This window comes from Pempheris klunzingeri, chromosome 3, assembly GCF_042242105.1.
Source record: "Pempheris klunzingeri isolate RE-2024b chromosome 3, fPemKlu1.hap1, whole genome shotgun sequence".
Taxonomy (NCBI): Eukaryota; Metazoa; Chordata; class Actinopteri; order Acropomatiformes; family Pempheridae; genus Pempheris; species Pempheris klunzingeri.
In genome coordinates, this window is record NC_092014.1 from 22,506,692 (window position 1) to 22,650,870 (window position 144,179).

Sequence of the window (144,179 nt, forward strand, 5' to 3'; positions counted from 1 at the left end):
AACTTTATTTCAATCTTATAAAAGGCTCCAAATATGACAAAGAGGTGAAAACACAGCTGCTCTCTAATTTCGGAGAGAATCGCTAAATAAATGGGTTTTCATCCACTGAATTTGCGAACCGTGAACATCTCCAGCTCTGTGGCTGCTGATGGGGGCACACTATTTTCACCCCACACTGAATTACAACAAATAGCCTAAAAATAAACATGAATCAGATCAGATGATGTTGCAGCCCGATGTGTATGAGATCAGATAACTCAAAGCTATAAACCAATTACATGATGCCTGAATTGCATAAGCAGCCATGTTGGGGACAATGTTGGAGAAAATTAAATAGGGCGCAGTTATATTAAGAAGCAATATTTAGTGTTTTTTCTTTTTTCTCACTTTGTCAGAACACACACAAGCTGTCAGTTGCCCCCTCCTCAAAAAAAAACAAAACAACCCCAGTGATACAGGTGAACAAAGCTCTCAGTGTTCTGGTTACAGTTCAACTGTGAGTGAGCGGATGACAAAGTGTGCGTTCAGATCAGTTTGCAGACTGAAGGAACGGCGTGTACAGAACCGATCGCATTAGTAACGTTCCAAACTGGAAACAGCCACACTTGTTAAGTTTCATTTGACTGATCAGAAGAAGAACGTGTGACGCTGAGCGAGCAACACATTATACGACATGTTTAACTCTACTTTAGTTCAGCTCTCTGTTATGATGCGCAGTAAAGGAGGGGCCGTACAAGCCAGCGGAAAAATGATGAGCTCTTTCCTGGCCATGTTTAATCTGCAACAACTAACAAGATCCGTGTGTGCTTCAAAGCCAACATTAGCTGCTTTTCTTTTTTGATGTTGATGAGGAATGTAAAGCCCTGATGCAGAGACGGGATTGATTTTCTGCATGTAAAACCCACCTTTATGACCTGTGTCGTGCATGAAAGCTGTCTTTTTGATCTAACTTTTTGATCTCTTTTTTTTTTTTATATAATCTTGCAAGAGGAAATTAAAAGAATAAAAAATGAATAAATAAAAGCACATTTGTTGGTTATCAGCAATTCAAGAAAACATTGATTTATCTGCAACAGCATCATTTAATCATTTTGTTTATTTATTCAACTAAAAAGCAGGTGTGCTTTACCTCCACTCTGCATGTTTGGTTTGGTCATCAATGCATACCAGTAGAAATGTTGTATCATACTCTGAAAATTAGTACATAGCGTTATGAACCTAAAATGTGAAAGGAATAAATATTTGTGTAACACATTATTCATGCTTTGCCAAATATAGCATGTAAAATTTGGATCCGCACGGAAACTCTCACCCTTCTCCCACTGTCTCACCTCCTCACCTCTCTACGGAGGAGTTCAAAACAAACATATGCAAAGTATAACTGTAGCAAAGATTCGACAGAAAGGAGCTATTCGATAGTGGTTTCATGTACGTCACATTTGGGACCAGAGAGGAGAAAAAAAAGATATCTGACTGAAACTAACAAGTAAGGTGAAATGAACGGTGTGAAAAGAGAGGTGGTGAGAGAGTTGTTAAGTGTGAGTTCTTCAGCTTGCTGTCATGCAGGATGTCTTGACGATAGGGTTGTGATACGCTGAATTGAACAAGAATTAAAGAGAGCGATAGAAATTGAAGCGGGACAAGGATGTGAACAAGAGTGAACAAAGAAATGGAGAGGCAGGCAGGAACAGTGAGGGAGTGAAGGCCGTATCGCCAGTAGGCATCGGCATTTAAGATTCATTATGGGCAACTGCGCTTGTTTCAACAGGAAAAAACACAGCCGTCACCCTGATATATGATAGCACTGTTTCCCCTAAATTCCGACGGCCCACGGTAATTTGGTATTTAGTAAGTGATGTTTATCCGCCCTCCTCCTCTCTCTCCCTCCCACTCTCTGTAATAGCTGCACGCTGACATTTTGTTTGGCTTTAAGGAGCTACTGTAAATAAGCAAGATAAAGACTCTGTGGATGTATTTTTATGTGAGAGACAGCGCTGGCTACAGCCTCACTGTTATATGATGTGAAGTGACATCAGGTCCCACCGGCAGCTGCGTTAGACGCCGGTTTCCAGGGATTCAAGAGAACATCTACGACAGACCGGACAATCGTTCTGCTGGTCTCGCTGCTTGTTCGGACAGGTGGCATGATTTGAGCAATCTGTGGAGCTAAAGCTATTCCCGTGTGGAGACGTGTCTGAGTCATCCCCCCCCCACCCCCAACCTCACCTCCCTCAAGTGTAAGCTGGTTTAATTCACGCTGAAACACCTCAACAACTATTGGATGGAGAGTTCGTATGTGCATTTACGGTCCCCAGAGGATGAATCACACTGATTTTCACGATTCCCTGATTTTTCATTTGCACCACCCCAGCACAGACAGTTTTGGATTTAGAGAAATGCCTCAACTATTGGATGGAAATTTTTAAAATATTCATGATCCCAGGAAGATGCATTGAAATAACTTTGATTCCTTGACTTTTCAAATAATTCATCCAACAAAATGTAGTTTTATGACCAAAAACTAATGACATTCGCATCCGCAGCAGCAGCCGTTTAGTGCTAATTAGGAAATGGTAGCATGTCAACACACTAATAACTAGTAAACTAATAGACTTTTAGGGAACCCAAGAGCGAGATAAGTTTAATCTTTTCTTGACTTTTGGGATATTTGCTTGATGAGAATCACCTATTTTTCTTTTCCTCTCTGCCAAAAGATAAGATGCAATATATCTTATATTTGGCTTGTTGTTGTTTTATAGTCTGAATAAGCGCTAATCTGAATCTTGATAGCCTGCCAGTGTGAGAGCACTTGTATATATGTGTGTGTGTGGGTGTGTGTGTGTGTCCCTTGCAATGGCTCTACATCTCCCAGGATGGGAATGCTTTGGTAACCTGACATCATCACTGGATTGGCTTTATACTGTAGAATAAATGCTGTTTACAATGTAAAGATGAAAAGAAATGTGGAGCATTTCACGGCCATTTTTATCACAATACAAAGATTACACTGAGTATGATTTTTTTTTTCTGTCAGGCTTCCTGACAATCATGCATCTTGAGGTATCCACCTTTGTAACCTTTTCTCATAATCTGAATGCCTGCCATGCTCGCAGGGGCATTTTTGTAGCCAAGCTGGCGCACCACAACCTGTGCTTGGCATGCCAGTGTTTGTTTTGTGATAATGTGAGCATGAATAAATGTTACACTTGCGCACATGAGCATGTGTGGCTGTGCAGTTGAGGTTTAAATGCAAACATTCACTTGGCATGCATGGGCGTAACACAGAGAGTCTCTGCTTGTGTCTGCAAAGTCATATCAGCTAGTTCAGCCGTGTTCCATGAGCATACATCAGATTCATCCAGCGCTGTCCACTAGAGGCTTTTCCCCCAAAAGATCTTTATACCAGTGGAGCAAAAAGGCCTCAAATCAGACCAGCTGCATCCTTTGCTTTGGGCTATGTGGCATAGATATGAAGGCAACTCCAGTCATCATCCATGCAGGCTGTTCTCATTCACCCCCGAGCAGAGCTGCGTACAGCCCAGCATGGCAAATATCTGCTGGTTGCCTCGCATTTTCTCATCATCATTCTTCACCTGGGGAGCTGGATTCAGCCGTGGATGCATATGTGACGAGAGAGAGGGAGGACGAGAGCGAAAGAGAGAGGAAGAGGGAGATGAAACTTTCATGAGGCGCGGGGTTGGTGTGGGCAACCACAATGAAAATGCAAAGATTGAACTTTTCTCTAGGACTGAGGGTGGGGTGACGAGAGCAAAGACAGCCTGGAGACAGCGTGGGTGAGGGGATGGGGTAGTCGAGGAGTGTAGCTCGCCCCTGGATGTGAGGAGAGTAGAAGAAGAAAGGCTTTATCACTGGGATTCTAATCCCACTGTTCCTCTCCTTTTCCCACCCTTTTGCCTTGTTTACACACTTTAATCTCCTCCTGTCTTTATTCCCCATCGGCTTCATTTTTCATTTGATTCTTCCGCTATCTCATTTGAACCTCCCACTCTATTATTTTCCATCTCCACCAGTGTTGCACCATTCCCCCGGATGTGGTGGTTGTGGGAACGAGAGCTCTGACCACAAGCTGGAGGACGCGGCAGGAGACAGGGCTGGGAGGTGGCAGATGTCTGGGTGGTACCTCGGAGGATGTCTCAAAGTCCCCAGAACGTCTTCCAGCCCTGTTGTATCTGAACAAACACACACACACACACACACACACACACACACACACTGACACACAGTGCACTGGCTCCACCGTTCTCCTTCTCTCCGCATCATCTTGTCTCCCTCTTCCAGGAAATGTGCGGTGCCGTGTTATGATCGATGGGTTGCGTTCAGAGACGGAGCAGCCCCCACTGTTTGTTTGTCTCTGTTACGCATGGCTGCAGAATGACAGCTGGGACCAGTGCATGGTTTTGAGTCTGTCTGGCACGAAAAAGTTGGGCTCCTTTGGTTTAACTCGTCTTTTGTTCCAGAGCAGGAAAGAAAAGAGTTTCAGAGTGTCACATGGCTCAGATATGAATACCCTTTGGTAAACCATATTTATTCTGGGCACTTGAGGAATTTTGAATATTACATGCTGCCGCTAGAATTTATGTCGTCCAAGCTTGATTATGCAGCAGAGGAAATCAGAGCAATGTTAGCTTTGCAAGTGTGTGTGTTTAGGATGTTTGCCATCAGATGGAGCATGTTTGAGGAAGAAAAGAAGGGCAGGAGATGTGTGTTTAGAGTCTGTGTTAGGATATGAATGCTTGAAATTATTGCTCATCTCTGTGTGTTCTATCACCTCCTGTGTATACATACAGTACATGCTAATCCATGCCGTGTGTGTGTGTGTGTGTGCGTGCACACACGCTGCCAAAGCATAAAAAGTCAGTAATCAGCAAAACACACAAACACATACGGAGATGTGTTTTCGATCTGGAAGTCCAACTCAGGAAATGAAAGGGGTCTTATCTGAGTTCATCTGATAATAAATCCCACTTTTATGGCCCAAAAATTAAATTCAGGCATTTCCTGATCATGACTGATGATGATTCACTGATTCACTAATTACCATTATCCTGGCATTGGGTATTGGAAATGAACCAGAACTACTGCACTGCAAACACTCTACTACAACTAATCTTATAGCATCATTTCCTGTGTAACACCGTTCCAGCGGCAGTTTTGTTTGCACAATCTGCGAGGCAGAATGATCAACAAAGGCTTTTATACCTGCCTCACTAGTGACAAAAGTTTATCTTGATAGTTATCGACATTTTGTTGTCAATGCTGACAAAGAAGTGGAGGATAGTGAAGGAATGATAAGCTTTAGATTTTCAAGTTGGTGTTCTGCTTAAAGCATGGTTTGTTTTTTCTGTCTAAACACTGCAACATCCTTTGAAAATTGTGACACCAATTATATCAATTTTCATCACAGGTTTTGTTTTAATCTTTTACTTTTAGCAATTTTTTTTGAGATTTTCACACTAAAACTCAGTTTTAGTTGATGAAAGGAGCTAAAGTGAGCTACTGCAAACTATCTTAAAGCTGCACTAAATGATTTTGCCCACTAGGGGACCAGAAGAACTTCAAAACACACCGGCACAACTGCCCCAATATATTATATTCCTCCATAAGATTTTAATGGCTACTGTAGGCTGCACATACACACATCGTGCATACTGTGCTAGCTAGATAACACAGCTACAGCTATTGTATATATGGTTTGAACACTCACTTTAAACAAACTCACTTTAATCGTATTTATTTTTTTCACCATTTTAAACAACCAACATACTATAGTACACCCACACCAGTGTCTGTATTTGTGTCATCATGAGGCCATAAACTGTTCTGGCTTTATGGGCATCATCATCTTGGTTTCATGGCCATAAACATCTTGGGTTTTTTGGAATAGGTAGTGAAGTTCATTCCACAAAGACCACCTCTGATTGGTTAGTCACAAGGAAGCAGTCTATTGCCGACTATTTTCCTCTAAATGGGAAAAATAAATCGAGTGACATGTAAGGTCATTTCTCATAGACTTCCATACAGTCGGAAGTCTTTTTTGCAACCAGCAGAGTTGCTGGACATTAGAAAGAATGTAAGCTTATGGCACTTCCATGCTGGCTCCACTTCTCAGACCCAGAGGCTAAGATAAGATAAGATAAGATAAGATAAGATATTCCTTTATTTATCCCACAATGGGGAAATTTCAAGTCAGCAGCAGTTCTGATTCACACATACAAGATACAGTTCACACATACAAAGAAAGGGAATAAAAAATAAAAAATATATATATGTTTACATGTACAGTATATACAAAAAATAATGTATGGTGAAAGAATGAAAGAATGAGGTGAGATAGAAAGGCTATTGCACATGGGGAAAATATAAAATATATAAATATATATGAAATATTGCACTTGTTCCTTTTTCTTGGTCTACGTCCACTGCTTTTGTCTGAGACTTCTTTGCACGAGGGCAAACAGTAGGCACAACATCACCCACTATCACTTGCATTCAACATACCTCGAATAAAGAACGTAACACTCTACATACCTCGGGTCTCAAGAATACCGTTTTTGTTCATTTTTGATATTGTGACACTCTAATTGTTTGACTCATCTGACTTTAAGTTTTGATAATGTTTCAACTGGAGCAAATTTGGAAGCTCACATTTGTTTGAGGGTCTGGAGAAAAACAAAAGACAGCACTGAAGGAAGTCAGGCAAACATACACAGGCACAGTCTATATGAACAGTTGGTGTGTACACATTGCTAGCTAGCTAACAGCTACACCCTAATGTGAATATGGGTCATTAACTGGCTGTTTGTGGCAAATGCAGACTGCTGAAACACTTCGCCAAGGTTGCACAAATACAGCTTTGTTTTAAATCTCAGTTCACCCTCGGCTTTGTGATTTTATGTCAACTCATCTCAAAAGCAGTCAGAGTCTGAGCCAGTATGAAATGTATAATTGGATAATATGAATACCTTTTTTACCCTCTGTGCTTGCTAGTTTAACCTGCAACCGGGACCTTATTTAATGCTTTGAAGCTACTGTAGGATTATCCTGATGCACCACATCAGTCACAAAACTTGTCTTTATTGAATTATTTACCGGATTTTGCAGAAAGTATTCCCCCCTGAAATTATTTTTTTTTTTAAAAATGCAACAGTCAAACGCAGAACCAGTAAACATACAGCCGCCTCATGTCCGCTAACCACCACCCGTACCCGAGGAGGCATCAAAGGACTTCTCATCACAGTGGGGAAAGTTTCAAAGCTGGTTAGAATTATACGGCTGAACCCAGTTGTTGTATCATCATATCATCATCCTCATGAAACATACACAAACGCTGGCTGACAAGCAGGCTACACACTGCTTAGATACCCTACATATTAAACATTCTCATAATGAAGGGTTCACAGCTGTATACTTCTGCTTGTTGTACATCTGCATGACAGATACGGCTGTGACACGATATATAAACATTATGCAGATAAAGTACACGTGCATTTACATATTCACCTTATTAGATACAGTATACATAAAACATGAGACACCAGATTGTATTTGTGTTTGAATTCAAACATCATATTTACTATTGTGTGAATATAGATGAACACCAATGCACAATTATAGTAGGCTAATTAAAATATACTGTACAAAAGTAACTGTAAATGTAACTATACAGAGGTACATATGTGCTGTTAGTCATCTATACTTGGTGCTCTTGCAGCAAGCTTGATGATGAACAACAATATGTTCGCATTCATTTAACATTCCAGCACACTACTATGAACGCAAGCATACTGTAAAATGATGCCAACAAAACAGACACGCATGAGCGCCAGGATGCACACGTATGAACATACAGTATATGTACAGGCATTAATGCAAATATTCACACTCACAGTGGAAATAGAAATAAGGGCCTTTTTCTCTGACGCACACACCTGTGTATGCAAATAAAGCCCTCCTCCCCTGAGACTCTCAGACATAAATACTTACTCAGGTAGCGGAGTTGCCTGGGGTTTTCTGTGGACCTTTCGTCTTAACCTTGATGTTCTCTCCAATTCCCACACATCTGCTTAACACGTGTAGCCCTGAGCATTCACTTCCGCCAGACTAGAGAAAAAGGAGAGATGAGACGAGAGGGAGAGAAGGATTGGGGGATCAGGTGTCTCCTGAGACTCTGATTGGCATTCAGAAGCACAGCTTCCAGTCCTCGTGCCCGGCGTCCCACTGAGACCCACCAGGCCTTCGGAGGGCGTCGAGAAACGGACAAGAAGTCCTTCGATGCTCCTCATAGATATGCGTTTCCTCTCTGACAGGAGCTGAATGGTTGTTCACTGAGTAGCTTTGTGGATTTCTTTCTTCTTTTTTGTGATTGTTGAGTTCAGTTTAGTTGCAGATTGAGGATTAAAAAGTTAACTTGTATAGCTCTTAATCCATTCAGTCACTTACTCATTAAGATATCACTGGCTTATGATGCTCAATGAAAAATACATAGTTAGCTTTAATTAATTTTGTATGAAAATATCAAATATTGGAAAGAAACAATGATTATGATTCCAATGTAACTTATAACTGAGTTATAAAAGCTCTAATTTTGGTGCATGTTGTACAAATTGAGGAGGTCATTGTCGGCCACTATCTTTATCTGAATAAGGGAAAATATGATGATTCATTTCTTTATCCAGAAGGTTAGAGGAGTGTTGGATTCCATAAATACAGTAAAAACAACACGAGTAAGTTTTTGTTAAATGACCCTCTAAGTTTTTCAAAAAATGCTGGGTATTTTCTGGCTAATCGGATGCTTAGCTCTGTGATAGATGATCAGCTTTGAGTCCAGTGTGTGTGTGTGTGTGCCACGTACTAAAACCCGTGTCTTGAATAGTAGCTGTTAAATGGTGCTTAGAGAGATATTTATTTCATCCCTGGAAGACATCACAGACCTTAAGAAGCAAACAAGAAGGGCAAAGTCTTTCATTTTTTCTGGTCACAGACAGAGAGGAGAAGAAGTAGAAGAAAATATCTTTGGTTACAGGAAGAACAAAGGCTGAGTATTTCACTGCCACTGTGTGTGTGTGTGTGTGTGTGTGTGTGTGTGTGTGTGTGGGGGGGGGGGTGTTATTGCTGAGGGCAGAAAATCAAAGGGAAGAGAAAACAATACAGGCTATTCTCTCCATTCCCTCCCTTGGTGGTTCTCATAGACCAGCTTCTCTGTAGAGATGCGCCACCCTCTCTTAAGATTTTCTCCCTCATTTGTTTTTTTCCCCAGCTCTCTCTATATTTTCTTCTGATTTTCCCCGCGTTGTAGCATGTCTCCACAGTTTTCTCCTCTCTCACCATCTCTGTATCCTGCTTCCTTTGAGTCCCTCTGGAGAAACCGACTGAAACTGTCTCCGCTTACTCTGGGGTTTGAGGCACGTAAGGGAAGGCCTTGTGCCTGTAACTTAAAACGGTGCCTAAAGTGAAAGAAATTAATAGTGACATGTCCCCAACACACACACACACACACACACACACACACACTTTCTACAACTCATTTAGAGCATCCACATTCAAGTCATGCCCCCCTTGTAACAACACATCCTGGGATAGATGTTCCAACTCTCAAACCACTTCACCCCCACTCCCAGCCGGATAAACAGTGCTTGTCATCTTGTAAAATATCCTCAATTCCTCTCTGTTTCCTGTCTGACTTTGACTGAGTCCTCACTCCATCATTCTCCCACTCCATCAGCGTGATGTGACTTTTAAAAGAAATAGGAGGAGGAGAGGAGGGGGCTTCCTTACGGACAGACTGCTTCCTGTCCAACCATTTGTGGCTTCCATTAGCCTGGCCCATGCAGCCTCACTGGTTTCACACTACATTTCCCTTCATTCACTTTAACACTCCATTGGGTCTCAAAAAGAAAGGGGTGGGGTGTAATTGCATTTTGAGTGATGTTTGTGTCATTACCTCGCTTCAAAGTCAGCGACAACAACAACAATTTAGCGACTCGCGCTCAGTCTGCCTTAAAAGTCGCAGCTGGCAATTTGGGTCGGAGATGGTCTCAACCGCAAAATAAAGACTATGGGTTTCAGGAGTGACTTTCAACAGCTCCTAATTCTGATCACGCATCCTCTCCAGTGAAATAAAGTTGATTTGGATAAATATATAAGCTGTAATGATGCTGAGCAGATAATTCCATCTTTTAGGCCCATTAAACCATTTTTGGACATATTTGTGGGAGATCCAGACCTCTGGGTGGGTGCAGCGTTTGGGTGACATTTAAGAGCCAGTGCTGCTAGAAAACGTGGTGTCGCCTTTCGTGGTGCGCTTACAAACTTTGATAACTTTTTTCATGGTTTTCCATCAAGCCCACATAGCATTGATTATTTATCATTAGCGATTTAAGATACCTGCTCCTTTACAGTGTTGAATATTTAGGATGATCCACTATGTTATTGTTCCACTTAGCTGACGAGTTTCTACTTCCACTAGTGGTAGCTTAGCTTGCTAACATTGCACTCCTGGCAAGCGGACCCACAGACTGTATTTAAGAAGTGGATATAGCCACCATGATATCACCTATTTGCCATTTTGTCAATTGTGGCACCATCTTGGTTTCATGGCCGTTGCAATGAAAGTGATGTTCATTCCAAGCAGCCCGCGTCTGATTGGTTCATCAGAATGTAGTCTTGTACTGAAGCATATCCTGCTTTATCATATATTTTCCTCTAAATGGGTCCGAAATTTACTAAATGAACAGCATGCTGTGCTGAAGAAGACTTTAAAATAACAATTGAGAACATAAACTCATTGGGAAAATGTTTACTGATATAATAAATCAAGTGAGAAAGAGCTGATTTTCTCATTGACTACAAAATTTGGGACCTTTTTTTGAGGCAGAGCCGCCCCCTGCTGGCCATTAGAATAATGCAGGTTTAAGGCACTTCTGCGTCGGCTTTTTAGACCCGGAAGCTTTATACAATATAATTTCCTGTGAGACTGTTGGAGCTGTTGAAGTGGTTTTAGTTCTCGCCCTTTCAGATATATTGCATTAATCAGATCATATTAGTAACCAAAATGAATTCCCCTCAACAACACCAGTGTAGACGGTGCTTTCGCTGCAAAACGATTAATAAAATCGAAACTTCCTCTTCTCGGTAATGACCGTTTCAACCATAAGTAGGCCAAGGATTCATGTACTGATTTCTTAGTAAAACTACATTTTAATTTCAGTTCACTTTAAAGTGCTGACAAAGTTTACATAACAATGTAGTGGGTGTTTCCCAGTAAATGAGAAAAGATTAAATATGAACTCAGGGCTTATTTGCACAGAACCCACAGACATTTTCACAGTGTGAAGATGGCGTGGCAGCTGTCTAGTCAGCAATGTTTGAAATTGATTTTTCTGGATTTGTGATCTTGATTAGTCTGCGGCGCATGATGTTGAGGGATGCAAATTGCATTAAGACTCTTCTGAAAAGCATTGTTGCAGTTGTTTTTATATGCTACGTGATGTTCATTGCACTTGACTATTGCATTTGACAGCAGAATGCTTTTAATCTATTCTACTTGAATGCTGCAGTTGTTCTGTCTAGTGTAATTTGGCTTGCTGTTACAATGATGATCTGAACTTAGTATACAACAGCCTATTATAGGGCCGGCTGTGGCTCAGAGGGTCGTCCCTCAATCGGAAGGTCGGTGGTTCGAGTCAGCATGTCGAAGTGGGCCTTGGGCACTGGACCTCAGCTTGCTCCTGAAGCAGCTTCAGTGTGTGAAAGAGCAGTCTCCTCAAACTTAGATTCCTCCTGTATGAATGATGAGTGAATGGGTGAATGAGGATGTAATGTAAAAGTGTTTTGAGTAGTTGAAATGACTAGAAAGGCGCTATACAAATACAGACCATTTACCATTTACCATCTATTATAGATGCCCCTGATGTTAAAATGTGATTTTCCTTTTGGCAGGATGTGATGCACACCATTTTAATGGCTGTGTAGGAGCTAGACTTCATTTCTAAGCCAAGCAGACTCCAACAGTTGCACAAACACAGCTGTTGTTTGTTTATGATTAGAACGGCTTGCAAGTGCAAAATTGTTCCACAGTTTCAGATTCAAAAGATAATAAAATTATGTGCTCAATTTCTACTCCAGAAAGCTGCGGAGCGCTGACCAGAAATAGACTGCTGTCTGTTGCATTAATGAGGGAGTCATTTGCCAAGGTGAGAGATGCTCAGCTGGACTGACTCATCAAATAACCATATTCCAACCCAAAACACAGTTTTGGTTCAACCTGTCAAGAAGTCAAGAATCATCTTAGTTGCAGGGACGGACATCCTGCAGAGCCACGGCGACCTGGCACTCGTCCTCGTCGCAGCCAGTGTCAGTGTGCTCATACTGGGGTGGGGTGCGAGCGCGTCAGCCTGCAGCCTGCACATGCGAGCATGTTTGTATGCTTTTACTGTTTGAGCATGGTTTTGCTGTGCTGTGCTGTGCAGTGCTACGCTAATCTGCTCAGACAACAGGACCAGCCGTGTCCAGAGGCTATGGGCTAAGGACAGAAGGACCTTGACAGCGCTGAATCTGTGAGAGTGTAAAGATGCCTCCACCCACACTGAACTGGTCGGCCTCTCTCACCGCGTGACTGTCAAGACAATTACGACTGCGCCTGCAGCGTAGAATTAGATAAAGAAGGCTTGGGGGAGACAGCTGCCTGAAATGTAGACAACCATCTAATGTGCAGGCTCAGACACAAGTCAGGCATTTTAGCAGCGACAGGAGGTGAGTCAAATTTTTTTTTTTTTACATTAAAATAAAAAGACTGAGGTAAAATGAAAGACAGGGAAGCTGAATTGAGTGACAGGACGGAGAAGAAGATAGCAGCACGGCGGTGGCACAGAGATAGTAGAGGGAGAGATAAAAAGGAGAGAGAGAGAGAGAGAGAAAGATGGGCGGACAGCCAGTGGTGCCTCTGGAGGGAGGCTGCGATTGCTGGCAGTTGAGCAGCACGTCAAGCAGCTGGTCAGTCCGCGCCATTTGCTATATTGGCCTTAAAGCACTGCTGAGATGAAAGCCTCTCACAACCCCAACCCTTGTTCACACGCACACACGCACACACATAAACGACTCCATATGCCAACCTCTGAGCACATGCACCTGCACTCCTGTGGCTAAAAGGCAACTACAATTATCACATAATAGATCTTTGCCCCGTTGCTGGAGCCGAGCCACCTGACAATAAGATGAGCTGAACTCCTTCTTCTTCTTCAGGTGTGTGCAACCAAGAGAAGGAAGAGAGCGAGCGAGCGAGGGACAAACGGCTGGGAAGACATATGTTTATAGGGTCAGTCCAGTATTAGCAGTCCACATGGAGCAGAAATCACATGCATGAGCTCTAATAGCTCTCATTCATCAACATGCTCTCCGAGGAAGACCAACCTTATGCATACAGCGCTCCCTGCCAAAGACTTATTGCTCATTGTCAGTGTGAGGGGCACTTCATAGATTAGATTCATCACTGACCTCATCAAGTGCACAAAGAAAACAAATTGGCTGAAAATGTACAATGTTTGTCATTAGCTGACATGTGGCCCATTTTCCAGCCCCTCTTGTCACTCTCTAATTTGAGGCATCGACGCCCCAGGCCGCCACACAGTGCAAAGAAATGTAATGGTGCTGCTCCGCTGAGAGTGCGCGCTGACTTGTATCTAGACAAACAAATCGATAAGCAGTCCCCTCTGCTCCATTATTGGGCGGAAAAGTTAACCACCAGCACCAACAATGGGAGCACAGCGGCAGCGGAGCCAGGAGCGGGAGGAGGAGGAACAAAACAATATGAAATCCAAATTTATTTGTGAGGAAACACTTAGGCTGGCATCTTATTGATTGAGGACATGTTGGGTGGAAACTATTAGTGTTTTAAAGCTGAAGTCAGCTGGGCTTTGTCTGCAGTGCCACCACTACACCTGCCAAAAATATCAGACATGGCATTAAAGTTTGACCTTCGTTCCATCTGAAGTTCGCCCCAAACTTCGGACGAAACTTTGAAAATTGATGTGATATTTCTCTCTCGGCGTTCAAAAGTATGTCGTCTCCAAGGTTGTACTTACTGTAAATATCAAGAGGCAAGACTTGTCTTTCAAGCCATCTGCGTCTTTTATTTTTTGTGTTTGATTTCATGTAATCACCCATAAATGCAACGTTTATCCTGGAGCAACATAACAGATTTTGATACATGGTTTGCCTGCAGAAAGGTACGAGAAGTAACATAAAGAAAAAACCTGCCTACAACAGAAAATGTCAGAATTTGAATAAAGTGGCATGCTATGATCTAAGTAAGGCAAAGGCTACAATTTGCGATGTCGCAGACTCCGTTGCAGAGGTCATTGCTAATCAGCCAAACCAGCAGGGGGGTATAATCTCTCTCACCTACGCAGCTGAAAGTTGGGCTGCTCTGAGGGCTTCTGTAGCTGGCACGTATATTTCCCAGGCTCTCTCTCCCTTATTAGTAGCCTCCTTTCCCTCTCTCTCTCTCTCCTGTCTCTTTTATAAACACAGTCTCTCGCTTCTCTCAAATCATCGCCGGTGTTACTATTTTTACCAATCTAACAAGGTTGCTTGGTCACAGAGGACTGTGGGGAGCGGCGAAGGAAAGAAATGTTCACTAAGATCGAAGATGCAGACATGCTACTTCTGTTACGCCTGCCCTCGGAGCACAGGGCCCTGGGGCTGAAAGCGGAGCCCCCCCGAGATGGAGAGAGATAAGACAGAGCGGGTGCAATAGGCTGCTGCTGCTGCTGCAGTCCAGGCGATGGTTAGACAAACTCTTAACCTTGAAGACAGATGAAAAGAATCAGCCTGGAGCTGAGTGAATATGAAGAAAATCAGGGTTTAAATCAGGGCTATGTAGCGTCGGTCGGGGAAGGAAAGTTGAACGTTGAAAAGTCGAAATGGAAAAAAAGACTTTGATGTACTGAATAAGTGGAATTACTGAGTAGCTTGTTTGAACTAGTTGCACCCACTCGCCATGTTAACTTTAACTGGAAGCATCAGTTGATCTAATGATTGTTTTGGATTTGTTTCATCCTTCCATGAATTTCTGCTACCGTTTGCCTTCGAGCAGAGCCAGGCTAGCTGTTTGCCCCTTTTCCAGTCTTTATGCTAAGCTAACTGGCTTCTGGCTCCAGCTTCATATTCAACGGACAGATACGCGAGTGGCATCAATCTTCTCACCTTACTCTTGGCCAGAAAGTAAATATGTGTATTTCCTTTTGTTGAGACTGTGTCAGACATGGCTGATAGCGGATGGCTACAAGTTACTTTGGGCCCCCCACTGACCCCCCAGTATGCATGCACCAGTGAAATAAAACATAAAATAACGGACTCCTATTGAACTTTACTTGACTATGTAGAAGAAGAGCAACTACCGAACAAGAATAAATGTGAGCTCACGTAAGCCCTCTTCATTGCGGCAGAGCTACTGCCTGCCTCACCGTATGTCTTTTCAGTGCGGCTTTATGTCAGATCCTAACACTAAATAAGTGATAGACATACGTGAAATACATTATCTATTATATGGAAAGTGAGGACATGTAATAAAAATGTCTACAATGTATAAAAACATTTTAATAAAGCATTACATTGATAGCATACACTGAGTAAGCAAAAGGCACACGCTCAACCCAGTTTGCAACGGATTGCGCAATCTGACGTGAGGCACAGCTCGGTGCTGCCTCACCTCGCTGCCTACACTGTAATTGAACGGGAAATACGCAATATACAGCGATTTTGATTATAAAAATGATTGAAATTATTTGAATCATACAGAAATTGCATTTATAGCACAGATCAGTGGACAAATATTTATTTTATCATTAGTATACATCTCATGAGGGCAGGTGAGGATGATGACAGGTGAGGCACTGCCTCCCCTGACCACACGTCCCTGGCATGCACTCAATCCATATTCCCTCTAAATCCAGTATACCTGCAAAACTATGCTGGAACCATCAGGGTGTGGTAATTTGATTAAACACAACTTTAGTTAGGAATACGCACCATCTACCACAGAATGTAAACTGAAATAAAGAAGCTGTAAAAGCTGCTTTTGAAACACAGGCCCACGACATGATATGGCCACAAAATTAGCAAAGAAAGCAGAGTGCTGAATTCCCTGATCGGTGATTAATTAAATATCACGACATTACCATAACCACAACCATATATCTGGTTTGATCCATACATGTGCATGAACATGTAAAGCCATACATGTGTGAAAGTGTTAAAATGAGATGTTATGTGATTTTATGGAAGTCAGGTGTCGGACTATTTCTTTGGACGGGCGCACTAATTTTTGGTTGCCTCCACTGGTGGCCTTGCAGTCTCACAGGGATGGAAGTACTCCACAATGTCAAACTATTCCTTTTAATCAGTTTTTTTAATAGTATAATAATGTTTATTTATGTGCTACTTTGAGGCACTGGCGATATACTATTAAGTATATACCTTGGTGATAAATTATCTGGTACAGGATGACTTTCACTGGCTGGAAACAGTGATAGAAAAATAACAAAACTTTTCTTGAGTTCAAAGTATCCACATTGTGAGAGGTGATGATTTCCTTCTTTTAGAAATATGGCGCACAGCTGGGCTCTGTTCGGGGCCCAGGTCATATGAAATACAATATCCTCCTATTTACATAGAGGTCACACACAGTCCATTTGATATAATCCATTGGCTTCCATGTCATATGAATAACTCATGCTCAGGAGAGAGGAGCAAACGTCAATGCAGAAAAAGTCATTTTCTGTCTGTCAAACATGGAGACCCATTCAAACCTATTTAACTGTGCTTTATATTATATGTCTAGTCAGCAAAAAAACAGGAGGGGCTGGATGTGGGAAGGATAAATTATTCAGTGCTTTAATGAAGGTGCACGAGGGTAAATTTGCTCTGTAAAATGGTGTGTCCCTGGGAGAGGAAGTTCACTGAGTGACTCGGGACAAACAGAATAGCTGTAAGGTCATAGAATATCAATATTAATAGATGTAAAGCTACAGAGAGCTGTACTATTCCCCAAAGGTTAATGCTACTGACAGGTTACATGACAAGACATCCATACAGTCTGGCTGGCAGAGGGGAAAGTTGGATTTAAAGGTGCCCTCTTTCTATGGTGTTATTCCATCATGGTGACAAGCGGGGACCACGGCCAATTATATCTCAAATAGACGACATGAGTGCTGGCAGACAAAAGCTGTTGGATGTTAAATGCCATTCGCATCACATACCATGCATCCCAGATTTCCGCTGGTTTTTCCACAACATTTTCTCGAATCGAATTGCATCGCACCAAATCGAATCGCATCATTCTGTATAACACGATACTGTTCCTTAAATTGCATCATAACCCTTGTATCTAAATCATCATCAGAATCTCAATATTTCAAAATATGGTAATAACCACGATTTCAATAGATATTTCCATTTAAAATCAAAAGGTTCTAAATGAGGGCATCAGTCTAGATCATTCTAATCTCCAATTATGTATTCAATTTTAATGCCTTATACCTTCAATCACACAATTACAGTAACAGCATAATCTCTCTTATTCATCTTCTATATTCTCGTGTGATGTGTCGCAACCCGTGAGCTGCTAATCAGCTGTCTGCACTCTATTAACTGTTCAGAGTTAAGGTAGAAAAGGTATAAAATAGTTTGGAGAAAATGAATAAAAACCACAAAACACTTAACATTAAATCCTACACATACATTCGTATCAGTGGAGTCAGGCAAATGTCTTAATCTTCAACATGTTTTGACATTTGTAATTTGAAAACAACCACTTGTAAATGGCAAGCAAATACTGCTGCCAAACCACAAAATAACACATCTACGAAGCATGATGGCACATTAATAGAAAGCAAACATTACTGGCAAAATAAAGGAAAAACACAGTTGTGAGTCGGCTGGTCTTCATTAGTTTTGCTGGTTGATGTTGTGCCTTTTATAATCAAAACGGAAGTTTGATATTGAATGGAGATTGCAGGTAAACACGCAGGTGTGCACACATATGAAATAACACATTTAGGTAAGTGAACAAGTACGCATAAATATCCAATGTGCCACACAGGCATTTATCTCACACCACCACCAAGCACAACCTCACAGAGAAGCTAGCGCGACCGAAGACTCTTAGCCTTGTTTTCTCCTCGTCTCCCCCACACAGGCCAGTACGACAGCAGTAAAACATAAACTGGTGTTTGATGGTCGGCACGCTGGGAGACCATCACTTGATTTCTGTAAAACTGTGTGGTCCAAGTTGGCGCTGTGAACACCAAAAAACACCTTGAGCTGCTTTGTTACGTGCTTGCTGCTCGCAACAAAGGCAGGAATAAAAAGTATGTTACGGACAAAAGCTGCTCACATCAAGGAGAGAGAACAAATCAATTATCAGAACAAAAGACATTGCTTCAATCATTCGGAAAATCATATTTATAATCATCACAGCCGGTAATCCAGGTCTGGTCAGATCGTTAAGTTTTGTTCCACATGTGAGATATGCGCTATTTGAAAGAATGTCACTCTATAAAACTGCTGGTATCAGGAACAAACCTAAGCTTTTAATTCACCAGCATTTTTTTACCATCCATACTGTATAATGGGTATAGATACTCTGTTGTACAATTAAACTATTTATTTCTCATGGAGTGGGCATTTCCATGAGATAATACAAGTGTCATTTTTCTTCCTTCCTATCACCCTTAACCGGAGACAAAACTAAACCCACTGATGTATTTGTAGTCAAGCCTCATTAAATTTCTTGAAATGAGCACAGATTACACATGATTATGTTCGTCAACCGCAAAATAAATGATGTGAATGGGACACAAAGTAGAGACGCCCTTTTCTCTGGAAGGCCATTGTCCTAATTCTTCCTTATTTTCCTCTCTGAGAAGCTGCTGCTGTACGTTCTACTATCTAAAACAACGCATGCAGCACTTAACTGTTTAAGTGGGAATCATTTCAGAATTAGCTTCTTTCTGGAGGGACTGTATTTGGTACGTTTTTTGTTTTGTATATTTGTGCTCTCGCTGTGCATGAAGTTTTGTTTTGCCTCTTCGCTGCCACTGGAAGCTCTCTACCAGCGTGAAATAAAGTCAAAGGGTGAAACGATGAAAATACACAAACCCGCAACCTCACAGGTGGACAGAAACGTAAACAATGGAAATAGAAATAGAGTGTGCACGCTGTCTTCTCTGTTCCCAATGTGTATTATTTCTTCACAGGGCAATGTGTAATTATGCTTTAAAATCACCTTCAGAAACATTCCAGAAATACTATTACCCTGAAAGGGAAAACAAGCCTCAAACACAAATGAGTTTTTATTTTTACTGGTGGATGTTTTTTTTTTTTTTTAGCTTTTGAGTATTTTAGCTTCTGTTGGATTGACAGCGACAATAGGACGATACTCAAATTAGACTGCGCTGTTCTTCCAGTTACAAATCTTGTTATCCAAGTAAGTCTACAACAAAAATGTCACTCTGTTTTACAAAGAAAAAGTGTCTCCATGTTCACTAGCATGCACAACATCTGCTGCTTAGCAACAACAACATATGTGACAATGATGTGCTGAACTTCTATGAGAAGCTGCCAAAACTGAATACTATGGTACATTTACACATACATACAGTACATACTGGTACTAAGCACTTGCACATGCATAAATACTCCCATGCATATACATACATATACATTCGCATTTCAAATTAAAGATTACATTTCTGAATAAAAGTCAAGAATAGAAAACTTTTTGGTTGTGCACCTTTACCCTAACAGCAAGCGCAAAATTGTCCAGGCACGAAGATTAGGCGCCTTGCAGAGCAACTTTTGGTTTAAGTTTTCGGATACATACATGCTCACCCACACACATACACTCTTATGCACACATACATATACATATAGATACTCAAGCACAGATGCAATTATATTCTGACACACACATACATTCTCACACTCATATGCATAGATTCTGAAATACATAGATACTGCACATAGTACTCCCTCACACTCACATACTCTCATCCTCTCACACACACATTCTCACATTATGTAGATGTCTGTAATTTGCTCGCTTGCTTTGGAGACAAAGTGGTGATTTTAAGTTGTGATTTTTCCAAATATGTATGCATGTATGTATGTATATGCATAAGAGGATTAATGTATTTGCAAATGCTTATTGCTGATGTATATAGTGGAGTATTCAGTTTTGACCAAGGCAGCCTCTCATAACCCACTACTAACTTTGAAGAGGACACTGAGACCCAGAATGGTTGCCATGGTATTTAGATTACTTCTGGAAAGGACTGCAAAACTCCTTAATACAACAAATATGGAAATCAGCCCCATTCCAAACAACACATCAAATCACTACTCTGATGTGCAAATATGTCTCTCCATCTCTTGATGGTCTTCCACTTCACAAATCAAATGGGAGGCTGAATTCATTTTTCCTTATCCATTTGCCCTTTTGAAGTTGTGGCTTCATGTTGTACTGGATGGTCTGTTTTCCCTGGTGGTGATTTCAGCTTTGTACCTGATAAGAGGTGCCGTGTTCCTCCAGGATAAGCTGTCTGATGTGAGAAAAGCTTAGTATCCTGGAATACATCCATTTCCTCAAGAAGCACGCTCACATTCATGCACATGTGCACACAGTGCACCAGTGGAAACTGACATGCAGCCTCTTGCCATATGAGATAAGGTAACTTCACATCACCAGGCTCAGCTGCCAAATGAGCCAATTGCAACAGCAAGCTGTCACCAGCGTGCTAATGGCACTGTCACACACTGGGGGAATAATCAGATTCAACACCCTGACCCTGCAGTGACCTTTGTGACCCCTGACTGTGGAGACACGACAAGTACTAATCTTAGTTTTACCTGGTGTCGGCCAGTCCTCTACCCAGACGTTTGCTAAAACCCCACACCCTTAGGTACGTTGCTACTGTTTGTCATCACCAGTCTTTTTTAAAACAGTGGGTTTGAATTCACAGAGAGGTGAATGTATCCAGATGATTCATTCTAAAACAAGAAACCCTTAAAGAACTCTCAAATATGCTCATAAAAGCTACATATTGTACAGGATATAATACGAGACAACAAAGCTACACGTCCCAGGCCAAAGGTCACCTCCTCAGCTGCTGATGATCCAGAAGAAAAAGCAGCACTGCATTCAGTATTCTTTGTGTATTGCAGGGTAAAGCTAGTTATTGGGAAGTTTAAACTTTCACCAACCAACAACAAACTGGACAGAGTCACTAACATTAGTCTAACCTCTATGTGGGCATCTCCAGTATGATGCATTTTACAGTTCTGAACAGGTATTTTAAAAATAAAAACAGGTATAATAAAGATAATGCTGTGATTCCATGTAGTGAGCTAGTGGGCCCAGAAATCTAACATTTCCAGGTAGGTATTTGCAGGTTGTAGGTAAAAGCGTCATTAAACTTTTGCTCTTGTGCTTTTGGTTTGGAAAGACTAAAATAAAGGACTGCACCGTCCAAAATCTCAAGATACCAAGCATCGCTCTTATTAGCGCCGCTCACAAACAGTTTGAGTGCTGCCTGCTGTGCCTAGTAGCATCGCCATGATTGAACAACTGTTGTTCGGGGAAGAGGTTTAGCAAAATTTCAGTTACAACAGCTTCATACCAAAACCAGCAGGTCCTCAACTCTTCAGTGCTGCAACATTTTCAGCCTTACCTACAATTAGTTGTACCCTGGGCCCTCTTAGAATACTTAACTTAAGCATTGCATTAACTTTCTAGCAACTCTTTGCAGTTATGTAAAAAAAGTCAAGAACTCTTTCTCCCTTCCTGTGTGTACAGCAGCATCAGCCATGTACGAACCACGGCTGCTGCTTTCGTCTCTTGTCGTATCACAGTGGGAGAAAAAAGGTTCCCTGTGGCCCCCTGGGGCATCGCTGTCAAGGACACCTGTCTGCTGCTGTGTTTCTCTGTGTTCTACTGCACTCCAGTCAGCACGCTGCCTGATTACATAAAATACTGAATGCATGAGAGTGTCCTACAGCAGGACGCCTAAGGCTTCAGCAGTCATGTTGTGCAGCGCCCACCCGACTTCCTCTCCCTCCTGTCCCAGACTCACTCCACCAGCTGGCTGCTCATCTGTCTCTCCCCTCTCTCTCTCTCTCTCTCTCTCTGCCTCTCTGGTGTTTGTACCTCAGAGGACTCGGGCAGAGTGTCTGTGAGGACGGGTTGCATGCTTCCTTGAATCTCTCAGTGACTTACTCTGGTCAGTTTATGTGTGTGTGTGTGTCTGTCTCACTGAGTGACAAAGAAGTCGGCTCTAATTAAAATCAGCATTTGTTGCCGCAGGGAATGGTAACCATTGTCGTGGCGACAGTCGGCCCACTCGGTCCCCTAAGCAACAGAGCAGCAGCTAATGAGAGGGGAAGACATGGCTCTGCTGCCAGGGAGCATGAGCTTCCTTCTCTCTGTCTGCAATGTCTCTACATTGAGCTCATACATGCTTCTGCTTTCCTTCCCCTGCCTTTACCTTCATCTATCTCTCTTTTGCTAGTCTAGTCAACTTATAGGTGTACTTAACGCGCCTTGATTATGTTTTCTATTCTCTCCCCGATCTCTGATTTCACCCCTACTTTCCAATTACATCAAGTTTAGTCTTTTTGCCGTTCTTCATCTCGCTCTTCTTTTATTTTGCTCTCATTAACGGAAGCGCGTGCATCTCCTCCCCCATTCCTCCCTCCCTCCCTCTCTCTCAACGCTGTCGTAATTATCAACTTTACATTTCTTTCCTTTAGAGGCTCTCTCTCTCTCTCTCTCTCTCTGTCTCTTTCGCTCTTCCTGTCCCTCACGCTCCTTGATGAAGCGAGAATTTACATTTATAGGAAGCTCAAATGTCTTTGGAGTGTCTGTGAGCATATAAAGACATTTTGAAATTCAGCGCAACATTTATCTGTTTTGGTCTGCAGCCTTATCTCTGTAGCGTTGGCTCTGCTTGCCTGCAGAAATGCCACCAAGTTAATAATTTTGTGCTGCAATTCAAATGCTAAAATACGGCACGGCAAGAACATAGATTAAACGCTTGAACATGGATGACAGGAGATTTCGGCAGCTGGAAACTTTGTGACAAGTGCTGCAGTCCAACAGCATTATAATCCTCCCTACAGAACGGTCTGCATAATGGGCGACATGAACAAATTGCATCCCCCTCTTTTTGCTGAAGTTGACTTGATTGCTTGATTGCTTCTTGTTCCAACTCTTTGACGGGGGGAGACGTGTGCAGGGATAAGCTCAACAAACACTTAAAAAATGAAGATTGTAGAAAGCCAAGATGTAATTTTGCAAATGGCAGCGGTGTCTAATTGCCATGTCGACTGAAGAGCCACAAGGTCAGCGGCTCGCACTCTGAGAGAAATATCCGCCTTCGTCGCCCACAGAGCTGTTGTTTTGGGCTCTGCGTTATATGCTTTGTCTGCATGTCAGTTGAGGCATTCCTGAAGATAAAAACCACAATGTGGTGCTCAAAATGCTAACTTCTTTATCTGTGTTTCAGCAGCCGCAGCAGTATATGATTCACTTCCAAATTCCAGGCTTGATATATGTAAAACTTTGTCTGGTGTCAAAATTCGCATCCAGCAATTTTCTCGTTTTTACTCTCCCAATTATCTTATTTTGGCCGCCATTCAACATATAACCGACTATCAATGTGTCAGAAAGCTATATCTACTGTCTCAATCTTATTAGTAGTATTATCAAACAACTTATAAATTATTAACAAATTATTAAACAACGAAAAAACAGACCAAAATGGCTTTGACCATGAATAGCTTTCCACAGAGTGTGTCACTGGGTTTCTTCAGCATTATTAAATGGCGTGTTGAGTGTTCTCTCTTTGTTGTACTGTATTCTTCGTCCCTAAGCTTTCTGAGCCTTGGTTTGCAATTAGAATGGAGATGAGTTAACCAAGGTCTACCTTTTAAACATGAAGCAAAAAAACAAATGCAACAGAGAGTGCATAAATTCAAAGTTTTTCTCCTGCAGTCAATTTCAAACCTCTTTTAAAAATGTGTCTTTTTTGTTGGCTAATAGTCATTTATCCCATCTGCAGACTTTAGTAGCCTAAAGCTCAACTGCTTATAAAACACCACAGAGTAAACATGATAAACGCTGAGAGTAGGCAGTCTCTTCTTTCATTTACCAATAGTCTGATGTAACTATCCCATGTGTGTCAGATCTTAGTAAATGAAAAACACTCACAGTGCAGCAGCTCTCATTAAAAGCTTCACTTCTTATTTGAATATAATCCAGAAGAAACTATAACCCCAACATCAGACATGTTACATATGTTGCTAATATCAAATGAAGCAGCATTTAGCAGCTGGAGTAATGTCAAATATAGCCTCTTCCAACTAAATAATGGAGGGAGTATATTACATAGTTACAGCTATCATCGCTAAATGCTGCAAATTAATAGTCAATCATTTTTTTTAAAGCTTTATGCAAACTTTAAGAGATAACTATGGAATATCAGAATGGGCCTTTAGTGTGTGAGACAATGGACAGGGAAATTGAAAATGACATAAGAAGTGCACTTGGATGAACAGTGGAGGAACTGTGGAGGATTCTCACACTCTGAGCTCCCACTGTCCTGAAAGTGTAACGACAGTAACCCAATCTAGAGAGCTGCTTGTGTTCTGAGTCACACCAGCAGTGCTGTCGTCAGTGAGGCTGGTGTGCACTGCACGTATACAGTCACCCAAAGTGGAATTATTTTCTTTAAAATTACATCATTTTAATCTTATTGAAATGATAACATAATTAAATGCCATGCGTAACATGTCCAAGTGTTAAGTCTCAGCATATATGTTATTTAAGATTCAAGTTATTTAAGAAGGCACAAAATGTATCCTAACCCAGTTTGGAGCCTCTCACAGACTTTCCACTGTAAAACATGTATGATGAGAGGAGGCTGATAAAAAATTAGATGGTCTGTCCATCACTCAGCCATACTTGGTGGTGTGGAGCTCTTCAGTGCGTCTTTATCAGAATCAGAATTACTTTAATAATCTGCAGGGGGAAATTGCTTTTTGTTACACACAGCTCCAAAAGAATAAGAATAAGAATAAGAATAAACTTCAAACACAAAGTAACATATAAATATATAAAAGTATGAATAAAAAACCATGACCAGCATGACCAGGCAAGGCAACACAAAGTAAACTTAGCTTACAGTAAATTGACACCTGCTGTATAATATACATCTTCAAATCTGGAGCCGAGTGTGTCCCACAGTTCACCGGGGTCTGCTGTGCTACATCAGTCAAGTCAATGATGGTTAAGTTACACCGCTGTAAGATCATTTGCTAACTGGTTATATTCACCGGAGAAGAGAATCATCAAGTTGATGGCATGTTGAAATGTGTGTATGCAATAAATGATCAAAAGAATAATTCATATTGGCAGGATTATGAAAAGCAAGACTTGCCGATTTTGAAAACGCAACAATGAAAAAAAAAAAAAATGTTTTATTCATGCACACTGCTGGCAGGACCTCCACAGATGTTTATATCTTTTCAGTTTAAAAATATCTTTCTTTAACCATTTTTATAAACAACATTTCAAATAGCATGTCTACCATGATCATTATAATAGGCAATATCTCATCATACAGTATAAACTTTATCATCCTTCAGAAACACTGGCTGTGATGAGGCTTTGTACACCTAACCATGATGAATAGAGTGACACCGCCCTGACACGTAACCTTTGGAGGCTTTCAATTGGCTGATTCGGAGAGCACACTGGTAGACACCACTTTAGTCCTTATTTTACAACACTCGGGAGTCATTGCTGTCAGTACTTGACTCACAGATTTAGATTTAGCTGCGAGTTTATTTTAGCGCTTCACACAAGGTGCCTGATCCCTACTTTTCTTGACTCATAAGTCAAAGTGTAAGATTATTCTTAGGGGTGTTTCTCATTCATGTTGTAACTACCTTGGCTGGTTCGGCAGCATCAACATCATCCTGCTGCCGTGCAAACCAAGAGGCAAAACCAAAATTACCTTCTCTGTGTAGGTGAAGTGTTGTGTAACTGCCAGAGAGGCTTTCTGTCTGTGTTGCTCTGGTGTTTGCATGTCAATGGAGCTCAGGAAGGGTTCTAACAAGCATCTCTGAATCACTCCAGAAAAAAAAAATGAGCAGAAAGTTTGATTGGACTAAAAATATTCCCACCTCGGAGAAGGACTTGAGAGTTATTTATGAAGCCTCCTGCACAAACTCACAAGTGGTAGACGCGCTCCTTTCGGCATGAATGAAATCATCACTTTCTTGTAGTTTTCCTTACTGATTACCATGTGCAGTCAAGATCTATATGTGCATAATTGAGTGCAGGAATTTTAAGTATCAAATATCACAGTGCTGTGACGTTTCACGTGGATTCATTTGCAAGTTGTCCTCCGTTATGCTACAGAAATTATTCTATGCGACTTTTTAATCATGTTAAGCGGTAGACGTGACTGGACGTGTGGTGCGTTGGAGCACTAAGGCGGAATAAACCCGATCACAGTTGTGATGGGGCCAAGTCTTTGTGTTTCCTTGCAGTCAAGTTAAACTTAAATTCGATTGAAGTGTGGAGTAGACACAGCAAAATCCGATCAATACCAACGAAGAAGCTTATCTTACATCAAAAGTTCTGTACTATGCTTTCCCACACATCTACTGTGAGGTCAATTACCTCCCTGATCGTGTCCAAATGAGTTTAGCTCACAGGGCAAATTAACGTGAGCTGTACCATGTGTGCTTTTTATGAATGAAATAAAATACAAACTTTGACATTCACATATATTATTCCTTTCAGGGATTTCAAACATTGTACTATTGTATTTTCATTGGTTTAATGAGGAACTACTGTCTATTGTGTAGGTATTGTATAACAAGGTCAGCAAAAAGTGATCACATTACTCCCATTCATGCTTCCCTACACTGGCTGCCTGAAAAATATAGAACTGATTAAAGTCTTCATTTTTACAAGGTGTTAAATGATTCCGCCCCCTCTCCTGTCCCCATATCACACCGTCAGAGAGCTGAGATCATCTGACCAAAGACCTCTGTCTGCCCTGTGATCCAGTACTAAGTCTAACGGGGACACTTCCTTCTTTATTTCAGCCCCAGAATTATGGAATTCTCTTCGTTCCTTGATCTGGTTCTTCCCCACCACTCCCACCTTCAAGACTCATCTTAAAACACACTTGTCTGCCTTTTAACTGGCCCTAACCCAGGTCTGAGTCACGCTGATCTCTGTGTGACCACGTCCCTTTACTATTACCATTATCATCACGATAATGTTTTCCATCCTTCTGATTTTCTCCTCTTCTACTGTGCTTGTTTCCTGCTTTTGTTTTCCTCTGTGTGTGCTGTAAATCACTTTGGATCAGCTCTGTTGTGTATGAAGTGCTGTATAAATAAAGTTGATTTGATTTGCATTTAAATTGCCTCTTTGAATTTCACCTTGTTTATTCTTTTGTAGTGTATATGCATGTTTTTCCTGTCTCTCTCTTGTGCCATGTGAGGATTAATTTTTTGTGGATTAACAATTAAACACCATATCCATTAAATGTGGGTTTAATTACGCTACCGGCGGTATTTGACTGATGTGAGGCATCCATATTTGTTTTGCTGTCAGTCACTTCTGTATCATTTCAGAGGTCAGGTGAAGTTTCCCTATTGTAATTACTAGTTAGAAACCTACAATAACTCAAATATGAGATCTGTATTTACACATTTACAACATTAAGGTTGACTGAATGTTGAAAAGTGCACAGAAGCTGTTGAAATTCTGTATTTAATTCCACGCTGTGCATGATTGTCTGGCTGCTGTCTGGGACTGATATTTATTAAAACAAATATGCAGACATCCTCCATCATTATCTCTGTGAGACTTGATGCAAACAATGTGATAAATGATAGTATAGTGTCATGTAGTTAACACACAGTGAAAATGAAAACGCTGTAACTAACCCACACGCACAAGTCATGGCACAAAGCTTGTGCAACTGTACGTGTGCCGTAACATTCATTTGAAATAATTACGTTCTTAGATGTAGACAGCATGGCCACATCTGGCGCACACATTGGCATTAGTAACACACTGGCTTTGCCACAATAGCGTGTCAAAATGTCTGCTGGGAAAAGGAGATGTAATGAGTTTATTTTTTTTATTTTTTTAATTTTTTATTCCTTTGCCTAAAATCTAACAAAGTCTGCAGTGCTGTCTGAAAGGGACGTCAGTGTTATCAGTCTTGGAAGAGAGAAGATATGTGAAAATTGTGATGTGTGGATGTTGGTGGGGGGAAAAAAATAATGGGCCAAGTCTCAGAATTCACAGCAGCTCTGGCGCACAGCTGCGACTTCCACCCTGGGAGGCAGGGAAGAGAGAAAATCATCTTCCCATTGGGGTGTAAAATGGAGATAATCTTTGCAAAGTTAGAGAGGCGCCCACATCCCATTGGGTGTTGTTGAAATGGTTAAAGGGTGCTCAAGGCAATATTATATCAGGGGGGCTAGAATTCCTGGCTACGCCCTTGTTGGGATCAGCTTATCTGTCAAAAAACCCCTGGAGGCCCAATAACACTGCTGTTCTCTGCCTTGTAATAATGCAAATTTCAGCATTTGCAGGTATTCGGTCATTACCGCGGAGAGATGAACATTTAGGATATCCCTGCAGGCAGCGCGTCGTGCATCATGTCTGTCGCCGAGCACCGACTCTCACCACACGGTGGCCCTGTGCTTCTCCCTGTCGACGCTCCTCCTCGCCTCCGCCACCGTAAAGCTCAGCCTCCCTCCCTCCTCCTCCACCAACACCACCACCACCACCACCTCCTCCTCATCCTCCTCCCCCTCCCTCTACTTCCACTCCTTCCTCGCGTCGCGCTGCGCACAGCCACAGACGCTCCTCCAGCTCCGTGCAGCCCGGTGCGAAGATGGTTGGCGGCTTGTGCGCTCGCAGGTTGGCCCGCCGGTCGCGGTCCGCCCTGATAGCAGCCCTCACGGTGCTGCTGGTGCAGACGCTGATTGTGTGGAACTTCAGCAGCCTCGACTCCGGCGAAGACAGGGAAAACGGAGGCTCCAACGTGCGGGAGAAGAGGGACCGGGTCGCGGGCAACAAAGCCGCCGGCAGCGACTATTTCCAGCACGGCGTCCAGCAGCGGCAGCATCTCCCTCCGCCGGGGAAGGGGACGTCTCGCCACATACAGCAGCCGGTAAGACTGAGGCGCTGCGTTTGCTGCATGCACACCACAGCCCCGCTAGAAAGACACTGTCTCGCCGGGGATGGAGCCCGGAGAGGTTGGCAGGCAGGTCAAAACATCTACAGTTTGCGCTTTTTGGGGAGACAAGCACTCAAATAAGGCCTCAGAATGAATGAATGATCGCTGTCACCTGAACGGAGGCTGCTTCGTAGGGAAATGACAGGATGTCAGAAGCGAGACAGATGCAAAATGAGCACCCCCCCCCTTTTTTTTTTTTTTTTTTGTGTACTCCTCCGATGCTGCGAGACGAGCATCCTCAGCTGAGGAGCAGGAGCCACATTGCGCCGTTTGAATGCGCGCACGGAGTCCACTTTAAAAATGCCAAAGCTGAGTGTGAAATGTGAACTCAGCGGTGTAGTTCACTCCAGGGCAGAATGATGGCAAATCCTTCCACAAGATAGTAGCTGACTGGGGCCGTAGTCTGTACCTGTCACGGTCTGTTTGGTATTTTAAGTCAAATACAGTAGCTGCATGGCTCAGCAGCTACTGTCTGAGCAGGGCCAAATTGAAACATAACCTAATTTGCAGAGCTGCTTTTGATGAGAGCGCAAAGATTAGAGTCATCTGTTGTTTGTGAGAGCACAAACAGCTTTATTGGTAGTGGCAACATGACACACAAAGGTCAAGATGGATGAGATTGTGGAGCCAAAGCAAACAGCATCTCACACACAGAATGAATAAGGTAAATGTGGGGCTGTGTCCGTGCAGAGGTGGAGGAGCCGATGCTCTGCCCTGCCTATTGAATATTTAAGCTCCCCAAAAAATCTAAATGTTTATTTGCAGACTCCACTGACTGCTCCCTGTGCCCCGGGGCTGCACACCAGGCAGGTTTCTGTACTCTCACAGTGCTTCCAAGCGGCATGTGATTAATTTTCACAACCTGATGTCTGGAATTAAATTCTTGAAAATTGAGCTTCTTAGCTCGCATGGTCTCTCAAGCAGCCAGGCTGTCCTAAAGAAATTGGACGCAGTTGTTTCTGGCAAGCCTGCAGCGTTTTGCCCCCTTCACAAAGCTGCCAGCCATTCAAGTATAGCCTACTCCTCAGCCGCCGTGCCACCAGTAGATAACCGGCTTTTGATGTAGTGTGATACACTGTGGCCTCCGCGCTCTGTCAGTCACTCCGAGCCGTGCACTGTATCATCTGTCTCCTCTGCACATTTTACAGTGACTCACTCACTTCATCTGGTTGGGCCGGTCGTCCCACCTGCTGGCATCTCCACAGCACAAAGTCACTCTGAGGACGGGTTCTGTTCGAGACTATTTTTGGACAGTTGGAGAATCCTCTAATGAAGAATCACTGTAATATCCCTGTAATAGTTCTGCAGGGACCCAGAGTGCATCTGTAGTGCTCATTAGTGAGTTTACATTATAATACTTTAGGGTGTTGTTGTTGTTATTTGTTAGAACTGCTACAATATTCCTATAAGGATTGAGCATAAATTAGTAATGCAGTGACATGACAGGAACTGTGGCTCAGAGGTGTCAGAACCTATTGGCGCTGCGTCAACACCCATTTGTCCAAATGTGTTTCACTATTAAAGCGCACATCTCCACCCGTGACCTTTTTAAAGAAGGGCTTTTCATCCTCTCCGCCTCGAGGCCCCTCGCACAGCCTGCGTGCCAGTCAGTCCACCAGCCGCTCGGCTCGTCGGCTGCCTGCCTGTCACGCTGTCGACTGGCTCTCTGCAGCTCCGTGGCCTCGGACTCTTAATGTCCAACCGGTCACCCTCGGCCACGTCCATTCCCTCATCTAGTTAATCACTGCGTCTTCATTCTTTCTCCCCTCGTGGGTGGTGTGTGTGTGGCTTGGCAAGGCAGAGCAGTCCAGCCTAAGGGTGACGCATAAGCGCCAACTAATGCTATATGAGGCGCCGCGCCTGAGAGAAGGGAGAGCAGCACTTTGATCCAGAATAGAATGAGCCAGAAGCTACAGTATAACAATAGCAGATTTGTGTGTGATAACTTATGCTGGATGGAAACATTATGCATAGCTTGGGATGTGTCATCCCAGCAGGCAGGAGCTACAGTTGTCATTAGTGGTTTTCTCCTGTTGTGTCTAGTGAGGGAAATGCTGCTCAAGAGCGTGGATGTTTTCCTCTCTAGTCCAACAGACAAGGCAGCTTGCTGTTCGTGTCTCCACTGCCTTTTACATTTGGATATAAGCTCATGAATGATATTACGTTAGCTGTGACTCTTAAGTCCTTTCACACAGACAGCAGCTACCTGTTGCAAATTCCCCCTCAGACATTTTTACACTTGAATTACTCAGTCTTGCTTTGCCTGACATCAGTTTATTGCAGGAGATAGCATCACAGTTATTATTAATAGGTGCTTATTAAGGCGGTCCTGATGACGGATGTGAAATACTGTTGATTCTGTGCCAGAATTAAACCTCCTGCAGGGGATTGAGTAAAGCTTTGGAAAAGCGTCTTGCTCCGAGCTTCACATCTGGTCGTCAGTGCTTTCTTTCCTTCTGCTGCGGTAGTCGTATACTGTCATGATCTCCATGTGCCGGACGGGTGTCCGGCTCACACATGTTGTAAGGAGTTTCCCTATTAGTCATGGTGTTACATGTAACATTACCTCTGATGTACACTTTTTCCATTGCACTGACTTTTCCTAATGGTTTCCTATGGCAAAGATAGCATTACAAACCATGTGAAAATGCACATTTACCTCTTTTTTTCTACACGGTTCCACAGTGTGGTGATGATACATCCATGGCAAGCTTAACCACACATATTCTATATTGTATGATGTATTATTAAGATGTTCACTGCAGTTATTTTCCCACAGTGGCTCACATGGCTTTGCTGCAGGCCTAATTTCTACAAAGAATTGAGTGCCAGCAGATGTTAATTGAGTAGTTTGTGACTGACAGAAGATGTTTGGGAAAACACAGAACTTAAAGGAGCAGAAAATGGAAGAAAGGCTCCAACTCCCGCCCCATCAGGTCTGTGGGGGTCCCCATATGTGTCCATAAATACCCTGATATTGATGTTCTTATATAACACTTGTTATTCCCATATAGTGGAAGGAGTACTAACTGCAATCAGAGTCTCTGAAGTTGTTCTTCAGGGTTTAATAAGACTAAATGAGCTCTTAGATGTTTGGTAAAGGCAGCCAGAATGAACATTTAAAGGGATTGAATATGAAATAACTTGCTAAAGACTCCAATCGTGCTGGGATTAGCGTTTAAATTGTAATGGTGCACAGTACAAGTAACAATGCGTCGTACATATGTTTTGCATTTAGGAGCTTTGCTGAAATCTTTTGTTGCTACCAGTCTATTCTCCAACCACCACCACAACCACAATGTGATTCATCCCACTGTGTCCATGATCACAGTGCTGACTCACACATACGCACACACACACACACACACACACACACACACACACACTGGCATTCACGCATCCAAAATTATGTATTTATGCTTGTAGATGTTCCACAAGCACGCACCCACAAGCACACCCACATACACATGTATATTTGTAGCTACACACACTCACATGCAAAGTAGTCCTGAGTTCTTTTTTTTTTTTTTTTTTTTCAATGGTGTTACGACGTAGGTTGTGACAAGGGGGGGTCGTGAGGTGTGTGAGTGAGTGTAGCCATTTTCCGTCAGTTTAAAATTGTAATTCAAACTACACTCTTAAGGTGGGAGCACTTTTTAATTTGTAATGATCTGCTCAAGTTCCAAAGTGAGAGTATGTGTGAAAAAAAAATTGCTAGTTTTTCACATTCACGTTTGAAGAATGAGCTTCCATGCTGAAAATGTACTGTGTATAAGTACTCCAATGAGGGCTCTTTGGAAAGTGTACAGTCAGTCTCATCTATTATGTACTGCTGCCGCTCTCAGAAAAATGTGATTATTAAGATATTCCTTTATTCCTTTATTAGTCCCACGACAGGGACATTGTTCCCTTTGCTAATATAATCGCACAGAATGGGTAACCATGACTACAAACTTTTAGGAGAAGTTATGTGAGGAAGCGTTTTGGACTTGACACCAAAGATTATTACAACAAAAAAAGGCTGACTTTGTAAAATGTAACTTACCACGTCACTCAAGCGAGGCAGCAGAGCAACAATGTCAACTCTGCATTAGTCTGGTTTTTATCTGACTTTTTTTTTTACAGTGACAGTCCTAATATGTAGAGGAGCCACACTGAAGTAAGCTGTTAGCTCATTCTTCCCATTTGCTGTCGCCTGAAAGTCCTCATTTGCTTTGTAACTACACTAAACTTTCACATTCAGTTATTTCTCGCATTGTGTTGCTGGCACTGTGGTTTGTTCCAGTCCCATTGTGCTTTGTGCCAGTCACTGTCGCTGCTGGTGTTTATATCATAGCAAAGCCACTTCAGCGGTGGTAATTGGCAGGTAAATTGGCACTCCCCGAAAGTAAATCATCTCGGAGTGTGAGCTATTCTGCTTTAAACAGACCTTTGAACATACATAATTACAGTCCAGAGACGCCCAGAAGATGCACTGTGTGATTTCAAATTTCAAACGTCCCAATCATTACATCAATAAAGTATTACTCTGTAAAACCTGTAATGAGGGAAAAGTAAAGTACAGCCTGCCCATCAGTCCATCCATCTGTCGTGTTTTTGCACACAGCGAGCTTCTTTTTCAAGGGCTGTTAGTCTCGGAGAGAGGTGGGAACATATTGAGATCTGAGAGAAGAAGTATGCACCTCAGACTTGAAAGAGGCACATCGAAAACCCCGGATACTTTGATGTTGAAGTGTAATTTGTATACATGACACCATCCCTCAACACCCACGATAGAAAAACATTTTATTATTATCATAATGCTGCATACCGTTAAAACTCGGCCGTGCTATTTCACCGAGCTGATCCTGCTCCTATGCAGAATAGCGGCATGGAATCCTAAAACTTCAGGCGTTGTGTAGTTTGTAGACTGAACGTTTAGGTTTCCATAGCAGCTCAAACACCGCAGCACAGACAAGTCCCTGTGAAACACTCCTTCTAGCACAGGTGCTGAATGTGCTGCAGGCCTCTTCAGTGTGGTATCCATGTAATCAGCCTCTCTCTCTCCATCCTCCTCTGTCCTCTCTGCTGACTTTGTGTGAAGGAGGAATAGCCATTTAACTATTCGACAAGTGTCAGGATGGTAGAAGTGCCGCACTTACACCGGGGAGCCGAAAACACACTGCTGTGACTCACACAGTCCTGCCGATCATGTCGACTCTTGCTTAGGAGATGAGAGCAGAGCAAGTTCCATTATGGTATTATGTGTAACAGGGCAAACCGCATCATCAAGTTCATTGCATTGTTGAGGGTTTAACTTTAGCACAATATGTACACATTAAAATAGCTCCTGCAGTCGTAAAAAGAAAATGGAGCTTTTCAATTAATCGTTAATTAAGTCATTTAACAAACCAAAAAGCCAATTATTCCTTGCTTTGTTTAATTGTAAATTGAATATCTTGTTTTATGCTGTTGGTCGGACAATAACAAGCAATTTGAAGACATCACTTCTGACAATTCTGACAAGCGTTTTTTCTGATGTCTGTACATTAATCAGTAATCCGCGAGCCTCCTGAACAGCTTCAGGACTCTTTTGTCATAGATTCTCTAATACTGTACTGAGTTTCAAACATGCCAACCGCAGGACACTCCTTCATTTGGTGTTTTTTATGATGGTGGTGCCGAGTCAAAAATCTTGCTCTGGTGTAGGAGTTCAGCTGGGTTTAGATCCCGGTGCCTGGGAAGGCCATAGCTTATGTGACCACTTATGTCCTGCGTGGAATCAGCTGACACCTGTTGTTGTGTCTCTCCAGTCATTTATCTGATTTTTCCTTTTATTTGTCACCTGTCCGTTTGTATGAAAATCCTAAAACCCACCACTTGAATAGAAATATGAAAATGGAAAATGTAACAGATGTGATTTCTGAAAGGGGGCGAAGTAGGGCGAAAATTAACTCCAGCTTTTTTTGTATTTACAGAGTAATGTGAATGTCTGAAAGGGGTTCAACAGACACAATTTCCTATCATTTCTCCTCTGTTAGGCTGTGTGTATCTCTGCATGTCTGTGTGTGCTTTGCGCTCGGCTTGATGCCTTGTGTGCGCCTCATCAGTAAAACTTCAAAATCAAAGCTGATAACTACCGTTCATCTCTCTCCTGTCAAGTCTGTTCAAACAAACCTCACCATTACCACCAATTAGAGTTGCATCGCTCTATGTCAAAACTCCCTCCACACACACACACACACACACACACAATAAACACAACGCCATCACCACAACTCCAGCCCAGCCAACTCGCCTGCCTCTCTCCCCCACCAATCTTGTCCTCATCCTCCCATCATCCCCCGCCGCCGTTACAGATGGTTTCATTCCCCAACACATTAATAACGCATCATCCAGATGAATGAAACTATATAATACCTAGCGTTGCCAATAATCCCATAGGTAAGAGGCTTAGCAGACAGCCCTGAGAGAGAGAGAGACAGATAGAGAGACATAGAGAGAGAGATAGGCTGGGGGGGGGGGGGGGGGGGTGCTGAATTAGTTTTATCTGAAGTCGGGTATCCATGTTGATATTTAGCGCAGAGCTAAAAGGCTGCACACACTCAAATACACACACACACACACACACACACACACACACACACACACAGGTTTGGACTAGACCATCACCATATGGAGGGGTTATTAGGCCAATCGCTCAACTCCCATGCTGCTCAGCAGTTGCAGGGTTATCCCCTTAAATAGATCTGCTGCATTTTATAAAAAGACATCAGTGCCAACTGCTGTTAAACGCTGCACTTAAATTACATAATTTAGAATTTATCATCATTACACTGCTCAATAAAAAGAACCGTTTTTTAAAAATGTACCTCAAATGACCGTATTGTATATTCATATTAGTGGCTGGAAGATTAGTGTAGACTTAAACTTTGATCTGTGTCTCGTTCTTTCTTAGTGCACATTCAGAGAATCAGTCACTGAATGTGGGAGAACGCACTGGTTGTCGTTTTCATTCGCCACTGGAGACAGTTTCAGATGGGATGTGATATTGGGCTTTAGGTACAATTTTCAATACCTAAAAGACAAAGGAATTGCTTGTGAAAACTAAAACTCAGGGTATCATATGATTGGATTGTTATTTTTAAGCCCATGCACATGAACTTAGAAAAGTGAATTTAAAGCCCCTGAAAACTTGGCCTGGGTTTGGAGACTTCAGATTTACAACAGGAATCCGTGCTACAACCTGGAGGAAGACGTGACTGTTGCCAACGAGGGAGGGTTTAACGGCAGACTCCAATTGTATTATAAGACATGTAGGATCCAGAAATGTATTGGATCTTGACCCACACTGGGGACTAAAAGTCAGGTCATCTCAACCTCTGCAACTCAGATTTGATTTGTTCCCCAACTTTATGGAACTGAAGCAATAAAATGCTGGATTATCTTTTCAAAGAAAGGTAGATTTGAAGAAATTCACTTTCAAGCCAGTAAAGTGCAACTTCGCCCCAAGTCTGAGCCTAACTCCATCCAATGCATATTTTGGGAAAATGCTTACAAAAAGTGGGCAGGGGCTGAGGGAGCTGTGTGAGACAGGAGCGGCTCAGCGATATGATCCCCTGGTAAGAGTAAAATGGAGAGCGACACAGAATCGCAAGGCTCCAATGCCACAGAGATTTCTTTGGAGGTGGAGGATCTTTGCCCTCCAGAGTCCCCTGAAGCAGACATTAGTGTGGTGGAGGACCGTGGTCCTGAGCTGCATCAATTTGCCGTTATCACTTCAAGCTGTTGGCTGCAGCCCCAGTAATGCCCGAGGCTCTCCACTCTCCCTCTCTCTCCATAGCATAACCCCTGTGAGTGACGAGTCTCTGGTAACATAATGTCAACGTTATTTAGAAGGCTTATGTTCTAACTACTAACTCTACAAAGCATAAACTGCTGTGAATCATGAGTCCCGATCAGCATGTATTTCACTGAGGTGGCCGTTAACGTTCTCTTTCTTTCTTCTTTTTTATTTCTAAAATTCACAACGTAGATTGGTCCCAACTGCTCCATTCCATCTCAGCATTGGCCTTGCAAGTTTGAAGCTGATCTTAAAATAGTCACATGGTTTGTTGTGTTGTGTTTTCAATCTATAAAATGTGGATTCTTTTATGTGTCTAATGAGAAATGCCAATATTAACACCGGCATTGAAATGTTACAGTACAGTCATATCATTTAGTTTACAGCTCAATAAACACGTTTAAGTATGCAGTACCTCTGCAAGTTTATTCTCTAATTATGCCTTACAAAGTCAGATTTTCAACTTATGTATTCAGCTCATGCATCTTTTTAACTTGCTGATTCCTTACAAGCCTGAAACATGGAAATTACTGCAACTAAGATACAACTTTAGCTACCACTATAGCCAGCAGAGGGTTGTAAACCGTGTAGGGGGTTTTATTGATTTCATTTCAGTATAGTGAGAGACTGATATTTCTGGGAGGATTAAGGTTTGTTTTGGACACAGGTAAAATGTCTCCCAATGATGTCAGCTGCTGAGCTCTTAGGTGTGACACATTGAGAAGCTGCGTTTTGTGATCAGGTCAGATTAATGTATGTACTGCATGTCAATGTAGCATCTATATTGTAGCCCTGCAGCATTCACCATAAACAGGCCTCTGTAGGGGAATCATTAGACAGGAGGGGGTCTCCACCATTACGGTCACATCACACTGAAAAACACTTGACAACCTCGTTGTTGGGGAAGCATACGGCAGATTGCTCACTTCTCTGAAATTGCTGCAGTGCCGCGACACGGACATGCAACATGCTGATCTACATGTAACACCCAGATGCACATGAACATGTAATCACACCCACACAGATTTATGACACTGAGCATGAGCTACTGCCTTGCTATCTCCTCCTCTACACACCATACACTAATCCCCATCTATTGTGTTATTCTAATAAGACAGGGGGGTGTGTGACAGAAAGAGAAAAGGGTATGTGGCAGTGTGGTGAAGACACAGGGTGATGACACGTCAGCTGGGTAGAGATAGGGGCGATCGGCCTGTCAGGGAAAGCTTTTGTCCTTCCAGTCTTGTGGAGCAAGAGAAGAGGAACTGACAGCGGCGCTTTTCTTCTTCTCCTTCCTCCTCCTCTTCCTTTTTTTGCTTCTTACTACTGGGGCCGAATGCCAGCAGCCCAGAAGACTTGTCTCTATCTGTGATAAACAGAAAAAGTGAGACTAGAAAGAATGAAAGAGAGATAGAGACAGGCAGAGAAAGAGAGACAGATATGCAAGACAGAGGAAAGCAGGGGGAAGAGGTGTTGGGGGGGGGAAAAGAAAAAGATAAACGCCTCATCCCTTCTACAAATCCGACGTCGACTCAAATCCCGGCGTAATCCTCAGGGGAACCCGGTTTGGTTTGAAGGCTTGTTAGTGTAGCTTGGGCCCAGCTGGCAAAGACTGTGTGGTTGGAGTTTCTGGAAACTAACCTGAGTCCAAATGGCCTCCACGGATACAGGGATCAGGTCTGTAATTTTCCCCTCTGTTGGTGAAGTTTAGGATTTAGAGGTAAGCTGATGCCAAGACACTGATCAAGCTGGTTTTGTTAAGCATCTCTAAATAAGAGCTCTGATTTAGGATTACACTGCAGAGGACGATTGAGGGAATCTGCCCAATAATCCAAGCTCTCCACTGCCACTTGAAACAGGTTGTTATTCCACTGGTTTAATTATTCACCCTGATGGATACTTGCCTCTGTTAAATGTTTCTTCGTATTATCCACATCTGGATAGCATTTCAGAGTGGCTGAAATGAGGAGAACTTTTGTTCTGTTTTGTAATGCTGCTCAACCCTACAGACTCTCAGACCGGCCAAGGATATAATCATCATCATAAATGCAGAGAAATTTGTAACAAACTATCCAATGGGCTTTTACCCTTTTTCCATTTAATGTAATGATGATACTAGGGCTGGGCACTGAACACCAATGCTTTTCTGATTCAAACAAACAGTGCTAGTATTTAAGTATCGTAACCTGGCATCAAATGTCTGTTTTTGGTTTTTTTTCTTTTATCACTTCTGCCAAGGAGGTCATGTCTTTGGTGCCATTTGTCTTGTTTGATTGTCAGCAGGATCACTGAAAAACTGCACATCCAATTTTTATGAAACTTCGTGGTAGGGTGTAGTGTGGGCCAAGGAAGATTCCATAAAATTTTGGAGCGGATCTGGATCCAACTCACAAACCAGCAATAACGTTGATCACATTGTAGCACTGGTGTCTATGGCAAAGTAGAGGGTGTGGTGCGACTAACAGCCACCTCAACAATCCTTACACGTATAAAGGCTAGTGGTTGTGCTTGGAGGTTCTCATATCAGGGCTGTGCTCCCCGAGTGCCCCTCTAATTGACTTGATTTGGAGGCAAGGTTGAAATGACAAACAAGTTGTCATTGGCAATCAAAGACTTTCTTATTTACACATCCAGAAACATTACGATTCATTTGGAGTTGTGTTACCAATAGTCACTCTCCATTTTGCTCTGCTTTTGGTTTCCACCACCCACTGATGGAAATGTCTGCCTTTTTAGCTGCTAAATGTTCTATTATGTTCACCATCTATTCGCTTAATTTTTCAGTCTGCTGCTTGCTGGGCAGGTAGTGCATAGCGGGTTTATCAACTTTACTTCTGAAAATAGCTTCTAGCTGCGTCTGGAAACGGTTTTGTGAGTCACAAAACCAAAATAATTAGCTGAAAGATGCTATAATGTCCCACAGAGCCGAGTGGAACGGCAGTATTGGGGGATAATAATCTGTGGGTTCACCTTTACAAGTGACACCTTTCATTTTACAAAGTCAGTAGATCATGTTATTACATTAGAATAGTGATTAGTGCAGTTTTAAAGCTCTGTTAATGGAAACATTGTTGACATTACGATTCAAGTGGTATGTATCTCCTGTAATAAAACCTTAAGTGTGGTAATAGGGTGGTGTTTGACCTACAAGGTCATAGCTACAGAATTACTGCACGTTTCACCCATTACATACTCATGACAACAGTTCCAGCATGTTGTATGTGAGAGAATCTAGGTTTGGGTTCATGGTCAAGGTCACGGAGTAATTCCTCGCTGAGAGGTCAGTGATACAGCTCAGCTGAGGTTGCCTTTGCCTCAAGGCAGCCACTGTAGGGGATGTTGTACGGCACAGTAGAGACAGCCAGGGCATACGAGTTAGATGTGCACACCTGCTGCACATCCACACAAATTCATACACGTTTATATACACTCCCACACACTCTTCAGCGTCCCCCCTGTGCTAAATGTGCACACCTACAGAATGCATAAAATTCTTTACTTCCCACATCACAAAAAACACTCACCCACACAATCTCCCTCTGACACACACACACACACACACACACACACAAGCATACACGCACACGAAGGTCTCTATCTCCCTGCTCCTTCCCCCTTGGCTCATGCACAACACACACACACTATGAGAGTAAATAAAATTATAAAACACTCTGTGCACCACTTGAATAGCTGCTCTTCAGTATTCATGTTAACCACCAGGACCAGCCGGAGACCGCGTACTCATTACTGAGCAGGTGTTTTCTCCCTCAGCAGTGCAGTTTAGATCCTGTCTGTCCCTCCTGCCTGTCTGCGCTCCGACAAAACGCCTCAAGTGCGGAGCTTGTGAGGTCTCAACGCAGACGCTCACATTAACTTTGTCACGTTTGCATCCTGCTCCTTGACTACTTCCCACTTCATCCCCGCGTGCCCCCACTCCTCCTCTCCCCGGTCGTCCTCTCCTGCCTCCTCTTTTCTTCCCTCCTCGAGTGGGGAAGTCTCACCGCACCACTGAGTCGCTTGCTGGCCCTCCAGACGCCGCAGGCCTCCCAAATCAGCTTCAATGAGGAGCCCTGCAGAGGCTGTCGCTGCCGGGGAGAAATTGCGCTGTAATTGAGCTGCTTGATAATAATACGTTCTTCTCTCTGATTTCCTACCAGCGGTGAATCATCAACACCATCATCATCGTGCCATCACATCAGCAACGCTCCGCAGACGCTTCCACGCTGCCGCCGCCGGAGTTGACCTGCTCTTTCACTCGATTCTTACTCTCTCTCGTCAATTGCTCTCGTTCCACTTATTTTATTCCCATTTCCTCTCTCTTTCACTTTCCTCTCGCTCCGTCCTCGCCGCTACTCACTCCTCTCATCTGTCTCCAACCATCCTTCCCGTTTCTGTTCCATTTCATTGGACGGCATGCCTCAGAGGTATACAGAAATTACAATGTACGGAAAAAAAAATGTGTGCGTGTGTATGTGTAGGGGGGGAGAGGAGGCGAGTGGGGGAGCTGGGGAAGAGAAGATAATTAGGATGGGTGATCGTGTGAGCACAATGTCGAATGCCTTTTTGCTATGTACTTAAGGCATTCATGTTTCTGTGGCAGGAAGCGGGGAGGCTTGATAATTTTTGTGCAACAGTTTGAGTGTCCTTTTAGGAAAATGATCTGAATATCAAACACTTTGAACATTTAAACCAAAAAGCACTCTCTGTTACTCTCTCCTTTCTGTTGCAGAATATTCTCCTGTTCATGCATTCCCCACATACACATACAAGTTTCACAGGGCATGAAAGCCTCTGTGTTTCCCTCCATGGTATTTGCAGGCCATTTGTTTAAGGTGAGGGAATGTGTGTGTGTGCATGTGTGTCTGTGTGCATGTTCATGTAAATGTGCAAAAGGATGAGACGGTGAAACTGTAGCTGAGCAATATTGGAAAGTTGGTTAAATTATAAGGAAAGTAAAAAAGACTTTGTGGCGTAAAGGGGAAAAAATGGAGACGGAGGGTTAAAGGACTTCGAGACACACAGACTCAGATATAAAAGAAAGAGAGGTTAAAGGAAAGGGAGTGCTTGCCAAGATGGGCTTTAGACTGGTGTGCGTTTTCGTGTATGTGCCTGTGTGTGTGTGTGTGTGTGTGTGTGTGTGTGTGTGTGTGTGGGCTACTGGTAGGGAGGGAGTTTACACATGGCTTTCAGTGCTTTAACCATCCTCATGAGAATTGCCTTTCCATAGAAGAGAACCATTAGGAAAATCATTGACTGCTTATTGGTGTCAGCACTGTATTTGTGTGTGTGTGTGTGTGAGTGAGTGTGTGTGCCTGTGCCTGTGTGTGTGCGTGTTCGTGTGTGCGTGTGCGTGTGTGTGTGTGTGAGAGAGAGAGAGAGCTCAAACAAAGAACAATACTGGTCTTTTTTCTCACTCTCTCTGTGAATGTTCATTCTAGTTTTCGGGTGTGGATGGGGGGTGGGGTTTTTGGGGTGTTTTAAGATTTCTTTTTTTTTTTTTACTCCTCTCTTTATCCTCATGTTCCCCACTGAACTGCTTTGAGTGAAATCTGTTTTACTTTAACAGAAAGGCGTACATCAATCTCTTTATGTAACTCTCAGTTTATCCACAGGATGGATGAGTACATCTTTTTCTCACAGGGGGCCAAGTAAGTCTCACGGCAGCCCTCCACTAAGGTTGATACATGGTTTTATGAGGTAATCTCTGGACAAGTCATGGCTGCTTCTATCGGGCTGAAATGTGAGTACACCAACCACATACCATACCTGTCTGTGCAAAATAGCAGCAAGTAGCTGGTGCGCAGTGTATGCTGTATGGAAGTACTTCGGTGTGTGACTGACTTAGTGTGTTTATTAATATTAGCGTCCTGCACATAGGCGTGAACTCCAGAGGCATAAAGTGTATGCAGACATAATTGTCTTAACTGCTGAGAAAGAGATTTGGTCAAGGCAATTATAATTCAGCCAGGGCACATCTGCTTGCGTAGCACTTGGTCTATTTGCCTAAAAGACACAAATGACTGCAATTTAACAGCAATAGAGGAGGACTGTAATGAGTTGGTAACTATTTGCCTGATGTTGCTCTAAGGTGAGAAGAATAATCAAAGGAATAGGACTATATTTTCACTGGCATATTGTCCAATGGCAGCAATGGAGATTAATGAGCATGAGGTTTATTAGGTTCTCAGAACTGTTCTGCTGCCATAATAGACTAGGAATATAGCTTATACCTACATACATACATACATACATATATATATACATGAGGGAAAAATATGTATGTGTATATATATATATATATATATATATATAAAAACAGGAGTGATAAAATATATCCCCCACATTACCTGCATCATTACAGGGTTTGCTGTGTGTTTTGATTTGAGGATGCACCTGCACAAATAACAGACAACGATCACAAATGTGTCTCACACAGTGTCTCAGTTTCTATCCAAACAATATATTGGTCTTTTTTTTTTAATTGCTGAAAACCAGACTGCTGGCTACAGTGATGCTTGGTACCCAGTAAAAGTAGCAGGTTATTAGTTACTTTTAACTGTTAGGATATGACCTTTACACAAACATAGGAAAACCTGATAATGGTTATTTGTATCCCAGAAAACATGGTTAGATCATTATCGAGGGTTCTGATTGTCTATGTTATTGCAACCACGAGTCTCTGTCATTTGAATTATCCCAGTTGTTGAGGGCACAGCCGCTTTTTACTACTCTACTGGATTTGGCATCTCTATCTAATCACTGGCAATTTGAAACAGGAGTGATAAAATATATCCCCCACATTACCGGCGTCAGACTTTCACCTCAGTGTGCATCATTATTACAGGGTTTGCTGTGTGTTTTGATTTGAGGATGCACCTGCACAAATAACGGACAACGATCACAAATGTGTCTCCCACAGTGTCTCAGTTTCTATTCAAACAATATATTTGTTTTTTTCTAAAGCTTTTTACTAAGCTCATCCCGGATGAGCTTAGTCTTATCCAGATTGCTAAAACCAGGTTTTACAGGTTTTTTGAGGTTTAAACCAGCAGTTGATTGAACAATTTCAGCTCAAGGTCCACACACTTCCTTATTCTTGAGCTTTTAACTGCATCACATGGTCCTCATTAGCAGATGGAGTTCGATCATTTGAGTCATGGAATTTGAGATGTTTAAACCTTTATACTGAGCGTCATCTGCCGATGAGGATCACGTGATATGGCTGAAAGCTCCACAATAAGCGAGTAAGTAGACCTTGAGCTGAGAGAACCATAGAAATCACCATGGAGACACAGCATGAAGTATACATAACCCTTTTTGCCACCCCTAAGCCATATTTACAATGTTTGCATTAAGGTTAAGAGCGAAGTAGCCTTCCAGTGGTTTCATATTCAACTTATCTGATTGAACTAAATGTTTTTTGCTCCTTTATAGTAAAGTTACATATGGTGTTTTACTATATACACCACTTGCAGCAAGACAAATTCCTTTACATTTATTTTACTTTAGAAAATCAAGTAGTAATAATAAAGTCCCTGTGGAGATCCACAGTGCCATACATGCTGAATTATAAATGCAGTATGTGTGTGTTGAATGCCTGAGATCAAACTGTTTCCAGCAGGGCTCATGCTATCAGACATGTGCACTGCATGCTGTATATATCATGCACAGAAATCCAGTACAGACTTATGTTACTTATGTTTAATGGATGCAGGGGTTGTGAGTTTATCGTGGCCCTTGGCTCTACACACTTTGTGTGTGTATAGAAGTGGGGTGTGTGTGAGGAGGTATGTGCATGCTGCATTGAACATCAAAGGTCATGGAAGGTGATCTGTCATTGTGTGTGTGTGTGTGTGTGTGTGTGTGTGTGTGTGTGTGGGTGTGTGTGAGTGTGTGTGTGTATGTGTGTGTGTTGTGCTCCACAGGCCGTCTCAGCCTGCAGCGGGCCCGATGATTCAGAGGACACAGGCTGCACGACGTGCACTGTCTTTGACCCTTCTCTACAGCAGCTGTTAACATAATGCTGCAGCTGTGTGTTTGCTTATGTTGTTGTGTTGTGGTGATGAGGGGAGAGGACTGTGTAAATGGGACTGAATATGTATGTTTGTCATACCCTTGTCGCTATTAGTGTGCATTCGCTGTGAATAATATGTACATCTATGTGTGTTTTTCATATCAGAGTATAGCCGTGTGTATTTAGCACCTGCTGGGTCACCTCAGGCCCTCTGAGCTCTTGCCAATGGCCTGCTTTGGCTCCCAGGGGCCCCAGCGAATTTTTTTTGCTGCGATATGCTGACAAATTGATGCTGCCGGACTGGCTAACTGCTCCTGGCACCGGCCGCAGCGTACTCTGAATACCAAGCAATGGCTGTGAGCACTTTTCTCTCTCTTTGTTTCCCACAAACACACACAAACAATATGACATCATCAAGCAAATGCAGAATTGCAGTTCGGCCCAGCTTGAGGAAAAAGCCCTAAATCCAGCCTAAAATCTGGATCAAAAACCTAATCCACAACTCTAGGGGATCTGATCTGAGTCGCTGCGGGGTCTGGCTATCGGCCATTGCTCTATTTTCTCATTGCCGTCTCTCTCTCCCTTTCTCCCCTTTTCTCTCTCTCTAGCTTGCTTTCTCAAATTTTTGGACAGCTGTTTCACACTGTGAAAAGAGGGGAAAGTAGCTTTAATTTTGCCGATAATGCCTCAGTCTGTGCATCTGCTATGGCGGAGTGATTAGCGCAGCAGAAGCTGTCTTTACTATGGTGACAAGCCCATATGGTTTCAGTATGTACTAGTAAGCATTAGGCTTGATCTGTCACTTTGTATTAGAATTTGTTTTACATGGTAATATAATCATTAAATCTTTCCCACAATACAGTGGGAACAGGGAAAGTTTGTTGAGGCACATGTGCTTGTAGATGGTTTTCCGGGATGAGTTAACTCTTAAATCAAGAGAACCAAAAATGGTTAAGAGAGACAACAGACAGTGTGTGTGTGTGTGTGTGTGTGTGTGTGTGTGTGTGTGTGTGTGTGTGTGTGTGTGTGTGTGTGTGTTTGGGCAGACACTGGCTGGTGATTTGGCTGAATGCGTCATAGATTTTTTGCTCCGTTACAGCATGGCACTATTGAGCCTAATCTCACACGCTCCCACACACACACACACATGCAGCCAAACACATAAACACAAAACACTCTTTACTTTCACAGTGTGACTGAACCCAGTGAACCTCAGCTATCCCTACACTCCTCAGTAAAGATACTCCTTCTTGCTGCATCACACACACACACACACACACACACACACACACACACACAGAGGGGGCTCTGTATGGTTCTTTAACAGTTTCCTCTCAGACAGAGAGAGTTTCGCTCCAGCCTGGCTTCGGTTTGCCACACAGTGCACCACTGTAGCCGGCTAGCCGTGCTTTCAGTTTCCGGGCCTTTAGCTGTACCAATAATCAGCTAACCTCCACCACTTGCCAAGGCTAACCACATAATTACTGCACTCATCTGGTCGAATCTCTTCTCAATGCAGCGCAGAAGCATGATCCTGCAGTTGCAGAGAGCCGCTTTAGCCAAACCCTCGAGCACACAAGACTACAAGGCTAGAGCTCAGCCCTCGTAACCCTCACTGCAGTGTGGTGACGATAGGGCCGACTTTCTCAGCTTATCTTTCTCAGAAGGTCATGGATTAGCAATCCTTGGGCCTTGTAGCTCTAACTCATTCTTATGGATCAGCAGAGAGCACAGTCAACAAACCAGTATCGCAGTATGAACTGCTCAGAGTTGTGGTAGGAAAGTCTGATTGGTGGTGGTCGGACTGTGCTGGAACAGGATCATACTGGCATTCCTCTGGAGGACTGGAGAGTCACTCTGCTAAACCAGTGCAGCAGCGAGGGCCAGACGGACTGAAGAGTGAATGAGTGAATCAGGGAGTTTTGGGGTGCTAGGCATGGCAGGTATATATGCATTTGCCTAACTCCCTGAGTGTCTGTGCCTTTTTATTCTCAAAATTATTCAACCTCCATTACAAATTAGGTGTACTGGCAAAATTGTGTTCAATGAACAACTCAAAGAAGAATAATTGAAATAGCTCAACACAATTAATATTACAGATGGCTTCTCCAAATTGAACACAATATGCCACTTTTAATGACTACTGCAGTCTCAAAATTATTCAATCCCTTCTTAAGAAGCATCTTTAGTACTTAGTAGAGCACCTTTTTGCTGTTCTGACCTGCTGCAAACATGATGCAGAGCCAGACATCAGTTTCTGACAGCGTCCATAAGGAATCTTAGTCCATTCCTCATGAGCAATAGCCTCCAGCTCTCTAATGTTCGTGGGTTTGTGTGCTGCAACCGCCTTCTTCAAATCCCACCAGAGATTTTCTATTGGATTTAAGTGAGGCATCTGTGACGGCCACGACTTTTTCTGAAGCCGATCTTTGATGGACTTTGAGGTATGCTTGGGATCATTTTCCTGTTGGACGCCCAAGTTTCAGCTTCCTCACAGACGGCATGATGTTTTCTCCTACGACTGCCATACTTCACTGTAGGCAGGGTGTTCTTTTCAGCGTATTTCTCATTCTTTTTTTTCCAGACATACTGCTGATCCATGGACCTGAAAAGTTCCAGTTTTGTTTCATCACTCCACAGAACAGAATCCCAAAACTTCTGTGGCTTATTTATGTGGTTTTGAACACATTGTCTTGTGCTTTTGGGACAGTAGTGGTGTTTGTCTTGGAGTTTGGACATGGAGGCCCTCAGCTTTTAGTATGTGCTTTACTGTAAAGACTGAAACCTCAGTGTCTGCTGCCACCAAGTCTTGCTGCAGTCACTTGAGGGGTTTTGGCCTCCTGCCTCCTCAGAAATCTGGTGGCAGCCATTGATAGCTTCATCTTTCTTCCAGGTCCAGGTAGTGCAGCCAGTGTTCCTTTAGCTCTGAACTTGTGAACTAGGCTTTCAAAACTTTCTCTAGGAACACTCAGTGCCTTTGCTGTCTTTTTGTATCCTTTTCCTTGTCCAAATGTCACTGAACAAACCTCTAGCATCAGGCGTGCTTGAGACAGCACCTGATTTGTCTTATAAAGGATTGTATTCAGGGTTTCAATAATTTTGAGACTGCAGCAGTCATTAAAAGTGGTACATTGTGTTTAATTTGGAGAAACCACCTAGAATATTAGTTGTGTTGAGCTATTTCAATTGCTCTTGTTTGAGTTGTTCATTGAACAGGTGAAAGTTTGTACATTTTCCCAAAACAGCTAATTTGCAATGGGAGTTGAATAATTTTGAGTGCAACTGTATATATAGTGTATGTATGAGTGAGTAAACATGGATGCCATGAATTTCCTCTGGCTACATCCTGTCCCCATAACAGGAAAAGTAGAAGTAGACAAAACTTAGCCAGGAAATTCATTAATTGAGCGACTCTCGATGCAGTCATTAATGAAACATAGGGATGTTTTTTCCTGCATTGTACGTCAGAGGGTACCAGCAGAACTGTCAAGCCTGTAAGATCTAAAAGAACTGCATTGGTGTGTCAAGAAAAATAAATCATTTGTTATTTTTCCTGTAATTTCAATTGCCTGTTTTCATCTCCATCTCTCTGCCTGATTTACGTGTCCCACCATCAGCTTGTTCCAGAAAGACACGTCCCTCACGTCTCACGGTGTGTTTTTCCACCTGTCATAGGCACAGAAAATGAGGATAAACTGTAAAAAGCTACACCAACTAACTTTTGTTTTCATTAATTCATCTGCGAAGCTAGAACCAGCATGTTTGGCATTTTTACTTAAAAGATGACTTATCGATTAATTGACTACATTTTTTTTTTTATCTCCATCTCATGCCCTAGCATCATATTGTACTCCTGTATCAACGAGCAAGTATTTGTAATGAACTGGACATCTCTAATATGTAATTCTGTGGTTAAGTAAAGCAAACCTGATGTCAGTGTGTTGTTTTGATGATAACACTCCTGACCTTAAAGAACTGGCACATTCATAGTGATCAAATGTCTCGCTGCTGTTAAAGTTGGAACACACAACAGAAACCACAGCTGATACATAAGTAACAGTGGGCCATAATCTCAATCCAGGAAAACAACATCATCATGGATAATAAGGTCAAATGGTACATGCCTCCAAAGTTACCGGGTGACGGTCTGCTGAAGACACCCACGCCCAACAGACTTCAGTCAGTTTGGTACGTCAGGGCGCTTAAAACTACTGGCCGACTGTAAAAGAGAATTGTAACCAGAAGAGTTGTGCTTCAGTTGTTTGTTAGAACCCTTCAGCAAAGCACTTAAGTCATAGTAAATGTCCTGCTGTGCCGATGGAAAACGTGTAAGAGATTTTGCCTTGTCAGACGCTTTGTAGAAAAGTAATTTCCTCTTGTTTCTATTGAGGCTGGCGATAAGCCAGGACTCCTGGTTCACTGAGGAACAACTTACGGATTATACACTCTTTGTGTTACGGTAGAGAACGAACACACTCAGTCAGCACACACACATAAGCATGAACGGTCTCAAGAACACACTTATGTAAAACATGAACCCGGCGTGTACTGTACACATAGACCTACATAAACATACTTTTTTTTTTTTTTTTGCACAAATCTTCTAATTTTCTTCCACCACACAGGCATTGAAGAGAAGCTTCTTTATTTAAACCTGCCCATTTAATTCCTCGATTCAATTATGCGTTTACCTCTGCAGTATTTACTTTTGGCAAAAACCAGCCTACATCATTAGTAAGATAACCCGCTGAGCAAAACTGACAAGTACGAAAAAGAAAGCAGCAGAGAGAATGAGAGACGAAGGGGGCGAATGACAAACATGATGAAATTAAAAAAAAAAAGTTTTTTGGAATAACGCTGCGTGGGAGGAGATTTGGAGTGACCTAATTAAAATGTTGGAATCCTGAGAGGAATAAATTAAGAAAATGTCAGTTAGGCTGAGCCGGAGGAGGGGAGATTAAGCGGCGCAAGCTCGAATGCTGTCTTATTTCTGCTCTTCTTCTCTTTTATCGCTGCTGTATGGAACATTGGTCTTTAACAACAACATAGTCAGATGGTGTTGCCCTATTATTAACTGTCTGAGTACACATAGTAAGGCTGCAATGTGAAAAGAAAAGGAATGCAAGTTGGGAAAGTTTTAAGCTTTAGGTGTTGTGTAGGAAAAAGTTGAATGGGTGTGTAGCTACTCTGACATGGGTGACGTCCTATTCTTTAGACTTCCTGTGGAAACTTTGAAATGAAAATGGAAATCTGAGAATAAAAAAAAGAGAATAACAGGAAGCTACAGAGCTTCATCAAAATATTCTCACCTTGCAGTCTAAGCAGCTTAAGGTTTCCACATCATTACTGTACAGCGCCACTATAAAAGCCCCCGCTGTATCAGCATCATCTAGCTAACATCCTCACCGACTTCCACAAGCCGTCCCAGATACATTACCCCCCCTGTGGGGGAAGCTCCATATGGGGTCGACGTGTTTCTGCTGTGCCACACAGGACGGGACCATACGGACGCTGTCTGGCTGCATGTAGCATGTTTTAGAGCAGATGACGGCAATGGCAATGTGTCGATTGTCAACACTGAGGAGGAAAGGGATAGGGTGAACAATGACTTTGAGGCTGAGCAGGAAGGGAGGGGGATAAAGGACAGCTGGTACTAAGATTGGTGTTAGTTAAGGATGACTAAGTGACATATTGACAAGAGACAGATAAGAGGACTCTATGGAACACGGAAGGACTCCATGGAAGATGAAAAAGGCGGGTATCAGTGAGCCTCTGATGCCAGTGTGCTTTAGTAAAGTATAAGATCTTTGATTCCACTTCCCTTTGAAGTGATCCATGGAAATAACACCATGTGGCATGCATGGATTTCAGCATTGGATGAAAAAAAAGCCCCAGCCTGGTGCAGCATCCCTAATGCTGAGCCTTCAGAGTCTACATTAACTTGCCCAGCCACGGCGTTTCCCGCATGCTCTGACAGCATTACACCATTGCGCACCCTCACGCTGTTTGTGCAATAAGCACTCACTTTGCTTTCAATTTCAGTCAATTCAGAAAGTTGGATTTCATCAAAGTTTTAACAATAGAAAACTTCTGCACTGAAAAGGATGTTACACCTAATCTATCGGACGATAATCGCTTGCAAATGAGCAGCAGTTTCACATCACTTTTTGGAGCAAGCTTAAATGAAAGCGAATTGCCCCCTAACGTTCACGTGCCACACTCCAGCACCCAGCCCCACACTATAATCCAGGCATGTAGTGTTTGCTCAGAGGGCATCCATTTCCAGCGCAGCACTCCACAACAACAACAGCAGGTCATTTGTTTCAATCTAACAAGAGATTGTTGCGGCATCTATTTTTCTCTCAATTCCTCCCGAAACCTTGCGTCACCCAGGAGAGGCTTTACATAATTTCTGCCATCATTCCTCATCCCGGCCTTAAATCTCCCGTGGACTCACAGGTGTGTGGTGCTCTGCTCTCCCGTACAGTACCTGTGGGTCTGTGTTGGTGGTTATTGGTGATGGTATAACAATGGCTGTGGGGCTACACTCCACTTAAGCTGTCACGCCTGTAATGAACAGCAGAATTCAGTGTGAAGCAGCTCATCTACTGTGGTGTGTGTGTCTGAAAGAGAGAAAAAGAGAGGGGAATCTGAAATATAACACTGTAGCTTAGGGGAGAAGGTCTGACTTGCCGCTGTGGCTTCACTTGTTCTGTTTCCATCCACCTGTTGATATGCACTCTTTAAATTTGTACCATTTAAAAAAGATTAGCAGCGTGCAGTAGGGATGGAAATGGTGGTCTGTTGGTCTGTCAGTCCACCTCTTGTGTCTCAACAACCAGTCTCAATAACATTTTGTACAGACAGCCATGATTCCTAGAGGATGAGTCCTGAAGGCTTTGGTGATCCCCTGCATTATCATTGCGAGAGTGTTAGCATGTTGATGTAGCATATAGCTCAAAGTACAGCCTCAGAGCATAGACTGTGTATACTCTAGAGATAAATGTAGTTATTTGCAATTTAGCTGATATCTGTCATTTTAGGTGGTTCTTATCATGCTCATGTATGTTCAAGTGTTCTGATTAATTTTGTTTTAATCAGCTTGATTTGATGATGTAAAAAGTGGCTGAAACTTCATGCTGGCAGCCAACTCTTACCCATGATTGGATCAGGCGGGTGTCTTCTGACCCTCACCATGGCTCCAGATGATGTCACCAGTCCAACATGGCAGCTGCCGTATCTGGGATGTTCTGGCTTCATTTTTGTGCAGTGGGAGGAATCGGAGACCTGTCACACATCTTTATAATACAGTCTATGCCTCAGAGCCATTAGCATTGTTGTAAACTCTTAGTCTTGTTTAACATTATGCTTACACATAGAGCTGCAACAGTAAGACGATTAGTTGTAAACTATTTTGATAATTAATTCATAATTTTTCAAGAAAAAAGTCCAAATTCTCAAATTCAAATGTGAGTATTTTCTTTAGCTATATGACAGTAATCTGAATATCCTTGGGTTGTGGACAAAACAAGATAAGGATGTCATCTTGGAGGAACAGTGATCAATATTTTTATTCAATTTTCTGCCATTTTATGGACCAACCAACTAGTCAATCAATTGAAAAAATGATCAATAGCTTAATTAATTATGGAAATAATGGTCAGTTGCAGCCATACTCTTGTGCCGTATAAAGTTTCACTGTGATCGTCCTTATTTTCATACTGGCTGTGAAACAATCCCTTTCCTTTGTAAAGTGACCACGAGGTACACAGGCCACATCTTCAAGTGCAAAACTTCCAAAACTAAAGTTTAAGTTGAAACTAAGATGGGGCTACGTCAGAGTTAGCCAAGTCTAGTGACTACTGATTTATTGCATACTGAAAAAGAGAAAAGGAAGGCAGACAGGAACAGATTTTTGTAATACACCTTGACATTAGAGTATCTGCTTTGGCTTCTGCAGAGGACAAAGCAATCATGTTGTGCTGCCAACTGGAAAAGCAAAAAAAGTAAGAAGCAGGTGGGGTGTACAAACTGTAACTGCAGCTCCCCGGGTTCAAGTCTAGATGGGCGCTTTTGTCCCACCTCCTATCACTATAGTTGAAACAGCGATGAAATCTCGTAATTCATCAGAGTTACTGGTGCTCAATTAGTTACGTATGATGTCCTCCTGAAAATGTTCAATCCAACTGTAGCCGTAGGAAACATAAACGGTTTCATATTTTATTCAACTGAAATGTCATTGAAATGTAAATATAGCTGGTAAGGCTCGACAGGATGCTGTTGTCTGGCAGAACTCAGAAAGCGTCTGTGTCTGTCTACTTTCCCTTCCTTTTCTCAGTAGTATTTTCTAATCATTTTTTCTCATTTGCTCGGTTCTCTGCATCTTGTTCTCTGCTGTACGTCTGTGTCTCATTTGTCTAGTTTTCCTCTTTCTGTTTTCTCTTTTCTTATTTTTGTGCTTCCACTCAACTTTCACACAGTAGCTCTGTCGCCTCAGCACTTCTCCCACTGGGTGCACCCATTGTGTGTGTGTGTGTGTGCACACGAGCGAGCGTGTGTGTGTGTGTGTGTGTGCGCGCATGTGTTTCTCTTCCTAGTGACATTTCCGTGCCAGGTGTGACAAATGGCAGGCAGAGAGGAAACATTTATTCCCTGTGGTGAGCTTAATTAGCCTATCAGCTAAGCCTTGGCACCAGCTTGTTTTGAAAACCACACACACACTTGCATGCACACACATTTATCCTCAAGTAAGAATCCACCAACAAGTGCACACTCAGGCACACAAACACACACACACACACACACACACACACACAACAGACAAATCACAGTACATGAACCGCATAGATAATTGGACAGTACTATTAAATGATGTCTAAATCACAGCTCCAATCCTTATTTTTCTTCTCTGGCCTCACATCCAGAGGGACTCAGCTGTAGCCAACCTCATCTTTTCTCTATTAAAAGGTTAAATCATTTACAAATTACAGCTCTCTTCCAGCAGTTAGCATATGGTGGGTGTGTAGAGGCCATTCAAGGCCAGCAGGCAAGACTGGAGGAGAGACGGTGAAGAGATTGCATGTGTGTCTCCTCCGTGTGTGATTTTGCGCGCAGGAATATCACATTCAGCGCGGTTTTACATCACATACCCGTTTGCGTGTATCTGTGTGTGCATGTGCGTGGAAACATCTGTCCACTTCTGTGTGGGTCCATTGTCATGCCAAACCCAGCATCTGCAGCTGACGGGTTGAAGGAGGAGGAGGAGAAAGAGAAGGACTCCTGGTGTCCAGTAACATTGTAGCCAAGTAAGAAAGATGTAACATAGCGCTCCTAATGTGCTCCACACACACACACACACACACACACACACACACACACACACAAACGCACTGAATGAGTGGTGTCTGAGGGCCTTTCTGTCTTTGTCTCTTCTCTCCTCAATCTGTGGACAAATTACAGACATTATTGGCTGCAAAAGAGACTCCCTGTCTACCTCAGTCTTTCTCTCTTTCACACTGAGCCGAGGCCCTGGCATGTCTTTGTGCACCCCCGCTGCGGAGAAGGAAATGAAAGCCAAAAATGTTGCTGATGTGTCTCCCTGCTAAGCACTGGGTTTCTGGGCTTTGATGCCAGCCAGGTGGTGGAGGATATTAAGGTGCCCTTTAAGGGTAGAAATGGGGGAGGTGAACTTTGTAATTTGACCAGATTGTGCTGCGACTTGTTTTGGGTGTGGCCTGGTCTGGCAGCCCTGCTCGCAACAAATGGCTTTTGATGTCGGGGTTAAAAGGTTTGGTAGGATTTTGGAGAGGCTCCATGCTGTTCTGAGGTGCAGTTAGTGTTGGGAAGCCAACAGTGAGAAGAGACACAGGGGGCTCGTTGTTCACCTCAGCAGTTTTAGCTAATTAGCTGTGATTGCAAGTGAATTGGATGCTATGTTTGCTTGTAAATGATTTTAAAGGCATATTTATGTGTTATATTCACAAAGTTAGCACAAAGACCACATGCTATGGTGAAAAGGAAGCATGCGCACATTTTGTGAGTCTTTGCTGTTGAAGGACAGCCTTCATCAAGACAACAGCATGTTTCTATCGTCAACATCTGTCTTTCATGATCTCTACCCCTGCAAATTCTCCCCCAAGTTTGTAATGTAGATGCAGCAGGAGTGAGTTTGTAGTCCTGGTTAAATAGAAGTTAATGTTAGCTGGTTAATGAAGACATTCCACTTTGTTCAGTCAGGGTTTGGCATTTGTTAAAAGCCACTTATTGGCTGCCAGGTGATCACGAATCACGATAGAGTGAGAGTGGAAAAGCAGTTCTGATGCAATTTGGTTTCTTAATAGTGGGATAACAACAGAGTGGAGGCAGTGAGGATGTCCCCACCTGTCCAGCCACTCATTTTTGTCACACTGGCAGCATGGCTGCAAGGATGCCAGTTGGTCAGGCAGTCGGACTGAAATCTCAACAACCAGAGCTTGGATTGACATGACATTTTGTACAGACATTCTTGGTCCCCAGAGGATGAATCCTTATGACTTTGTTGATCCCCAAACTTTCAGTTTGTTCTATTCTTCTGTTTATGGCATGTATTAACATGTAATAAAAGAACTGGATACCAGACTAAAGATGGTGTCTACTGTTGCTCGCCTGGTGCATATGCCAAAAAATGCCTTGCTTCCAGTTTAGGTTCTTGGGTATGTGGCCCACCGAACATACACAGTAGTGTTCATCCCATCATGCCTCTGGCCCAGCTGGGCTATGTGAATGGGTCGTACCACTGTGTTGATGTCGTTTGAAAAAAGAAAAAAAAAACTTTCTGGGCTTCAGAAAAACTTTACAAAGATTAAATCCATGGCTGAAAAATGTGCAATACAGAAAGTAATAATTTACAGCATTTTCTATGGAGTAAATGCTTTTTGGGCCACAGAGGATTTTTCATTGCAATACTGCGAGTGACCTCTGAGAAAAATAGGAAGCAAGGCTAAACCATGGCCCCAGTTGTTACAATACATCCCTGGTTTGAAAATGGTACTCATTAAAATGGTAGACTAAACATTATAGCCTACCACCTGAATATCAGCATGTTAACATTGCCATTGTGAGCATGTTAGTATGCTGACTTTAGCACTTAATCACCACTGTACCTATAGCCACACAGCAGTGTTTTTGGATTCATTAATAACCTCATAATGACTTCAATATCAATTTAGCACAACTAGCTACTGTTTTAGATACACATCTGTGTTTGAATAAGAGCTTTACAGATTCCCGCCCTTCCATCTCTTTATCCCTTTATCTCTCTGTCACTGACATCCAGTTGGTTAACACTCCTTAGTCACCAGTCAATCATTCACCTGCATCATGTCGATTAAATTCAAAGAAAGCATGGCAATTAACAGCCGGTCAAATCGGCAAAATTCTTATTGGCCTGTCTTGTTCTTCATCCGCAAACGACTTTAGCCACAGATGTCAATTTCTTTGACAGGACAACACTGATCAGAGTGCTTTTGTAAAGAAACTGTGGATAAATGGTGCCAAAATTAATACCGGGGTCAAGCAGTGAAATCTCTGGCTGTGTCGTTCCAAATGGGATTAGAATGAATCAATAGCTCCTTTGATAAACACAGTTACTGGAGTTATTTCTATAGAGGAAGTCTGTCAGACTGAGACCAAAGGCTGGTTTTGTTTTGATGCAAAATGACCATGTACCAGTTTCACTCTGTAAATGTTTGAGATCCCTAAAGCTAAGAAAACAGCTTAAAGTCTGAAATCTCCTTTCTGCCTCAGGATCCGCCATGCTGGACAGAGGGGCCTTCAATCATTTAGATGTTTTAATGATCTGAGTGTCAGACCGAAAGATCGTATCAGCTGTCTCCCTCCTCGTTATTGCAAGCTTAGGTGCTTAACTCCTCACCTTCACTTTCTCCTCCTCCCCCTCCTTTCCCTGGTTTCCTCTGATCTTTATCTCCCTGTCATTCCATCGGTGGCTTTAGAAAGTTATAAACTACATTCCTATGAAACCATAGATTCTTATTGGAGTTTTCCCGTTTAGCAGACAGGCAGTGTGTTGCACTGTATAACCCCATGAGAGTGTCACAGCTGTTTGGAGCCAAAAAAGACATTAGTTGCTTGCATTTGTTGTTTAAATGCAAATGTGACCACATGATGTGACTTTCAAATGAATTGATTATAATCATTTGGAAAATGATATTCAAGACAAATGTCTAACTGCTCAGCATGCAAAATGCATTAAGCAAATTTAAATGCAACAACTGGACCATTCGCATTTTTGAAAAAGTAATTTTTTCTGCTTCGGTAAACATTTGTGCTGCACTGCTGACAGATTTTTACCCCCAATTCTCGCGGCAGATACCCAACCAACAACTGTCTCCACAGGCTACTTCTGATTCCTGTAACGCAGCCTGAAACGTTTTTGTCTGACAGCCAAAAAGTGATTATAAGACTGTGACCAGATTCAAAATATCCCCTCTGGAAATAATTGGAGCTCTGGACGGGGTCTTTAGTTGCACTGTAATGCATTTATGCATACATGACACCTCTGTATGTGACATGTCCTGGCCCCGGTGCCTGTAGCATGCCTGGGTTTGCCAGAATGCTGCCACACTATCACCGGTATTACCCATATTTTAATGATGGCTAAACAGTATTCAGCCCCATTTAGGTAAATGCCGGTTTTATGTGATCCTCCCTCGACCTACTACTAAGACAATTGCTATTTTCCAGTAATAAATAGTGTAGGGGTGTACAAATTGATATAGAGTAATTACATTACAGTTATTTGTCCCTGTAATATCAGGTTGGTTGCTGTGTGTTCAGTGGACCGACTGGCTTAGGATGTTGTAGGGCTTGAGGTGGGGAGGTGGGTCCAAAGTTGTGTCATTTATACCAGCATTGAGTACCAAAGGGTGAAGGTTTTCTTGGATGGCTTGCTAACCTTGGCTATGGGTGCGCATACATTCAGGTGTCACCTAGTTTTGTTTTGAGGTGGAGGATGTGTGATCCACACAGCTGTGTGACCTCTGTAGAGCTGTGTGCAGCCACCGAGGCTAAGCTAGCTGCTAGGTGGTCAGTGAATGCCTCCAAATCGTAGGGCATCTTGATCAACCACAGTGTCTCAAAGAGCTTGACGAATTGTCACACAATATCTGAAACTACCTTCCCCAGCACTATTCCAACGTTGGAAAGAATTTTTGTCTTTTTTTTCCTAAACTGCCAATCTGACAAGGGCGCCCACTTTGGTTTGGCCATTGAGCAATTGGGTTTAAACTCCTCTCTCAAGCTCTTTTTTCATTGTTCTGTAACTACTTAAACCCATTTTGTGGGCACAACTGTGTGTAACACCATAAATGCCTTTAAGGAGAGACTGTCCCAAGTTTCACACCATTATTCCCATTTGTATAATTATTGTGTCTTTCTGACAGCAGGCTTTTCACCCTCTATTTGAGTGGGATCATTGGGACCGGCCATAAACACTTTCGCTTTTAGATGTAGATGAGTGACTTCTCGTACAAACTAGATCTTAGAATAACCAGCTTTTTAAGACCTGAAGTAAGACCCATAAGTGTTACGGTTGGCTCAGTTTTTAATAAACTTGTGTCATTCATAATGTTTCCAAAAAATCTGGGGCCAACATGTATGCGATTGACATTTGAAGCAAGACAAATAAATCCCTAAGCCTTCCCAGCACTAAGGCTTAGACCTGTATGTATCGTGACACGAACTCTAAGTAACCTGCTGCTGTCTATGCAGTTTGATTCATACTGTAGGAGAAGCTCAAGTTTACACACATAAAGCCTCAGGTGATTAGCAATGTGCTTCTTCCCCATCTTTTCATCTTGTTTTTCTCAGTGCACAGAAATTAATTTCCTCTGCAAGTGTAAACAGAGCTGATAGGGACCTAACCTCGCTGCACAGTATGTGTGTTCTTTGTGTTGTTAGCGACACAGGTCACTGACAATCATTTACAAAACTGTTCCTAGAAAAATGCTTCTTGTTTTATTGTCTGGGCCGGATGCATTGAGGTGTTTTTCTGCAGAGCTGAATTCTTCCCGACCCTGCATACAGATGAGAGAGAGTTGATGTGTGACAAGGCATGAGCCTCATTTGAACGCATATTGAAATGTATGTTGGGCATCTGAGTCACCAGATCCACCAAGAAATGAAAACATAATTAATGAATTTAATTAACAGGTGCCTTAAATTCCCATGACAGCAGAGATGTAATATGAAATGCATCAAAACAAATTAAAACAATCCCCTGGACTTTAACTCACATAGTGAGGCAATATCTCTCTCCTGTTTGTTTGTCAGTAAGCAGAATATAACATTAAGATTGGAAAACATGACCTGATAAATGGTAGTTGACAAAACAATCCCATCTTAAGGTCTACTCAGTGTTGCCAGGTGTACGATAATTATCGTATTTGTACGATAATTTTGCCCTCTGTACGATGTACGATCAATAATCCAAAAAAAGGCCAAAAGTACGATAATTTGACAGTTTTCGTGAACGTGTGGTTCCAATCAGCCTTGCTCAAATCTGCCATACAGTTTTTGTGAACTCTGAAGGCATCTCTTATCATGTGACATTTCCAACCAATCGTAATTGGGTTAGCGTGAGATACGAGCACCTGGATACAAGTGACGCTGGTCTCAGAATAACGAGCACGATTGGCTCAAAAAAGTTAACCTGCTGTGTCAATTCCCTAACGGTGGGTGGCCTCATGATTTAGCTCATTAGTTCCCACCTGTCATTTGTTTATGGGGGACACATTAGTGTAACACAACTAAATTGGAGCTGCTGCGGTGCCATGAATGATCCATTGCGTACTGAAGTCACACAACAGTGTGTCGCGCAACAGTAAGCTTGTTATTTTGGTTATGACGGGTGTACGATAGTTTACACCGAAATACGATAATTTCAAGTCTGTGGTACGATAATTCTACATTTCCCACCTGGCAACACTGGGTCTACTTACCTCTGAGTGAGCTTTTGACCATTTTGTCGTCATCAGCGGACTGACTGTGCTCAGTTGTCTTCTCATCCGTGTTGGCGACCGTATGAATGGAAGACTGTATACAATATGTTTGAAAGCTCTGGAACAAGTCTGTAAGCGCACCTTGAGTTAGAATTGTTTTGGCAAATCAGAGTCTTGTGAACAGACTTCAGTGAAATTCAGTGTAAAGCTAAGCCATGGCACAAGAAACAATTGTCTAGGTTTCTGCAATAGGGCATTTTTTTGCATTCCATGTCCTTTTATCCCATGATTGCCTCTTATTCTGTGTATTTGATTCAGATGCATATTAACAAGACTAGGAGTTTGCAGCAATGCTAGAAGCTAGCATGGCTGTCCGCTCTGTCTGTGGGGCTTTATTTATGCACAATGTTTTTGTTTTTTTTTTAAAGATAACTACCAATGTCGGCATGCTTACAAGCTCACAATGATGATGCCGCCATGCTGATGTTAAGCAGGTGTAATGTTTACCCTGTTCACCACCGTAGCTTAACATGTTAGCATGCTAACATTTGCTAATTAGCATGAAATACAAAGTGCCCATTGCACATTTTTATGAGCCTGATGAAACGCATTGCTCTGGTTATAAAAGATAATTGATTATGAAGGAGTGTACGGTCTCTACAGTGTGTTAACATGCTAATATTTTATAATGGGCACTAAACACAAGGTATGACCGTGACTGATGGGAATGTCATGACATTGATGAACAAATTGAACCTGCTTATGGTCCCAGTTTAAAAGCTAAAGACATGACCAAAGTGATTACAAATCCTAACAATGTCCACCAAATTTCTTTGCAATCCACCCAATAGTTATCGAGACATTTTACTCAAAATCTCAAATGTAAAATATAAAAAATGTAGAAATCATGGTGGCACTTGAGAGAATGTCGGGGGATCCCCAAAGTCAGCAGGGTTCATCCACTGGGGACCATGAATGTCTGCATAAAATTGCATGGCAATCCATCAAATGCTTGTTGAGACATTTCAATCTGTACCAAAGTAGTATTTCATCCATAAAGCCACACCACTAGCATTGCTAAATATGTTTAAATATTTTCTATGATTAAAATACAACCAATCTGGAGCCCCGGGTAGCTTTGGTGGACATATGGACTCTCTGTGGGTGCTCTCTAGTTCTGATTTGTTTTGTCATCTTTAACCTTAACCTTAATAAGATGTAGGCTAAGTACTAAAACAATGGGGAAAATAGTTATGTAAAATAGTGTGTGTTTTCAGTCGAGTTTGTCTTTAGGGAATCCATTTTTTCACTTCTCCATATTGTTTGTGTTGCACAATGATGTGCTTCTGAAGGCTTGTCCTGCTGGCAGAATTTGTGGCTGCACTATGGAAGTGAAACCAAAGCTCACACCGCTGTGATATATTTGCACCTCATTAGCAGGCTATGCTCAAACACAGGCGCATGAGTGAAACACGCACGCATCCTCCTTCTTTTTACTCATCAAGAATGATACAGTGAGTTAATGTATCTTGCACAAATCCAGTGCTTGTCAATTTGTGTTTTGGCATGATATAAAGGAGCTGAGCCGCTGTGACCTCTGCACTGGGGTCGCACCGGGGTCGTGCTGTGTCACCTCTTTGTCACACAGATGTCTGGAATCTCAGCTATGTTCCCTGACACACTCGCTACAGACCTTACATCATACATTCGCATGTTGTTCCCACCAGCCTATTCATGCAGAAGGAAGAAAGGGGATGGGGGCCTTTCCAGTCAGGGGTCTCCCATCTCTTGTTCTCCCCCTCTATGCCCCTCGTCTGCTTTTCTACTTTTTCTCTCGGGCTTTATCTTACTCTGTCTCCTCCACCCTCCTCCACTTGTAATCTCTCTGTCTCTTATAGCCTCTTTTTTCTCCTGTTATTCTTAACCACTGGACTTTTCAGGGCCTCTGTAAAATGTTTGTGTGAAGGGCTGTTCCTCTGTGGCACATATACACACACACACACACACACACACACACACACACCCCTCCCTTGCACCCCTATAGATCAGCTGTAGGATCCCACTTTGCTGTCTGACCACGTGGCCTCAAAGCACAGAAGGGACCCTCTGTTGCTGTGCCATTGAGTAGGGTCCCATGATGTCACAGGGAAATCACCTTCATCTCTCAAACACACACACACATACACACACTCCCCAGCCCCTCCCCTGCTCTCTTTTCTTCTCATCGCCGTGGTGAATGGAATTGCATGGCTGTGCAGTTCAATCACTGTCAAGTACAAAGAAAAGGGGTCTCTTGTGCAAAATTTCATGATTCACAATTGATTAAATAGGGGTGTCATTTCATGGCTGAACAGGGAGGTGTGCGGAGAGGAGAGGGGGGGGTGAGGCTTTTTCATGCCCTTGTGAGATATGGCTCAGAAATCGCCTGATGGGCTCCATTTAAAGCTGGAGATGTAAAGTTCTGGGGTTTATTCATGGAGGAAAATAAGAGGCCGATATAAGAGAGAGAAGCGGGTAAAGGGACACAGTAGGAGAGTTGCCAGTATCTTCTCATGGCTTGTTAAAGGGCTTTCATGCCCTTGAGAGATATAGACCTAATATGCTGTATGTAAGCCATATGATTTAGATCCCTGTTGTCATGTGGAAACTCCCAGGGTTCGCCCAGTGGGGAAGCACAGTGGACAGAAAGTGTTTTTTGAGAATAAAAGGCAAGGGAAGAGGATGGAGTCAGTGGGCATACATTATTTCACTGTACTCTACAAAAGGACATTGACTGCAGCAGTATTGAGGTTTGAGAGAAACATTTCAGCACTTTATTGTGGGAACTGTATTGAGTTGCAAACCTCAGGCTGTAACCAGTGAGGTTTCTTGATTGAAATCCTTTCATTCTTTCGTCAGAACTGTGTCTGACCCTGGTCCCAAGCTGTGTTGCAAAATATATATTGGAGTTGGGAATGTTTTTATTTATTTGTACAGGTAAATGTTGAGTGAGTCTTTCCTTTCTACTTTTCTTTTTTTGCACTGAATAGAACTGCACACAATTTCGTTGTACTCCTGTGCAATGACAATTAAAGATTCTGATTCTGAGATTCTGATTATGATTCAGGTGGCGCTCACCTGTTTGTACCACAGCTGGACACACAGGTAACCCACTTATCCAACTAGGATTCCAATCTTGATACATAACTACAAGAAAACGAGAGAAAGTATTTCATACTTGCAAACTGACCTAAATCATATATCATAAATGCTGGGCTATAAACCTGAAGTATAAAGTAAACTAAACATTCAAACTCTTTACAAAACTTTTTTACATGTGAACAGTTGGATTTAAAAACAACAGTTATTTACGTAATAAACATCTAGCTATTTGTACTTTTTACAAATGTACAATATTGGTATGAATGGTATAATGTACAAATTTGGTATGGAAAATCGACCGAGAAGTCTGGAAATGAAAAGTATGGAATTGAAATTGAAATTTTTGAGAACCTTGAAATTTGGAGGAACTCCCGGTCATCACTGACAGCTGCAGAGTTGCACTACGGTCATTTTTGCATCCATCACGAGCTACTGCAGGATGACAGGCAATCATGCGACACAAATCGGACATGTTTCTGTTTCACCTGACCATTTTTGCCTCCTCAAGCAAACATGCCATAGAATAGAGTTCATGTTATTCTAAATGTGTGTTCATATGTAATGGCTTAGCAAGTAGCATTAAACTACTTGTGAATAAGTGCCTTCTTGTTTTTGCATGTAGGAGCTGTCAGTTATATGAATTATGATTGAATAGAACAATATTTTGCTGGTAATGAATATGCAAATTGCATACTTCAGTCCAGTCCCTACTGTACATAAGAACAGAGGCACTCACACGCTTAGTTCAATACCCTCCCCAGCCTATGCTGCCTCCACAGCAGAGAAATCATATATTACTCCACACACACACACTCACACACGAGGATACTCACACACACAGGCCCCAGGATGAATGTGACTTGCACTAAACCAGTCTCACAAGCGACTTGTGTGTGTGTGTGCGGTATGGTGTGTGTATTAGAAACAGAGGACAAGTGAGTCTTAAGATGCAGGGGTGTGTGTGTGCGTGTGTTTAGTAATCCATCTACAGTTTGTAAGCTGCTGGGATGCCAAGTAAAGATTTTTAAGGGGAGAGGGCAAAACCAAACCTTGTGAGACTCAGGCAGCCTGGCTTCACTTTTGCCACATGCTTTGGGGATTTTAGCTCTAACATTGTTCTCAGTGAGAGTCTCATTGTTGTTGGTACACACTCAGAATAAATCTTTGAGGTTATGCGAGGTTGCTTCTAAACTGTATTTCTTCTTAATGTAATTTAGGAGGAAAGCTCCAGAAGAGAATAATCTTGATATACACACATTTCCAACATTCACTTCAGTGAGCAGATTCTAAATGAAATTATGCCAATTAAGTGACTCATTTGCATTCCAAGCATTTAAATGATGTGACTTGTGGTAAGTGTAATAGATGAATTAACTTGAATCTTAGATTTCCGACGCTCAAAATAGCCAAGAGTAAAGAAAGTAAAAAGTGTGAGCATAGAATATTATTTTGTGTACATGAACCAGCAGCCAGTTAGCTTAGCTTAGCATTAAGACAGGAAATTTTAAAACAGAAAAGGAAAGCTCCCAGGTCAGGTTGTGACGTTTTCAAGTTAAATATTTGTTGGTAAGTTAATATTTTGTCATTGAAGTCGTGTAGAGTTTTTCTCAGTAATTTTATGTCTGAGGAAAATGTTGACATTTCCTGCATTAACATTACGTTACCTGGTGATGTAATGTTGGTAGCTAGCTGAATTGTCACCCAATTTATCCATTAGATGTTAATCAAGCACAGCCTGTACATGCACACACACACAGACAGGCTAAAATAATGTAAATCACCCGTGTAGGCTTACCATGAATGTGCAGGGCCTTAGATATGATATCAGTGGTGTCCTAGGATGATTGGAACTGTGCAGATGTGGGCCTCACATATCAAAAGGCCATCAGAGAACGAGTGGGCTGAGCATAATGTACACACAAGCTGAGCTCTGGGAGAAACCTATTTCAGGAGATCACAGTATTGCAGCGGCATGTGAACATATTGTGAGGGAAGCAGAAGTATTTTGAATTCCACTGTGGCCTTGTGGGAACTCCTCGGAGAATCCCCTGCAGTTAATAAATGCCGTCATATGTATCTTCGTGCTGAGCTTTTGATTCAGAGCTTTGCTCTATTCAAAAAGGATACTTTTTTGAGGAAGAAGAACTCCATCTATCTTCCTTGTGTCTGTGGTTATGATTGCAGAGGTCTGGGTTTTTAGAAAATTCATGCACACAAATATAGTCAGTAAAGCCATATAATTACAATACAAGAATATCCGTCAGAAAGAAGTGGAAATTCAACAGCAGTGTGAGAACTCACCTCTGCCCTCTGGTTTTGGTGAACACCCACGAGTCTCAACCCCAGGATCATTGTCTCTGGAAGACTTTGATCTTTTTTCAGTGGTTTCAACCATGAGTAGCCAATTACATCTGTTTAAGAAGATTCCCAGAGGAGAGGATTTTTTTATATTTTTGCTCTCTTTTCAGATAATGCACCCTTTTTTTTTCAAAATTTCATTTGCCAAACCTACAGCTGTTAAGTAGTTTTCAGAGGTTCTCACTGTCTGTCTCCTCTAGGTATTTGTAACACATTTGCACACACACACACACACACACACACACACACACACACACAAAGACACACTCCCTTTTCACCACTTTCGCTCCAGGGCTTGTTGTAGGGCACACAACAAGAGGCTTCTGTGCATACCAAACTCAGACTGCTCATTCAGAGCTGCCGCTAATCGTGCATTTGCGCACACTCACACGTACACGCTTACATTACATGTGACCAGCATTCCTCCAGTTGTAGCCGTTGGGAGAGAAGGGGATTGAAAGGATTGACCGAAGGGAGAACAAGAAAGAGAAAGGTAGCAGCAACTCAGGAAATATTCATAACTAAGGATAGAATACAGTGAATCTCTCATGAAAACCATTTGATTGACGCATCAAAAATATTTGGTCATAACTCATCTTTGTATTTTATCTATCTGTTTCCAACTTGATTGTTTTTATTATTAGTTAGCTATAGTTTTGACCCTTTGAAACGCTTTACTGAAGGCTTGTTGTCATTTTACAGAATTGAGGCTCAGTCTACTTTGTCATACTTTATATGAGGATACCTAAACTGTGAATCTACAAAAGCAGAAAAGAACAGCTGCTCTTGCCCCCAAACTCTACAGCTGATAAGCTACGATAAGTAAGACTTCTAAGAAGTAACTAAGCATTTAGGTCGTCCCGGCTCTACCCTGGCTCATTTCTCCGCAAGTGTCCTGAGGTGCTAGAGCAGCTGTGAACTAAGTCTGTCAGTGTATCAGTCTTTCTTGTCATGCCAGACGCCACATCTTGCTCAGGGTGTCACAGGGATTCAGTCCAGGTAATTAATCTGTGCTCGTTAGCCACATGGCAGGCATGTCGTAGCAGAAGCTGGCCCGCACGCTGCCGAGGTGACCCAGCACTCACCTACTCACACATAGGCAGTACTGCGTTTCTTAATAAACTTGACTTTATGTTTATTTACATGGTGGTATGGCTGTCTGCACGGCCGTCCATACGCCAGCTTGTGTTGACAGAGCTCTCACTGCTGGCACACGCAGTTGCTTATCTCTGCTCGGCCCCACAGGAATGATGTCTTTTAAAGGAAGCGGGCTGCGAGGGTGGGGTGAAACTGATATGTGCTGCTACCTTCCTCTCCCTCACATCTACCACGGGACTGCAACAGTAAATGATGGCATTAGGGAGGAGGGGAGGGGGCGGAGCAGATGAACTGCTTTCCTTCCTAGAGCGAGGGATGATAGGGCCAGGGGAGGTGGAGGAGGAGAGTGGTGAAGCTGGACAGGTGCTGAGAGAGAGATATGTACCTTTTTTTTTCTCTCTCTGCCGCACAGGAGATTGGGGGGGGGGATGGAGAGAAAGGGTGAGAGTGAAAGAGAGAAAAAGGACAGGTGAAATATTTCCCCCTGTGGCAGAGGAAATGGGGGAAAGTGGAAAGGGCCAGCTCTGTATTGAGAAATGGACTGAACCATTCCCGCAGGGGATGCTGAAACTCTCAGCCCCAAAGGCCTCTCTAAATGTACCCACCAGTGATGGATGATATTAACGTTTACCCCCTCTGCTGTTTCCTCACTTCTCAGCAGAGCTCAGGGAGGGCTGTTTGTGTGTGTGTGTGTGTGTGTGTGTGTGTGTGTGTGTGTGTGTGTGTGTGTGTGTGTTTTTGTGTGAGTGTACACAACCAGCACACTGCATGCCAGGCAATCCTGGCTTGGCCTCCTCGACACTCCCTTGGAGTAGAAAACATGTCCCCTGTAACAATCGATAGCTCCCCCCAGTTCCCAGCCCCATCTGCAGTCCAACACAGTGCCTATCTCCAATGGCCGCCACCGCTATTAATTCTGTGCCCCGTCGCTTCCTGCTTAGAGCCGGGATCCGAGATTAAAGAGCAACACAGCTACTGGAGTCCTTTGCTCACAGGAGGGGGGGAAGGAGGAGGGAGCACAGTGTGAAGATTGTTTATCCAGAGAAATCTCCTCTGTGCCAGCTTACAAATACTACTCATTTCCACTTCAGGGCCGCATGGGGCTAACCTCTTCTGACTCTTATCCGTGTCAATTAATTTGCAACAAATCAACATCTTTGTGATGCTTTTTGCTTTTTTTTTTTTTCCCCCACCAAAGAAAGCAAATATGGCCATCTGGGATTCATTCAAATAAGTAGTTTTAAATACAGCAATCTCATTCTAAAATGCTCAGCCAATTAATCAGTCAGTTGATCTAAATTCATCTAGAACAGTTTTAGTTGTCAAATAATTGTGGAGGAGTTATCAATCGATGCCAAACAGTTGCTCGAGCTTCTCAGATGTGAGGATTTGCTGCTGCAGTACGTGACTGTGAATTAAATATTGTTGGTTTTGGAGGGGTTACAGGACAAAAACCCTCCTGATTGTGCCTTTTGTTTTTTCTCCACATTGCAATGTGCTGCTCTGATTAATTGCTGCAGGGGAACATGTGATGTGATCAGTAAATCATTGTTACCGGCTGAGCTGAATCAGACAGATTCTGAAGTATCTTGTCTTGTTATCAGTTTAGTTATTAGATTTAAATAGTCACCTCACTTATTATTACTGTTATTATGTGTCCTTTGGTGTGTGATGTAGCTCACTTTCCCTGGGGCTTAAAGGAATAGTTGGACATTTTGGGAAATATTCTTTTTTCGCTTCCTTGCTAAGACTTGGATAAGAAGATTAATACCACTCTCGTGTCTGGATGGTAATTATAAAGCTACAGCCAGCAGGTGACTAGCTTAGCTTAGCATAGCTTGATTGAGAGCAGTAACAAAGACTCTCGGCTGGTTCGCAGCCAAGAAATAGTCCTGCCCAATTGTAATTTGTATCCTTTGTTTTTTTGTAAGGTTTAAAGAAACACGATGCAACATAGTGTTTAGTGAGCTTAAGAGGTGCTGGTAGGCAGATTTTGTTTTACCTCTGACGAGAACCAAGCCTGCTGTTTTCCTGTTATGTAGAAAATTAAAAAAAAAAAATAGTCAACAGATTAATTACAGTAAAATAACCATTATTTGCAGCCTCGTGAATCCTTTCTTCACAATGTACAGTACAGACAAGGCTCAGGTAAGCCCCACTTGGCCTTACTGTGGAAATGAAGCTATTCATGTAAAGAGGGGCTTAGCATACTTTTGTAAAGTATATTTTGCATAGTGTGAAGTCGATGATAAAAGCACATGGAGAAATTCTTCATCACCAAAGGTTTGGTAGTCATCCTCTGTAAGCAAAGGACATTTATTTCTAGCAAAATGAGTTGAGGGACATCCGGGCGCTGTTGTTTTTAACGTTTTCTCACTTGGGCATTTTTTCAATTTAACTGTGTCCCTCATCTTCTCACGTCTCACAAAGCAGGAGTCAAAGAGAGAGGATCCGCTTCTCCAGGGCAAACACATGCTAGCTCTACTTTTCTTGCTCTCTTCCTGCCTTAAAGGCACACACACACACACACACACACACACACACACACGCACACACGCACACACACATACATGCGGTAGTGAACACTTTTAGAGAAAAGATCCACAAGCAGCATGTCTTGTACACACATAATCATGAATGCACACAGACTCATTTTACCTCTGCAAACATCCAGTGACTTGCACAGCATGGATTAGCCTCCTAAAGCATTCCCTTTGAAACTCAGCAAGTAGGGATTTCTTTTTAGGTGATCACTGGCCTAAGCAGCTGTTACAGGCAGGATTAGCAGGTTCTGCCATTCAGACAACATGGTCTGTTTAAACTGGCAGGGTGAAGAAAGTAGAGAAAGACAAGGAGGGGAGGGCAAGAGAGAGGTTATGACAGACAGGGGCACGGATGACGTTGAGAATGAGCGGAGGGAGGGAGAGACGGAGGTGCGAGAGACGTGAAATGGGGAACAGATGACGAGAGAAGAGGAGTGAGATGTGGAGCAGAAGGGATGAGAGGTGAAAGGAGCAGAGCAGAGGGGTGGAATCGGGATGTGTGAAGGGAAGTGTGAAGGGAAGGAGAGGGGGAAAAGACAGGAGAGAAGTCAGAGATGCATGGAGAGGAGGAGAGGAGAGGAGGAGAGGAGAGGAGAGGAGAAGCTTTAAGGTATCCGGTGTTGTGAGAAGCAGACCTCTGCCAAGGAAGCAGCTTAAAAGGAGCTGACAAAGAGAATATTGTTCATCCTCTGTTCTTCATCCAGTTTGTTGCCTCTTGTTTCACTTCAATAATATCATCCCCCTCCTGTCTCTCTCAGTGTGAAAGTGTGTCATCCAGCCACCTTTTGTAATTGTGCTGGTACAAGGTGTTTGCAGAGAGGGAAGGTTGATGGGCTGATAACAGGCCTGGCTTTAGGGGTGGAAAGACATTTCTGTGCTGAGCAGCTGGCTCACAATAGCACCTCACTTGCTTCCCTCGTGTCTTTTACCTTTCCTGCTTCCATTCTGTCTCACATACCTCATATTGCATTTATCCCCCACCACCCCCTTCTCTCCTCCTTTCTGTGTCTTGTAAATGGAGAAACACACCAGGGATCCCTGTTGTTTTTTGAGCTCTATCTTTCCTCGGCTGCTGTTTGTCGTTCCATCCCCCCACTCTCTTTGCCCTCCGCCTCTTCTCTTGTGTGTCTAGCAAGGTGTGCAGCAGTGGTGTGGCAGCCAGGCAGCTTTCTTATTTTTTTTTTCCGTTTGATGCATCGCGGCACATTTCACTGGAACACGCCGGCGCTTCCTGGGAGCAGGACTCATGCCTCGTGTCAGCGCTGCTTCGCCTTGCACTCCCCACTTTCACTCATTACCCTTTTCCCTCTTTCTGCTCTCCCCTGTGCCCCTCCTTCGCTTTCAGCCTATTCTGCTGGAAAGATAGGGAAATTGTACATTCAGACGTTCACACATGCACACACACACACACACACACACACACACACACACACACACACACACACACACTATCTCACATATGCAGACGCGCAGCGCTGACAAGTGCAGCCTTTCCAGTCACACGCCACACCACTACAATATCTTCACATTCACATGTGGCTACACCGAAAAGGGAGTTATACACATACACACACACACACACACACACACACACATAAACACAAGCATACACACAATCTCACAGTCATATTCTGGCCCTTTATCCCTTCTTGGTAATCTGTTTACGGAGTGCCGGGCCCATTTGAGGGAGAATTTAATTGAAACCAGGGCTAATCTGATGATGGCATGAAGCAGCGGAGCTCTCTGCCCTGCATCACCTCCAGTTAGGTTGCACCTTGTAGTCCTCACACTCAATACCTTGCTACTTCATTTCATGCCTCACGGTTCAATGCAGCGCTGCCCACTCATACATGCCACATTGATTGTTAATCCGACATTTGATATGCACCGTGCTCACTCAATTCTGATCTTGTTTTTCTTGTTTGTGTCCTCCCTCCCCCTCGTTTCTCCCCACCACTTACTCAACGCTTCCCTTGTCTTTCTCCTCCCTTTCCTCTCTCTTCTTCCAGGATGGATATTACTCTCACCGGCCGAAGGAGAAAAGCAGAGTGGACAGCAACAACGAGAACTCTGTGCCCAAAGACTTTGAGAACATAGACAATAGTAATTTTGGTGCACGCTCACAGCCGCACCGGCAGTCCGTAGGGGCCACCAGCAGCAAGCAACAGCGTGAGCATCTGCAGGAGAAGGCCCACGCCCAGCAGCAGGCCTGGCGGGACAACTCCCCGAGTCTGGGCCGCAACTCAAACGAAGTGCTGCCTGTAGGTCACCAGCCGCTGGCTCTCGGCAACAATGCGTCCTACCCAGGCGGTCAAGGCATTGTAGGGGTGTCGCGGCAACACTACCGTGCCTCACAGGCCCAGCAGTCCCAGTCCCAGTCCCAGTCACAGCACAGACATCAGCACTCCCACAGGAGGCAGGCGACCGCAGCGCCGCTGGAGGTGACCTACGACCAGCCACCCAAGTGTGAGATCAGTGGGAAGGAAGCCATTTCAGCTCTATCCAGAGCCAAGAGCAAGGAGTGCCGGCAGCAGATCGCCGAGGTGTACTGCAGACACAAGGAAGGACAGTTAATGCCTGAGAAGGTCACTCGCTACTGCCCCCTGGAGGGTGAGTAATTAATCATTATAATTAACCTGATTGATTATTTGATTTCAGTTAATACAAATGGTTATGTCTGTGAGGTTAGTGGAGTCACGTTGTATTCGGCACAAAAACTGCCTCACTGATTGAGTCAATACCTGTCAAGCCTCCTAGTGTGGAAATGTCTGATTGTCGAGCTCCAAATGGTTCAGCTATGTGAAACCACATGCAGTGCAATGCGTTGAAGATGCGTTAAAGTTAAAATTTGGGAAAAAAGTTACTGTTTATTCAGAAAACTAGTCTTCTTCATCAGGTCTGTGTAGATTTGGATCTGAATTAATTGACAATGCCAGCAACATAAGCAAACTATCCCACATCTTTTGTCAGGTTTTGATTCAAATGTTGCTGAACTCTCACTGGTACATGGAAATTCATAACGCCACCCTTTACCCAACTGAGCCCTGCCCATTCTAAACAAGTGAGAAGTGGCAAAAGGGAAAATCTTTGATGTGAAATAACCAAAACCGTCCAACCTTTGACAGAAATGTTCCTGGAGGATCTTGTTGCTTGTAGAAAGAATGTGGTTGAGTAAGTACATTCAGTCATTTGGTTCAATCAACAAAAAGTTGTGATTTAGCTGAGAAGAGGGGCACTAACACATGGGTTAGAGGTTGTTTTCATGCTAAGCCTCTCTTGCCAAACACTATGTATGCACTCATAGTACTGTAAGATGTATGATAATGCAGCATTTATGTCAATGCAGTTAAAATAGATGCCACTCTTTAGAGAGCCTGGGGTGCTCTTTAAACAACTGTTCATCTCAAATCACTTTAAGAAACTTCACAGATACAGAATCGGGAGATCAATAAGCTCATACAGATTTTTGCTTGAGTTGATTATTCTAGCAGTCTCACTGCAGCACAAGACACAAAGAAAAACCTCCTGGAAATAATGCCGACAGCTTGTCAATGTCCTTTCCTCATATAGTTTGACATTTAATTTTTTAACATTATTTCCTCCGACTCTCTGCTCTACAAGCTGTTTTTCATTGCGGAAAACGAAAAATTATATCCGCAAAGCGAAGTACAAAGAGTGTAGTCGGACCAGTCTGGCTTTAGTAGCCTACATAATATTTCCTGTTCTTGTAATTGCGGTTCTCGACAAAGGCAAGAAATGTCTTTTTTTGCTGATGTGTAATTGGTGAAGTAAATTGTTGGTTGGAAATGGGGATGCTGCTTGTAGTCACTCCAAATTGGTTTCCAGTTTTCATTTTGTTGTGTTAAACTGGCCACAGAACACAGGTTCTCATTTCTACAGGCACATTCAAACATATGGGCTTTTCCTCTCTAAGAATCTACGGACATCTGCAGTCTGGTTGTGGGTTCTGTAAACATAACTGGTTGGCGGTGCTGCCATCAGTGAGCAGCACGCATCAGCAGCCATGTTTAAGTGAACAGCATATACACACACGTGCATTTAAACACATGGGAGTGGACGGAATGAAAGCACGGACAGCAGGGGAGGAGGAGGAAGCTATTATACATCCTGCCTGTTCTAGTCAGATACCTTCCCGGCCCTCGCTCGTGTTATTAGACCTCGAGGAGGCACCGTGACTTAGCAACTTTTGTACATTCCCCTTCCCAAGAGCAGGAGTATCGTTTGTCTGTGCCTAAGCTCCTGTCATCTCACACAGCAACTCACCATCCCACTCAAACTGACAGTTTGATCAAAGGAGACAAAGAAATTGAAAAGGGCTTTCCCCTCGTGGCTGGGCTGTAACAACACGACAGCTAAATTAAATCACTTTTCTTTCTTACTCTCTGCCTGCCTGCCTGCTGCCTGCCAATGTCTTATTTCTCTCTCTCTCTCTCTCTCTCTCTCTCTTCCCTCCTCTGTTCCCCATCCCGATTCAAGTCCTAACCTTGTTAGCAGAAAATTGTTCAATTTGATTTGATCGGTATTCTGTCCTTGAGGCCTTGGTTAGATTAGCAATTGTGTTAGCGCTGGTATTAGCATCATTGAACACAGGAGGAACGTGTTCATTCTCTATGTCTCCCATATGCTAACCTGGCTAATAATGATCTGACTGGGCGGCACAGCTCCAGCAAGGGTACCAGCTGGCAGTCAGTGACCTTGTACCCATGTAGCTTTAAACTAATGGCCTTGTACTGCAAAGATTTGGGTATAAATCATACGTAAAGCTGCTATAATCAGTATATTCATAATTCCAGTGGTAGTGACCAACCCATAGAGAATTAGCACCCAGCTCTTATAGCTTCTTCTGGCTCATTGTCTTGGATTTCTGGCCCACAACTTCACTGGGTTTTTTTTCACTCTCACTGCTCTTACAGCATCATTTTCGGCCGCAGCGGGAAGCTGTTTTCAGCAGCTCTGACAGGCTGGATGTGTAAATAGGCTTGCTAGCAAGCATCATATCAACTTAAAAGGTAATGATACTGTAAATCAAAGCCACAGATGTCATTTATATGTCTGCAAAACCTGCCTTTGTGGATGGTTTTAAAGGAGCAGACCCCATCCCCGAGGCATTTTCAAATGCAATTTGATACAAGCTCTTTGGGGTATAGCTCAGCTCTTGTTCTAACCGCTCATATGTGCAGTTAAGATGGAGGCTGGTTAAGAGCCCAAAGTTACACAAGATGATGGAGGAAGAGAGTGGGGTGAAAGCAGATGAGGGAGAGGCAGTTTAAAAGATTGATGGCGATGGGAAGGATGATGAAAAGTGATGAGTTCAAGAGGAGGGCTTCTGTTTTTCCTTTTTGGAATAGGCCTGCGGTCTCTTTGGGTGCTCAAAAACTACTACACATGAAGCTCTTGTGCAGATAAACGCACGTGCTCCACAAAACTGACAGTAGAATTTAAGTTCTCTCACACACAGCAGTGCTCATTAGTGCAGCTCGCTAGCATAGCACACACTCTCCAAGTGCTTTGTGAAGCGACCGGCCAATTATCCGTGCGCAAAGCAAACCAGTGAACCTTCTTAGCTGGCCACCAATTACCGTTCAATCTGATACGGCCCGCAGCAGATTTCCCCCCTGAGCTGTCACTGTTAGAAAGGCTCTGGAGTTTAACGCACCGTTATACTTTCTGTAATGTGCGTCTTAAGTTGTATGTTCCTTTAAGACCGGGGCATTCTGGGAGATGTAGTTTGGGAGCGGCGTAAGCTCCCGTTATGCGAGTTAAGTTTCGTTTTCATGTAGTCCGGTCCGTGTTGATGTTGGCGTGTGAGTTGAAGCGCCAGTGTGCGTTAATTGATAAAAGTAAGTGTCATATCAGTAGTTCATTAACAGACAGGCTCAAGTTGTGTTTGTTGTCAGTCATGACATTATACCTGTAACGTTGTTATCTGTAAGATATGTGTGTCTATGGGCGCCGCCATTATGTTGCGCGATGTAGCCCGATGCTATGTTAGCATGTTGATGGGGCACGTGCATGTGCATTGCACTCATTGTTTGTTTATTCATTTACAGAACCACACAAATGAAGAACAATATATTTGCATATGTAAAGAAGAGCAATACATTTACACCCACACATCAACCTGCCTGTTGTTGTGGCCTGTAATCGCCTGTGCCTGACCTCAATATAAATCATCAATCCAACCCATCCTCTCTGTGTACTGTATCCTGACCGATGCCCCGGGGGCGAATAAAGCATATATAAATCACCATACAGTCCTTTACCCTAAGCTCACCAACATTGTGGTCCTTCGAGCCGGATGCTCTATTTACCCCAGGACAACATGGAGTTTGAAGACCATCGCGGAGCAAGGCCTAAGCGTCAGACACGCCCACCAACCTACTTAGATGACTATGAGGTTAACCTTGGCAGGCACAGGCATGAGGAAGAGTGGTCAGCAGAGGAGGGTGCAGCCAAGATGACCGCCCTCAACTCCTCTCACGTTCCACATATGGACCACCGAAGGAGGGATGCTGCTCGAGATGAGGCGGACCTGTACTACCGAGAGCGGCAGATGTACAGTCCGAAACCCCAGCTAGCCCACCTACAGTATCCAGAGCAGGACCCCAGAGAGAGGATGCGAGGACCACCTTCGCTGCCTCACGTAACCCAGGAAGGCTCTCTAAGAGAGGACCTCAGGGCAATAAAGCGAGAGAGCACCATGCTACGACAGCCACAGCACGACATGCATGCCGAAGTGGAGGGACTTCGTGGTGTTCAGGCTGAACTGAAAAGGCTAGCAGACACAATAACCAGCCTTCAATATGCTCCACCGAATTCCAGCAACCACATCGACGAAGCGCCCGTCTCCAGGGAGGATGGAGAGGACTGGCCAGAACCCCCACCAAGCGTGGACATCGGGGACTATGAGGAGCAGACAGATCAACGGACAATAGATAGATTGGATCAGCTGATGCAGGAGCTACAGCTCATAAAGAACCAAACCAGAGCAGCTAGTCGCAGCAAACCATCGCAAATGAGGCAGAGCAGTCACCGCCCGCTAGGTCATGAATCTCTGTCGCCGAGCAGGGAGCCAGATGACTACAGCCGAGAGCGGTATCCATCCTACGGAGGACGCTACGCACCTCAGCCAGCTCCAACCCCTTTCACGCCTACTGCACAGCCTCTAACACAGATGGCGATGCCCTACGTCTCGGCTTCACCATGGCAGCCTCCGCACCAGTACCAGCCTGTGGCCCAGCATCCACCCCTTAGGCCAACATGCTACTATACAGCTTATGGTCCTCAGCTTCCTCCAAATCCCCATCAGAATGAATACTCACAACCTCTACCTCCACGAGTGCCATCCTATACAGCAGCATATCAGCCGCCTCCACCGGCAAAACCCCCAGGCTACGCACAGCAAGTTGCATCGATGCAGGGACAGAACCAGTGGACCCGTGACCCACCAACTGCATCTGAACAGACTTACAGGGGGCCACGCCCAACATTACCCAACTTCAGCCACAGGGACCCCTGCGAGTGGGCAAGATTGAAGATAGCCCTGGAGAACCTCTTGCCGGTTGAGGGGACTGAGCTGTTCAAGTACCAGATCCTGGTAGACCACCTAAAGCTCGAGGAAGCAAGGTTGATAGCAGATACCTACCTCAACTCCCCCATGCCCTACCGTGACACCATGTCAGCCCTCAACGAGAAATTCGGTCAACCACACCAAATAGCCCTCAAGAAAATAGCCAGTGTCCTAGACTCACCCGATATTCGCCGTGGTGACACTGCAGCCTTCGAGCGGTTCGCCCTCCACGTGCAGTCACTGGTTGGGCTCCTGAAGACCTTAGGCACTGAAGGGGATGCAGAACTTCGCTGTGGATCCCACGTAGTAAGACTGCTAAGCAAACTACCTCCAGAACAAAGAGCAGACTTCCGTCGATGTACCCTCAGAGAGCCAGGGACCGTCCCCAGCCTGATAGATCTCGCTCAGTGGCTACAGTATGAATCCTGGTGCCAGGACTTCGACGGGCAAACGTCATCCCGAGGGCCGAAAGAGAAGCCAGCTTTCCGGTCAGAGAGTCATCAGGGACGAAGGTCCGTTTCTGTCCTCCACGGTGCTAAAGAGAACACCACTACCGGAGGCTTCAAGGGGTTGAAGGGGAGAGCCAAGCCCTACTGCCCCTACTGTGAGAATGAGGAACACTTCCTCAGCCAGTGTACAAAGGTTACAAAGCTGTCGAGAGAGCAACTCACCGAGTGGATAAAGGCAAACAAGAGGTGCTGGCGCTGCGCAAGACCCCACCAAGCCGCTCAGTGTGACTTAAAGAAACCCTGCAGTCTGTGCCAAGGTAAACATCTACTGGTTCTGCACGAAGTTAACAACAGATCAGCTAGACCAACAACAAAGGAGGAGAGTTGCTTGGTGAGCTCGACCAACGAGATCCTTTACGTCAACAGGCCACCAGAGGCCACTAGGGTTCTGCTCAAGGTCGTCAGGGTGCTCCTTCGTTACGGCAATCGCACCATAACAACCTACGCCATCCTGGACGACGGGTCAGAGAGGACAATGCTCTTGGCAGCAGGCGCAAAGGAGCTTGGTCTCCAAGGCACACCTGAAGACCTGCATTTAAGGACAATACGGCAGGATGTTCAGACTCTTCGTGGATCTACCGTATCCTTTTATATCTCACCTGCTGATCAACCGAAGACTAGCTTCCTGGTCTCAAGGGCCTACACTTCAACGCGTCTTGGTCTGGCCGATCAGTCCTATCCAGTGGACCGTCTACAGAAGAGGTACTCCCACCTAGTCGGCTTACCCATCAAATCCTTTCAGAACGTCAGACCTCTGGTGCTCATTGGCTCAGATCATCCACACCTGATCACCGCCATAGAGCCAGCCAGACTGGGTCCTCCAGATGGGCCTGCCGCTGTTCGGACCAGATTGGGCTGGACCCTTCAGGGCCCTGCGAGGTTCTTACGGCACCCCCTACGACCTCAGCAGTGCCTGGTGACTTCAGTCTCTCCACAAGCTTCAGAACTTTTTAAGCATGTCGAAAAGCTGTGGCAGCTTGACACTCTCCCATACAGGAGTGAGAAGATGGTAACTAGGTCGAAGCAAGACCAGGCAGCGGTAGGACTGCTGGAAGAAAGGACCATCCGAGTGGAGGTATCAGGAGTCCTGCGCTATGCCACGCCTCTCCTACGCAAAGGAGACATGCCTCGTCTTCAGGCCCCCAAAGAAGCTACCATGCCTAGTCTGCGGAGCACAGAACGGCGGCTAGCTAAAGATCCAGAGCGGGCCAAAGCCTACAGCACGGAGATCCAGAAGTTAGTGGATGCAGACTCCGTCACTAAGTTAAGCACTGAAGACGTCAATCAAGGGGGCGAAGAGTGGTACATCCCTCACCACATGGTGAGCCATAACAACAAAAACAGGATTGTATTCAATTGCTCCTACCAGTACAGAGGTCAGAACCTGAACGAATCACTGCTGCCTGGACCCACTCTGGGAGCTTCACTCCTGGGAGTGCTCCTACGCTTCCGGGAACACCCTGTTGCCCTAAGCGCAGACATAAAGGCGATGTTCCATCAAGTCCGGCTCCTCCCCGAAGACCGTTCCCTCCTACGGTTCGTGTGGCGCGACTTGACCAGGGATGACCCTCCAGCAGTGTTCGAGTGGCAGGTTCTACCATTCGGCACCACCTGCAGTCCCTGCTGCGCCACGTATGCCCTGCAGCGCCATGTTGCAGACCATAGTCAGCAAGGGGACAACGTGATGTTCTCTGTCAAGAGGTGCTTCTACGTAGATAACCTCCTGCAGAGTCTGCCGACGCCGGAGGATGCCAGACAGCTGGTAGACAAACTAAGAGGACTCCTAGCATCCGGTGGTTTCGAACTTCGTCAGTGGGCCAGCAACGTTCCCGGAGTTGTGGAACACCTACCAAAGGAGGCCAGATCTGACAGTCTTGAGCTCTGGCTCGCTCAAGACAAAGCTGACTCCCCTGAATCCACCCTAGGACTCAGCTGGCACTGTCAAACCGACACAATAGGCTACAAGCATCGACCTATAGAGTACGGGGTCCCCACAATGCGGAACATCTATAGGGTCCTAGCCAGCCAGTACGACCCCTTGGGGTTCATCGTACCCTACACCACTCGAGCCAAAATGCTGGTCCGACGCCTCTGGGAGAAACAGAGAGACTGGGATGATCCTCTACTCCCCCAAGACCTTCTACAAGCCTGGAACGACTGGATGGAAGAACTACAGTTTCTGCCTCAAGTCACACTGCCACGAGCGTATGTGCCGGTTGCAGTGGACCAGGCCAGTGTCACCCGTGAAGTCCACGTGTTCACTGATGCGTCTGAACAAGCCTATGGTTCTGTGGCGTACTTGAGAACAGAAGACAGTCAAGGCCAAGTCCACTTGTCCTTCCTCCTTGCCAGGTCCAGAGTTGCGCCAAAGCGGCTCCTCTCCATACCCCGACTTGAGCTGTGTGGAGCGGTCACCGGAGCTCAACTGGCCAAGCTCCTGGAGAAAGAGCTTACGCTGAAGGTTGACCAGATCATCATGTGGACAGACTCCACAACAGTGCTTACATGGCTACAGTCGGAGTCCTGCCGGTTCAAGATCTTCGTCGGGACCAGAGTGGCAGAGATACAGGAACTGACTAGCCCACAGGCCTGGCGCTACGTGGATTCAGCTAGGAACCCTGCCGATGACATCACCAGGGGCAAGACCCTGTCAGACCTCGTGAAGCCTAACAGGTGGAGTCAAGGGCCTCCGTTCCTTCTTCAGCCTCCAGAGGGATGGCCTGTCAAGCCCAACAGCGAGCCCGCTGAGGACACCTCTGAGTTTCGGAAGTCTACATTCTGTGGTGTCACCTCTACCACCCTCAGCACGATAGGAACAGAGGTGAAGCAGTATGTTACCTGGAAGGAGCTGTTAGAAGCTACAGTACAGGAGCTGCATGGGGCGGCAGAGCAGACCGGCACCTGTACAGCAGAAGATTACCGCGAGGCAGAGATTCTCATACTCCAACGAATCCAACACGAAAGCTTTCCAGATGAGCTACGGCTTCTGAAAGCCGGCAAACCTGTCTCATCCAGCAGCAGATTGCTCACCCTGTCACCTGAGATGGATGAAGAGAACGGGCTCATCCGAGTAGGGGGCAGACTCCGTCGTGCTGTAGACCTTGAGGAGACCGCAGTACATCCTATTGTCTTAGATCCTGGTCACCCATCTACCAAGCTACTAATCCAAGATTTTGACAGTCGCCTGCACCATCCAGGACCAGAAAGGGTGTTTGCTGAGATTCGGCGTTCGTACTGGATCTTACGGGGACGCGAAGCAGTACGTCGTTACCAACACACGTGCGTTGATTGTCGTAGATGGAAGGCCAGACCCTCTGTACCTAAAATGGCAGACCTGCCACCTGCCCGCTTGCGTCTCTTTAAGCCGGCTTTCTTCTCTACAGGGATGGACTGTTTCGGGCCATTTCAAGTTAAAGTGGGAAGGCGTACGGAGAAGAGGTGGGGGATCATATTTAAGTGCCTTACCAGTAGAGGGGTCCACTTAGATCTCCTGAACACCATCGATGCTGATTCCTTCTTGATGGCTCTAAGGCGATTTATCGCCCGCAGAGGGACCCCAGCTGAGCTTTACTCTGATCAGGGAACAAATTTCCGGGCAGGAGAAAGGGAGCTTAGAGAGGCGTTTGCTGCACTGTCCCCAGAACTGCAACAGCAACTTGCTCAACGGAAGATCGGCTTCCACTTCAATCCGCCTGCATCACCCCACTTTGGAGGAGCCTGGGAACGGGAGATCCGTTCTGTGAAGAAGGCCCTATACACTACAGTGGGAGCTCAGCCAGTCCCAGAAGAAGTGCTACGGACTGTGCTGATGGAAGTGGAAGGGATACTTAATTCCAAGCCATTGGGGTACGTCTCATCTAACATCGCTGACCTAGATCCGGTGACACCCAATGTATTGTTGATGGGGCGGCCAGATGGATCCCTACCCCAGATTGTGTATCCAGAGACCGAGCTTTTGAACCGCCGTCTCTGGAGGCATTCTCAGATTTTGGCTGATCATTTCTGGTCCTGTTTCCTGCGGAACTACCTGCCCAGTCTACAGACTCGCCAGAAGTGGCACTCTACACCAGCCGATCTTGTAGAGGGATCCGTCGTGATGATAGTGGACCCTCAGTTGCCTCGGGCTCAGTGGCCAATAGGTCATGTCATTAAGATCCATCTCAGCGCTGATGGTCATGTCCGGTCTGCGGATGTGAGAGTCGGCGATCGTGACTACACCAGACCAGTGGCAAGGCTGGTAGTCCTGCCGGCGGTTCCAACCGGCAACGAAGACGACAGCACAGACATCCACGCCACCCGGCAGTGAGACGCCAAAGGACCGTGCTGCCTTTCTATGGAGTGAATGTATTTCATACATTCGGGGCGGCTGTTAGAAAGGCTCTGGAGTTTAACGCACCGTTATACTTTCTGTAATGTGCGTCTTAAGTTGTATGTTCCTTTAAGACCGGGGCATTCTGGGAGATGTAGTTTGGGAGCGGCGTAAGCTCCCGTTATGCGAGTTAAGTTTCGTTTTCATGTAGTCCGGTCCGTGTTGATGTTGGCGTGTGAGTTGAAGCGCCAGTGTGCGTTAATTGATAAAAGTAAGTGTCATATCAGTAGTTCATTAACAGACAGGCTCAAGTTGTGTTTGTTGTCAGTCATGACATTATACCTGTAACGTTGTTATCTGTAAGATATGTGTGTCTATGGGCGCCGCCATTATGTTGCGCGATGTAGCCCGATGCTATGTTAGCATGTTGATGGGGCACGTGCATGTGCATTGCACTCATTGTTTGTTTATTCATTTACAGAACCACACAAATGAAGAACAATATATTTGCATATGTAAAGAAGAGCAATACATTTACACCCACACATCAACCTGCCTGTTGTTGTGGCCTGTAATCGCCTGTGCCTGACCTCAATATAAATCATCAATCCAACCCATCCTCTCTGTGTACTGTATCCTGACCGATGCCCCGGGGGCGAATAAAGCATATATAAATCACCATACAGTCCTTTACCCTAAGCTCACCAACAGTCACACACACACATGCAGAGAGAGAGAAGCCAGAAATAAGTATGAGTGACTGACAGGAGCCACGGCAAATTGAGGCCAATTGAAGCCAAGGGAGCGTGTCATTAACCCCAGCCTTGTGGTCAACCTTTAAACAAAGCCGTGTTGGACACCTGCCCTTAAATTTGAATGAATGAGATTAGTTGAACGGGAGGGACCAGGACCTCTCAGCCCATCCCTGTCAACTCATAAGGAGAAGACAAGTCGGACACTTGCCTTTAAATTTACAGTAATTACACCTCAGGGCCAGACAGGGAGAGGAGCCGGGAGGGGCATTTCTAAGGAAATGTAACCTCAGGGGAATAAACAGCCCCCACCTCAGTGTTCCCTCAGCGTCCCCTCCATCAGCGCAAACAGGCTCTTGGGAACTGCAGTCCCAAATTATAGTCATTAATCTCCTCAAGGCACGTTCTGTGAACAAACATGTCTTATAAGCTGCATGTGCGCATTTGCTGTAATAACTGAAGATTTAGAAACAAACAATGTCTGTGATAATGTTTGGGGGACTTTATGGTGCAGAACTGCTTCGAGGACTTTTTTTTGGGTGGTACAAAACCAAACAATGGCACAATGTAAGGTTACCAATGGCTCTCCAGAGATTGCTGGAATTGTTTAATTTGATAGTGGCTTGGCAGGCCTCAACCAGGGCGGTGTTTGCCTGCATGCTTATTGTTGTCATTTGTGTGAAATCCAAGGCATCTTCTGGGAGTTTTGCCTGAGAGGAATGATGGCACATTGTCAAAGTGTGCTCCACCCCTGAAAGCCCCAGAGGAATTGCTTATAGGATTCCTGTCTGAATGAGGATAGTAGTTACAGTGTGTGTACTGTCTGGTTGAAATTGTCATAGTTCCAATTCAATCACATAAGAACATGGATGAGTGAGTCACGGTTTTGTGGTTATGATTTTTTTGTTCCGCAGCAGGGCTGAAGAAGCTGTGTGACTTGTTTTTTTTTCTTATTTATTCTCTTGTAAAATCTCATTTTTAGCATGGCTCTCTTTCCCTGTGCATAATCCTGACCAAGTCGGGCTCCTGAGAACATCTGATGTATTTAAATGACACAGTCAAGATATGCAACTGAAACAGTAGTCAGTGTTTTTAAAAGTATTTTCAAGAGAGCGTCTTGATTGGTAGTTATAAAAGCTGGTTCTTCCTCAGTTCAGACAGCCTCCCTTACAACACAATACACCGAATGTTCACTTTCGACATAGCAGTTAATTATTATGAATATGCTAATCATTGCACTCCAACTGCTACTTATGGTGTTGCCTAGCAACCTTGCTGTTTAGCTATTTCAGTTTATTGTTTAATGAAAGAATAGCATTTAATCGTCATTAATAACTATATTCATAATGGTTTTGCATTTGCTTTGTTTGTCCCTTGAAGATATTTACAGGTGCTCCCCATCCTATAGTGTCTAATATCGCTGTTTGTTTGTGCAGCCTCACAGAGGGTCTAATAAATAACTGATTTGATTTGGTAATCAACAACCCCTGATTATATTGCTGGTGAGGAGTCCGTGCAATGCTGTGTGAATTAAATGGAGTTAATGCGAAATTTATGTTCACTGGTGTGATTCCAAAAATATAGACATTGTTGTGTTTGTGCCACACAGGTAAAGCCAATGTTAATGTCCAGTGGGATGAAGACTCTGCTGAGAGCTTTCCATCGAATCCAGTCAGGATCGCCTTTGTCCTGGTGGTCCATGGACGAGCCTCTCGCCAGTTTTACCGCCTCTTCAAAGCCATCTATCACTCGTCACACTACTACTACATACACGTCGACCAGGTGAGCTTCAGAGGGCCTTCAGACATGATGTACTTTTAATATGAAACCAGTCAACCCTTTTTAAATCCACTGTTTTATCAGTGGAGGCTTGGTTAGAGTAGTAAGATTTCATTTGTTTGTTTTTTTTAATTATATTATCTTTCACTGTAATCTCTTGGCTTCAGACACAATATAAATTGGAGTGTGATCGTGTCCTTTATTCCAGCGCTCTAACTACCTGCACAGGCAGGTGCATGCCTTGGCTGCCCAGTATCCAAATGTGAGGGTTACACCCTGGCGCATGGCCACCATCTGGGGTGGCGCCAGTCTGCTGACCATGTATCTTCGCAGCATGGCTGACCTGCTGGCCATGAGGGACTGGAGCTGGGATTTCTTCATCAACCTCAGTGCTGCCGACTACCCCATCAGGTAACAAAGATGGATCTCACCGCGAGGGGGGGTTCAGCAGAGGATAGTGGGGGAGGCCTGAGGGTAAGGCAGCCAGGTAATGAATTGTCCTGTAAGGAAATGAAGTGAGGTGCAAGGCCAAGCATCTAATATATGTGACAAAGGCAGTCACCAGGGCACAACAATAGTGCACTGCTCTCAGCCAATATGGAAGAAATTCAATACACACTGTTCTGGGCTTCTGTGGTTAACTGTGAGCTTTAAATAAAGAGTCACTTCAAACCAAACAGATCAATGAAGTAGAAGCTCTGCTTTTCTCAAACACTATTCGTTAACACCTTCTCTTCCAAGCCCCTGCTTCCATTAAATGGGTTACATGGTGAACTGATTACAATTTAATTGCCCAGGGTCAATACTTATTGACTTTCCAGACCCGTTGTGTACTGTATGGTCCGAAAGTCGTCTCTCCACTTGAAAACATCCCTTTTAAGAAGCTGTAAAAAGTACTTAAAGTCACAAAGTCAACGTAAACTGGACATGAAGTCATGGAAATAGCCTGTTGGAGGAGGAATTTTAAGACTTTTACTCTTTTTTAATGTGAGTTTATAGTCCTTCTGGGAATTTAGGGTCTGCTGGGTTTTTGATGTAGCTCTGCAGCAACCAATTAAAATCCTCCTATTAAGGAGAGAGTTATCTCTTCTGCGCAGCCAGATGTCCACCCGTTGAATTTAGACAAGCTATAATGGCCACTGGGTAAAAAGAACCAGGATCGGATGTCCTCACAGCTGGAGAAAAGATGCAGGGACAAATGGGTTCAGTCTTGTTGTGTTACTTTTTTTCACTTGAGTTTCTGTCTTGACATCTGCAGAGTTCAGTGTATCCCAGCATCTGTCTGTGTACATGTGTGCAGGTTTATCCCGTCTGTACGCCTGTCTGTCTGTCAGTGCACGATTAAAGGTATTTGCGAGTTCGTGGACAAGACGCTGTTTTCTTCCTGTCTTTTGCCTCCTCATTTGCATGAGGGTGATGTTGTTGAGAAAAAGGCTGACAGTGGATGTTTTAAGCCCCATCTGTTGGGAAACGAAACGATTGATGGAGAGAAAGAGGGAGCCGAGAGGCAGAAATGGCAGGGAGAGGCGAGAGAGCAAGAATAAGCAGTTAGGGAAGGGGAACAAGAGGAAACCGCATGTTTTGGATCCATGCAATATGGAAATATGGAAATTGCGCTCTTGTGTCTCTGCTTAGCAAGTGCATTTGTAACCACAGCTAGGATTTGACCGAGTCTGCGCGCTGCATATTTACTGAATTGAACTTGCAAATATGGCTTTTAAGTGGCAGGCCTGAGTTCAAGCCCCTGTGAGAGGGAGCATCCGTGCTACTCGAGTGCCCTCAAGCCAGAAACTGAAACCCATTCAGCTGTTTTGTCGCTAACAATCCTTTCTGATTTCTTTGAGAACGGGATCAGGCAGAAAGAGACATTCTCACTCAGAAATAAACACCTCAGCATTACATTATCATTATGGACTTACTACAGCACAGAGAAAAAAAAAAACGTGTTGGAATAAGCAGATCCTCACTTTCGCCAGACTGCAAATACAACCATGTGTTAAGCTGCCAGTATGCTTTATCAGAAGCGCTTGTCAAATGGCCGAATAGGATTGGATTCGGGGCATTGGGGGGGGGGGACGGACTGTGTGGAGGGGGTGGAGGGTGTCTGGGTCCGACCACTTCTTTCCAAAAACCCACAATCGGACTTTCACACCGGCTTCACGGAGTGATTGGTCAGCTAAGTGAAGGTGAGACAGGAGCCAAGGTTTAAACTTCTCTCACAGCTCTCTTTTTTCATTTGTTGCTTTTCATGTGAGCAACTTAGTGCAGCGCTATGAGTGCCTTCCAGGAGAGACCTTTGGAAAATGTGCCCATATTTAACTGCCCCGGAGTGTGGCCGATGGCACCAACTCCAAACAGATTTGATTTTTGACAAGGTTGTACATTCAAGGTCTTTTCAAGCATAACCCGATCATTATTCTTGCACTGCCTTTGTCAATTAATTTTGAGCTGTAAAGCTTATTTACACTGATTGCTCTATATTTATTCTGCTAAAATATGAATGGTGAACCTTCACCAGTCTCTTGTTAATGTAGCTTTAAGTTTCAATATTTTTGGTCACAGACTTTCTAATTTTTTCCAATATTTCTGTTGACATCGCACTGCGCAGGTGCATGCAGGACAGGGAGGTGGGGAGGAGAGTCCCCTGCCCTGCACTGCCCTGACTACTGCTGTTGTTATCAGTGGGACTGGAGACAAGCATTATTTCCCCTCTAATTCCCTGATAATGTCTGTCCTGCCGCATGGATGGCTCTCAAAGGCAAAACCAGAGCCCCTCACACCAGCAGAGGGGCTGTGTGTCCAGGGGGAGATATACTGTGTGTGTGTGTGTGTGTGTGTGTGTGTGTGCAGAGAGGCCAGAGGATGAGTTACACGCTTGCTTTGTCAGAGTACAACCCTCTTTCCCAGCTTTTATCTACACAGTCTCCTTGCTTTTACCTCCTTTTTTTTAAAAAAAAAAGCTCCTTTCATGGACTTTACAGCAGCTTTTAAGAAGTCTGAGCCTTGTGAGACAATGAATAGCTGCAGGCGTCGCATCTTCTAATCTCTTTCACTTTGTCATCTCTGTCTGGGGAAAGTATTGTATCTCATATTTTAGCTTTGTTCCATAAGTGATAGGTGTCATTTCCTCTTGTGAAAAAAGCCTTTATATCCCATTAGGACTGAGCTTAACACATTGGAAAATGTATTCTTAAAACTTCTGAGATCAAAAAACTTTTAAATTAAGTTTTTGTAGAACTTTTGGTAGGTTTTTCCAGGACAAAGATGATGAATGTGTGATCCATCTCTCATCTGTCTAAGTGTTGCCAGAGTGTGGGTTCATAACCTGTCAGCCATTGAAATTCAACTTTTCCCTTCTGGAATGGTATATTTAGAGCCCTTGTTATAAAAAGGCACATTATTAATGAAACAGTAAGACTGTGGAAGTGAAAAAGTGGCATAATGATTCAGTTTAATTGGCTATGATATTGAAAAGGTGCACATTTTTGTAGATGTCAGGTGTGTGTGTTCTGTGGGCGTGTGTGTGTGTGTGTGTTACTGTAATGTGTGTGTGTGTGTGTGTGTGTGTGTGTTACTGTAATGTGTGCGTGTGAATACCACTGTGAGACAGAGCAGCCACAGGGCTGACAGTAAGCAAACTAGACCCAGTGGACGGGGTGACCACTCAGGTGGCAAATCTGGAGCTTGACATGAATTCCCCTCGCTCTGTGTGTGCGTGTCTGCGTGCCTGCAAGCGTTTGTGTGTCTCTGTGCATGTACATTGTATTGTTAGTGTGCATACGAGCAGATACACAGTGTATGTGTGCGTGTGGGAAGTAGAGACAGAGAAGACTGCATGTGTCTGTACAGCACATCATCAGTTAGGCTTTATGGCTGAGGACCTCCTAAGATAAGCCCCCCAGGCTGTGAAATTGCTCCTTCAAGAGAAAATGACATTAATATGCGCTTGTCCCTCCCCCCACTGATCCTTGAGCTTTTTACCAGGGCCTCGCTGCTCTTTTAGAAAGGCAAGCCAAGCCATCATGAAAGGCTCCACCACAGATGAAATGTTAGAGTCATTGACTGGGGCATAGCCCACAGAGCAAAGCTTTTAGCCTGTCTGGCCTGTATATGAGGAAGTAGACTGCTCTACAATGTAAGAACAGCATGAAGTCATTCATCAAAATCATGGATAGCACAATCTTTTGTATAATCCTAAATAGTTTTAACAGCTTTAAGGCACTGAGGGACTGACACTGAGAGCAGCCAAAGTGTCTAATTGATCAGTAAAGCCCCTGAAAACTTGGTTCATAAGTATTCATAAGTCCCCTTCCACTAAAAAATGTGTTTGGCTTATTGCTATTTTACTTGGATGTTTCACTGTGCAGAATGATTTGTGTGCAGAGTTTGTTTTCACAAGCGTCTGCTTCAGTGGAAGAGCTTCTGTGTGTACACCTTTGACCTCAGTTTAACACGTGTAGTACCACCATGATTTGTGACATCACAGCTAGTTTGGTGCCAATCATAGGTGTGGAGTGGTGTGGAAACATGAGAATGACTTTACAGTGAATGTGTCTTTACAGTGACTGCGTGTATCTCATAGTTAACTACTACAATAATCATTGTAGCTTATAGATTATGGATTTTTCATCGAGTAACGAGGAGTAGATGTAATTTTAAAATTCATTTCATTTAACTGTTATAATAAGACCAAATATTTATTCTAAGCAGAGTGTTTTATGTGTCTTAAAACATGTCTGGAGAGGATCTTTAAATATGACTAAATAAGCAGCAATCAAGTTCAGAGGAATGTTATGTCAGTCATATAGGTATAGAAAGCGGTACAGACAATGGATGGATATTAGTCATACAACAAGAGATGGCTAAACAATTAACACCAGGACACATGTTTAGGATTAGGAACCGGACAGACTTTTTTTTTTAATCTAAGGAAATGTTTTTTAGAGCAACCAGTGACAGATGGATCAATTTGCATAACTTTCCTCCAAAACTCACAGTGTACCTACAGCATGTGCTGTACTGCAAAATGAATGTTCCACTTCCAGCTAGGTCTCACCATATGTTTCACAGTCAAAAGTAAGTCATTTTCTTCCATTTCAGGACCAATAACCAGCTGGTGGCCTTCCTGTCCAAATACAGAGACATGAACTTCATCAAGTCCCATGGCAGGGACAACGCCAGGTGAGATGCAAATTTTACTCCGACCTCTCTCTTACCCTCTAGCCAGCTCTCTGTGATTGTCTCTCTTACTCTCTCACAGCAGCACCTTTGCGCAGAGACAGTCCTCCCAGCACATCATGGTCACTGAATCATTATGCAATTAGCTTCCATCTGTGGTTTCATTAATTAACCTTCTTGGTGGGGTGAGCTAGCGGGGTCGCTGCCAGATTGCCCTTCTCTGCCGCCGCCACCCTGCCACCCCCTACTTTCTGCCTCATCACACTTCAGTGACATAGCAGTCATCACCCGACACAGTGGGCAAGAGTGCCCCCCAAAAAGATGCTAAATTAAAAAAAAAAAAAGGCCCACTATGGATGCATGAGTCAGCGTGACTCAGCTGTACCTTTGTATTTGCTGTCACGATATTTTATTCAAAGCTGTTTGATAAGAGTGAAGAGAGTGAAGCTGATTTTAACTGTGTAATAACACCAATAATGAGCTTGCTAATCTACTATCAAATGTGCATGTGTGGATGCCTGAAACAAATAGAGATGCTTGGGAAAAAGTCACAAGGTCAATACCTCAGCAGTCTTTGAGAGAACAGGAGGAGCTGAATTTGACTCCTTCCATCTGACACTCGATATGTTCACAGGAGTAACATCATCCATTATGCATGCAGGGTGTCACTCTTATTACTGCTGATAAAAGTGTGTAGTGACAAGTGCGAATGACACATTTATCACGTCACTTAAGGCCAAGGATAGAAGACAGTACAACAATGATACAAAAGAAAGTAATTTTTGGATGTATTGTTATTAACTATTGTTAGAAAGTAACAGCAATTATTTTTCAAAATTTAGTCAACTCTTGTAGCGGTTGTATTTAGTCCTGCCTGAACTCTTTTTTAGCTTGTGTCTTTGGATTTGAATCAATTTTTACAAAAACAGAAAAAAGCAGATTTCTTTTAGATGGAGCAGGTCCAGATTTTCACCCTGATTTTATTGCAAGCGCTCAAAAGTTGCGGTTTCCTGCCGAAGGGGGATAATGTGCATTGAAGTTTGCAGTCAACAAGAGCCTCTTCTGTTTAAACAGGAGACTTTGGAGAAAATATAAATGAGCTGCTCATTATTCACAAGTGTCCCTTTAAGATTTCATGTTTTTATATAAGTGGTATTTTAAAGCCTGGATTTTTGTGCCATATAATTTCACAAAAATCTTACCGCTCACTGTGCTGTATTGTAATTGTAATCAGTAGTGAGTGGTACAGTATAACCATATCTTTGTGTGTGTTCACCAGGTTTATCCGTAAGCAAGGTCTGGATCGTCTGTTCTTTGAGTGTGACACCCACATGTGGAGGCTGGGAGACCGTAAAATCCCAGAAGGCATTTCGGTGGACGGAGGGTCCGACTGGTTCCTTCTCAACCGCATGTTCGTTGAGTATGTCATCAATTCCAAGGATGATCTGGTCACCAACATGAAGCGCTTCTACGCCTACACCCTGCTGCCTGCCGAGGTAACACACACACACAGACACCGCATTCACGCGTTCAAGTGTTTCTCAACCCCTGACAGGCATGTAAACACTGCTTTGTACACTGCGTCGCTTATAGAAACAGCATACACTGTTCTCTTTTCATCGCAGTGAAGGCGAGATGTAAAGGCTGACTTTCCAACCGTATACAAGGATTGGATGAGAACTGAATGATCTCTGTGGGGAAATTGGATTTTTATCATGAGCTACTGTGAATCTCCGTTCTCTGCTGCTACTCTATTTCGTCCCTCTCAGTGAATTGAACGGTGTAAAAAATAAAAGGTACACAATTTTCTAATTTTGTGTCTCTGTCTCTTCTTCCCCCCCCCCCCCATCCATCTCTATTTTTCAATACCCAGTCGTTCTTCCACACGGTGCTGGAGAACAGCGCCCTCTGTGAGAGCATGGTGGACAACAACCTGCGCATCACCAACTGGAACCGTAAACTGGGCTGTAAGTGCCAGTACAAGCACATCGTCGACTGGTGTGGATGCTCCCCTAATGACTTCAAACCTGCAGACTTCCACCGCTTCCAGGTAATAATGACACACAATACGAATGTGGAGAGAATCACTCAGCTGGGCCCCAGCAAGTCTGGGCATGTATTCATCTAACTCCAAAGAACGACGTAGGAATATTTTGGACTCTGAAATTTTGATATCTAAGTAGGTATGGTGTTTGCTCATATGTTGCATAATATTAGGGCAAAATCCCTAAACTTATGGCGCAGGTTGATTATTTCTTTGGAATATTTTTGGCTGGCGGCAAGAAAGTCATCATATGAAAATAGCTCTAGGCAAACATGCCAGCCAGGAATGATTGGACTGCAATTGCCAATGAAACCTTAATCTCCAGACTATAATATAATACTGGAAAATGTGCTCTATATATATGTGCCTATAGGATGAAACCTGTCATTCAAAGACATTGTTCCCACACAAGTATTGCGTTTCCCATAGCAACCCACTCTTTTAGCAGGAAACTATATCAGTATATAAAAGATCCATAAGAAGAATGCTGAAAGAGCAAAAAAAAAAAAGACACCTTTATTCCTATAGACAGTGAAATACAGGAGGAAGCTTTCAAAGTAGCTCTCATGATTAATCACATTTATGTTCACAGCAGGCATAACCAATCGGACACACGTTTCTATCCTACATCTGCCATATTGTTCATTCTTATCTCCGGTAGCTGTTAATGCATGACTACAAGAGCAAGTAGCCCCTAAAAAGAAAGCTTGACTACAGCAGCGAGACACTACTGCAGATAGACATATCACAAAACAGCATATAATAAGGAAAATCTAGTATGCAAAAAAGGGTGGCGTAATGTCCAATATTATGAATCAAAATCTAAGTTTAAGAACATTTTCAAGGCAAAATAAATGCCATCAATAGGTTTTATTCTTAGAGCTGTGAGGTACTTTATAGTTTTATCTCTCAATTAAATCCAAAAAATCCAGCTCAATAAACAGAGGCCCTGGACTGCTCTCCTGATAAAAAGCCAGATCGTCGAGCAGATGTCCATCAGAGACACCAGACAAACCTGCAAAGATACAATAATCAAAGGAAAATAAATGCATAACTTTCAGTGAACGTTTGCTGCGCACACACCCCGGTATGTCATGGGAAATCAGCAGCAGTCACTCACTAAATTCTCTGCCCTCAAGGTCTGTCCTCCCAACCTCGATACCCAGCCTGTTCCCACAGCTTTCACAATCAATACGTGCAAAATTATGTCTCGATTAGTATGACCCTGAACGGGGGAAAAAATGAATAGTAATTAGATCCTCTTTGCCTTGAGTATGAGCGGCAGGAGAGAGTTAGTTAGCTTTTCAAAATGAAAGTGAATGAGTGGCAGCGACTCCAGGACCCCAGAGAAAGTCAGTATCGCAGTTTGACTTTTAATGTGCTCCTAAAAAGTAGGAGCGGCAGTACAAAGTGAAAACGCTCTTCCACAGTTAAATATCACTTCAAGTCATATCCTTTCAGTGCTGTGACTCACTTCATCTCCCCTGTCCTTCACATACCAGTCAAAGCCGTCGCACTGACCTCACTTCTCTCCTCGCCAGACCGTCTGTCTCGCCTCAGTCTCTGGCAACTCAGTGGCAACACATTACCACAGATCCTTGGCACTGCCGCTGGGCCCGGTTGGCACCCTGGTATCAGTTAAGTCCAACCCTGGGAACAAAGCAGCCAGCCAGCCCCCGGTATTAATAGGACTTAATATCCCATTGAGCACATGATTCGAGTTTCCCTTTGAACCACAGAATTGGGGAAGATACAGACAAGCAAAGTAGGCTTTAATTTGGTTTGCAGATGAGAAGAATAATTCAAGGTACGACTGTCGAGTTTCTCACACAGTGATTTTGGAGTGCGCTCACCATGGGAGGGGGGATTCTGCAGAGGGAGAGTCGGGGATGTGCCTTTTGTCTCAGCGCGTCATTGTTTAGTGATGTGCTTCAGAATGATGTGCATTTGGGAAGTGTGCTAGGGAGGCAGGCTCGGACAGGTTGGTGAATTCACTTGACTGCAGTGAGGGCATGTCAGAATGCACAAAGTCTGGGAATGTGTAAAAAGAAGAAGAAGAAAAAAAATCCCCGCCCCCCTTCGTGTGTTTGATATCTGACCATTGAATCATCCGCTGCCATGTGAAGCAGCACCAACATCCCACAGTCATGAGAAAATGAGAAAAAGCTGAAGTGTGCCGCAGCTTGATTAGGTCTCCTGTGTTTCTTTAAAGCAGGTAGCACCGAGGTGTTTGGTGCTGGGTAACCATTGGTAAATAGTTTTGTGTCTGGGACTGAGAAGATGTCTTTGTGTGTAAGCCAAGCTGTGGAGGCGGCAGATTTCATGATGCACCATCAACCACACAAGCAACAGTGCGGCAGGGACAGAGAGGGTGAGAAAGGCATGGGTGGAGTGGAGGAGGCCAAACAGAGCGAAAAATACAAAGAACTGTTGAGAAAAGAAGTGATGAATGGATGAAAAATCATACAGCTGGTGCATCGAGTTACATGCAGATGGTTATGAGGTATCACTTTGTGACTCCACAGACATGTAAGGCATCTTATCTTTCTTAGTCAAGTAACTTTAGCCACTAACGTTGACTATAATTCATGTAATGAAGCTGTCTGACACAGATGCCCTGAGTGACTTGCAGCTCCAGGAATGCACTCAAAATCCTTTCATCAATAGTTGCATTGTGATGCGATTAACTTTTTTAAGACTTCTCTTGGTGGGTAATTTATTTTCTCCTCAGTTTCTCCTTAACCTTCCCTGTTCCTCCTTTGACACCCTGCCCTGCATCTGAGATAGCAATCACAAGTCCAAGTCAATAAAGGTTTTTCTTAAGTAGGCTATTGTGTTCAAAAAATATAGCTGTAGTACAGTATGCTTTCAGGGGTAAGACAGGGTGTTTAAGATGGTCAGTGCCCTTATTAATTCAGATATCACAGTGGGTGTGTTTTTTAAGTGGAATAATGGCTGGTGACCTCTAAAAACAAAGTAATGCTTACTTGCGAGCCTTTGGCACTGGTTGCATATGTCTACCAGTTGGAGCAAGTTGTTCTCTATTGTTTCCTTTAGAGTCTTGAGGAAGCACGTTTATGCAGTACTTTACAAAAAATTGCAAAAAAAAAAAAAAAAAAGATGACTTTGTATACTAGAAATGTTCTGCTTTCCTTTTTTCTTGAAGGGGAATTGAACCAATTTTACACATCAAAGTCTGTTTACAGGTCTTGCAGGGTACTAACTTACTTATTATGTGAAAAGCGGTATAAAGCTTTTTGTGGCTCCAGACGAAGCAGCATGAAGTCTGGTAAATTGCCTTAAGTCATGTCAGTGTGGAGTTAGAAAGAAGTTAGTTTACCAGTTAGTTTACTTACTCCGAATTTCTGACTAAACTGAAGGTGTTTGAGTTGCATTATGGGTAATATAGGTGCCAGATTTTGAGAGTGAGTGAAAGAGAGAGCCTGGGGAGAGAGTAATTTAATGAACACAATAATTAATTCACATATCCACACAGAAAGCATTTGCCTCCTTTTTATCTGCTATCGTCTACCACCTCCATTCTCCCTTCTCTCTGCCCACACGTCACTTCCACACACATCTAACGCATCACATTTGTTCCCCTGCCATCCTGGCACACCACCACTTCCTAATCTCCTTTTTTCTTCTCTTTATCTCATCCCTCCCTGCTTTGCTTTTATGCTCCCCTTCCCCCTCCCGTCTGCAGCAAACGGTGCGGCCCACCTTCTTTGCCAGGAAGTTTGAAGCCAGTGTGAACCAGGAGATAGTGAACCAGCTGGACGCCTACCTGTTTGGACCGTTTCCCCAGGGAACGCAGAGCCTAAACTCATACTGGGAGAACATGTACGACGAGCCAGATGGCGTGGCCAGCCTGTCGGACACGCAGCTCACGTACTACCACTCCTTCTCGCGCCTGGGCCTGGCCAGAGCTGCCACATCACTGCAGGGAAACCCAGAGGATCACAGCTGCCGGTTAGTCTTGTAAAACACATGCACATTCACCCATGCAAATACACCATCATCATCATCATCATCATCATCATCATCGGACACCTGCACCTATGTCCGCAGGTGCACTCCAGTTTGTTTTTACGCTCAAAAACCAGCCACGCCCTTGTTAGCACAACAAACCACAGATATAGAAAAATGTTTTGTGTGCCTGTCGGTGCATCGCATGTCATGGAAATAGGATAACAATGAATAGTTCCAATCAGCAGCTGGGAACTCTGGGTAATGCTATTCATTTCGTAACATGATATGAAACTCGGTCCATTTGTTGCAGAGATAATGAGGACATAGAGGTCATAGCATTGGAAGCTGTCCCTTCAGGTCACTGTATTATTAGTGCAACTGTGTGATATCCAGTGCTGTATACATACAGTGTGTGATTAAAATGAAAAGGGAAAACTACACTATGGTATGGCATATTTAATGGCCAAATGGAACATTTCAGCTCCACGTACTTCAGTAAGGGTTTTCAACAGCATATGTTTTCAGTAGCATCTGGTGTAGGAGCAGTTAGGGTGAGTTTTCCTTTAGTTTGTTTGCATAGCAACGAAACCTCGACGCAAAGTGATTCAACTGAATATGCTGATTCCAAACAGAAAGCAACAAAGAGGTATAAATCGCTAATTTGTGTGCGCCTGACAGAAAGCCCCATGCATCTCATAAAAAGCATCTTACCTCGAAACAAAAGATAAAGCAAACACCTACAATAGCAGCAAACCTTGACATAGCATCCTTATGTTCATCTTAATGACATCCACAAACTCTGAGATGACTTTTTCCCCACATGAGAGAGGATAACAGAAGCTAAATGGAGCACAGCATGAAGGGAAGCAGTTGTTTTAACAACGTATGGAGACACACTGTGATTAGATCTGTTGCAGTCATCCAAGCTGCCATTTCATATCGTTCCTCTGAGGAAAGTGTTAAAAATCATCAGGTGAACTGGCTGATTGCATATTCAAGTGCAGCGCCACTTGGTGTTGTAGAGGAAATGTAGGTGGCACGCCAAGCAGATCGCCGCGTGTCAGCTGAGATGGTTTTCTCTGCTCAAGTCTGGACTCCAGTACAGCAGGGCATCCAGTGGCAACACCACCCCCCGGCTGCATTGTGGGTGTTCTGTAAACTTTCTATCGGCTACAGCTGTTTCTACTCACACACTGCATCTGCTAAAAGAGAGCGCAAGAGCAGACAGAGGAAAGGGTAGTTACATGCATATAATGTGTGTGTGTGTATGCGTGTGTCTTTGCATGTATAACGGGGTGGGGGGGGGTCTCCAAAAGTCTGTCATTGCCAGGAAATTAGCCTTTGAGAAAAAAGTATTTCAGACAAACAAGCAAACCTCAGTCTTAAACACTTACATGTAAAAGCAGCTTTAGATAGCAGAGAGGTCAAAGGTCAAACAGCAGTAAGAGCACACTGCTGTAAATGTTTGCGTCTGCGTCTAGGCTAAGTTTTGTGTGCATGCAAGTGTTTATGAAAGCATCTGAAGAATGATCACGTTGATGATTCTGTGTATACGTGTGTAAGTCTTGCTTCCTATTAACATATACACGCAAACTGAAGCTTCACCTTATGTATATGAGTGTATGTGAGTGAGTGATGTTGTATATGAAACAAATGCCCTCAGATTGAAGTTAGTATGAGTATGTGTGAGTTGTATTAAGACTGCAAGTCAGGATGAAGTGTGTGAGATGTCTTAATGGTGTTTTTACATAGCTGAGTGCAAATTCTTTCATTGCATTTATTTGGGATGGAGCTACTTTAATGCAGATGAGATGGTGGGTTCATAATACAAACACTAATTTAGGTGGCACCTTTCTGAAATCACCACTAGCACACAACTAAAATAACCTGCTACATATATTTCCACAGTACATGAGAGAATTGAACAGGTAAGCTTACCCAACATTAGGCCCAGCCTGTGCCTCTCATGTATTAACATTACACTGAAGTCACATGGCTAAGCGGCTGATTTTCTGAAAAGTAATCCAGGTGACTTTTGAAAAGCCCAGAAGAATGTTTAAGATCACTTACTATTGTTGTGTTCTCTGTCTCTCTGTCTTTTAACCACCTGGATTGAAAACATTCTGTCCTCACAATAGCAAAGCTTTTTGACCCGTTTGCAAAGTTACCTCTGGTTTCAACACAAAGATGAGAGATCTCTGCTCGACTGGTGCAACATGAACCAGAACTTTAATACAAAGTAATGCATTAAAGGAGTATGTTGTGCTCATTTTCAGGTTCGCACTTGTATTTGGTGGTCACACTAGAATATATCTATGCAGTATGTTGTAATGTTGAAAAAACACATTACTTCCTCATACTGTACGTACTGCTCTTTCCAGCCTCTTTTGTAACGCTCTGTTTTTACTTCCTGCCTCATTAAGGGCCCACCCCCAGAAAACCCCAGTCTGCTCTGATTGGTCAGCTCAGCATCAGCTCTACCATGTCCAGAGCACAGTCTCTGCTCTTTAGGGGAGCCACATTAGTTGAACACCAAGTTCAACAGACTGACCTTGTAATTTAACAGCAAAGCAAGACAAAACACGTTAAAGCGTCCAACTCCCAAGTCTGAAGTCGGATCACGGACAGTCGATGTTAATTCATCATTGACACTGACATTTCCAATCACAAGTTCGACCAAATTAAAGTTTATCCTCAGGTCTTCACCTTCTCAGACGGAGGGTGGACATGAAGACAGATGTGAGTTTTTGCAGCCAACAAGCCAAGTTTACATGCTTTGTTCGTTCCCTCGACATCTTATTACCAGAGCAAGTGTTAGCCACGTAGCAACAGTGGACAGTGAGGCGTTGTTAAGCACGGGGCTCAGAGACAGGGTGGACCCAAAAGCACGACGTGAGAGCTCACAGACAGTTTTAACAAGCTTTTATTTCACAAGAAACTTACAGGACAAGATACTTACTACACTAAACAAATATAGGCCTACTTACTACAAACACTGACTTGGCATAAACTATGGCTTGGTTCAGTGCGATAAGGACCTATGACGCTTGGACAAGGGAGACCGGACAATATATACACATGGTAATGGGGAACAGGTGGAGACAATCAGGGCGGGGCCGACAATCACACTGGCGAGAAAACACACAAGGGCAGGAAGTCAAACAGCCTGAAACGAGAGGAAAGTTTAGGGTTTCAAAATAAAACAGGAAGTGAGAGACAAGACTAGGCACAAGTGAACACCGTCAACTTAACAGATACGACGAGACATGACAGGCGTATTCAGGTTTTCAGCGGGACCATCAGCCTGCTTAAGGGCTGGAGGAGGCCACAGTCAGCAGATCCCTGCGTGTGACAGGGATCAAAGGGTCAAATCTAAATGGAACGTTTTGACACACATTTACTGAAAGATGGAGCTGGAGAAAAAGAGAGAGGATGATCTTTTCTCATAGTTTCTGGACACACCGACTTTATAAATGCATAATATGTCCCCTTTAATGTGTCAACTAAGGCTAGCTGAAATAGGAAATACAGTCACAAGAAACAGATTAAAAACATTTTTGTCTTCAAACAGACAGAATAGTTTTTGATTTAGATGGCTAGAAGAGCATTCTGGAAATACAATTTTATTTAAATGACAGTGTGGATTTTTCAAATATAATCAGCATGTGTTAAGCTCTGTGACTTAAATGTAATGCTAACCCAACATATCCATGTTACGTTGTGTAACATATGCTGTCGTATAATATTGCAGTCTACATTATCAAAGTCTTAATAGGTTGTCATAATTTAAAGCCACTGTCAGACAGCTGCACCAGTCCTGTCTGGTCCTTGATGCGTCCTGTCATGAATTAATCACTGCAGCATTACTGGGTAGAAGCCATGCATAATACACTATTTTCTCATAATTCTTGGTGTAATACACAGACAGAAAAGCATTTCTAATAATATTTGGTGTTTTGCAAGATAAGTATATTCTGCAAACATACCTCCAATGAGCTATAGTGACTAACGGCTGCAGTGATGCATTGTTCAGATCAAGCCGAACAAAAAGGAGAAAAAAAAAGTAAAACAAGCTTCATGATTCTGAATTAATCCAACCACTCTCCTAATATTGGTATACACCAGTGTGTGTGGCATGACGTGTTTAATGATCTGGTATTTTACTGATCAAGCCAGGTAATCAAAGTTTTGCACTGAAGTCTAAACTAAGTCCCATCAGATGAGTCCTCACTTTGGCAACTTAATGTCTCACTGGAGTCCTGGTGTGAAGTCTCAAGCATGACCACATATGGTGTGTGTGTGGCCACATATTTTGCATGCATGTAAAACTCAGATGTGCTACCAACAGATGGATGGTTCGGCCTCAGTGTGAGACTGGAGTAAAAGAGAGGAAAAGGCCACAGAGAGGGATTTGGCTCTTTTAGCAGCCCGCTGTGACTCAATTGGAGAGACTGTGGAGTAAAAGCCTGAATAGAGCTTCTGTGCAGGCAACGCCCCGACCCCTTCTCGCTGCCTCTCACACTGGCAGCCACGTCTCTTTTGGGAAAGGCAGAGCGAGGGGCGAACGAAAGCCAGGGGGACGAGGACAGAAGGGGAGAAGAGGAGAGGAGCAAAGGCAGAGAAAGGGAGAAAGGGAGCAGGAGAAGAGCAGCAGGGAGTGTGCACTGCTATCCTTGTGGGTGTAAATATTTGCTGTTCTGCTTGTCAGGGTAGCATTTACCGGGACGGGTTGACTCCTGGTCCTTTAGTGGAATACTGATGAGGCCATGGGCACTGGGGAGCAGGCAAGGGGGGGGTGCAGTGTGTTTGTGTTTGTGTGTGTGTGCAAAAGAGGAGGAATAAAGACGAATTCAAGGAAGCAGAAGAGATGAAGGATGAGAAATCTGGGCGAGAAGGAGTCAGGACGTGTGCAGAGAGCAGCTGTGGAGTGTTCCCCAGCAGTGCCCACCCTGGCCCCTTTTTGTTTTTCCAGAAGTCACTCGGGCTGGCTGCCCCGAGGGCCGGCCCTCTGCCACAAATGAAGGAACACACAAACAAACAACAGACTAATCAGAGGGGCAAGACCTTCATTCGGCTTCAGCTGACTGGATGACCCAGTTCAACTTTGTTCAGCAGAAGTGTAATGTATTTAGCTGGATTGTCCGTGTGTGTTCAGGACTCTGACTAATCTGAATCTGCTGCCAATACAGCCCATGACTCTTCTTCAATTTTCTGCAGCCAGCAGAACGATGTGGTCTCGACCGTCACATGTCTTCTTTAACCATCCCTTTCACTTCACAAGCAGAGCACATGCTGAAGCAGCCAGCACATAAAACCATAATTAACAAAAGAGAAGTTGTGTGTTATTTTCTTAGAAGTTCTCAATGGTATTTGTGCTTAAATACTGCTGTTCACTAGTCCATTACTTATCTTTGATATACTTTAATAGTGCCAGCATGAAAATAGGTCAAAACCCCAGTTACATAGCACAGCAACAAACAAGCAATGCCTAATGGGAATTTCAGCATGGTCGACACATGTCTCTGACCAATTGGTTTTCTGTTAAAGGTCATTAAATTAATGTCCACGATGTCACACAGTCACACAGCACATTGTTTCACCACTAATCTTCACTGTGAGCATATATCAGCGTCCGGCCGCATTAGCATGTCCAAGGCTGGATCCTTGCAGACGTTATCCGGATGGATCTAGATATTCTCCTCCTCTTACACTGTTGGCCCTGAAAAGCGGCGCAGCAGGTAGGTCAGCAGGTATCAGGTTCGCTAATGGATTCTCACTCTCTCCGTGCTCTGCCAGGTACTTCCCCATGGGCCACCCGGTGTCAGTGCATCTCTACTTCCAGTCAGACCAGTTCCAGGGCTACCTGGTCAAGCACCATGCCACCAATCTGGCAACTAGTAAGCTGGAGACCATGGAGACCTGGGTGGCGCCCAAGAAGAACTTCAAGCTCACCACCCCTCCCAGCAGCACATTCAGCAGGTTGCAGTTCGCAGAGGTGAGTCAGCACTTTGGCTTATGTGGCGTAGCACTTACTTTTAATTTGCATTTAAGTCACTTGTTTGGCATGAGTCACTAAACAGTCAGCCATTGCCAAAGTCAGGAAATGAGTTCCATCAAACCCCTAAGCACCACACAGTTTTTCCTACGTGGTGTGTATAATTAGAGGTGAGATATACAGCTCATTGCCATGGCAACCTTACAGTCATCGCTTTGGCGACCTTGCCAAGACTTATAGCAGCACATCTCCACACAATTAAGCTGGTGCCTGTAATGGCCTTGTAAAATGTAAATTGATTGAATTCATCCAAGTTTATAGGGATGACTGCTTCATGTGCTGCTTATTTGTTTTTTCTAATAGAACGTCTTCTCACCTTCACACTGGAATGCCTCTCTTGATTGTCTTGTTATGTTAATCTGTGTTTCTGTTTACCACAACGCCTGTTTAGGACACAGCAGCTATGCTATGATGTGACAGCCACAGAGTGCCTTTTTAAAAGGACGAAATTAACTGAGTGAATGTAAATTGACCTTTTTGTCTGGTTTATCTCGCACAGCTTTGTGGGAGGCAGAAATGCTAACAATTTGTTTGCTTTGTTTGTGCCTGTGGACCACACTCACACACCCAGACACACCTTGACCCAGTCTGACCCCCTCCAGGAGTCTCTAAGTGAACTCAAAGGGATCCAACCGGCCGGTGGCCACATCAGCTCGCTCTCCCTGTTTGTGTGTGTAGCCTATGAAACCATGAGTGACAGGGAAGTGATGTGAGCGGTGGCTTTATCTGAATGCTCAGCCTGAGAAAGCGTTCACTGTCTGGCACGGCGCAGTGGCTGTCAGTCAGTCAGTTTGTCCATCTGTCATTCAAAATGCGAGCAGAAAGAGCTTAAATAAGATGGCGTGGCGTGGCGGCAGTAGCTCTGTGCTTTTTGTCAACTTAGCAGATATGACCCATTATGCTAACGCTATACGCTGGAGTTTGCTAGATAAACCATATGGTTGGCTTAACAATGTGTTCCCTGTCCTCCTGTAGATAGAAAGGAAGACAGATATGTCTTTCTTTTCACTCCTCTGCTGCCGCCTCCCTGCTGCCTTTATAGGCCTTTTTACAGCATGATTTAGTGTGGGACCACTTACAGCCCACACTGTTAAAATTAGTATTTCACCTCAAGACAGACTTGACATTGAGAAGTATATTTCCCTTTGTTGGATAAATCTTTTACTGTAGAATGACTGACTTTGACTGTTGGTTTGGTTCTTGTTCCACCACAATGCATATATACATACATATTGTGGTATAGCAGATACGGGGGAAACAAAATATCAGCAACACATTGCAATGTAGGTGTAACAAACATTCACCTGACACAGTCTAGAAAATGTAACATTATCAGCTTCAGAAAGGTGTTACAGTGTTATTGTATTGGATACTGTAAGGTGTCATTGTAAATGTGTCCAACCTTTGTGAAATGTGCAAAAAAGCTGAGCATCAATGTGTTTCATCATCATACGTGACGCATGTGACACTTTGATGTCTTCTTCCAAACCTAAACGAGAGAGTGATTTGGAGCGCAGACAGTTTCAGGGTTGTTTTTTTTTTTTTGTTTTTTTTATGTGGATGTTCAGTTGAATATGTCTGCTTTCTGTTTCATCTGTAAGGAGAAAGTTGCCGCTTGGAAAACAATCTCCAAGCAATGAAAGATGTCTTGCTCAGCTTTAGAGTGCACATTTATTGTGGGGGGAAAAATAAACACTGGGGTTTTTTGAGAGCTCATGTGCCTGAAGTACATAGCAGACTACAGACTTACGGAAAACATGGTAACTAGTTATCGCATTTTTAATAAACGGACATTATGCGAAATACACTTTGCTTCCTTGCAGAGAGTTTGGTGAGAAAATGAATATCACTCCCAAGTTGCTCAGTAAATATGGGGCTTCACACAGCACGAAGCCTGTACAACAGAAAATGTCCTGTTTTCTGCTCTCCACCCTCCCTTCGTCATACATCTCTCCACAATGTATCTTTATTAGCGAGCATCCAGCCATCTTACCCATAATCCCTCAGTAGTGTAAACAGTGTCTCAGGGGAGTCCTCTGGTGCTGCTGGTGAACACCTGTGTTTGATTACCCCCTCAAAAAAGTGCCACTAATAAGCCTCTGAACAGAGCCTCGAGGGGCATACATGCCCCGTGGTTTTAAGCAGGGCCAGATGTAGACTGGGACAGTCCACGCCGCCGCCTGATCACATTGGCCTGTCTTATTTAATGGAGGTGTTAGCGTGTGGGCGCCAGCAAGCCGGTGATGAGGAGAAAAGGTTCACAGGGTTGCCAGGTCAGAGGGAAGAAATGGAACAGAGGTGGATTATGAGATGAGAGCATTTTATGTTTTCTATTAAATCAGGTAGGGGAATGAGCAGAGAGATGAAACAAGTTATATGGGTGATCAACATGAATGATGAGGCATACGTGGAGGAAAATACAATGTGTAATGTATGAGTCATAATCATGTAACTGGTGATAAACAGGCTTCAAGAGAGGTAGGCGTAATTGGAAAAAAAAAAAAAGGGGGTGTAGAGGTCACAGTGAGGATGCCAGATCAGCATTAGTTCCACAAAAGCATGTTCCTCTAAGTACAGCTGTAAGTGAAAGAAGGTCATAAGCCTCCGACTTGGTGACCAGTCATGAGACTTGATTGGGCGCTGGTCTTAAGCCAAAGCTTATTGATGGGGTAGAAGCAGCAAGGGACAGGTTGAGTGTGGAGGTCATCATGAGCTATAGGCTGAGGCTGAAATGGGCCAGAAGTTAATCCCAGTTTGACCCACTTTCATACTGGAAGAAAGAATTTCTTGCTACTTGTGGCTTCGACTGTTACCTGCAGATGCACCTGGAACGGAGTCACCAAGAGTGCGATGTTTCTAACAGAAAACAGTAACTGCAATATTTAAAGCGCTAAACTTTGTGAATGTAGTCACACTTGTTTCCGCAAACTTTCAGCCAGTGTGGGAACAGTGGCGTGTATTTGTGTGGGCACAAGGACCTTAAGTACTTTCCATAAAAATACAATAGGTCAATGTGTAGTGCAGTACTATGTATTTTGCACTTTTTTTTGTATGAATTGCCTTCTTCTGCTCAGTATTTCTGTGGTAACCAGGGTATGGATTGAGCTTGGGTCACGAGGCAGACAGCCAGTCAACAAGTTGTATGTGCTCCTAACCTGTGTGTACAGGATGCACCGTGTGTGTGTGTGTGTGTCTGTGTGTGTGTGTGCTGGTGCAGAGAGGCTGCCCACTCGTCTGGCCTGAAACTGCTCAAAAAAGTGGAACTTGGACTGCAGCACCAGTTGTGCATAATTTATTTTGCACTTAGTCGATGTTTGTTGCCGAATAAACTACGGGCAAGAACCAGAAGCGAGCCTCAGGGGGTCCCCTCCCACCCACAGCATGTGAATATTGTCAGAATCTCCCTCTCACAGCTCCAACTTCAGTCGGCCTCCTGGAGGCTCCCTCCCGGTGGATTACAGAGAGATTCCTCTGTCAATACTTCCTTCATTTCTTTCTGGGGTTTTTGAACGAGAGTGCTGCCAATCAATCGGGGATGTAGCCTGTGCCAGCGAGACGGCCTTGAATAAAGTAATGAGCTACAGAGGTGCCAGACAAGAGAGTTGATTAGTAATTTAAAGAGAAAAGAACCAAGGTCCAAGGGGCAGAAATGGCAGAGGTCAGTCCAATAATTGAGATGATAGTGAGGTGTCTTTTACGGATGGCCAAGACACACACGCGCTGTCTCATTTATGCAAGTAATGTCTATTTATACTGAACATCGCAGTCTCAACTCTCAAAGGATGTAATACAGAGCCAGTTCCAGTCAGCCATTGATCGTCCAGCAGGGTGAAGCTGTGTTAATCAGCTACCATTGTAAGGATGAGTGCTTCCTAAAGCCGCCATCCCTCTCACATTTCTGCCAACACCCCAGACATATTTCACTGTCAGCGCATGTATGTGTGCGCGTGTGTGTGTTGCTTCCCTCTCTATCACCTCATCTCCCCCATCAATCTTCATCTCTCTGTCTCTCATTTTGCATACCGCACGGTTTTGCAATCTCTGCGTTCCAACACACACAGATCACACCTCTTCAGTTACTGTCTTGAAGCAGTGAAGACATTACAGGCAATTAGCCGTACTTATGTATTCTTCCCGTCCTTGTAATTTGCTATTTCATCTCTTTTTTTTCATCTTTTTCTTCCACTGACGAATCCTAAATTTAAAGGACAAAACCTTCAAGTCTCAGTTCAATCAAACAAACAAATCTGCACATGTGTAGGCTGAATGTTATCTTACAGGATGTTATTATCTTAAACTGGCTCATTGTTGCAGAGGGCTGGCATTTAGTCCCATGCTCTCCAGCCAGAGACATCGTATATGTCATAATTCACAGAAGATATACTTGACTTGACTCGATTTTTTTATATTCAGTTTATTGTCTCAAAATGTTTCCATGGATGTTTGCTTCCTAGACTAGCTTTTTCTGTGTCTGCATATAATGTCAGTTTGTATAGCGTCTTCCTCTGTCTGGGTTTTTCTCACTCATGTCAAGTTGTAATCCTCTGCACTGTAGTTTCTGTTTAGGAAAAATACTGCTCACACTGGATGCTGCTGCTCATTGCCTCCCCTCTCTCTCGCTATCTCTCTGAAATGTGTTCAGAGAGCAAACAGGGATGCATCTGATCTTCACCCCAAGGGGATATGGTTGGGGTCTAGTAATACGACTTCCCTCAGCCTGCCTCTCATATTCCTCATCAAAGATATACTCGGGCATACAGTGCCAGCAACTGTAGACAAATAGTCTCAAAACGTGAAGGACGAAACAATCAGGCCTGTCAGCTTCTGCATATTATGACATTATGTAACGGCTGCGTGGAGGGCCGGGCTAGAGTATGGTGCTGTCTGATGAAAAATGCATGCTGAAGATTATTTCCCATGATAATTCAGTGCAGATATCGGTTATGTTAGCGGTATGGTCAAAAAGTGATGCACGCACAGAGTGTGTATCTTATTTATGATCTCTGTGAGCTATACGCAGCAGGGATGAATTTATACACTCTCATCTCTTGTGGCTTTTGCTTGTCTTTCTTCTTACCCTTATTCTGTCACTCACTCACTTGCCTTCCTGTTTTTTCTCCCATTCATTTCCTCACTCTCTTTTCCCATTGTCAGATTGGCACGGAGTGGGATGCCAAAGAGCGCATGTTCCGAAACTTCGGCGGCCTGATGGGCCCCATGGATGAGACGGTGGGCATGCAGAAGTGGGCCAAGGGTCCCAATGTCACCGTCACAGTCGTGTGGATCGACCCCACCAATGTCATCGCAGCCACCTACGACATTCTGATCGACGCCACCGCCGAGTTCACACACTACCGCCCACCACTCAACCAGCCCCTACGGCCTGGAGTGTGGAGCGTGCGCATTCTGCACCACTGGAGCCCCGTGGCTGAGATGCGCTTCCTCATCGCCCCGCTGGCCTATAACAAGCGTCAGCCCATACGACAAGGTGAGCAAGAGACTCCTCTGATTGTCAGGAAGCTGGATTACTAGTTTACCCTCAGCATGTCCGAGGGTAATATAGTACTTCACATTGCATTTATCTGACTGTTAAAGTTACTAGTGACTCCATGGATTAAGAATTTACATAGTCCACATGCTGCAAGTAATGTTTATTCTACTGAGATCTATGATAAGCTGAGAAAGTTCTATTTTCTCAAAACGTGAACGAAAAGTGAGAAACAGCAGCTGAGATCATTTCTATTTAATATAATAGATCATTTGCATGAATTTTACTGAAAAAGGTTCTTAAGAATATTACTTCAGAAATAATCTCACTAAGACTGGAAGATTTTTTTCATATATCATTTCAAGAAAAATAAGACGTTTAGGGCTCAGCAGCTAACTAATCACTATTTAGTAAGGTTTTTTTTGTTTGTTTGTTTTTTCAGTGTGAAACATAATATGATCGTTTATGATCAATTAACTCCACCTTACATTGAAAGGCTGATTAAGGGTGAATGCATAGCTAATTAAAATCCAATAATATAATTTATGAAATCATTATTTTACCTTTGATACTTTCTCACTTTCCATTTTTACATAAGTAAAATATCGAATTCAGAAGTTTTAACGTAATGGAGTATTTGTTCAGTATAATATTGTTACTTACATAGTTCCTCCACCACTGAGTGTATCTGATATTTTGCTCAGCATTAACTTTCAATCCACAACAGTCTGAGGACAAACTGAGTGTTATTGCAGAGTGGAGGCCACAACATGGTAATTAGGTAAAGATACTTAAATGAATGATGGACAGGCTCATGTTAGCTTTGAAACACACCAGTTGCCCTTATTTATCTATAATAGATCAGCGGTATGTTGGACGGACAGATTCTTTTTGCATTTTCAGTATTTTCACCAACGTAGTGTCACAGAGTAACATTGCATTCACTGTGAAGTAATGATTTCTATTTTAAGGGCTCTAAAATGTCTGCAGACACACACACACACACACACACACACACACACACACACACACACACACACAAACAGAGCCTTGTATTTGCAGTGATGCCCTTTCTAATCAAGCCTCTGGGCCACAGCAGACCCTGGTTGTTTGTCATCAAGTCACCCTTAATAACCCAGCGAGCAGCTCATACACACTAAACAGAGTGTTAAACAACGGCGCACTTAGCCCTCCAAAAACAATGACACAATTAAATCAATCAGCCAGCCTGGATAAGGGGCAAGACTGCATTGTTGTAGAACGTAAGCAGCCACTTTGCTCTGACTGTCACATGAGAGTTGAGGCGCTAGCTTCAGCATAATCGTGCCTTTCACCGTTTAATAATCTCACTGAGCCGTTTTAATGATGAAGGAAAAACAACAAATAAAGTTACAGCTTTTGTCATTGACCTGAGTCTCAGTGGGGCTATGGGGGGGGTCTGTTGTGCTACAGTGTGAGTAAAATATTCATCTCTGGTTTAACACTGTTAGGTTCATTTGCATTAAGCCATTATGCCCTTGTTTCCTGATAATGTATGGGAGGAGAAATGTGGAGAAATGGTACTAATTTAACTGTGTCACCCCAAATACAGTCCTCTGTTTATAAGATTAGTAGTGTTAGATAGGTTGTTGCCAGTTTATTAGGTACAAGTACTGATTCATTCAAAGCAATACAAGTCAATACAATACAATACAAATTCCAATGAATCATCACCTCACCAGTTTAGACAAAACCTGACCACCATAATCTTCAACAAGGTAAAAGGTATTGCAGGAAGAGGTGGAAGAACTCTCTCTCTCTCTCTCTCTTGCTCTTTACTACACTTTTTTAATATTTAAGGTATATATTTATACATGATTTGAGAGTATAGCATAAGTGAAAATGTAGGCCTGTGTTACTCCTACTTAAAGCACGACAACATAACCCATATTCAGTTCAGTAGGAAAATTCCTGCTACAGCCTCTGTTGTTGTGTTATGACCAAGAGCTTATGTTAGCAAACTTAAAATAGATTTTGCTGTGTAACTGACAACATTAAGTTAGTGTGTGTGTGTGTGTGTGTGTGTGTGTGTGTGTGTGTGTCTCTGTATGGGGGGTACATACTCACCTGTCTGTTAGGACTGAAACGTGCGAATGCTTGTGTGTCTGCATCGCCGAGTTGTATTAATCACACACAGAAGCACATACATACACACGTGTGGGACTTCTAGTAAATAATCACAGAACTGTATGTACTTGCGTCTTGTCCTCTGTGACCCTTTTCATCCTCAGTGTGTGTGTGTGTGTGTGAGTGTGTGTGTGTGAGAGAGAGAGAGAGAGAGCAAGTGTGTGTTATAATGTGTGCTTTCGTCTTAGCTGTTCCATCCACCGCCTTTAATTTACTGCCGTGTCTGGCACCAGGTTTCCCTCCTACATGCAGTGCCAGTAAAACTTTATGACGTGGCCTTCTACCCGCTCTGGCAGCAGCAGACACGCACACGCACACGCACACACAACTACAACACAACACAAAACTTTACAGAGATGCATGACTTCATAACACACTCTCACACACAAAGCTGGCTGGCATAAGTTGGACATCTCTTTGCCTGGTGGAGCACCTCATGTCTGCCTCGTCTTTCCGTCACCAGTGCATGAAAAGCGCTGATGTCAGCTCAGCCATGCTTAGAAAGGATGGCAAGCGCCCTAGTTAGAGGACCAGTGAGGAATTTACAGCTTCACTGGAGCTCAGGGTGGAGAAAATGTTTTAAGTTGTGTCTACATTTTCTGTCCTCTTGCCGGGTTTGACCGTCATGGGAAGAAAGAATGAGGGCGCGTCTGAGTATTTCTGACCGTTTCCAGAAAGTCAGCATTGCAGTGGCTTGACTCACCACATCAAAGAATGGATTCAAGTCCAGTTGTAAAAATCAATCCAAAGAAATTAGCAACCAGTTTAAGCTTTTCAGATAATAATGAAGCAAATCACGTTCTCTGCTTTGATATTTTACCATTCGTGTCTCCCTTTTTCCTTTTCTCCCTCTCCCTTCAACTCTCTCCCCCTCTACAATCTCCTCTCTCTGTCTGACCACTGATTATCAACTCCTCACACATCATCTGTCTCCTTCTCTGTTCTCTCTCTCTTCCTTCCCACGTTTCTCCAGAGGATACTCTGAAGCTCCACAACGGGCCAGTGAAGAACAGCTACATGGAGCAGAGTTTCCATGGCCTCAACCCGGTGCTCAACATCCCTGTCAGCCTGGGCTACGTGGAGCAGGCCAAGAGGAACGCGGCCCTGACCGGCCCAGAGCTGGAGCGCTGGTTAGACAGCCTGGTGGGCGAGTTGTGGGAGGCGGCCGACGTCTGCGCCGTGGGCCCTACCGCCTGCCCTGTCATGCAGGCGTGCCCCAAGAACCCTTGGAGCTCCCTGAGCCCAGACCCCAAATCCCATATGGGGGCACCGCGCGCCGACGGGCGCATCAGGTAGCAGCAAGACCTCCGGCTGGACAGGAGGCCACGGCACAGGAGATTCACTGCTGGTTTTTATTTATTCAAGGGGTTTGTTGCAGGTGGGGGAAGGAAAAGTGTTCTTCCTCTGTCTCGGGAGGAGAAGGAAACAAAAGAAAAAGTGGATTTTTTGGGGAGGTTGGTGAGGGTGTCTGGACAGAAAGAAAGGAAAATGATTTTCAGATCCTCCCACGAGGTTCCTCCTTTTAGGGGATTATGCTGGCTTTGCTATTTCAGTTTCTCAGTGTATTTATTTTTCTTCTCATGGCTGAGTTTTACTGTGATCAAGCGTTGCAATTTTCGAGCATTTATTTTGCTGCTGAATGAATTATGAAGTCAGCTTTTAAAGCCCTGCACGGGGTACTGCGGTCATGTAAGAGTGGAACGCCAACACTGGTAGCGGATGAAGTTCTGCCGCAAAAAGGCCTTCGCTGTAAGACAGACTGTATATGAGGAGGCAGCCTGGTACCGAATTAAATGTGCCTCCTCAAGTGTATGTCAACATAAACCAAATGACATGACGTGCATGTGTTCAGATTCTCCAAACAGTCGAAAAAGGATTATTTTGATATGAGTCGAATGCAGCAGCATTTAAAAGTAGATTTCCTGTTTAGAAACTTTGAACAACAAATATTTTAACATTATTAAAGCCAATTACTTCAAAACTCTTGTGTTTCTGATAGTTCAGTGACTCCATTTGTAAATCAGTGGAATAAATCAGCAACAGCAGCACAACTTCTTTCAGTTCAGTGCCTGATCAGGATGTGGAACTGCTGTGGCTGGGCTAACCATCTGCTGCAGTCGCATTTCGTAAATATGGAAAAAGAGAAATGCAAATACAGAGGCCTTCTCAGAATAATTAAACCCATTTGGATTATAATAGAAATTTAATGTAGGAGTTTTAGTGTTCTAAATTCATGAATGCATCATTTGTGGTTGTTGTATGATAGTATTTTAAGACTTAACATTCACACAATGTAGTTCTTTTCTTTCTTTAATAAAACCCAGATGTTGTGACAGGCAGAGGACAAAGAGAGAATTGTTTTGTCTGTCTTGGTTTTCTCACCAACCTGCCTCAAACTTGAAACACAGTTATCTCAAGCTGACCTTAAAATTCTCAACCTTGTTTTCAGTGTCATGTTTTTTTTTTTTTTTACTTTCTTCCAGTCATTTCAGCGTCTCAAAAAGTGTGTGAATGGGGTAAAGGGGGGGGGGGGGGGGGGGGGGGGGGGGGGGGGGGGTCCATGAGTCGCTATTTATTTATAAGTTTATATTAATACTGATATTTTTAGTCAGTGACTAAATAACTGCAACGCTGCCTTGGCAGCATGATAAATATTTTTTTGTAAAGAAAGCCGCCTTTATTTACAAAGGCCAACACCCCAAACTTATACTGTACCTTTTTATGGCCCACACCTGTGTGTTAGTCAGTGTTGTCCTGTCTGAATAGATCTTCTCGTCTGGGGTTTCTTACATGGCCGTTAGCCAAGTGCATCACAAGAGAAAGCCACCCTGACCTGTGAGGTCAGAGGTCAGCCTCACCAAACAGAGAAGGTGAACAAAAATACTCTTCACAACCAAAACACGCCGGACAGCATCTGGACAGCAGAGGACAAACTGTGCTTTTTGGTGTTTTATGGTTCCTGTCGGTTTCAGAATGATAGTGAGTGGTTGTGATCTTCATGCTGTGACAATAATGTACGATTTCAAGTGAATATTATATCGTGTCTTGATTGCAAAATGCATCATTTATTCAATCGGGTCTATGGCACCTTTTCACCTCTATCTACATTTGAATTTCCTTTTCTGCCATCAAGACAATCTCTGAACACTGGAGACAAGCTGATCACACTGAGTGTAGCACTGTACCACAACACATCCTGAACAAGCGCCATGGTCGAATATTTGTTTTACTTTGAAACAAGTTTCATCCGGAAGCCAATTAGGGGTTCAATCTGTGATTGTCAACATTGTTTAGCCACCACACGGGCTAAGTGAGTGTTTTTGCACAGGCTAATTAATAAGAGACATTAACTGTTTATTAATGTCAAGTTCACCTTGCCTCTGTGTCGGATGTGTCGATCATAATTGCTGTCACTCCCTCCCTCTCTAAGCCACACTGTTCCTGGGGTTGGGTTGTAAAGGACTGTTTTGTTTTTCACCGGCCGGCTTCTGCTGCCACCTTTTAACTTATAGTGCCACCGTGCTCAGAACAATTACTTCACACAGTACATATTATTATGTAAGCTCGATGACAGTTTTGGAAAGAGGTGAATTAAATAAATGTAACTCATTGTGGAAGTCCTATTTTGTAACAAAATGATTAACAAATGAAGAAGATGTACATAGGTATTTTGTATTGAGATATTGTTTCAAAGGTATTGTACATGTAAATACAGATGTGGTAAAATGACATTGAGTTATTAAGAGTTTTTGGAGTGTCAATATCGGACACAAAGAGTGAATTGATGGTGTTTATTGATCAAAGTACATAACCTGTTTCAGTGTTTTTGGACAGCTGTGACAACAACCTTGTCCTCTTTGCCTCTCAGAGAAAATGCCACATGCCAGATTGTTGTTGTTCTCGCTGGAATGTAATGTTGAGCAACTGTTGCACAAATTTCTCTGAACTGATGTTTCCCCCATTATTTTGTTCCGGGGAGGCTCTGTGTGCCTTAGCTGACTTTTAGAACCTTCTCTGTCCATTAAAAGAAAACCCTTATTTTGTTATTTGCTTTGATCTGATGTGAAGAATACCATGAGTTTGTCGAGTGATTCACTGGTACTGCAACACCAAAAAGATGTCTGCTGTTGTATATATCATCAGGCCTTCAGTCTTTATCAGCTTTTTCTTTTTTTTCTTCCCTTTGGGGGATTTGTTTTGTTGTACTTGACTGGCTTGTTTTACTTTTCTCTGACTGCTTTTTGGAAATAAAATTCTATGGAAAAACAGCTTCTGTGTCACAGCAGTAATATATTAGTGAGCATGTTGTGGTTGATAACAAAACATTAACCCTGCTGAAGCATCTTTTTACCATTATTCTGTTGTTACTTGTTAAATACACATTGCTTTGGAAGTACAACCCAAGTCCATTTAACTGGCTAACACAATGCATTTAATATAGTATGGTTTTATTCATTCACTTTGATTTTACTTGTAATGTTTGCTTGTACCCCTTATAGGCCGTACACAGAAGACATGCTAGCAAAATGTTACTTAAAGGATTCCATTAAAGCTGCACTACTGAAACATTTTATATTAGCAATGGATCAAATGACTATGTAATGTGAAAGGTGTCGCTCATAGTGATAAACCCACAGAGAATTATCATCCAGCTCTTTAGTTTCCATCAGTTTTAAGGAGCATTTTAGTGTCTTTAGGCTCAGTGTTTTTGTTTTAACTGCCCGCAGCTTTAACAGTCTGGTTTGGTGTCACCACTCTCATCAGTGCTGTTTTCCAGCTGTAGCATGCAGCTGTTGTCAGCAAAAAAAAACAAAAAAACACCCTCTTTTAACACCCACTGTGTAAGCTGGTGAACATAGTGGAGCGTTTAGCAACGAAAGAGCCAGATATTTCCCTCCGGACTAACTAAAGCTAAAAGAGAGTGAATAATGACCGCTACATTTGAGTGATGCTTCCAAATGAATGCTAATGTTCTGTTTCTGCTGGATGTGTAAATAAACTGTTTGCTGACACATTAGTATAACAGTTTTACAAGGTGAGATAATGTCTGTGTTTTCAGCTTTTCTTGCAAAAAACAAAGAGTGTTAAACAGACGAATAGAGACACATTTAATAATGCTAACAATCATATCAGCCACATAAACAATAGATAATGAATATAAAAATACATTCAAAAGCTATTCCTATTCATTTAACACTTGAGAGATATTCTCTGAAGTCTGATCCCTTTGCGTTTCACAGTTGGAAATCATTTCGGGTTTTAATCATCACTTCATGCCTTCAGTTCTTTCCCCCAGTCAAGCTGAGGTAGTTGAATTGTTAACTGTGGGTACAGCTAGTTGCTCCCATATGTTTCCCAGCAAATTAGCTTCCAGCTATTGTCCTCTCACAGTGATTCTCACCCAACACACCAGCATAACACAGCTCTTAAATATGCAGCTACAGGGAGAGCTAAAGCATTGCAAATGAATGATGACTTCCTACTAACAAGACAATCCAGGTCATACTATTCACCCATGAATACAGCTATGAAGTCACACTTGTTCTGCTTACAGCACTCAAGAACAAAAACAGAGACCTGTCAATGGGTAGACAAATAAATCTTAATTTTTAGTTCACTCTTTCTGTGTGTGTGTGTGTGTGTGCATGTGTGTGTGTGTGTTCCCATGAGGCTCTCTACCACAACACAGCGATGCTGAGACTCTGACAGGCTTTGATCAAAGGACTACAGTGCCAACAGATCCCGTTTACTGTCCCATAAGACTTGGGACAGCCGGCTTAATTAGGCCTCGCTTACTCTGCCGTATGTGTGTGCAAGTGTGTGTGTTTCCTGACTAAGCAAGTAAGTGAGTCACTAAGTGAGAAGGCAAAAATACTGCATGCAGGTTACATGTGTGGGTGTGCCGGTTAGGCGGATGTGAAGAGAAATGCACGGTCTTGTGCTGCCGCTGGCTTCACCCACAGCAGGATGAGGGTATTATATTTGGTCGACTGCGATGTGGAACACTAAAAGCTATCCTGCTGATGTTGGGAGGAAATTACTCGGATTAATGGCAGATAAACACAATGATGATCATTTTCGGCTTTTAACTCTAGCTCACTGACACACGCTGTTTGATTAATTGGCACCCCTGAAACGGAGAGAGATTGTAATAACAGTGATAATAGGCATTTCTCTCACTACTATAACATGGCCATCTGCACATGGAGAGCAGGGAAGGCATGTTTGTCACCAATTAATACATTTGACTCACAATACAAAGGAAAAATGACATTCTCATAACCAACTTGTATTGCACCGGATACACCCACATGAACTGATAATACATATAATGAGTGAGCTGTATGGTTTTACTTGCAGCACTGTTACCCTTAAGGGTTTATTTCTTGTGAATTTAAATATGCAAATATATTTGTGTATAACATGAAAATGATTGGTCTGATAATTTTCACTGTTAAAAAATCCCATAAATGAAGCTTCCATTGTTGTCAGAAAGTTTTACAAACACAGTGTTGCACTGGCTGAGATGTTCCTTTATCACGATGATCTGAGTGTATCACACACACACACACACACACACACACACACACACACACACACACACATCAGCTCACCAAATGTGTATGAATCTGCATCTAGTTTGCAACAAATACACTTTCACTGATATTTGTTTAAAACTACAGTTCCCAGCCTTTTTAGGAAAATATTCATCCTTTTTAAAAAATAAAAAATAACAGAAGTATATGTTATATGTGACCTGTAGGTAACAATGGGTTTGCAGCTTAGAACCACACGCAGACTGGGAAACTACAAAATTACAGAGAGAGGGAATAACCCACAGCTGGTTTTGGTCTTGTCATGGGATTTGTTGACCAACCTTATTCTGGACTTTATAAATGATTTTTGACAGATGCAGGGAGATTCCAAAAAATGTTTTTTCGCTTTCGGACTATTTTGCTATCAGGGTGTTTTAATATTATATAGGATTTGTGTTTAAACAATAAAGGCACTGAAGTACCATATTAGCAGGGCAGCAGATCAACTTGTTAACAGAAAAATAAAAAAATGTGGAAGTCCAAATTTAAGGCAACAATACCTGATGGTAGATCGAAACACCAGTTTAATCTGCAGTCTGTACTGGACTACAGTGATAAACTCTGGTGTGCTGCCTTTCTTTAGCAGTAAGTCCTTCACACAACAAGTGTTTTCTGATCTGACACCCCGATCATCATTTGTCTGTGTCCTCAGAAACCATTACAAACCACTGTTAAGAAATACGTCTTATTTATTTATTAATTAAGAAAGCGCATAGCCATAATCTTTTCTTAATTGATCTTTTTAAGTAGTATTTTGATGAGAGTTTTTAATGCTGACAGGCCTGCTCTGTTTCTGCATCTAAGTCACCTAAAAACACATTCATTTAAAGCTTCATTTTCTTGAACTGGGTTTATTATTGTTATGTCTTTGTTCTGTGTTTTAATGAAGTCATTTTTTAACCTTTTTCATTCTACCTTTCTATGGTATTTCTTGCTTTTATGTCTTTGAAAAGCACTTTGTGACATGTTTTTTTTAAATGTTATTATATATTATTATTACTATTATTATTATTATTATTAGTAGTAGTAGTAGTAGTAGTAGTAGTAGTAGTAGTAGTAGTTGTAGTAGTAGTAGTAGTTGTTGTAGTAGTAGTAGTAGTAGTAACAGTAGTAGTAGTAGTAGTAGTAGTAGTAGAAGTAGAAGTAGTAGTAGTAGAAGTAGTAGTAGTAGTAGTAGTAGTAGTAACAGTAGTAGTAGTAGTGGTAGTAGTAGTAACAGTAGTAGTAGTAGCAGTAGTAGTAGTAGCAGTAGTAGTAGTAGCGGTAGTAGTAGTAGTAGTAGTAGTAACAGTAGTAGTAGTAGCAGTAGTAGTAGTAGTAGTAGTAGTAGTAGTAGTAGTAGCAGTAGTAGTAGTAGTAGTAGTAGTAGTAGTAGCAGTAGTAGTAGTAGTAGTAGCAGTAGTAGTAGTAGCAGCAGTAGTAGTAGTAGTAGTAGTAGTAGCAGTAGTAGTAGTAGTAGTAGTAGTAGTAGTAACAGTAGTAGTAGTAGTAGTAGTAGTAGTAACAGTAGTAGTAGTAGCAGTAGTAGTAGTAGTAACAGTAGTAGTAGTAGCAGTAGTAGTAGTAGTAGTAGTAGTAGTAGTAGTAGTAGTAACAGTAGTAGTAGTAGCAGTAGTAGTAGTAGTAGCAGTAGTAGTAGCAGTAGTAGTAGTAGCAGTAGTAGTAGTAACAGTAGTAGTAGTAGTAGTAGTAGTAGTAGTAGTAGTAGTAACAGTAGTAGTAGTAGCAGTAGTAGTAGCAGTAGTAGTAGTTGTAGTAGTAACAGTAGTAGTAGTAGCAGTAGTAGTAGTAGTAGTAACAGTAGTAGTAGTAGCAGTAGTAGTAGTAGTAGTAGTAGTAGTAGTAGCAGTAGTAGTAACAGTAGTAGTAGTAGCAGTAGTAGTAGTAGTAGTAGTAGTAGTAGCAGTAGTAGTAGTAGTAGCAGTAGTAGTAGTAGTAGTAACAGTAGTAGTAGTAGCAGTAGTAGTAGTAGTAGTAGTAACAGTAGTAGTAGTAGCAGTAGTAGTAGTAGTAGTAGTAACAGTAGTAGTAGTAGCAGTAGTAGTAGTAGTAGTAGTAGTAACAGTAGTAGTAGTAGCAGTAGTAGTAGTAGTAGTAGTAGCAGTAGTAGTAGTAGTAGTAGTAACAGTAGTAGTAGTAGCAGTAGTAGTAGTAGTAGTAGTAACAGTAGTAGTAGTAGCAGTAGTAGTAGTAGTAGTAGTAGTATTATCATCATTATTATGGGTGATTGAACAGCAGCCTCCTGCCCACATCTGTCCGATATCTTCTCTCCATTATACTGCATAACTGCATTACATGAAGATTTAAAAATGTGATACTTTACATAGTGCACACCAGTCCTCTTCTCTCCAAGAATATTTACTTAACTCCACTGTAATAAACAATTTGTTATATTTTAAGTCACCAAGTTGCCATTTAATGAGATACATAGAATTGATTTCACCGCTCATCCCTCACCCTGGATACATGTAGCCTGCAGTCCGGAGATACAAAGCATCAACACTTTCACACCGCAGCTCGTTAAACTGTCAGACTTTGCAGGCAGCATCCTCACGATATAATGAATGCAAAATATCAAAAATGTATGATGATTATAAACTGTATTTTTAAGGCCTAAACAAAGAAAAGCAGATACTTATTGTAGTATATATTGTAAACAGCAGCTAGTAGCTTCTCTGGAGACTTGAGTGTAGTTCAGAGGACAGGTTTGCAGTTTTCCAATATTACTTTACTCTAGCACAGGCGTTGTGCTCTGCGTGATGTCCAGGCTTTGAAAAGCCACTTTGCATTATAAAACAATGAAGACTTTATCAGTAAAGTTCGCAGCCACGTCAAGTGTCAATCCAAGGAGGCATCAAGAGTCCATCTGGCCACTAGTGCCAACACACAGATGGACAATTTCTGACGCTTTTCCATGTTTGAAGAGTCGATCCAAACCCAGAACACACTTCTGATTTTTTTTCCCCACCACATTAGAGCCACGAAGATATTAAACTTATCTTTTGCCAATGTTATGTTTTGTGACCCTTCCTTTCTTGATATGTCCTAATTTTAGAGCAGCACATGATGGCTTGCTTTACTTTATGTCAAACATTTAGCAGAGCCTCCTCACTATGCACACACACATGCATACCGATACCAATCACAGACTTGGGTTCTGTCCTGCTATGTACCTCAATGCACCCGAAAGCTGCATATTAATGCTGCCTCATAAAATAACCACTTCATTTGCAGTGCAAAGCTAAGTAGACAGCACTCATTTACAGAGAGTGGACAGAGAGGATGTGAAAGGAGAAAACACAGTTCTGTGTGTATACCAGCCATATAACTTTTCAATTTCAACATTTTAGAGAGTGATATATTTAAAGGTTTATTACATTTATTACAGGCTGGCACTACCTTACCTTACATTCTCACATCATTTAAAGTCTGCTTATACTCTGCTTATATTTTTCTGTTAACAAATCCTACCAACAAGTACTGTACTGTCTGTGTAGCCAGAGCATTACCACAAACATGGACACTGTATTTTATTTTTAGTATGTGCCGTGAATGCTGCTGTGAGAGCTGAAAATAGTCCCCAACAAACACACTTTTTAATAATGTTTGTTTAACGTTATTTTGTTATTTAGCCTTTTTAAAAATTTAACTTTATATTTATTTATAACGATTTAGTAGAAACAAATGGGTTCGTGGCTGAGTGCCAAAAGCTTAGGAAAGTTTATCCAGTGCTGGGAGGCGGATGAACTTATTTTTGGTGTTGGTCTTTTCATGGTCTTTGTTGACAATAACAAAACTGACAACATGACCGCAGTGTAACTAATTAGTCAGTTTGCTGACTTCATGACTCTAATTGTACTGTTAACTGTTATGATATGAGTCAGTATTGAACTCTTGGATGGAGGACGTTTTGTTAGTTGTCTGTTCTTAAGTAACTTATCAAGTTCCCTTCAGGAACTATCTGTTCACTACTTATTAATCAATCTTGTCCATGGACATGAATTCATAGATTAAATCTCGTGATTGTTTCACTAACTTTTGTGAGACTGGGTTGTAATCAGTGCCTAGATCAGTCAACATGAGTAAACCTGCAGTAGATCAAATCAAACAACACAATAATAGACTGAAAAAAGGGTAGATGCATTCCCTTATTCATCCATTAATCAGAATAAACAAAACACAGAGACACAGTTACAAGACAATCATATTACTGGATATTACTACCCAACTATGAATGTATATAACCAAGATAAAACAAGTATTTGTGTTTTCACTTGTATTTTAATAGAAAAATGCCATTATATTAATCTCCTGGAAATGTTCACAACCATCATTCCCACCATTACAGTTATTAACAATCCCCTTCACATGCTGTACATGCACCCTAAAGTGACGCTGCATTCTTCACTGAACATCCCCAAACTTGGTTCCTACTCCCAGGACACTATTGATGCATCGGAGAGGACGAAACTCACTCAGTGTGAAGAACTTGTGGCAGCATGAGGGTATGCATGTATTATTTCATCAGCTACAATGAATATGCGGTGAGCTTCACTGACTTTCTCCTTACGTGTTTGTTATGGTCCAACCCCACTGTTACGCCTCTTTAAATAATTCCTTCAGCAGCACCACTGAAAACCTTGTCGACTGTGGCTGCTGAAACACTCAAGCTGAGATGAGAATCGATCTAAAACCGCGGGTTCGGGGAAACTACCATTTGAAACCACCATCACCAGCCACCAAGAGATTCAGACGAAATGGAAATGGTTAGACTTTGATCACCAGCTGGCTGGTAATGACACTTATCTCTGCTATCTTTTTCCCAGTGAACAGAATAATGACATCATCTTTCAGGGCCAACATGCTCCTGCTGTTCCGTGGAGAGCAGCAGGCTGCACATCCGCCGATCACGAGAAAAAGTCCTTAACAGTCAAATCTGATTTGAAGCACCTCCGCACTGCACTGCTCCAACTTATACTGCCAAGCCAATACATTTCCAGGCCGGCAGAGGTAAGGCAGTACATGGTTGTGAGCTGGAGTGGGTGCTAAATATTTCAATAACAGCTCACTGACAGTGAGAAAGAGAGCGAGAGAGCAGGAGGTGCAGCAGGGCTTGGTGCTAGACGCTGTGGGAGCAGCAGTGAGAGGTGACAGGTTGGTGCCGGTGTTACATGAGGAAGTGTCTGAAAACATCAGCGATCGGAAGGATAACAACACCAGGAATGTTAAGAGCGAGAAGTGGGCCAAGGCCACATGGTTTGTTGATCAAAGAGGCTGAGGGAAGGCATCCATCAAGCTTGCACTTACACACCTGCTGGTACAAGGTGTGTGTGTGTGTGTGTGTGTGTGTGTGAGCGGCAGAGAGGCAGGAAGAGACGAGCTTTTACCCTCACTGACAACATGACCACAGGTGAGGGAACCCAGCTGGGAATAATATAAGTTCATGCACAGTTTTCATAAATATATGTATGGAGGCGAAGAATGGAAAGTTTCTGTAGAGATCTGCTGTACATCAGGCAGACATGGAATAAAAAAAAAACAGCAAAGATAGCTTATGGATGTTGGACAAAGATCTCATTTTCTTTGAGGAAATGCAAGAAACTGCAGTTTATTGTCACGCTGCCTGGTTCAGTGCTAGTCAGACATTTCAAAGTCTGGACCAAAATCATGAATAACACTAGAGGAAACCAGCATAGAAACACAAGTCTGGTAGTTAAATTCCCCCTGCTTACCCATCCTTCACCCATACCCGCCCCCTCCTCCTCCTCCTCTTCCTCCCCCATTCTGAGTGCTAGAGATGTGACCTGCACACACACTCCTACAAATCACATGTTGTCCCTGGATGATCTTCACAGTACTCCGAGGACATTTGTGCCACCCTACATTTCAAATGGAAAAAAGTAACAGCATCTTCCTTTCACAGTGATCTTCTCATCTTTCGTTTCATGTTTTCCGAGCCAGGGGTGGTTAACTAAAATGATTGGACTCACAGTTCCTACTTTATGCACCCGTCGTGGCACGATGAACAAATAAAGGTATGTATATTTGTACATGTCATGATCCATGTCGTAATCCAGTGGCTGACAGATATGTGATGCAGGATATTATGTAATATTATGATGTGCTTAACTTTTATGAACTGTTATATTTGGATCATCTCTGGGTTGGGAAAAGTTACATCACACTTAGGATGGGAAACCTGACACTCTATTACCATGTAAGTAATAACTTCACAGTTCTTAAATAAGTCTCAATCAGGGAAGTTGGCGAGCTTAGTAGTGACAAACCAGCTAGCTAAATATTCAGGTAAGTTTGGGTAAATGTAAACTCCATCCTAATTTCATGGATTCATGCTTTGAATGTAACGATTAACGCCTGTCTTTTTAGCTTTAGCTGTTTAACTTTTCGTTTCATTTATGAACCCATGGTCCATTGACAGTAAAAGCTATTCCTGAGTTTGGCTTGGACAATGCTTTATTTTATAATACGAGGGAACACAAACAGTAGCTATTGTAATGAAGTAACCATAGTTTTTATTTTGTGCCATCTAGCATCTAGGAGTGTGAAGGAACTAATTAGACATAACAGTGTCCTCAATGGGAAAACATGTTAACTCGGTCAGTGTTCTTCTCTTAAACTGAAACAATGTCACTGAACTAACACATTTTTCCTCCTTAAAAAGAAAGGTTGAGTTTATTCAAGGGATTTTCTGCTACACTTTTGGTAGCTAATGTTAGCCAAAGGTAGAAAACATGAGAAGGATACTGCTGTGTACCTGTTTTTACTACTAAACTGTGACCCAAACATTTCAGCTGTTCAGCCAAAGTAACATAAGCTTACCTTACCCAAGTAGATTTAGTTGACTAAACGAAACCAGAATGGAGGTTGCAGTTCAGAAAATGTTCATGAACCTGTACTATGAACTTGATGTTTTCTGTTCTAAAGTAACTTATCATATTCCGCTAGATTGGCCTTCATTCAGAGTTATTGAGGAACTACTGGTTGGATATTTATGAATCTATGAATATTTGAATCTGATCTGGTTTTGTTCTTAATCAGTGCTTACCCATGACTTCATTTGCATTATTGGAATGTCTGTCCAATTTAAAATGTGATATGTTCAAACTAGACAGCCTGTGAGCAGAGGTCTAACCCTGCTCGATCAAAACAGTAATACTCTGAAATAAGTCGATACACCTGTAAAAAACGCTGCCGCTTATTAAACTGAAACACCTGTGTAAGAGAAAGACTAGAGGATGTTGTTTTGTAACAGCTTTTATCTGAAAAACAAAGCAGACATTTTCCCCGAGCCCGCTCTGTTGAATTAACATATTAGGATTATTCAGTCCCAGTCTAACTCGGCTATTGATTCACTCAGAGCAAAGAGCCTCTGGTCGATTTTAAAATGCTGATCAGCTGTGTGTTCGAGTTAAGATGTACAGTGGAAATAAGTCGGTGTGGGGAGGGAGACTGAGAAGGCAGCAGAGACAGAGAGAGACAGGGAATGTGTGTTTGTGTGCGCGTGAGGAGAGTGAAGCAACTGAGAAAGAGACAGAGACAAGGAGACAGCTCCCAGCAGAACTCTAAAACAACAGCGTGTCTTGCTGACGGATGATACGCCGAGGCCGGCTGGCCAGCCATGCGAGCAACCCATTCCCTCCTGAACAACCCGTCACAGAACAGGATCCACATCAGCAGGAGGAGAGGAGAGGAGAGGAGAGGAGAGGAGAAGGTCAGAGGAGGAGAGAAGCTGGTACAAAAGGTATATGTGAGAAGGGAGGAGATGGACTGATAGGGGAGAGATGTAGATCAGGTGGGGGAGAAAGACAAGAGGGAGGCAGGCGAAGTGAATTAGAGAGGAGGCCGGGGAGATTTGAAAAGGGCAGTTAAGCCGACTTTCTCAATTATTCATTTAGAAATCAATACAACCCCCACACGGCAGCGAGAGACGTTGAAGAAAGAAACGTCAGATGCTGGATGATAGAATTTCACGTGATTTCGTTTTTTAATTTGTCATCAATTATTTAGCTCTGGATGCTTGTAGTTTCCCGCATAGCCAGATAGAGAATTTGGAGCAAAATGCTATGAGTGTTGAGCGGAGAGAGGTCAGACCGTCCCCGGTGCTGTTTTACAGCAGAGATGGAGTCGGGCTGACAATTGAAAGACAAATCAACAGGAGCGCGGTGTGAAGAATGTGTTCTTAAACGACCTGCCTGGATTAAGGAGAGGCTTGTAAAAAAAGGAAATGGTTGTAAAACTAACAATAAAGCACACGTCATGGGCTTACCTTCCACAGTGCACTCTTCCTCTTATTTTTAATGTGTGGCTGTTAAGTGGTGAGGCGAGGAGAGCTGCTGTCTGGTACAACAACAAAAATTACACATTAAGTGAGGGCAATAGCCTCTTGTTTGTGATCAGATCAACCCATTAAACCCCCCTGACTCATCAGGTCCTCGCTGCTGCCTCTCCAAACTCTCCCTTTGTGCGCCGTGGCCAGGGGGATCCAGGGATGGATCTCTTAAATGTCATGAAGACTGATGGCGGGTGTGTTAAAGTGTGGTGACATTACTGCCTCTACTCTCCCTCTTTCTAAGTCAGGCTTGTCTGCCTTCCGCGCTGACATTTCGCCGGCCGTGTTTACGTGAGACTCGCCGGCCAAAATGCCACTCCAAGATTTATAGCTGTGAACACTGGCCGGTGGAGCGGAGAAGAGGTGTGTGCAACCAGGTAGAGAGAGGCAGAGAACAAATGAATTTGAGCATTCATTGGCTCTCCATCTTCTCACTTTCCTTTTTTAACTTTCATCTCCTCCTCCTTCCCTTGATATCCACTGTCATCTCCTCTGTACTGTGAAATTCTCCTCCCCTCCCAGTCCAGCTTTCATTTTTTATCCAGAAGGACCAACTCTCCTCTAATGTTTCAGCTTTCTTCTCTAAATGTTTTAATATGTCGCCGTACTGAGAGAAAAGTTGCATTTTATGTTTTTCTTTTCACCCTCAGGTGGAAAAAAAAAAAGGCTGGAAGTATTATATACATTTGTTATAAAAAAAAAATCAGATAGCAGCAATAGTGCTTTAATCTGACTTTCAGTTCTTTAGACTTCCTCGTTGAAGCCCATTCCTTCCTGCTGAAGATGTAAATCTTTAAAAACAGGTCACAAACTCAAACAGGGGTGAATAGTACATTTGTTGGGGACTATTTTCGGGAATAGATAAATCCACAATTGGTGGGATCGCCTCAAAATAACCTGCAGTGCCCGTGTTCATCACTGATAATAGGGAAACATGTCACCCTGTGCAACAGCGCCTCTCATTAACATGTATTTAGATTCAGATTTGGACAACATTAGTGCACAGGAATAAGATAGAGCTCTGGCTAAAGACAATAGTTGTTAGCAGGATTGATTAATTGCTTTAGTCTTTTCATTCACATAAGGCCTGGTCACACCAGAAAGTTAGAGAACATGTGGTGAGCTGATCACTGGATGGTGCAACACGGCTTAAAAGCTACATTAGCATAATTTTAGACTCTCAGGCGGCTTGTTGAAGTTGAAGAGTGATGCAGAGATTATGTATTTTTGTAGGCCAACGCAGAGGTTCGCATCACTCTAGTTCCCTTGATAAAAAGCCAATGGGATTTTAAACACCACTTTTGTGATGTTTAAGGCATTATTGCCTTAATCACCAGAGGTACGAAGCTAACATTAGGCTATGAACAAACTTCATACAAACTACATGACTTTAATGTCACCACCACTGGGCAACACTACAATTTGAAAAATCTATGATTGTAAAATAGTATAAATTCATAAATCTACAAGTTGGAAAATCTGAGTTAGAATAGTTTGCAAGAGCGCAAGTATAAACCTCAAACAGTCAATGGTATGAACACAATGAAGGTGAAAGTAGATTAGTGTCCACGTTCAGCATTATGTTGCATAAGGTCGCATAAAAACACCGTCTCATTTAGTTATTTGTTACCTTTATTTATTTCTAAAATTCTTGAGTGTGGTATTTACTGATGTATTTTATGAAACACAGATCTGATTTCAGGCATCTAACCAAAAACCCAATCGATAAATCCACTGACTCCGAGACGCGGGAACATTACAACCTACGACCTACAGCATTCTATTGATAAAGCATACAAAGCTTCTGTGTTTCAAATGCTGCTGTAACCACGCTTTTATTCTTAAATAAGTCTTTTATTCTGCTGATGTTTCAGTGTCCCTCTTCTCTCCTCCTCTTGTCTTTTTTTCTTCTGAACTGATTATTTTCTTACATTTCAAAAACTCATTTCTTACAAATGACGAAGATTTTGTAATGAAACTGAAGTCGTGATCACACGAGTATCAAATATGAAAGCTTCTCCTGGCCCTGTTTCATTCCCCGGGGGGGAGAAACCCAAGCCATGTGACAGGAAGATCTAAAGCCTAGACTTGCAGTGCAACTTCACTTCTGCTTTACACACTATTTGCCTCCTTGTTTGTGTGTCTTGTAACATTCCTGGTCCAGCAAATGGAGATTCATTGAGAAGAGACGGGTCAGAGAGGAAAATGTGACTGAGTACAGGGTAGAAAAGAAAGTACGTGTAAGAGCTCAACTTTTTTCATGGTTCAATGTCATGGACGTGCACCACATAACTCTGCGTGGTGATTTCCTGTGAGACGAGAAGTCACATCTCAAGGGCATTGTTTTTCCTTCCTTTATGGGTTGCATGAAAAACGTCCTCTCTCCCCCGCTGCGCCCCAGTACGCCGTGTGTGACCCACATAAAACAGTCAAAAGGAACAACAGCTCCAGCCCATGTGCTTACTGTTTGTACACACATCATATGTCACGCCGCGCTGAGTGTCATCATCGCATGGTGGGGACATCAACTTCCTCCGTGGGAGCAGCTCTGCTGTATAATGTGTGGGATGCATCATTCCTCATCGCTGCACCAACCTCCAACCACCACAATCTCTCAGTGTGAAGAAGTGATCTGTCATGCTGGCAAGGTGGCACACTGAGTCCCACTAAAACATGCACTGTGAACTGTTTCTTTATGTAATGAACTACATCTCGCTGACGCCATGTGGGACTGTGTGCTCTGAATATATTCATCAGGCATCAGCACATGCAACATCATCAGGAGCTGAGAATCAGCCCAGATGTTGATTAGATGAAAATGCCTTTTTTTTTTTTTCACATTATTAAAGGAGCTTTGGAGAGATTTTATCTGCAGGGAGAGACACTTAAATGCCTTACATGTGCCCCTGTTGTATGTGAAAATAATTGCAGAGACTAGAAACACAAGGTTTTCAACATACTGTGAAGAGATAAATACATATTATTGTTCCCCACTGCAGCAACCATACTGTGCACCACTGCTGCCTGAATGCACACACTAATCACATCCTAAATGAGAGTATTGGCCACAGTTGATTCTCTATAGATGTGAATGCTGCAGACGTTTACTTTCTGTCTTCTTTCTTTATGGCTGTTTATTATGTTACCATGCTGTCAATACAAGCCTGACTTGACTTTTGGATTTTGAGTCCAGAGATGGATGCACTTATACATCACTGCAGCCAGGCCGGAAGTTCAACAACTGGAGGTTAGGTTTGGGAGGTACCATATACTACTGCATCATTTCCTGCCAGGAAAAACTGCATTGATTTTTTGTACTTTAAATTCAAAAAAGTACACTGGCACCATTAACACACATAACGTTCTGTTTGCCTTGTCAACTCACTTTTGAGATACTTGTACTTCACTAGTTTATTTTATGCTACTTTATACATCTAATCAGAAAAAAAACACTGTGCACTTTACTCCACTATATTCATTTGAAAGCTATGGTTACTACTTGCTTTTACACCAATAAATACAATGCATTGTAAAAGATTAAACTACCTAAATGTATAGAAAGTGCTTTACATTTACTGCACGCCAACCAGCTACGACAATAAAATACTGTTTGTACGTATTAACAATCTTTTACTGTCATGTATGATAATATATCAGTCACAGGGTATTTACCTGTGCTACTTGTACATTTGGATGTTAATATTTCAGTACTTAAAAGTAGGAGTATTTTTACAGTGTTGTTCTTGAACTTTTCCCAACTTAAAGGATGTGAATATGTCTTCCACTACTCGTGTTTCTAGTCAGTGTGTTGCAATACATTTTAAGTTACTGAAGGTTATTATAAGACTGGATTTGATTAATCCTTTAATGCTGGAATATTCAAATTATCCACTTCACAGTAGTTCTCATATCTTCCTCTCATTTTTCTCATAAGCCCCATTACCAGGTCATCTCTTGTCCTTGCTCAGCCCACTGCAGGAGCCTAGTAAGTACGACAGACAACATCATATCCATCCCTGTGAGGTTTCTTCTCCCTCCTTTCTCCCCGCCATGCCTGCCAGGCTCTACCAGTCATTCAGTCTTGCCTGCTCTCCAGGCTCCCAGACCCAGCCAGTCATGATGAATGTGGAACAGGGCCGAGCTCAGGCTCCTGCCATTACCCTGTGACAATTTATTACCCTTTATCTGTAGGCACAATTAACCCAGGCCCAGGAAATAGGGACTTATCAGTCCTTCATTACCAGGACCTGCCCATGTCCCCATCCCTCCCTGTCACCTGACGCACATTCACACATGCACACACACTCACTTCAGTCTGTATAGGTCCGGTTTCTCTTTTTGTATATGGTTTCCTTTACCATTATTACACCCATAGACGTTGTCTCTCTGTCTGTATCTCTCTCTCTTTCTTTCTTAATCTCTGTCCTTTTCACATGCCCTATTGTATTTTTAAACTAAGATGATGAGCGCCCAGAGTAACATTGCAGTGCAGTCTGGATCTGTGTGATCAGTCAATTGGCTGAAAATAGAAAAGTCACTGTGGGCAGTTTTCTTTGGAACCGCTTTCTACTGCTGAAATAGTTCCTGTGAAACTTGTTGATGATGTGTTTGGGGGATTATCCGGAGTAATGAAGAAACTCTTTCTGAAAGCAGATGTTGCTGGTGATTTTGAGATGTTTTTTTGACAGCTGTGGGCAAATTAAATTACAGTGATTCAATTTTGGGCTGAAGATAATTCTTTGAGGAAATTTTGCAGACACTAATTTTTTAAGAAGCAAACATTACTAGTATGTAATGCTGCAGCAGTTTAATTATGACCGTTCAAAGCTTAATGTGGCTGTAATCTGTATTTTCATAATAATATAATAACAACTTATCATATTAATGTGAAAGGGGCGCTTGTAGTGACAGCTGTTTCACCTCATTGTTTAGCTGTTTGCCTGCACCTCTACAGTTTTTGATAAATCTCACCGATCTCATAGTGAAGACAGCAGCTGTTTTCAGTGAAAACGCTTTTGAAACCCCTCTCTGTGCTACCTGCTCAGCACCAAACCGCAGACAGACACAGCGAGCGACTAGCTGTTGAATATAGTGGAGCATTTAGTAGCTGAAGAGCCACATATTTCCCTCAGGGGTTGGTAGAGACTAAAACAGAGCTGAAGGAGAGTGAATATTGGACTTATTCATCAAATGGACACAAAAATGACTCCAAATGGATTAAGATGTTTTGCAACTGCTTTTAGAGAGAAAGATTTGTGTAAATAAGGAACTGTTCACCATATCAACTTAAAAGGTCGATGTTGTGTTCACAGCTTGTGTCCCTCCAAGATGCCAAAAACGAAATCAGTTATTGCAGGTAAAGTTTCCTTAGACGTTATGAAGATTTCAACAGTGAACAGTTCAGCTAATACTCTTCATCAGGACCGTGTGGTTGTGGTTTGATCAGGTTTGATTGACAGTGGTCTGGCAACATGAGCAAACAATCCTCCATCTGACAGCCACAGATGTATTAGGAGCACTGGATACAGTCTGGTGCCCAACTACAAAAACAATCACCTGAAGCCCAAAAAGCATTTTCCCTATAAGCCACCATTATGAAAGAGACCTCATCATGGCCAATTAATCTGTATAGAGAATTTTTAAGATGCGGTTTTATATTGGCAAAAACTTTCCCAGCTCCTAGAAGAGGCATTTCTAATTGCGAGGCGCCACCCCGGTGTAATTTCTAAGGAGTGAGCTGGAACAAGCGGGCGAGGCCAGCAGGAGAAACACTAATGCGAATGTGCACTGGGCTGCACAACACAGAAGTGAACCCTGAAGCCAGAAAACTTTTTTAGCTTATGCACTGGGTGAGCGAATTTCATTGAATTGAACGGGTGCCATCTTGGAGTCCAGTATACAGCTCTAATAATGTCCATCACATTACATTTCACATATCGCTAATATCTGACTGGAGTAGGGAAGTATGCGATATTACCTTTATCCAGCTGAGCCTTGCCCGCTCCAAAGCACTGAGCAGGGCACAAAGAAAGACACAAATAGAGAAATCCCTCGTATAATGTTGGTGTTTATGTCGAGCACCATGCCTAGTAGTAGAGAAGCTGATTGAGAAAACAAGTGCGCTGGTCCTTTAAGTTGAGAAAACAGGACATGAAAGCCACATCACAATATTACAATAACCCGAATCCCAGGTGAGATAGAGTCTCACATCACATTATGGATAATATATTGGTATATTGTCTTTGGCTTTAGAGGTACATTGCAGTAACATAATCTGTAGGAGTCTCTTTGTATGAATGATAGGACTAATCTGTCCACATTATCCATGCGTGTCAAGGGGATATTCTCCTAGTGTGCATCCAGGCGTCAGACAATAGCCTACTATGTACACCACAGACCAGGTTGCCATTCAGGCTTATTCAAAGCTAATCAGTGCCAGCCTATGAGCGATTGCCATTGGCACCCACCACTGGCGACTGCTGACATTTTAGGCTGCGCTGCTCTACTGCAAAATGGAGGAACGGAATAAAACCCACAGTTAATCAGGTCCGAGGTTAGCCAGCTCTCCTGCAGTCAGCAGCCTTGGCCAGGTCTCACTGGAAGCACCCGGTCTCTGCAGTCACATATACAGCTGCTTGTAAATATTATGTAAGAGTATGAAGTTGACTAATGAATGCGGGCCCTGTCCAGATTGCCAGGAGCAGGAGGATGATGACAGTCAGGCTTAACAATACGGACATTTAGGAGAGCTGTTATGCATTTGTATGTGTGGGTGTGAGTTTGGGAAGTGTTTATTTGCAGCCTTATGGGCTTATAAAGTTAACAAAACTACCTTCATATGTTATTTAAACCAAATATGATGGATGATTTATAAAAGCCATCTGCCCTTTGCTCTCTGACTCTGCTCCTTATGCGTCATGGAATCTCTATCTGCTCTCCCTCCTATAGAGAACATCGCGCCATTTCTGCGTGTGCTGACATACATTAGAGTAACACACGGTATCTAAATCTGTTATGTCAGTGATAATTTTCATCATTTAAGCTGGTGGGGAGATGATTGAAAAGCTGAGGTCCATGTGGGAGCCGACTCCGGAGACGCAGAGTCGCTGGAAGCAAAGAAGAATCTGAAAAGCCAAGACTCCTGCTGCCGAGTGATAACAACGTAAACAAATAGTCCCAGTTATACATCCCTCTTGCCTTCGTCTCTGCGTCATAGATTCAACTTGTATGTGTTTCACAAAATGAACAAATTAGAGGATACGTTTTTTCAAAAGTTGAGAAACCATTACAATATATCCCCCTTTAGCCTCAAACTGACCTCATTTGCTGCCTTGAAGAAATCTCATCAATAAAAATTGTGTCACAGAGTTTACCTCCTCCTCCTCATCCCCTTTCTGTAGGCTGCAGACAGAGACAGACAAGGATCCAAGAGAGCAGGCAGTCAGTCATTTTGGATAAAAGGATGAATTCAGCAAGGAGCACATGCAACCCCAAAAGGGCCTGGAGCCGGCGCTTGTTATTCTAACAGAGATGTTTTCTAACAGATGCAGTTTGCGAGATGTACATTGAGAAAAAATACCTCAAATGTCATCATGAAATGAGCAGGATCAACACATGAAACTCCTCAGTGGAAACAGCTTTTCGGAACAGAATGCTATTCCCATCTACAGAGCTTTGAAAATCTGGTGTCTTGACAAACACAAAAAGAGGATCTTAAAGCTCATAACTCCCTCTCCCTGAGGCACGCCACTAAAACTGCAACAGCTTGTGTGTTACTTGTTTGTCTTGCCAGGAGAGGAGAAGGTAGCGGGCATCAAGGCACGCTGGAGGCAACGTGCCCAAACAAACGTCCACTGGCAGACGGCGCTTTCTTTACAACTTACAAACTGCATCTTTAAGCAAAGATTAGCTTAAGGATTACAGGCCTGGATGCTTTTAGCTCCTTGAGAGTGCTCGATCTCTTTCCGCGGAGAGTTATCCTCCCTCCCTTTTCACTCATCCTTTATACTCATTAAACAGAATGGAGATGTGTGATAGGGTAGGGAGGGAGAGAAAGACAGAGGGAGAGGGGTGAAAGAGAGAGAATTAGATTCTCTGACACCCCGCTAATTGAGCGATCTCCTTTGTGCCCGGCCCAGCCTGCCAAGTTTTAATTAGCAACTAATCAAATCAATACGGAGGCTGCCAAGCGAGGAGGAAGGCACCTAGATCGTGGGATGGCTGCCTGGATCATGGCTGCCTCTGACCTTTTCACCTGGACGTAGCATCTCAAGGTTCTAAAAGATGAGGGCCATCTTTGTTTGGTTGGTGGATCTCTTTGTGAGAGAAGGCTGGAGCGAGGTGATGATATCTCAGCTGCTTTAACGTACAGATAATTGAACAGGGGGATCAAACCTGGGAGCACGTGTTCTTAAATTAAATGTTTTCCTTTAAAGATTGCATGAGAAGGGGAGTGTTTTTTCCACCTTGTAACTTTTACGTGCAAAACACCAAGGTCATTTTTATATGAGATATTAAAGAGGAGTGTGTGCACCTCCCCTGCATGCACACACTCCTTCTAATAATTCAATTTTTGCATGAATTGACGGCACATGCCTTCACATACACACACCTTCCAGACACACCTACCCTTCAACAAAGCCCTGAAAAGTGTTAATTACAGAGAAAGCTGACATGATGTACTGTGCCATCTTCACAGACATCCACGTAAGCTGGAGAAGAGAGGCAGGGCCACTTCTGCTCCCTCATCTGCTTGAGGGAGCTGTCAACACATCCTGACCTCCCCTGGAGGCATCCAGCTGGGTCTGACGTCTTCTAGAGCCCAGGGGCCCCCCCTGGCTCCTACAGCTGCTACCTCTCCCTCTCTCTGTCAAACACACACGAATACATAAACACCCACACTCGCGTACATGAAAACACATAAAAGCACAAACGTTCACATGTGCCCAAAAGCACTAATATCCTTCCAGTTGTGCTTGCTAACGTGCGTGCGCACCATCTCGTCACACGGGCCCTCAGACCATCAGTGCTCTTCACTCTCATCTAACACAAAGTCAAAGTATTCATCGGCTTTACTGGCCCGCGACATTTATGTGTTTCCTTTGCCTGCAAAGACGGGGTGATGTAATTGGGAAGTCATTTCACAAAGTCTTTGGTGTTGAGAGGGCACTGACAGCAGAGCACAGGGCCAAATTACACAAGCATCCTAACTGAAAAATCTTTTCCACAAATAGGCTCGGCAGCAGTGCTCTGTCTGGCTAAGTGGTTGGAGGAAGAGTCAGTTAACATAAGGTTCAGTTCCTGTGTATCCATCAACTGCCAGTCTATAGTCAAAGTGTCCTTGAACAAGACACCAAACTCATCCCGAGTAAAAACATCAACAAATTCAACAACTATTACTAAACACAGCAAACAGCAACAAGTCGATTGTTCTAAAGCCATTGTGGTTTCATTGCCTTTCCAGATATGATTGTAAGGACTTTATTCTGTAATCACCCCGAATCCCCACATTGCTCAGAGGGATGCTGAAACTATTAGCATATTTAGTGAAAATCCTTGGCACTCAGAAGGCCCTGTTTCATTTCGATAGGTATTTTCTTAATTTTTGTAAAGGAAATGCTCATGTGCGGGGGGCATAATAGAGATAACGTTTTATTTTTGAGATACAGAGACTACACAACCTTAAAGAGGATGATTCACCACCTGCGAATAATAAAGTGACGCGGATGCTGGCAGATGGGAGCCTGCAGCGGTAACGGCACAGAAAGAGTCCAAAAGCATATGATGCAAATAGAAGCTCGGGACTCACAGAAGATGTAAGGAACAGCTTTCTGACACTTTTGCTTTCGCAACTCCAGATTTCTTTACAAAGCAGGAATACGTGGCGTGCACGGTTGCTTAATGTGGGGTTCTGCAACTTTCCGATCTCTTGCCAGAATGTGGGTGACTTTTATGGCTTTGACAAGAATTGGAAGTGCCATGAAATGTGGTACAGATGTTCATGGAATATGAATTGTCAGACAGAGGGATAAAGCCTTGTATTGTCAGAACTTTGCTTTGAAAAATAGAATGATAAAGCTGCACATTCATGAGGCAAGATCAACGCTTTGGCTGAAGATGAAAAAAAAAAAATCACTTTGTCCAGTCATTTTGTTTATGACCAAATACAGATAATGACATTCCCAATGTACTTTTTACTTTTCACAAACTATGCTCATTTAAACGGTCGCCTACTGTGCGAACACACGGCATCCGTATAATTCTGACATACATCCGAGCATAATGTCATAAAATGTAATGCCATCTGTAAATGACAAACCTCGAGCAGATATGGCCGGCCGAGCACATCTGGTACCTTCGTCTGCATCTGTATTTGTAGCACAGCCTATAGGAACGCTCTCTCTCACAGGTTTTCTAGATCTAATCTTGAATTACAACATGCTGAAAGCCTACTATGGAATTTTTTGCCCAGTGACACCAAAATACCACCTCCACCCCAGCTTTAATGTAGAAATTGCCAAGCAGCACATCCCCCTTTTTCATGGGAACTACTTTCTCCCCAAGAAATACTCCCTAAAACCTTTGAGACTGCTTTGAAAAAGACGTGTTGGCAGGAGGGGAAAAAAGAATTTTTTGTCAGCATGTGAAAATTTGCTCTTAGCTCCAAGCAGAGGTGAACCCAGCAGCCTCTAGAGCCGTGTGACTTTAGCGTGACCACACTCTTACTCTTGTTTTAACTCAAACCACTATCTTTCACTAACCCCAACCAACCAGTGGCAGCATGTCAGAAACTACTCATACAGGCCATCACTGGCAATCACTGACTTTGGAAAAGTGCTTCCAAACAACATCCAGATGATGGGAGCGTCAGGTCAGATCAATGCTTTTAAAATCCAATGGCATTCCCCTTTTGTTGTTTAGTTTGCTGTTCTTATTGGGTCCAGTAGAATGCTATGAGAAATGATATGATGAGTGTGCCTTAGGTAACATTACATACTCACTTATTAATTACTGAAGCCTAAACAGTAATCACTTCTTACGCTGTGATTTACTGTGGGGCAGACTATACATCATCCACATAAGAGGCCAAACTGCACTGTAACGCTCAAGGTGATCTATAGCGGACAAATGAGAGGCCTAATTAATGACAGCAGCCTCTCGCTGGCACCTCTTGGCCTTCCTGTTATTATATGTACATTAGCAGCTTGTGTTAGTTGCTTAACATGCGGGGAGAGGAGGAGGAGGAGGAGGAGGAGGAGGAGGAGGATGGCTGCTTCGGCGTTTACCTGGACGACCACAGCAGCAGCAGCAGCAGCAGCAGCGGTGGGATCCCCAGTGAGCCACCTAAGATGGGACCCGGAGGAGCGCGATGCCCTTGAGGACAGCCAGGGACAGCGGGGCAGAATGGATGGCTGCATTCATAGCCATAAATTCACTGCTTCCTAACTATCTCATTCATCATATGCACACCAGACTCCTCCGCGCCGCGAATACACCCACACACATCCACACACAGCACTCCTACCTCCCTGGTTCGCCCTAGTAAATAAGGCATACAGACAGAGATAGGGCAGAGAGTGAAAAACATGAGATAAGTGTATCAGTGAAATGACCATATGACAATGCACAGCCCTCTATTTCACCTTGGAATGGGTGAATTCATTGGTGTTGGGGGAGACAACAGTCCCCCCCCCCTCTCTCTCTCCCTCTCTCCCTCTTTCTCTACAAAAGATACATTTCCATATCTTCTTCTCTGCTGGTCACCATTTATTCCAGAATTTCCTCGGGTCTTTGTAGATACGGCGTCTGTCTGAGCGGCGATGGGTGGTGGAATAAATCACATGGCTGGAAGTGGAAGTGCATTGCAGAATATGATCTCATGCAACACCAGCATGGCAACATAAACAAGATGTGTTAGCTTTGGTACGAGGAGCAGCGGTGCCTTAGACTGTGCACTGTTCCAAACTCACATCACTTTTCTGTTGGTTTTCATGCTGATGCAAAGTTACAGTCTGCTTTTGATTAGGGTTTGTGATTTCCTCCCCCCCATACATTCAGATTTATTGCAACAGAGGATGGCACTGATCAAAGTGAAAATAATTCCTCTCCTTTTATTGCATTTTTAGTTAAAGAAATAACCTGACTGAGCCGTATTGTTTCCTGAAACCATCAAGGAGTCAGCTTTAATACACAATAGGCTTTGTTTCCCATGTAGGGCTTGAATTTTCATATTAAAAGCCTAATTTAATGTAAAACTTTAGAAGCCAAAAAATTGCTTCAATTCACTGCTGCACATCCACTTTCACTTTTTTAATCGTCTTTATTTTTCTCCCCCATTTCACTACGACCCACTGAGTGGTTTATGGCGACAGAAGACAATGTAGAGCGGAGTAAAAAGAAATTTCTCTCCTTTGACTGAATCCACATTTCATACTTTTACTTCTATTCCAATATTAATTCTGTTATCTCTGAATCAATCATAATTAGTCTTGCTGCTTGACGACCGGCCCGGCCTGAATGCAGTATGAGGACCGGAGGAGGAATACTGAAGATGAGACATGTTTCTACTGCCCTCAAGTGTTCACTAGAGGAACTATGACGACAGTCCAAATAGAGCTGCTGGTGTTCGACTTCACTTGACAGCATCAATTATTCACAGCACAGCTGGACAAGAGCGCCCTATGAAAGCTGATGCCATGATAGCGAGCAGCTAATAAGTGTCCAGGCTGCGGTGGTCAGTCGTGGTAATGGATGTGATGTTTGCACAAGGACCTGGGTGTCAACTGTAAAATGCTTTCTTCCTGCCAGGAACGCGCAGCAGCGAATTGCTTTGCTCAGGCTCCATCGCATCACACTGGGAAAAGAACACAGACAGGCCGAATTATTTCAAAGCACTCTCATTTTGTCAGCGAAAGTCGCCAAGAGAATTACTGGAGGCAGTGGAGATCTTGTCTGCAGGAGTGACAGAAGGTAGCAAGGAGAACAAAAATCAATGAGGACAGAGCAGAGCTATTTCACCGCTGGGGAGACACCTAACGCAATATCTCCCATCTACTCCAAGCTTTGATAGTAAATGTGGGCTGGAGTTCTTGCCAGTGATTGTAGCTTTTCTTTACCACAATAATAAAAACACTGCAAGCCAGTCATTAATTCATTCTGCAGAGTAAAAGTCTCATACCACAATACTAAAAATACATTTTAAGGGGTCATTTCACCCATGCAATAGAAACAAAAGCAAAAGACTGATATTTTGTGTGATACAGATTTGCAGCGTTGTGGTTTTATTAGAACTACTTTCTAATAAATAATCAATAAATAATCCATAAAACTGTGCCTGTGATTGACGCTAACCCTTAAACCCTTCAAATTTTCTGATTTGACTTTTAAAAGTGTCTTAAGAAGCACAAACAAAACCTGGTCAGCACTGATGTGGTTTGATGGGTGCACCAGGGGTCGAGGCTAAAACTGGGATAAGTTTGGTTGAAAAGTATTTAAATGGTACCGGTTGCATGCAACAGTTGTTTCAACAGCCAATAAGTAGATTTTAACGTGTAGTTAAAAACCCACTTCACACCTGAAATATTTGTCATTCAAAGATTAAATACCATTTGTGTCTTTTGACTTGCAAACTGTCAAATGTGATGATTTTCAGGTCATTGATTTGCCAAATCAGCGCTCACTGGAGATTCAGTCAACATCTATTTTATATTGTTGGCCTGACTTTCATGGTTGGATAGCTCAAAAATAAAGATAAAACTTCGTGGTCCATAAAACTTTCCTGCCGTTTTTGGTCTAACCATCTTTATTTTAGTTTTTCACTTACATTCTCTGCATAACACAAAAAAAACCCCACACACACATATAAGCATGTCATCACGTTCTCATGAGTACAACATTTTCAGTCTCTCGCTCGACAAAAGCTCACAAAGAAACGACCAAGCAGCTCTTTCGCTCCCTCTGCCTCTGGCTCTGTCTATCAATGTGGGCCAAACAGCAGACTTTTTGTTTCCGTATTAATGTATTCTATTTGTTTTGAGAGCTGCACATCTCCTCCTCTTCTCCACAGCGGTGTTTAAAACCCTTCAGGGGAAATCTGAGGGATCCAGCTGACATATGGTGAGGACTGGAGAACCATGTTGGAGGCTGCCAAGCTGTGGACCCCCACCCCCCAGATGCACGGCGACACATTGGGCCTCCTCACAAGGTTTTCTCCCTCAAGCTGAAGATGGTTCAAAAGAGCCTCGGGACACCAGTCTCAGCGCGACAGGTTGCTCTCTGCTGCTTATCATGGGCCGGAAGCCTCTCTACTGCTATTCTACACCTAATGAAGGCTGATAAATAATGGACTAACATTCACTCATCGGCAGAATACAGGTAAGGTTACGTGAACGCTTTAATAATTAACTGTTCCACTCGCTTCTCTAATTCAGTGCTCTCTCACATTCAGTGTTTCTTTCATGTGTCTTTCTGAAAAAAAAAAAGTCAAAGTGTCCCTGGGGTGACTCAGAGGGAGAGCGGGTCGTCCCTTAATTGGAAGGTCGGCGGTTTGATCCCCGGCTCCTCGACGTCAGCATGTCAAAGTGTCCTCGGGCAAAACGCTGAACCCCAACTTGCTCCTGAAGCATAACTTCAGTGTGTGAATGTGTGTGAAAGAATCGTCTCCTCCAACGTAGATTCCTCCTGAATGGGTGAATGAGGATGTTGAAATGACTAGAAAGGTGCTGTACAAATACAGACCATTTACCATTCAACATTCCAACATTTGGGTCTTACCGACTTATGGGGGGGGTTTTGTTTTAAAGCAGAAAGACCAGCACAAAATAATAGCACATGAAAAGTGTTTTCTAGGCCTATAGACCACAGGCACTGGTGATATTTCACTCACTTTGGGGGAAAATTGTGTTTATTAAAGGTGGATCAAAACAGACATTAACAAGATTTTAAAATATATCTATATATATTCACCATCATTATGTTGGAATATGAAATGAACCACACAAGATCCAGTGGAGTTATGTTAGAGTTGGTGTTAAATTACTGTCAGTTCTTTCTTACTCCTGTAATAAAATCCTGTTTCACTCTCTATTCATTCACTCAGCTCGTTTCATTTACTGGCTACCCGAACCATTGTGAACAAAACATGAGAAATAATCCAGAAATACAGACCTTCATAATAACGTGTGAAACCATTTTTCATATAATCTGCAGCTTCTTTGGCAATTACGAAATTACCTATTTGATATTTCAAATTTCTCGTGGCATTTCATTTCATACCTGCATTTAAAGATTGGGTAACATACTAATCTCTATGAGCTGAGAGAACTTAAAAGTATATTCCTTTTTTATCCCCTTGAAAGGGTATGTAAATGTCAGTATCCAAAGCACACCAAAAATGAGTTTTTAAAAGCAAATTTTAACAAGTTTCTCCCCAGGGGAGCAACTTTCCCCCGGAGTCTGGCAGAAAATGCTCTTTCAGAAATTCTTTGTTAAGGCTTTTCTGCTTTATAAAAGTTCAAAGTGAAGAAAGGCAACGCAGAAGTAGGAGAGAGGAGCTGTTAGAGGCTTTCAAGGTTCCTGACAGACTTCAAACTCACAATATGGTTAGAGCTTTTGACCAAATCAGTCAGTGTTCTGCTCTTGGGGAGAATTTGCCTCTTCCTCCTTCAGTCTGTGCATGCTAAAGTAGCTCTTTGATACTTTACAGCACCCCCACCCATATAAACACCTACAAGTACTATCAAAGTGTTTACAAGCTATCTGAACAACTGGTTTATTTCTTGCTGCCAAGACAGCTGCCCTCAGATGGTTTCATGTCAAAAGGCTCAGCGCCAACAGAGCATGAAAGCTGTCCTTCTGCAGCTCCTCTGAACGCTCCGAGCTCGCTTCCCCCCCGATCTTTAAAACAGCAGCAGCGTAACAGTTTTTTTTTTTTTTTTTCTTTTACAAGGCAGCGCTCTTAAGTGCTGTGAACCCATGAGGCAAGCAGGCAGGCAGGCAGTCGGTGCGCTCTTAGCCCACAAGGAGCACTTGGACAGAGCTGTTGCATTAGCAGGCTGTTACCTCTCCTCCTCAGAGTCTAACGTCAGGTCAGCAGCCAGACGCCAAAGAGGTTGGGGACACGACAAAATCCACAGAGGACCCCAGAAAAAGGTCACAGTGGTGAGAGAATTGCAGGGGCAGTGAGCCAGAGTTTTTTTTTTTACAAGCTGGCAGTCGTGTAGCAAAGATGTGGCAGCTCCTAATAGCTGCTGGGGCCTCAGCTACTACATGGTTATTAGAGGGTTGTCTGCAGTTTGAGCAAAGTTCTGTAGACAGTCAGGTATATGGTGTTTATGGATGTGGCCCTCTGAGGCGTGCCCCCTGGTCATGTCACAAAGCTCAACTGGCTGCACTAGTTTCTCTAATGGTTCTGTCTCAGACATCCGTGTGCTTCCCAGTCACCTTTCCTCAACAGCTCAACTAATAAATGTATCACTTTTCCAGATCGATCCAAATCAAAACACGTCGGTAAAAACTTGTCTTGCTCTCTCCTTTGGTCAGCGAGGACCAATGACCACAGATGGACTTCCTCGCACGGTTATTCTCACTTCATCACAATCATCTCCCCTTCAATTAGTTTCTCCCTTTGTCCTTTACAAACCATATGTTGTGTTGTTTCCCAGCTGTTGACCGCTGTGTTTGATGGTCACTTCATTTATTTTATGGAGTCATGTGGTTAACTTGGGTTGGAGCCAGTGGCTTTTCAGTTCTTCAGATATAGACTTTAGATTTTGGAGATTAGGATTTTTTTATAAATGTTTTTCAGTGCCGTTTGTACCTCGAGAACTGACAGATCAAAATGTTGCATAGCAACAGTAAATATATTTATGAGAGAAACTGGGAGCAGAGAACGGTGCGCAAATTGTACATTTTGCCTTGTTCATCCTGGTCCACCTAATTTTGTTTTTATGTTTTCTCAGTTATAAATTACTTTCATTTTCCATGAACCGTTTATATTTTGTTTAGCCTTTGTATTTTTGTGGTGTTTTTTCAGAATCAACCAAGAAAACAGCAGCAGTGTTCTGCTGCACCTCGTCTCGACCAAACGACACTACTGAACCTGACAAAAGCTGCAGTCTTAAAAAGCCACCTCTCCAAACACCTCTGTGTATAAAATAAGTCACAGCACACTACCAGCTTTCTCTTGGTTGTTTTTTTTATTTGCAGTTCTTTACATTTTAGAAAAAGAATCCAAGGATTTTGCCTCCTGTGTGTTTCCGTCTGGCCTCTTCGTGGTCCATGATGCCAGCTGAGGTGGTCAGCACAATGTATCTGTGGAAACACGTCAGCATGTTACTCTGATGAATGAATCCATCACACTGCAGGTGGTCCAGGTAAAAATGAGACCGGCAGCGTGACCAGCCAGATTCAACACCATGTGGATCACAATTGTACAGTTACTACAGAGACTGGTACAAACTATGGGATTGTTATGATCCATGGACCATACAAAACCAAAAAACCAACCTGACAGCAGCAGAAATACAATTTGAAAACATTTCGGTGTCTAGACTCCAACTGTGACTAGTTATTGTAGGGGAGCAAAACAAAGAGCTGTCCAAGACTCCAAAGAGCCACAGAATACCAAATATTAGCCTTTTACTAAGCTCTAAAAATCAAGAACTGCTATGAAAAGCAATTTTACTTTGTTTACAAACTGTAAACACAATTTCAACTGGAGCGAGAAGGAAAAACTAATGAAACAAAAAGCAGGATACTCCATGTATGATTGCATCTTGCGCATCTCAAATTGCAACTACAACTGTCACATAGAGCTCCACAGGTATGTACCAGAAAACTAAACAACTCCAGGCAGATGTATTAAATGGTGTCAGATGGAAGAGCTATTGAATATGGGGGTACAAGATTAAGTACCAAAAACAAGTTGGTATAACTGGGAAAGTCGAGCAATGTGCACCAAGAAACTACAGGTTACAAAGTCAATGAACAAATCTGTGAGAACACAGACGAGCTACGTGTGAGTACCAAACATGCTTCTTTGCCCGAGGGAACATACAAAATTCATTTGGAGTCTAAGCCGAGCATCAGCTTAATCAATACTATGTATTAGTCAATGTGAGCTTCAGTCCAGCTCATGACCTTTACATGTCACACTTTGCATCCTCTGAGAACAAAAATGTAACTGCCAGAGTAAAATGCAAAAAACTACATAAACACTTAAAGACGATTTAATACTCCTATGGGTGCAGGAGACCATCTAAAATGAACAGAAAATCACCTTGGCCAACAGTACGTGCAGAGAACTTCATGAAACACTAAAATAAGCATGTCTGTGGCTCACTAACACCCCACTCTCCTCTTAATAAAACACCTGCATTACAACTGTCCAGATTAAAAAAGCCCGTCATTAATACCAGTACATTTGTTTAAGTTTGTCAAATTTGATACCTACATGGATCAGTGTCTGAGCTACGTACATTATGGTTCTGCATATGATCAAATCACACTACCTGCCCTCAATCAAGGTGCAGCTACGTTCACACTTCAGGCAATTCTACAATTAACATACAAGATGAATTTAGCCTCCTGCATTACAGTGACAGAAGCAATACCAGTCACTCTCTCCACACAAATTAACTTCTACCCAAATCAGGTCTGACATTTTACCTCAGTTTGTATCTGCAGGGCAGAAACTCTGAGCTGCTAACAGTGTCACACAACCACTGATGAAAAGAATTAGCGATAGCTTTTTGTTCCAGACATCATTAGCCACAGTAGCTAAGAGGCAAGTCATCTTGTCCAGTATTTGAAGCTCTCCAGCTTTGTTGTTCAAATGCACAACGTGTTGGGATTCAGAGCATTAATTACACACCATTATCCTCAAACAAACAAACAAACCAATTTTCCAAGTCAGCCAATCAAAAGCAAGCATGCCAGCAGGCAAGCTGTGCATAAAATCAGGCCACTTGCAGTAAGTGACTGACCAACAGACCGGGGACCATTAGGACTAAAAAAGGTTTGGTCTCTGAACAGTTCAACACTACATCACTGCTGCCAGTCTATTTAAAACATGATTCTCACCCAAACTGTCTTGAGGGCAGCAGGTTGTTCTGCCACTTCTCCAAATCCTTGAGCTGGAGATCAAAACGTGGACTGATCACACCACACTGAAGGATGGAAAAAAAACAACACTGGTTTAACCACAACGTTCGATCATAAAGGCGGCAAAACATGAACAAGCTATAATGTTTCATATCGTATGATGAAGCATTGGTGTTTGATTTAATATTTCCTAAGCTCAGTTACCAGGGTGTTGCATTTTCCCCTTTCCAAAAAAAGATGAGTTTAATTACTTAAAAAAAAAAAAAAAAAAAAGTAGCTTAGAAAACATGTTTCACATCTGGAGGGATGTGGAAGAGTAACTCTGCAGACAGGAGGGGGGGGGATGTAAATTTCTGGTGCAATTCATGTCAACTCTTAATGCTAACACAGCTAGCTCAAGCATATAGCTAACATGTATCTGTGGCACAGTGGTAAGTGAAGACCTGGATCAAACTATTAGACTTTACCTTGTTCAGCCTGCCTGTGAGATTGACGACAATTTTCCCGGCTCTGTGGTCGTCAATGATCTCAAACTCACCAATGTAACCTGGAGGTACAAATGACAAATCATTAAGGAAAACACTTTAAGCTATTAGCACCTTTATGAACTGTTGAATTACATGTTTCAGATCTTCTCCGGGACACTAATCTCAGCCAACTACAAACTTTGTTTCTTGCATTTCCTTTCAGTAGCGCTGTACCAGCAAATCTACTGACTGGAACAAAGCACTACCTGCTCACCAGTTAATCCAGAGAACAATCAGCCACTCACCGTGCTTCATCATGACAGTGAGGAAGCGCACAATAACCTTGGAGCAGGGCCTGATGAGGACCTGGCGTTTCCCACGCTTCTCAGCATTGTTGATGCTTTTCAGAGCATCTGCGAGAACGTTCATGCGCACCATGATGCCTGCAGAGACACAAAAGGCAAATATTGAGGGTTTAAAACGTGTATAAGCTTCAATA

General features: G+C 43.1%; 2 protein-coding genes across 2 annotated transcripts; one reads left to right on the forward strand and one right to left on the reverse strand.

Annotated features, from left to right (window-relative positions):
• Positions 1-29,006: 29,006 nt before the first annotated feature.
• Positions 29,007-110,462, forward strand: LOC139198576 (xylosyltransferase 1-like). Its single transcript, XM_070827466.1, has 11 exons — positions 29,007-29,285; positions 71,333-71,933; positions 84,094-84,266; positions 84,472-84,674; positions 89,364-89,444; positions 90,721-90,937; positions 91,315-91,491; positions 95,192-95,457; positions 101,254-101,452; positions 106,667-107,000; positions 110,140-110,462. Exons 1-11 carry the CDS (start codon positions 29,007-29,009, stop codon positions 110,460-110,462), a joined length of 2,853 nt encoding a protein of 950 aa, XP_070683567.1.
• A 30,826-nt stretch (positions 110,463-141,288) lies between these two features.
• Positions 141,289-144,119, reverse strand: LOC139225742 (small ribosomal subunit protein uS8). Its single transcript, XM_070856585.1, has 4 exons — positions 143,986-144,119; positions 143,681-143,760; positions 143,193-143,278; positions 141,289-141,422 (listed from the first exon to the last, which is right to left on the reverse strand). Exons 1-4 carry the CDS (start codon positions 144,116-144,118, stop codon positions 141,329-141,331), a joined length of 393 nt encoding a protein of 130 aa, XP_070712686.1. The 5' UTR covers position 144,119; the 3' UTR covers positions 141,289-141,328.
• Positions 144,120-144,179: the final 60 nt, after the last annotated feature.

Coding starts and splice junctions, on each gene's coding strand:
- LOC139198576 (XM_070827466.1), top strand. CDS start 29,007: ATGGTTGGCGGCTTGTGCGCTCGCAGGTTGGCCCGCCGGTCGCGGTCC. Junction 29,286..71,332: donor CTCGCCACATACAGCAGCCG/GTAAGACTGAGG, acceptor CTCTTCTTCCAG/GATGGATATTACTCTCACCG. Junction 95,458..101,253: donor CCAGAGGATCACAGCTGCCG/GTTAGTCTTGTA, acceptor GTGCTCTGCCAG/GTACTTCCCCATGGGCCACC.
- LOC139225742 (XM_070856585.1), bottom strand. CDS start 144,118: ATGGTGCGCATGAACGTTCTCGCAGATGCTCTGAAAAGCATCAACAAT. Junction 143,761..143,985: donor CACTGTCATGATGAAGCACG/GTGAGTGGCTGA, acceptor TTGTACCTCCAG/GTTACATTGGTGAGTTTGAG. Junction 143,279..143,680: donor TCACAGGCAGGCTGAACAAG/GTAAAGTCTAAT, acceptor TCCATCCTTCAG/TGTGGTGTGATCAGTCCACG.